Genomic DNA, 134,741 nt, shown 5'->3' with positions numbered 1-134,741 from the left:
GGGGGGACCAGGACAGGGCCTCACTCCTGCAGGGAGGCCTCTACAACTTACTTCTGCATACTCTCTTGATCCTGAACGCCCACAGACACCTGTCATGGCTGCCTCCGGTGTGCCCCAAAGCAGGGATGGGCCAGGGCTCAGGGCAAGCACCCCAGGGGGTCGCGTCGGCAGCATCCCTGGGGCCGCCCGGAAACCTGCTCCTCCGAGGCTCCTCAGGGCGTCAGGGCCGGTGCCCCTCCAGCAGGACACGCCCTCGGGCCCTCAGCGACCGGCGGCAGGATCCAGATGAGGCCGGGCTCGGCTCCCGCCAGCCTGGCCAGCTCCTGCCGACACCGTGTCTGCAGCCGGCCCAGCGCGGTCTCCAGGCGGCTTTCCCGGATCCTCAGCGCCCCAGTCAGCTCAGCAGCCCGCAGGCCTGGGCCCTCCACGGCGCCGGCGTCCCTCTTCACCAGCCTGCAGGGCCTGTGGGGCCGCGCCGGGGCCCCACCTTGATCCCAGGCCCGCTGAAGAGCTGCCAGGTCCCGTCCCACAGCCTCCTGTGTGGCCCGCTGCGCAGTGCTCCACTCCGGCCCCCAGCCTCCAGCCTGCACAGGGGGACGGGGGAGGGGGGAGGTCCTGAGGCGGGGGCAGCCACCCCCTGCCCAGGTCACAGCCTTTGGGCCCCCTCGGCCCCAGCACCCACCCCCAGCAACGCCCTGAGAAGGGCTGACAGCCCAGATCCGACAGCTCCTGGGAAGGTGGCCAACCACAGTGCCGGCCCCTCCAGCCCTAACGTCTCCCTCAAGGAGCACCTGAGCCCTGAGCCCGTGGAGGGGCCCCGGGGACAGGGCCGGCAGCTGCAGGCCCGACCCACTCCACAGACCGCCAAGGCCCCCTCGGCCCGTTCAGAGCCGAGCACAGACCCCCGACCCACCTACCCCCGGCCCGACCCACCACGCCAGGGTGAGTGTCAGCCTCCCACACCCACTGTCCTCTGCTGAATCGGCCTCCCCCGTGCCCAGGGCTCCCAGGATGGGGAGCGTGCAGCGGGCCGGCCCAAGGGGACACTGCCTGTGGAGGCCACCTCTGACCCTCCAGGCGGGCCCATCCCAGAGGCTCTGTGGGGTGGGGGACTGAGAAGAGGCTGTGTCCCCAAGGCGCGGCCCTCAGTGGGCTCTGGTCCGAAGCCTCACGCGGTGGCAGACAGCTTGTGAGACGCGCGTGTGAGCACCGACCGTGCTCCAGCGGCCACCACAGCAGAGGGCAAAGGGCCGCGGGCTGCTCCTCACGCGGCCCTACAGGCTTTGGGGGAAACTGGGCCCACGAGTCCCACCAAGACGCTTCAGGAACCATGAAGGGACCGTGGCTGGCCCGGCTCGTGGAGAGCACTGCCGCACGCGGACGGGCCCGCGGCTGGGGCTGGGACAGCGGGGCGCCTCCGGCCACCACCCTCCGGGGCTGCTGCAGTCTGCCCGGCCTCCCAGCCTTCAACCACATGAGTTCCACGAGGGCTGTGTAACCGCACCCCGTGCCCGCCCCAAGCCCCCACCTTGGCCTCCCAGGCGGCCCGCCGGGGCTCCACAGCCGCCCGCAGCTCCTCATGCAGGCCGTGCAGCTCCCGGGCCGCCAGCTCCAACTCGCCAGGCCCCGACGCGGGGTCCCTGGGCAGAAACGTGGCCGGTGAGGCCTCCGGGGGGCAGCTGCCCAGGACCGTGTCCTGCAGAGAGAGACCCAAGTAAGAGGCAGGCAGTGAGCCCAGGCCTCGTAAGCACAGCCCCAGCCCACAGCCAATGGGGACAGAAGGCGCAGAGGCCTGGGGGCAGCGGCCTCCCCACACCCCTCCCCCAGACAGCCACCCATCATGCCCGCAGGCCGCGAGGCCAGGGAGGCCCAAAGGCCGGACTGGTGGAAGGCTAGCCCCCTGAGGGCAGGTGATGGGACAGACAGACATCTCGGAAGGCCCCCGACTCAGGGCAAGCCGGGTCCTAACACCAGCTGCGTGGCTGGGCATGTATGTGGCCTCCCGTCTCCTCCCGTCTGGGAAGAACACAGCGGACCGCCCCGCCCCGGGCAGCTGTGGTCAAGGCTCAGGGCAGGGAGGGGAGGCAGGCGCACCATCCACCGCCAGAAGACCAGCTCCTGACGCCGCCACTCCAGGGCGGCCTCCAGGCGCGCGTTCTCACTCTCCAGCCTCTGAAGCAGCTGCAAAGCAAACCATAAACCGTGGCCGGGTCAGAACCCCGCTGGGACCCCCAGCACCGGCCACACAACCATCCTGCCCACCGGTCTCTTCCGCCCCCAAGCCAGTCACTCCCATCAGCCACCTGCCCCGCAGGACAGCCCCACTGCCAGGGACCACCAGGCCAACCACACCTGTGGGCCCCACGCTGGCCCCAAAGGTGGGCCCCCACAGGGCCAGGCGCTGACAACAAGGACCTTCGACTCGGGACCTCTGCCCCACGCCCTCACTAACTGGGGGCTGCACCCCAGACGTGGGCAGAGGAGGAAGGCCCAGGGTGGGGAGACTGCCAGGCTTTCGGGAAGGGAACCCTTCCTGGGGGAACCCCCCCACCCCACCTGGCTCAGCCCCAAACCTGCAGACCCCACCCAGACACGGGGGTCCCGGGATGGCCACGTGTTCTAGCTCCCGCCAGTCCCACCACCGGAAGGCCCACTCAGCCCTGCGGAGGTCCAGTGCAGGCCTCCCCCAGCCCCGCTCGGTGCCCCCATCTCCCCCACCCCACCCCCCACCGGCCACCCCCACCAGGAAGCCACAGGCTCCTTCCTGCTACGACTCCTCTGTGAACGCAGCAGCCAGCACTGGCCACAGGCACTGCTCCTTCTAGAAGACAGAGATGCTGGGCTTCCAGCAGCATGTTCTGGGGCCAAGACAGAGAGCCAGCTAGGAGCTCTGCCAAACCACCACACCCTGCACAACAGGCACGCGTGGCTCGGAGGCTCACCGACAGAGAGAACCACCCGTGGGTCTAAGGGAGCACAGCCTGGAAGCACGGAGACACGGGGAGGGTGCAGGCCGGACGCGAGCATGCGCACAGTTCGGGTCCCCGCGTGCTCCCCTCCTCCCCGGCTTCAGGAAAGGGGGCAGCAAGGCCCCTCTGCCCTCCGACTTTCAGGCCCAGTGCTAGAGCCTCCTGACAGCCCCCACCCCCCTGCTCCACCCTCCTGCCCTGCGGCCGGACACCAGGCCACGAGAAGGCTGCGGCCCCAGCCGGGAAGCAGGCGTGCTCACTGCCCAGCTAGTCCGCAGCACGCCTGGCCTCGCGCAGCAACCGTAGATCGCTCCAGAAGCTTCTGGGACCCGTCCCAAGAGTGCAGGCCCTTTGGGTACGCTGGCCCAGGTTTCTGCCAGCTCCCCCTCCAGAAACCTTGGAAGGAAGCCAACCGTGACCCCCATCCACCGCACGCCGTCTGCAGTCCTGCGGCACCAACACAGCCCAGCCTCAGAGGCGAGGGGGAGCCCCACAGGCCCCCACACCACAGAGGCCGGAGCCCCAGGCAACACCTGCCTGGGGCTGGTGCAGCTTCTGCTCTGCTCCAGCCTGGGGGCGGGGGGCCCCAAGGGCAGGAAGCCTGGGCCTCGCTGAGTCACCCATAGAAGGGGACATAGCCAAGGGCACCTGGGGTCACCGAGACACTGCCTCTGCACCTCCAGGGACCAGTGCAGCCCTGCCTGAGCAGGGCCAGCCAGGGACTGGCCGGGGACGCAGGCCTGGCAGACATCCCAGGTGGCTACCCCAACCCCACAAAAGGGAGCACATGACTCCAGAGCTGGGATCTGCGGGACCTGGAAAGAGGGGCCACTCCAGACCTGAGCCTCCGCCCTCCTGTCTGGCCAAGTGTCCCCCAGGCTGGACAGTGCCAAGTGCCGGAGCCCAGCCCTCAAGCGACAGCCAGCCCTGGGCCTGTCCCAGGACACCCTGGACATGCAGCCCAAGGGAAGGAGACGACCATGACAGAATGCGGTCTCCTGAAAAGAAACTCCGCAGAGTGTGGGGCATGCTAGACCACCCTCCTCCCACCACCTCAATTGCCAGATGACCCCTCCATGCACTCCAGGCACCTGTACCACGAGCTTGAACCCTTGAGCAGTCTTCCTTAATTCCAGAGCCCCCCCCCCACCCAGCTGCCAGCTCAGCCTAGACACCTGTGCCCCTGGGGCCCTAACCACGCCCAGCCACATGTACACACAGCAGCTGGTCCAGATCCCTGCACCACGGGCCAGTCTAGGGAGCTGGGGAAGGCCTTGAGGACATTCCTGTCCCCCACACCAGCAAGATGGTGACTTGGGCAATCACCCAGGCTCAAAGCTGGGCAGCTGGGTCCTCCTTCTCAGTCCCTCCCCACCTCAGCCCCCCGCCACCTCACTTCTTTCCAGTTCTACGGCACCAACACACACCAGCCCTCACCTGCCGGCCGCCCTCTGGGTCCCTGAGCAGCTCGGTCTCAGCAACAGACAGGTGGCCAAGGCTGCGGTCACTGTGGCAGCCGCGGGTATAGGAGTGGATCTGAAACAGGCAGCGCAAACCCCAGGTGAGCAGGAAGGGGTGCTTCTCCAAGCGCCGAGCGAGGTTTTTGGAGCCTCCCTTACAGGCAAGGAAGCGGGCCACACCTTGCCAAGGCGCTCCGGGGCAGGCCAGGGTCAGGCTCAGGACAGTAGTCGGCACTGCCGCGGCGCTGGCCCAAGGCCCTCCAGGAGGTCCCTGCGGCGGGCGGGGGGGGGGGGGGGAGGGAGGGGCCACTGGTCGGTCCGGCCTACAGCTTCCCCATCCCACACAGTCCCGGGGGTCCGGTGGGGATGGAATGGGGCACCCCTGCTTCTCCCTCAGCTCATCAACTGCCAGGTCCATGTGGCGGAAGAAACAGCCTGTGGACAGGCTAGGTGGTCCGGTGGAGCCAGTGCCGGGGACACAGAGCGACTGTTCGGGTCTGGGGGGCAGGGAAGGCTTCCCGGCAAGGTGAGACCAGAAGGCATCACAGAGCTTAACAGGTAGCCGTGCACCAGCCAGGACAAGCAAGCAGAGCTTGAGCCAAGCAAGAGAGACACAGGGTCCAAGAAGGACTGAAGGAGCAAAAGGTCTCCTGCAGGGGTGCAGAGGTGCACGGGTGTGGGGTGCACAGGTCCAGGGTGCAGAGGTACAGAGTGGGGGGCCCAGCACGGAGGAGCCCTATGCGGGTGGGAGTCCGAGCCTCCCTGCCCAGCCACCTCTCAACCTGGACTTTGTACTACACCTGTAAAAGGGACCTGTGCCCCCACAGCTGTACCATACCCGCCCTCAGGAACCCTAAAGAAGCTGCCCACTGCCCATCAGCCTACACCCAGGATGTGGGAGAAGGAAGGGGTACCTTGGTTCCAGAAACAGGCCCAGGCAGGAGCGGCTCCCCCAGGGCCCAGAACCCATTTCTTCTCAGAGACAGAGCCTGAGGGCTCTGATGACTTCTGGAACCAGGAAAACCAACCCCACAGGCTCCCCGCTCCACTGACTCACTGCCCCAGGGATGCCCAACTCCACCTGCCCTAGGCCCCTCCTGGGCCACCTGGAGCCCTGGGCTCAGGTTCTGGGCCACTGCAGGGCAGTGCCCAGCGGGTCAGCTCCCCGCCAGGCCTGGGCTCCACGCAGCCCAAGGCCAGGCTCCAGACTGGACGGACAGGCCTCGGGCAGAGAGAGACGGCCAACAGCCTGTAGCACAGAGAGTAAGTGCCCCTGGGTAGACAGTGCTCAGGGGACAATACCTTGCTCAGAAGGGCACACTGCTCCTGCTGGCTGGTGATCAGGTCTCGCCACCGGAACCGCAACTTTCCCACCAGCCATTGCAAGTGGCGTATGTCCACAGGGCCATCTGCTTCCTGGCAGGGTGCCGGTGGGCCAGGACTGGCCAGGGCTTCATACTGAAGAGGGCACAAGGGTCACACCCTGCTCCCATATTCCCTGTGGAGACCCCAAGGGAGACAGAAAAAAAGAGGCTCCTGGAGGGAGAGCCATGGGCCCCCAGGGCTGCCAAGAGGAGACGTGGGGGTCACACCCTATGAGCACACAGGCCACCCTGCCCAGAAGGAGGGCCAGGGGAGGAGGCGGGAGCAGGGAGGGGCAATGCGGACCCTCACAGGGCCGACCGGAGGGCTGGGCCAGGCCGCACCCAGGCTGCCCGCCATCCCCCAGTCCCATGCCCCCTCCGGGCATACGCACCTGACACAGGGGTATCTCATCGCCCAGCCACACGCGAGTCTGGGCCAGCAGGTGTTCCAGCAGGGGCCCGCGGGCCAGCAGCCAGGCCAGCGCCAGCAGAAGCTCACGGCTGCCCTGGGAGCCGTCCTCGGGGAGCTGTGCCAGCACCCGCCTGGGGTAGCCCTGGGAGCACAGCGCTGACTTCACCAGGCGGACTTGGGCCCCTAGGGATGGAGGACCGCCTGCTCAGGGGGCCGCCCACGGGGAGACCCGGCACCACCCCCAAGAAGAGGCCACGTTTGGAGGGAACGATCCGGACTCGCACGGTGAGGGGAATAGGGCTAATGGGGGCGGGGCTCATGAGGCGGGCGGGGCTTTGCACGAGCAGGTGGAGGGGGCGGGGCCGGGGCCCGTAGGGGCGGGCTCTTACCAGGGAGGCGGGGCTAACCGGGCGGGGGCTTTACAGGCGGCGGGCCCAGGCACAGGGTCTGTGGGAGGATAGAGCCAGCCCTCGGGGGCGTGGCTCACTTGGGGGCGGGGCCAAGCGGGGCGGGGCTGCGCGAGCAGGCGGCCCTGCGGCGAGTGGGCGGGCCTTACGGGGAAGGCGGGGCTTACCGAGGGCCGGGGAGGCCCGGGCGCCGGCGGCCGGCGGCGGCGAGAGCACGCGGAAGAGCAGCTGCCAGAGCGCCGGGGCCTGGGGGGACCAAAGAGCGGCGTCCAGCGGGGCCGGCCGCCTCCCTGCGTCCGCCCGGGCCCCCGCCCCCCGGCCCCCGGGCCTCACCGCCTCCGGACGGTCGAACTTGGCGCGGCGGAAGATCTCGGGGCTGGGCCCGGCGGGCAGCGTCTGACTCAGCGCGGCGATGGCCTCGGGCAGGGCCCCGACCGCGTGCCCCCGGCCCCCCCGGCGCCGCCCCCGCCCCCGCCCCAGCCCCCGCCCCATGCAGCCGGCTTCCCTCGGATCGCGCGCCGCGGCCGCCGCGCGGGGCCGTCGCCCGGCCCCCGAGCGGGCGGGGACACGCCTCCAGCGCCGGCCCAATGAACGGCACCGGGGCCTTTGAGTGACGTCTGTCCTGCCCAGTGCGGAGGCCGTTCCTGGGCGGCACGGGCCAATTGACGCCGAGAGCTCCGCGGGGTCCCCCCTGCGGCCCAATCGCGCGGACCCGCCTCGCTCAGGCCCCGCCCCCCAGCGCCCCGCCCCTCCCCGCGCCAGAGGCCGCGGAGCAACCGCCCGTGCGTCCGCGGCGGCGCGCGCCGGAGCCCGGCAGCGCGCACGGACGCCCCGGCGCGGGCAGGGAGGCGGCGCGCGTCCGCCCCGGACGGCAGCGCCCCCGCCTGCAGAGCCCCGCGCCTCGGCCAGAGCCGGCGGCCCGCGCGGGCCGGTTCCGAACGGGCGGCGGGTAAATCCCACCTCCGCGCGCCGGCCGTGGCCACGCCTGCAAGGACGCGCGTCCGGGCGGGGCCCGGCGCCCCCACCGCGGTCCCCACCTTCGCCCGCCCCCGGCTCCGGCACCGCCGGCTCCTACGGGGAGGCCCCGGTCCCCGCCTCCAGCCCCCCCTTCAGCTCGGCCCGGCCTGGTCCCCGCAGGCCGCTCTGCCGACGCCAGAGTCAAGACCACAGTCCTGACCCACCCGCTCTGGCCGCCGGCGATCGGCGCCGCACTCGTCCCGGCTGCGAGCTACCCCCAGGCCCCAGAACGCGGAGGAGGCAGGAGCCTCCGCGCCTCGTTCGGCGCTGCCCCTCCCGGCACTTGGTGCAGCTTTTCCTGCGCACCCGGACTCCGCGCTCTGGCGCGACGCCCCCAGCCCCCACCCTCCCTGGGTCCGCTGGGAAACCCGCGCCTCACCTTGGCACCGTCTGTTCCCTCCCACCCGGTCCTCCAAACGAACCGTGGCTCCCACCTCCTGGAGTTCTGCAAGCCACCCAATAACCTTCCCCCGCCCTACAGGTGGCCCTTGAGGACCCCCCCACAACAGACTGTCCAGCTCAGGCCTGCAAAACCCTGGAGAAGGCCGAGGCCTGGGAGGGGTGGCCCTCTGCCGAGTGGCCAGGAGGGAATGGGGAGGGCTCTGGGTGTGGCCAAGTCTGCAGGTACTGCTAGAATTGACATGGGAGCTTCCAGAAAGCCCCCAACTATCCACTGCCCAGACAGTCCTCAAATTCCCCATTTAGTGGCTGGCCACTCGGTCCCGGGCGGAGCGGTGGTGGGGGGGGACAACGAGGGGTGTCTAAGTTCATGCCCCTGCAGGAACATGGCTGGCCTGTTCCATCAGGCGGTGGTAAGGGAGACAAGGGTGGGGCAGGAAGTGGGGAGAGCAGGCAAGGACGCCTCACCACAACTCCCCCAGAGCGTCTCAAAAACGGAACCAGGGTGAGCACAGCTGGTTCACCCTGCGGCCACCACCCACCAGCTCCTAGGCCTTATGGTCCCGCTGACCTGTGGAGCCTCCCTTCGGCCTATCCCACACCCTCCGGAGGCCGCGGCATTTACTGGGCTGGGAGCTAAGAGTGGAGCCACCGTGGGCCCTTCCTGGGTGGCCAGCCACTTGTCTTGTAGAGGAAGCTTCAGGCTGGGAGGCCCCCAGCACAGCACCCCGCGGCGCGGTGAGCCACGAGGCCAGGTGCAGTAGGAAGAGCCGGTGCCCCTGGCATCGCACGGCCGGCGGCAGCGCCCCACCACCACGCCCCCCCACAAGGCCTCTCCCCCTCCTCTGCACACACAGGCAAGGCTTCTGAGTGTTCAACTTTATTGAGGGCGTGGGAGTCGGCAGGGGGGCCCGGGGGCCTGAGGATAAGGCCTGCCGTCAGCCTGGAGGGGCAGTGGCCCGGTGGGCAGCCGGGGACAGTGTTCCCGTGACCTGCGCAGAGAGAGAGCTGAATGCAGACCCAGTGAGCAGTCAGACCTCCCTCAGGAGTGAGGGGACCATCCCGAAGGTCTGACGGTCGGGGCTGGTACCTGGCTTTACTTGAAAGTGTGACTCTCAGCTCCACCCCGCCCAAAACCTGCAGGGAAAAAGGCGGCAGGTTAGGGGTGGCCTGGGGAAGCATACCTTGGGGGCAGGCTAGGGGTGGCCCGGGGAAGCATACCTTGGGGGCAGGCTAGGGGTGGGCGGGGGAGCATACCTTTAGGCCCGAACATGGAGGCGTAGCACGGGTGGTTGCAGTAAGGCTTGCCTTCATGCTGCCGGGAGAAGGGCCGTGAGGGGCTGCCCGCCCTCACCCCGCAGCCCTCCGGCCCTCCAGGCCCCACCTACCTCGGCGTGGCCCCCTGACGTCAGCGTCTTCCCGCATTTCTCACACTTCAGGCAAGGCCGATGCCAATCCTTCCCCAGAGAGGTCACCCGCTCAGCTGCAGAGGCACAGACGGGGCCCCCCACCCAGTGTAAGACCCTGCTCTGGGGTCACAGGGCACAGCCACCCACTCGCAGCAGCCTTCTCCAGTTCCCTCTGCCCTTGGTCTCACCCGGGGCGCCTGGTGGCCCACCCCGGGTCTCAGCCCTGTGCCGCATCAGTGGGGGGCGGGCGCACCTCCAGCCCCCTGGGCCAATCCGGCCAAACACACGGAAGGGGGCGCGGGGTGGTACTGCAGGAGGAGACCCGGAGCGCCGGGGCCGGGGGCATGGGTGACCCGCGGCGCTGTAGCGGGTGGGGCCTGCAGGGCGCCCTTCTCTGGGGCGGAGACGGGACAGACACTTCCCACTTCCTCCCCTGGGTGGGCCCCGGGGCGCGGGACAGGGAGGCGGCAGCCGGTTCCGAGCGCGCCCGGGATCGCTCCCCGGGCGCCGGTTTCCGCGTCTGTTTCTGCTTAGCGATGGGAGGGGCGCGCCGAGGGGGGGGGCGGGAGAGCGGGGGAGACCCAGCGACGGGGACACCTGAAGAAAGGGGGACCGACAGGAGGAGAGCGGGGCGGAGACCCGGAATCGGCCGAGACAGGGCCGTCCGACGCCGGGGTCCTGACCCGCGCACCCAGGCGGTCGCAGGCAGGGCTGAAGTGTCGGCTCTCGGCACGCGGCCCCCCGGCCCCCCGGCGCGCCCGGCCCTCCGGAGAGGCCCGGCCGGGTCGCCCGTGGGCCGCGCTTCCTCGTGGGGGCGGCGCGGGGCGCGCGCTCCCGGCCGGGGCTGGGCTGGGGCAGGCGGGGAACGCTCACCAAAGTACACCTCCTTGTCGCACTTGGGGCACTTAGGCATGGCGGCTGGGGGTCCGGCGCAGACCACTGAGCGGGAGCAGACAGGAGACCGGGACTGGGAGGGTCCCGCCGGGTGCGCGCCTTTCAGGGACCCCAAGACCCCGCCCCCCTGAGACCCGCCCTTCGAGCCCCGCCCCCTGAGTCCTGGCTGTGGACCCGAGGACCTGGGTTCCAGGCCAACCCGCTAAGAAAGGTCGTCTGGTCCACCCCCGCCTCCGGCAGCGCCCGGGCCCGGCCGACCGTCGGCGGGGAGGGGTGGGGGTGTCCGGGGAGCGCGCGGGACCCGTGGGGATGCACTGAAGGGGCGGGGCTCCTCCGGGGCTGCAGCCCCGCCCCTCGCCTGAGGTCTAAGGTCTAGGGAGGGGCTCCCCGGCCGTACCCCAGGCCCCCGACACGTGCCCGAGCCCCCAGGCGTTCGGGAGCCAGGGAGGGGACAGTCAACGCTTAAATGCAAATACATGGAAACCAGCGCGGGCGGACTTCTCCTCGCACACTTGGACCCGACCCCGTCCCAGACAGAGGGTTGGAGATTACCGGGGACGTCTCAGCCCGGTAGTCCCCCAAAAGTCCCCTCCGGCTTTAAGCACACGCGGAGCCAGGAGGCCCGCCGCTCCCCAGTTCCCCACCCCCACGGGACATCCCGGCCTCTTCCGGGCCCCCCATCCCCGCCGCTGCCCGAGAAGACCACGGGACAGCAGCCCGGGGAACTTGGAAGAGGGGACTCCGACACGGGGCGTCCCCTCCCTCCGCGATAACAGGGATCCGTGCGGGGGCGGGGGGCTTTGCCGGGGAAGGGGGAGGCGGCCACGTCCAGGGCATCTCATCTAGGGAGGGCTCCTTATCTCCGCGGGAGCGGCCCGCGCGGGCACGGCGGGAGTGGTTCCCGTCCGCCGCCCAGGGCAAGTGGGGGCCGGTGCCAGGAGGAGACCATCGGACTCCACCCACCCCCGGAGTGGAGGGGCCCAGGGGCCCGGTGGGGTCTCCCATCCTCCTTCTAGCCCAGGCCTGGGTGGGGTCCTGGCCTCCTTGCCCCTCCTTGGAAATCCCTGCTTGTAGGGCCTTGCTTCGACTAACCGTCCTCCCTCCTGGTGTCCTCCCTCCTGGTGACCCGCTGGCCTCTCCCCTCCCTCTCTCCCCGCTGGGGAGGCCCGCCCCTTCCTCTGTGGACCCTTCCCCTCTCCGCTGGTGGCACCGCACCCAGTTTCTTGGCTCCCCCGCCCCTACTCCATGCTCCCTCAGTCCAGGCCGGCCTCCGGGCTCCTCCTGCCCTCCTCCCCTTTGTCCGCGGCCCCTCCCTTCAGCTGCCTCCGGCCTCATCTCCCCCGACACACCCATCTCTCAAAACAAGACCATCCCTGTGCCTGGGCAGGCCGCATCTTCATGGAGGGGGCTGGAGACCATCCTCCAAGAGGTTCCAGGGGCTCCCGGCTTCCCCACAAAGGCACTCAGCCCTGATAGCACCCAGTGCCTCCAACCTCACCCTCTCTAAAGCCCACCTACCCCCATAGTCCCCTTGCCTAGCGCTGGGAGAGGGAAGGGAAGCCATGGGTGACCCCATCCTCCATCCCCCAGGGAGGCCTGGCTTGGGGTGAGTGTGGCCGCTCCAGGGGTCTAAGAGCCAACCCCCCGGGAGGACGGCACACTGGACCCCACGCCCTTATGTCCTGCTCCTCACGCTTCCCTCCACTCACCCCTGCTCCCCGTGACCTCCTTTCTGAGGCCACAGTTCTGCCCCCAGCTGGACTCGGCACAGCAAGCTTTGGGGTCTGCAAGGCTCGCACCACATCCACGAAACTCTTGGTGGCCAGTTGTCCATCGCCCTCAGGAGCTCGGCTGCACACCACGCCCAGGGGGATCCCCAGATTCCCACTCGCGGACACTGGCCTGCTCCAGCCTTGAAGCCTCAGCACTCGCCTCTGGGCCCACCGCCCCCTCTGCCTGGCGCTGGCACACACTGCAGGATGGGTTCTAGAGGTAAGGCCATGAGCCCAACCTCCAGCACGCCCACCCGTCCCTCGGTGTCTTCCTGGCAGGTGACGATGCCGCTGCAGACTGGGGGGGGGGGGGGGGCGTCCTGACTTCTCTGGCCTGGCTCCAGACCAGGGGAAGAGCAGCAGCGTGGAAGGCGGGGTAGACGGGGACACACAGCAGGGGACAGCAGTGTGGACAGGCCAGAGAGGCAGGGGCGGCAGCAGGAGGACAAGGGCCCAAGGCCCAAGACCACTGGTGATGCGGGGGTGGGGTTCTGTCCCAGTGGATCCCGGGGCTCTGGCCACACACACGTTGCACGTACCCCCTTGTACCTTCCTTAGAAGGCCGCCCTGCAGGACAGAGGCCTGAGCTCCAGGGCAGGATGCTGGGCCCCACAGGGGGTGCCTGGCTGCGCCCACGTGTGTCCTGGTGCCCGCGGACTCAACTGTGTCCGAGTGCATTGGTCTGGGTCCCCGTCCAGCCCACACCCCCAGCCCACCTTCAGGCTCCAGGCAGGTGGGGCCTTGAGCCAGCCTTGGCCTCTCCTCCAGCCACCTCACCCCAGGGATGCCCCCCTCACTGTGACTCCAGCCCCGCCCACCATGGGGGAGCCCCCCCCTTTGAAGACTGGGGTGACGAGGTTCCTGCGAGCTTTCCTCGCTGTGGTTCCCTGTTGCCATGGTCACGGGGCTGCAGAATGAGGGGAGGATGCCAAAGGGGGCCAAGGGCCATGTGACTGGCCCTCTGGTTGGTACACAGCACAGTTTTTCCACACACACACACACACACACACTCCCTGGCACCCTCCCAAACCTCCGGCCGCAGACTGGCACGCTCCTCCAGCTCCCCTGAGCGCCCCACCCATCTTGCCTCCCTCAGGCAGCGGGGCCCCCATCAGCCCCCAGACTGTATGTCCAGGTGCACCCCCGGCTCAGGCTTGGCTGGGTACCTGTCGGGGCCCGGAAAGCCTCCCTGGAGACCCGGGCCTCGCCAGCTGCAAGGCCTCCCGCTCCCGTGGACTCGCCTGGCTCCCGAGGCACCAGGGGAGCAGCACTGAGCCGGCCCAGGGGGTCCAGCTGACCGAGAAGACCCAGACCTGCCCTGCCCAGACTTCCACCCCCGCCTCACTCTTCTGGGGGCACCGTTGGCCTTTGTTACCTGAACAAACGGAGGACACAGTGAGGTGGAGCCTCCCCCCGCCTTACCCCCTAGCGCACAAGGGCTGTGTCTGGGGCCCGAGGGACGAAGTGGCCAGGACCAAGGCGCCGAGCAGCTCAGCTGCTTGCCCCAGGCTGTCTTTCTGCTCAGAACGCCCCACCTGGCCCTGGGACAGCACGAGGGCACCCCAGGACCCTGGGAGCTGGGGGAGGCCGCGGTGGGTCTCGGGGCGCCATCCGAGGCCGCCTCCATCTGCTCGTCCTTCCCTCCCACATCCCCACGCCCTGGCCTGTCCGTGCGCCGCCCGGGCCTGGCCGGGGACCCAGATGGGAACCAGGAGGGGCCTGCCCTGCAGGACAACTGCGGAGAGGGCCAGAGGCAGCGCCCCCGCAGTACTCGGGGTCCAGGCACCTGAGAGCCGGCGAAGGCAGGGCTGGACCCCAGTGACCCCTGAGGAATCCACCCGCGGGTCCGGCCACCCACCCGCACTGGCAGGGTTCTGCTGCTGGAACCGGACAGCCCTCCCTGCCCTCCCTCCCTCCGTGGTGTGTGATTCATGCTCTGGCCTCCCCCCACCATTCTCGAAGCCCCCACGCAGTGCCCCAGCCTCCGGGCCCCTTCCTCAATGTGGACAAGCAAGGGAGTGGACAAGCATCAGGTTGTTCCCTCCTAAGGCTGAATGGCCAAACGCCCCAGGGCAACTGCTGGCCTCCCTCTCCAGGGTCCACCCCCTGCCCTTTCCCCAAGCTCAGCTGAGTCATGGACACTCAGACATTCCCAGGGCCTATTTTCAGCAGTTTGTCCCCCGGGACCCCCTGTCTGCTCCGAGGTTCTGCCCCAGAGTGGGACCCCCCGGGACCCCCTGTCTGCTCCGAGGTTCTGCCCCAGAGTGGGACCGCTGGGCCCTTGACGGCCCCTCCTTGGCCCCTCGGACGTTGCACCTTCCCGGAAGGACTCTGCTCCTGTCCACCCGGCCTCACCCAGGACAGGAGAGAGGGCCGCTCCTCTCCTCCTCTCTTGGGAGCAGGACTGGCAGATACAACCTTGAGCTCCTTCTGTCGGCCCTGCCCGGGGTCCACAGTCCGGCCAGATCAGGGCCCCCTCCTCCCCCCGAAGGCTGAGCCTTGTTCCAGGAATCTGTCCTGGGGCCAAAGCCCATGCGGGACTGCCTCAAATTCTAGCAGTTCTCACCAGTCCAGCAGCAGAGCCTTTTCAGGGGCCCTTCCCCCCTCCCCTCACTCCAGGAAGCCAGCCAAGCCCTGTGCTGCCTACACCTGGCTGCCCCTGTCCCCTGCCAGTCTGCACCTGGCCTAGCCCTGACACTCAGCCCCTGGGACCACAGCCAGTGGGCAGTGAGCTGGAGCTTAGACCAGGGACAGGAAGGCGTCCTGTCCCCCTCCACCGGTCCTAAAGAAGTTCAGGGAGGCTGGCCTGAACCTGGGTAGGGTCCTCACAGAGCCTCCATCTGGGGCAGGGGGGCCGCGAGGTGAGGCTGGGTCCCCCTGCAAGGAGCCGGGCTGGGGGTCCAGGACGTGGGAATCCAGGATCTGGACTTTGGGGAAGTGAGGGCAGAGGGAAGGGCCGGGCGGGCTGGCGTCACAGCACACTGGGGACCCCAGCCTGGGCCGCCCTGGCCCGGGTGGGCGGCGGAAGGCACAGGACCTCGGCAGGTCCTGCTTTCCCGAGCTCTAGAAGCCCGGACCCGGGAGGAGGAGGCGCGTCCAGTTGGGGAGCAGGTGGGTGAAGGCAGGCCCGGACGCCGCGGCAGCGCTGGGGTTCTGGACCCGGAAGGAGGCCGTTAGGTGGCGGTCCGGGCCGCCCCACCGACACGCCCACGCCGCGCGCCGGACCGAGGGTGGCGGCGCCGCCCCGGTTTCCATGACAACCGCTGGCAACAAACAAGGCGCGCGTCATCCCCCGCCCGCAGGAAATGGGACGCGCCTCCCCCGCCAGCGCCCGGGGCCGGGGCGCACTGTGTCCCGGGCGGGGCCGGCCCCTCACCCCTGCGCGGCCCCCGCCCCTCACCCCTGCGCGGCCCCCGCCCCTCACCCCTGCGCGGCCGAGCAGCCTTTCGTGCGCTGCGAGGCCGCGGCCGCTCGGGCTCCGGGAAAGGGCGCGCGGCCACCACGGCCGCTCCCCACATAGTTTCCACTGGCGGCTCCCGAGGGAGGGCCCGAGCTGGGCCCTTAACAGCTCCCCACGCCGCAAGGGGCAGGCATTTCCCATCCAACACCGCAGCCAGGGTGGGCAGCCCGTGGTCAGAAACGTCCGCCCCACCGCGGAGTCAGGCCTGGGCGGGAGGTGGGGGTCTTCCGCGGAGCTTGCGCGGAGCGCCGGGGCCTGCCTGAGCCTCCCCTCTGCGGGCGGCGGTCGCTGGCTGCCCCTGGGGTACCTGCCGCGGTGTCCCCCCCCACTGCAGGCCACCTGCCCCTCGCGTGCTGGCTGCACTCCCAGGCTGGCCAGGTGGGAGGAGACACCGCTGCCCACAGTGGGCACAGCTGGACTGGACTGCCTGGGAGGAAGGCGGCCGGGCACTGCTGGACATGGGGGCCAGCCGATGCACCCCCAGGGACACGGATGGCTGCTCGCAGGACAGTGGCCGCAGCACGCAGCTCAGCTGTGTCTGAGCCAGTGGGCTGGAGGGTGGGCCAGGGAGGGGCCTTGCCAGGGGCTGGACCCAGGGAGCTGGTCCTGGGGAGGGGGTACAGGGGCAGGAAGGGCCAGGGTGGGCCGCCCGGGCTCCGCCCCAGCGCCGCGGGGAGGGCAAGGCGCGCCCTCTGGTGGGCTGTCCAGGAGCGGCCGGTGAAGGAAACACACCGTGAGGAGGAGCTCCCAGCAGCAGCCAGGGGGTCCTGCTTCAAAGGGCAGAGCCAGGACCTGGGGAAGGTGACTCATTGTCAGTGCGGACCCAGACCCAGGGACACTGGCCGGGTGGGAGCACCTGGACAGGCGGACTGGAGCCTCAGACCGTCGGCGTTCTGTCCCCCAGCCCCAACCAGTGCTGAAGCAAGGAGACCAGGCCCATCAGACTGCACCCCTCCCCGTCCAAGCTCATTCCTACCCCTCCCCAGCGCCCTGCACTCCTGCAGTGGACGCCCCTCTGGCCACCTACCCCCTGCCCCCCCACCCCCCAGTGCCAGGCCATGAGCTCTTTCCTGAGACTGACCCCTCCCCACCTTGGGAACAGGACCCGCCCCCACCGGAGGCCAGTCCACAGGTGTCCGCGGCATCTGGGGTTGGCACAAGGGCTTGCGGACCCAGATTCACACCCATCTCCCAACCAGAGACAGCGCTCGGCCCCCATCCTCAAACCTTTTATTGACAGCCGGGCTCAGCAGGTAAGTGGGAGCCGTGTGAGGGTGTCAGACAAGCGCTTGCAAGGCCGTGTGGGAGGCGGGCGGCAGGCTCCTGGCAGGGACACCCTGGGTCCGCCCGAAGGTCACCGTGAAGAGCGTGGCCGTGGCCATCACCGGCAAGGGAAGCGGAAATAACACTGGGGGGCAGGCCTGGGGCAGCAGGAGGGGGAGAGTGGGACGGCCACCTCAGAGAGACCCACCCAGGGCCACAGAGACACACATACGAGAGACACACGGGGACACGTGGGTCCGTGAGGACACAAAAGAGCATAAAGGGCATGGGGAGGTGGATACAAAGGCAGACACAGCGGGAGAAATGGGGACAGGCAGGCGGGCCTCGTCTGTGGACAGCGCAGCGGGTCTCCTCCCCCATAACACTCAGGCCCAGACTTGCGAGGCAGGACAGGCCGGGCAGCACGGGGCAGCTGGTTGCGGACGACGCCCAGGAGGCGGATGGGCACACTCCCCCCCCAGAGGGGCTGCAGCCCTAGGGTTGGACTTTGCCCTCTGGGTCTCTGTCGTAGATGTAGCTGCCCACGGCCCCCGTGTTCACTCCTGCAGAGAGAGGCAGCAAAGTGGCGCGGAGCCGCGGGGAGCAGGGCACCCAGCTCCCAGCCCTCCGGGCCACACTCACCCTTGGGTCCGAAGAGAATCCCGTAGCAGGGCTTGTGGCAGTAGGGCTGGCCGTCATGCTGCGGCGGAACGAGGAGTGAGCGCACACTCTGGCCCTCCTCCCCCCAACACCCCTGCCCCCGTGACAGCCTTCCCCACCCAGGAGTGCCCCCCTACCCGGCGGAGAGGGCGGGGCCTCCACGCACCCCCCCCCTCCGGCCACCAGGGGGCAGCACCCACCAGCAGGTTTGTGGGGCGCAACCCCCCCGCCCCCCACCCCAGCCACCCGCCGCCCTCACCTCCGCGTGCCCGCCCGGAGTGAGCGTCTTCCCACAGCGCTCGCAGCGCAGGCACGGGCGGTGCCAGTCCTTGCCCAGAGAGGTCACCTTCTCGGCTGGGAAGAAGGGGAGATGGTGAAGCTGCACACCCTCCCGGGCGGCCCCTCCCCGGGCAGCTGCTGGGGGGGGGGTCACTCACCAAAGTACACCCTCTTGTTGCAGCCGGGACACATGTTGGGCTCCCCCGTGAAGGTGGTGACGCTGGAGGCTGGGGGGAAAGTGCGAGTGACACCAGCCGTCGGGGCAGGGCCGCCAGGACCCCCTCCCTCCACCCGCAGCGAGCCCCGCGCACCTTTGCTGGGCCCCTTGGGCGGGCCGCCGGCCTTGCGCTCCTCAGCCCGGGCCATGGGCACCTGGACGGGGCCGGTGACCTGAGGTCCCTCGGCAGCAGGCTTCTCGTAGATGTAGGAGCCGGCGCCCCCGATGTTCACACCTGGGGGGGCCCGCTGCTGTAGGGGGTGGCCTCCCCCACCCCAGCCCTCACCCTACACCCAGCTTCTGAGAAAAGGGCCCTCCACGGCCCACTCGATAGGGTCAGGACCACCCCCCCAGAGGGTGCCAGCCGGCCGGGCAGATTTCTGGGAAGGGCGTGGAGGAGGCCAGAAGTTCAAGGTGGAAGGACTGTCGGGTACAGAGTGGGCAGGGCGAGAAGGGGCCAGGGGGCCGTGGCGGTCCAGGGTGTGGGCTGGCCACCCCTCCCAGTGCCAGAACAGTCCACAGGCCGCGGAGGGGGGCCTCAAGCTCACCTTTGGGTCCAAAGAGCGTGGCATAGCAGGGTTTGTGACAGAACGGCTTCCCGTCGTGCTGGGCAGAGGGGCACAGAGTGAGGCCTGGCCCGAGGTGTGGAGAGCCGAGCCGCCTCCAGCCCTGCCACCGCCCCCCCCGCCGTCCCCCAGCCCCGGGGAGGCGGCTCACCTCGGCATGGCCCCCAGGGGTCAGCGTCTTGCTGCAGCGCTCACACTTGAGACAGAACTTGTGCCAGTCCTTGCCCAGAGAGCTCACCTTCTCAGCTGGGGGCAGGAGGGGAAGTCAGGGCCCGCAGCCCTCCCGCGGCAGCCTCTTCACCCCTCCATCCGCCCCCACGCGGGAACCGCCAGCCCCCACTGCGTGCCTTCTGCCCCTCAGGGCCCCTGCTCTCCTGCCGCGCCTTGGTCACCCTCCCACCCCAAGGCTCACTCGCGGAACGGCATCCCAGCGGGCATCCCGCAGACACCTGCTCCGCCCTCGCACACCGAGGCCTCCCTCGCAGACTCCTGAGCCTCCTCATCGGGCCCTGAAGGAGTTGGCTGAGCCGGCCGCTGAGGGGAATGGGGGGGCCTGAGCCTCCAGACCCCCTGTGGGGAGGCCAGTGCCGTCCCCCTCAATGCATGGGACAGAGGCCTACCTGTCTATATTCGGTTTCCTCGGGATAAGCCCTGGGAACCCCCACCCCGCGGCCTCCGGCTGCTGCGCTGACACTCAGGGTCAGAGGACAGCTGCTAGGGGCCCAGTCACCACCCCCCAACCCCCCATCCCTCCCCTGCCCTCGGGGCCACCTCCTAATGGACGGAAGTGTGGGGGCCTCCCCAGGAGAGCAGGCAGGAAGAGGGCGGGGGAGGAGAGGGCAGGAAGAAAGGCCAGAGCCAGGCCGGAATTCCGCAGGGAAGGGTCTGAGCAGAAGCGTCCGGGAGGAGGAGGTCAGGCGGGCTGGGCCCCGGCCACGCTGGCAGAGCCCCAAGAGGAGGCCGAGGACCAGCAGATAGCTTCTGGTCCCCTCGCAGAGAGGCTGCAAGCCAGGCTTCCCCAAGGGCCGGGCAGAGCGGGCAGCGAGGGTCTGGCTAGCTCACTCGCCAGCCCCCGAGGCCCATGGGCGCTGCTGCCGGCGGCCCCGGCTCCCCGCGGCCCTGGCGGAACCTGCCGGGCCCAGCCAGGCCAGGGCCAGCGTCCAGGACCCCCCACCCCACACCCTCTTCCCAGAGGCAGCACAGGCTTCGATCCCTGTGGCCACCCCACCCAAGGACGCAGAGACAGGCTGGTCGGCCCCCCGGCCTGTGTCCACGGCAGGCGGGGGTCCTCTGGCAGCCCCCCACTCCCTCCCGGGGCTCCCGCTGGCCAGCGGCGGCCGTGGCAGCTGCAGCTCAGGGCGGCCAGAGCTGTGCTACCCTGCCATGCGGGGCGCAGGCGAGCGACCCTGAGGCCCACTGGCTGGGTAAATGGCCGCACAGTACCAGCCCAGTTAGGGAGACAGAATTGATCGGGTCTGCTGTCCTGGAAGGGAGCTGGTTCCCCACTGGGCCGCACCATTGTTAAGGACACAAAGGCCAGGCATGCTGAGGTCACTCTGGGGTGTCCTGGCCCAGGTTCCACTCTGCTGGGGGGGGGGGGGAGGGTGTGCCTGATTGGGGGAGGGGCAGGATTCCAGCCCAAAGCACCCCCCCCGCCCCCCCCCCCCCCCGCCCCAGCGCCTCCTGCCCAGGACAGAAGCCAGCCCAGTCTGAGCTGTCTTTGTTTTCTGCTGGGAGCAGCGACCGCCCAAGCAGGCAGAAGCAGGCAGAAGCGCTTTCCGGGCCGTCCACAGGACTGTCAGCCCCAGCCCTGGAGAGCCCTGAGCTGGCCTGGGTGGGGGCACGCTCATGTGCCGTGGGGCTGGCAGGAAGACTCTAACGCTGTCCCCCACCCTGAGCCTTGCAGGGATGAGCCCCCTCTGGGTTGGGGGCCGAGGACGGGGCCAGCTCCCGGGGAGGCAGCCGGAAGCCTCTAGGCTCCCGGCCAGGCCAGAAGCACTCCAGGCCAAATCCGGTCCCTCCGCTCTGGGAACAGCAAACAACCGTCCACCTCCTTCCCCCTCCCGTCAGCGGGGTAGCCAAGTGGCTTCCTTCACCTTGGCCTGCCCCATTCCAGACCCTGACCCCTGCTCCTACAGTGACCAGGGAAGGGTCCCCTTCCTGCCCCCACCCTTATGACACTCTGTGTCCCTCTGTAAGGGTGTTAGCGGGAGTATCAGGGACAAAGTCGGGAGAGGGTCAGCCAAGAGAAGAGAGTGGCTGAGTGAGCCAGACACCAGGGCGCGGGTGCCAGGGGGTGGGTGATTGCCCCAGGGCCACATCCGCAGAGACCTACTGCCCCCTCCGGTCCGGCCGTTGTGACCTTGAAGAGGCAGGGGCTCTTGGCCACCTGGGCTCCAGGGCCCTCTCATGCTGGCGGGGCTCTGCTTGTCATCCCACCCTGCCCACAAGAAAGTCCTGGGGGAAACTCGCGCCAAGCCAGGGAGCACGTTGGGACACGCAGGAGTTAAGAGGCCAAGGTCGCCCCCGCATGGACCGAGTCCAGACAGAGCCCATATCTGGCCTGGCCGGGTGTGGGCAGAGGTCGAGGTGGAGGTTGGGGTGGTCACCGCTCTGGGGCACGCCGTCCCGGCCACGTGTCCGCGACGCAGGGCCGGGAGCAGCAGGAGCGCACGGGAGGCTCCCACGGCGCGCGCGCCCCGCCCGACACCGCCCCGCTGCGCGCCCGCGAACCCCCCACGGGACCCCCAACCCGCCGCCTCCCGGGAAGACGCGCACCCCCGCCGGCCGCCCCGGCCGCCGCGGGGCTCGGGCGTGGCCGCCCCCACCTCACCCAGCTCCGCCCTCCGGCCGCTCCCGCGTGGGCAGCGCGGCGGGCCGGGCTCGGGGTCGCGCGTCCCGGGACCGCGCATCGCCGGGGCGGGGCGCACGGCTCTGCGGCCGGGGGCTGACCGCGAAGGGCGGCGGGCGCCGGTCCGGCCCCGCACTCACCGAAGTACACGGTCTTGTCGCACTTGGGGCACTTGGAGGCCATGGTCGGTGCGCCCGTCGGCCCGCGCCCTCAGCCCGCGCCCGTCGCCGCGCCGCCGCCGCCGCCGCGCCGCGCCCCGCCCCGCCCGCCCGCTGCCCGCGCACCCATTGGCTCCGCGGCCGGGGCGGGGCCTCGGGAGTCCGCTCCCCGGGTCCGGCCGGGGGCGCCGCGGGGGAGGGGGCGCACCTGCCGGGGCCGCGGGGGTGGCCCGACCCGCCTGGCGCCCCGACGCCGGTGCCTCGCCCGTGTCCATGGCGACGCCGGAGCAGGGGCGGGGCGGGGCGGGGCGGGGCGGGGGTCCGCGGTCCCCACGGTTCCGGGGCATTTCGGGCTGGAAGGGCTTCGGCCCGGAAGGCCGGCCCCTGGACACGCAGACGGACGCCGGGCTTCGGCGCCCGGTCCCCACCCCTGGGGGACCCCACCCACCCCGCCGCGCGCCCCCCGCCCCGCGTCCTTTTGTTGCTCGGTTTCCATAGCGACAGCCTCGCGGCACGATCGGAGCCGGATTCCCGCCGGGCGCGGCCACCTGGCCGGGTCTGGGTCCCGCCCCGCCGCCCGCCCCCGCCTGACACAGTCGATGGTGCTCGAGTCTCGGTGGGCGGAGGGCTGGGCGCCCCCCACGTCCCGACCCGCGGGAGAGAAACCGCTGGGAGCGGGAGAGGGGGAGGGCGCCAGGCCGTTGCGGGGGGACCTGGGCGGGCCGCTGGCGCAGAAGGCACTGCCCCGAGCTCTGCCCCCAGGGGCGGCTTGAGACAGAAGGCGGGGAAGACCCTGCGTGCTCGCGGTGCAGGCGCTGTGCCCCTGGCTCGGCCATCTGCCTGCGTCCCTCCCCGCGACTCCCGCGGAGCGCATCCTTCCTGGACCCGCCAGCTCAGGGTCTAGCCGGTCCAGGGCGCCAGCCTCCCGGATCCAGAGCGGCAGGGCTGGGCAGCTGACAAGCACTCAGCGTCCTCTCCCAACGGGGGCGCTCCGGACCCCTCCACCCGGGAGCCGAAGAACCTGGTCCTGCCCACCCTGGAGTGGGGGGGTCCAGGAGAACCCCCTCATCTGCTCCCTGAGGCTCTGCCTCCCGGTGAGCTCTTCCCTGGGCCTCCTGTCCAAATGACCCCACCCAGTCGGGGCAGCTCCCCCCAACACCCCTTCCTCTGCCCCGAGTACTGGCCAGGCTCCTGGGCCAGGTGTATTTGCACACTAGAGGAGTGAGAGAATCTGGGTCCCACAGCTCTCCAGAACCCGGACTTTCCCAGCCCCACCCTGGCCCAGCTCCCCGGGCCCCGCCCCCCAACCTATGGCCACTGCTGCTCCGGCGAAGACAACAGCCCAGAAACATGTGGTCCCTCCTCCAGCCTGACTGACCAGCCCGACCAGCCCCCCTTCCCGTCCGCAGGGGACTCTGGCCCCTTGCCAGGCAAAGCAGGAGATGGGGGTGGGGAGGCCGCAGCAGTCCTCCCGCCCAGGGCTGGCGGGGTCCAGCGTCTGAGACCGCACTCCTTGCTGAGGCCGGGCCTCAGGTGTCTTCTGTAAGGTTGTGTGGGAGGAGCCGGGGCCCAGCCCTGCCGGAACAGGGACGGGGCAGTGACGGGGCAGAGAAAAGGAAGGGCCTTGGCATGGGCCCGGCACCCCTGACAGTGGGGGACAGATCCCCGACGTGACAGGACTCTTCTGGATCAGTGGATGCTGAAGAGCAGCGTCCACCTCTGAAAGCCCAGAGGGCTACAGGGCGGGCAGAGACAGGGCAGGACAGGCCCCCAGGGAACAGCAGGGCCCAGAGAAGAGGACAGGGCCCGACGATGGCGGGGGCCACCGGCCAGCGGGGAGGGGGGCGCGGGGGCGGGTCCGTTGTCCCCTGGGGCCGTAGTGGCTTGGCGTCTTGGCAATGTTGGTAACTAGCACACAGGATCGTATCGGGTCTGCTGCACGGACCCCCGGGCAGGGCGGGGGGGGGGGCGGGGTTTGGAGGTACAGGCCCCTCCTGGGGATGACTCTTGTACCCAAAATCCCCTGCACCTGGCGGGGAGGGAAGAGACCCCTGCCCCACCCTCAGACCCCACGTTAGAAAAAGGGACCTAGGCAAAAGCTCCGAGCGGAGACACCACAACCCGCCTCGGGGCAGGGTGGGGACACGAGGACTAGGGCCCACTTCTCCAACACCCCGGCCTGTCATCCTTACCCGGCCCCACCCGGGCTGGAGGTGGGAGGCCAGGACTCCCTTATCTGTCTCCAGCGGGAAGCAGGAGCCGTTGCTATTTTAAGTCCCCCGCTGAGATGTGCACACATCACGGCAGGACTGGGGGCGGGAGGCAGAGCTCAGGGAGACAGGAGGGAGCCCCGCCTCTGCGGGCCGCTGGGGTGGCACAGACGGAGAGGAGTCCCCCCTCCGCTGGAGCCCGCCCTTCGGCGGCTGGATAGCGCGCACCGGTCTCGCCGGCCTGCGGGGGTGGGTGCACGCGGACGGCCAGAGGTAGAGTTTCCGAGAACAACGTACTTGCTGAAATCTGAGCAAATTCTCGCTCTGGAAACTCCACACCTGCTGGGGGTTGGCCCTGCGGCTCTGGGCAGAAATCCGCAGACAGCTGGGGCAGGGCTCTGCCAGGAGCAGGGGGGTGGGCCGGCCTGACCCAGCTCTGCGGGCTGCCCCGGTGGGATGGGAGCCACGCAGCCTGCCGGTCTGGGTCCCAGGGCACGTCCAGGCCCCCCATCCCCGCCATCTCAGCCAGACACAGGAGGTCTCAGCTCCACAGTGGGAAGGCCCTGAGCTCTGGACAGCCGTCTCCTGACCTCCACGGGAGAGACGTGGTCCTTGGGCCACACCCTACACAAGGCAGGTATGTGGGGCAGAGACAGGAAAAGACAGAAACCCCAGCCCAGCCCGGGGGCCAGGAGAGCCACGGGTCACCTGGTGCTCACGGGGGCTTTGGCCATGCCCGGCGCACAGGTGGGCCTGGGATGGCCCGAAGGCCCCAGGCAAGGGGAGGGACAGGGGACAGAAGACACGGGAAGGGCTGGTTGGTTTTTTCTTTTTATGAGTTTTTTTTTCTTTGTTTTTTTTTAATATGAAAATTACTTGAAAAGACCAGGGGCCAACCCCACCAGGCAGCTCGGCCAGCCACTGGCCGTGCCGATCCTAACATTCCAGATGTAAGTTACAGAGCTTAAGTTCATCTACAAAAAAAGTAATAAAAATAAAATTTAAAATGGCACCTTCAACAGAACACAACGAGACTCCCGGCCGTCCCGCGAGGCCCGCAGCTGGTGCAGGCGTGCGGGGACGGCCCCTCAGCTCCGCTCCGGCCAAAAAGTAAACACAAAGCTAAAAACGGCTCCTCAGCGTTCGGGGAGTAAGCGAGACGGCACTTCTTCCCGCGGCGTCCCCGAAGGAGCGGCTTCTCTGCGGTGGGGCGGGAGGGGGCTACCAAAACCGGGCGGCGGGCGGGCGGGCGGGGGCTGTGGTCGCAGAGGCCTCGCGGGGCCGCGGGGCGCCTAGTCCTCGATGACGATGGGCTCGTCGTTGACGGGGGCCGGCGGGGGTGGCCGCAGCGGCAGGGCCTGGCTCTGGCGCAGGGCGACGGGCTTGTAAGGCCTGCGGGCCGCGCGCTTGGTCTCCGAGGACGACAGCAGCTTGCGGACCTTCCTGTGGACACAGCGACGCCCGCGGGTGACGAGGGCGCGGTGGCCGCCCCCGGCTCACCCGCGGCCCGGGGAGGCCCCCACCTGGTCTCCTCGGTGGCCATGTAAAATACGTCGTCAGGGGCGTCAATCCAGTTCATCCGCCGCCGCTTGACGGGGGGCAGGGAGCCCCCCCGGATCAGCCGCACTTTGGTGGGGTAGGACTTCCCGTTGAGCAGGAGGTTCCGGCTTGGTCCCTGCGGCAGGGGGGAGGCGTGAGGGGGGCCCCGGGGACCGAGGGAGCCGTGTGCACGCGCACATTCGGGCAGGGGTCCTGCGGGGCCCCCCCAGGCCTCGTCGCCGGCTCACCCTCTTACCATGTGCCTGGTCTGCCCGTGGTTCGCCAAACCTGACGGGAGGAAGAAGGGAAGGTGAGGCCCGGCCGCCGGCAGGCAGGGACCTGGAGCCACGCACAGCCTCGGCCCCGGGGGGGCGGGGGGCGGGGGCGGAGGACACGGGTGCCTCGGCCTGCCCTGGCACCGGCCCAGTCCAAGCGGCCCCCAGCTGACCCTACAGCTGCTGGGGCTCCAAGAACCACCTCTGGCCCAGCCTGGAGGACAGGCACCGCCGTGGGCTCGAGGCAGGAGGCCCGGAGTCTCGGGTCTGACAGCCGGCCCCCCGGCACGCAGGCCGCCCCGCCCTCGACTGCACGGAGACAGATGAAGCCGGGTTTACAGAGTAGCCAAGCGACGCCGAGCCCGGCTGTGAACACTGTGCTGTCAGAAGCCCCCTGCACGGTGGCCCCTGCTCAGACACGCTGCACAGACCCCAGCAGGCCAGGCCATGCTGGGCTTTCTCCCAAGGGGGTCCAAGCGTCCCTCACTGACCCTGGGGCTGGCTGCCTCGGAAGAGTGAACAGAAGCTTCTAGAAGAGACCAGGCCAGATGCCTCCACCCTATGGGCTGGGGCCTGGGGCTGCAAGCCTGTGCCAGTGGCCCCCAACTGAGAAGGCCCCGTCCTAGGTCGTGGTTCACATGCCCCCGGACCCTGGCCCTGCGACCCCAGGGCCGCCACGGGTCTAGCGGCAGCAGCGAGCGCACGCGCGGGAGTGCTCACACCAGCACAAGAACGCGCCGTGGGAGCACACAAGCCTGTCCTGCGGGCACTAGCTCTCCCCAGACGCGCTTCTCGGCCAAGGTCTGCGTCTTGGGGAGCAGCTGTCCAGCCCCCCGCCCTCCGGCAAACCACCTGCTAGCTGGGGCGCCCGGGGGCAGGGCAGAGGGAGGGCCGCCGCACCAGGCCTGCAGCCCCCCGGCCCGGTGCTACTTACCCAGGTAAGTGCCTATCAGAGCGCCGGGTGCGGAGGGAAGAAAACACACGGTTAGTGTGAGACAGTGAGCTCAGGCACTGCCACGGGCCGAGGACGGGGCGAGGAGCAGACGTGCCCGGGGGGGCCAGGTTAGTGAACGAGCGACCCAAGGGTGCGGCCCCGGCCCAGAGCTCAGCTCATGCCTGCCCCGTGGTGACCCAGGGGGCCGGCTGTGGCCTCCCCTGTGCCGGGCTCGTGCGCGTGGCCCCAGTGCCCCTGGGCGGGGGAGAGGGCGCCCACCGACGACACCCTGGGGACCCGCATGCCAGGACTGAAGCAGACAGAGAAACACACCAATTTGGATAAACTGAAGCAATCAGGGTTAATAAATTAACCTTATTCACCACAAGGGCTAACGGCTTTTTACAAAACAAGCTCCAAGCCCACAAGCGGTACGAGCACCGGCTTCTGCTTCTGCGAGATGTGTTCGGGGGTCCGCGGGGCACCTGCAGCAGAGGGCAGGCGAGCAGGCCGGCCCCACTGCTGACACGGGGCAGGTGGCAGCCCCCGCAGGAGGGCTGGGGGGAGGCGGGCAGCCCAGAGAAGAGTGGGCGGGCCTGGGGCAAGGCCAGGCTGGACGGCTGCTGCCCACTGCCATTTCCAGGTCCCTGTGCCTGGCCCACCGCCGTGGGGGCGGGGGACTCCGGGCACGTCCACGCTCGCTGGCCCGTGGTGCCGGAGTGCCCGCCCAGGCCCCTGAGCCTCCCATCCCCAGGCCCGAGTGCGCTCCTCCCGTCCTTCCCTCCGGCCTGCTTCCCTCTGCCTCCCTCCCTCACAGACCCGGCCGCTGGCTGACCCTGGGGCAGCCGAAGCCACTGGGACCCACAGGCCCCCCACAGCCGCCACGCCACCCCTCTGTCAGCACCTTCTTCTGGAGCAGCCCCGGAGCCCACGGGTGCCCCTTGCCCAGCTGAGAAAGCAAAGCAAAACCCTGAGCGGCTGCAGGGGCGACTGTGGACAGGCCTGGACGCTCGACAGTGGCACCCGGGGCACCTGCTGCCCGTGCCCTCTCAGCCAGCCTCGGTCCCTTCCCCTGGGAGCCCCACCCCTGCAGGGCCGTGGCCTGGACCACGCCCACGGCTCCGTCCTATCTGCCCCCGCCGGAGAGGCCAGCGTCCCCAAGCCCCCCTCCCCCCAGGCAGGGCACGCAGGAGGGCTGTAGGCACAGCACGGGCAGCCACGGGAGCGGAGGCTGACAGCATGCGGGCAGTCACAGCACGACGGCGGACAGTACAGGCAGGCGGGGGCGCCGGGGCGGCCCGAGCACGGACAGTCCACTGACCGGGCACCGGGAGGGCGGGGACGACCCGTGAGCCGGAGGCCCCAGGGAAGGACACAGCACGTGGGGGCCTGCGAGGGTCCCCTGCCCAGTGGCGCGGGAGCGGGGGGAGCGGCCCGGCCCGCGTGGACTGCCCCGTGAGCGTGCCCCGAGCCGCCCGCCGTGCACCATGCACGCGAGAGCGCAGCACACGCAGGCACCGCCTGGGGGCTTGCACGGCGCCCACGCCCGCGGCCGCCCCAGGCCTTACCCCTACTGGGCATCAAGAGACGCTTCTTCATGCTGCCTGCCAGCGCCCGGCGGCGGGAGAGAGGAGAGAGAGCACGGTCAGCAGGTGTGGGCCAGGCCGGGACGGGGCGGGGCAGGCCAAGGCCGGCGGGCCGCAGGGGCCGAGCACACAGGCCCCGCCTGGCCGCCCAGCGCACACTCACCGTCTACGCCGTTGTGCTGTTCGTAGCTTCTCTTGCCCAGGATGGTGGGGGAGCCGTTGTTGATGACGGGGCCCGACTTGGCAGGGGTCAACCCGCCAAGCACACCGGATACGCTCTTCACAGGGTCGGGCTTGGGGGGACGGGGATGGGTCTCTGTCGGGAGCGGCACAGGACGGGCTTTGTGGGAGGCGAATGGCGACAGCCGCCCCCAGGCCCCACGGCGACCGGGCGTGACCGCGGGGCCTGCCGGGGCGGACCACCAGCCCGCACCTCAGGGTGTTCTGGGAGCGGGGAAAAGCCAGGGAGGGCCGGGCCCCACCCATCACTAGGCACACGCCAGGAGCTCCCAGGCTCCAGACACGGCCCCCAACACAAGCAGGCCCATCAGAGGTGTCTAGCTCTGGGCCACCGGAGCTGATGGCAGGAGGCTGGCCGCCGGCCAGGAAATGAATTAACCGCCGGCCAGCCGAGCCAAGGACACGTCCCGCTAAGGGCTGGGCCATGGCAGGCTCAGGCTCGTACCTGCCAAGGCTTCCCAGCCCTCGGTGGCGCTCAGAACGGGCTGAGGCCCAGACCCACGACCCAGACCCTAGACACCGGATGACGCCAGACCCACTTGCGTGCACATGAACACACTTAGCTCACGGCTCCGGAATGTCCTTCACAGAAGGTCAACCCTCTCCGTGCTCGGAGGGGCTGACTCACAACCCGGCCCTAAGCCCGGCAACGCAGCCGGCCCTGCTTCCTCCCGCCCTAGGGGCCGGTGGCTGAGCGGTGGCTGGCTGAGCCGCGGGGTGCCCGCCGAGGGCCCGCCCTGGGAGCTGCTGACCGGTGCACGTGCCGCTCGCACAGCCACGGGCCTTCCTCCGGGATGGGGGGTGAAGGACCCTCCTGCAGGCGCCCCCCGTGGACGCCCATCCTGGGTATGTCCAACCCGAACCCTGGAGCCCCCAGACCCCCCCCACAGCAGTACAAAACCAGCAGGAATGGGGGGGTGCAGGGACCATGGCGGCTGAGGACCCGATCGATCCTCCAGGCCTGCTGTGGTGCGAGGTACGGCCGGGAGCGCGGGGCGGGGGGGGGGGAGCGCGGGGGGCGGTCAGCAGCCGCACAGAGGGCGCCCCCCCGCAGGCGCCCACGAGCACGCCGGCCACGCTGCGCCGGGGAGGGCCGGGCTCACCGAGATGCCGCAGCACGGCTTCCAAGGGCTTCCGCGCGGCCTGCTTCAGCACCAGCGGGCTCTGGGAGGCTTCGGGCAGCCGGGCCGTGCCTGCGGGGCCCGAACAGGTCAGGGGGGCCCGGGGCGGGAACCCCACCCCTGCGTCCCCCGCATCCCCCGCGTCCCCCGCGTCCCCCGCGTCCCCCACGCGCATCCCCGTCCCCACGGCACAGCCCGGGAGCTGGGGGCCGGGGGCCGACACTCACACTCGGCCTTGATGGCCGCACTGTTGATGGGCACGTAGGGGTGGCGGGCGGCGCGCCACGGACGCAGAATCTCTCGGCACAGGCGCCGGGCGATGCGCGTGAGCTTGGTGGTGTGCAGGTAGAAGGCCTGTCTCGTCTTCATGGCAAACTTGGGGCTCCCGCTGCTCCGGGCTGGGATGCCGTGGGGGCTCTGCGGAAGGGGGCGCGCCGCCCCGACACAGCGCCATGACCGCGGGCCGTGTGCCCGGCCGGGCGTGGGGGTGGGGAGGGGCGGCCACTTACCATGTTACTGCGGTTTGGTCCTGGCCTCTCTCCATCTAACCGGGTTGGCATTTTCAAGCCACCATATTTCTTCCAGTATGTCCAGCAAGACGCGCAGAGGCGACACTGCATGTTAGGGGGACCCCAAGAATACCACTGGTAAGACTGGGCGGCTACGGACAACAAAGTTGGAGACAGACGGGTCCTTAAGCAGAACCGGTGAACAGCAGAGAGCATCACACAGCGTCGCCTGCCCGCCCGCCCGCCGAGCGCCCCCCGCCAGGACCCCAGGGCGGCACAGGGCGCCCGGCGCGCGGGTGGGCCCCGAGGCCGGGGCGGGCACTTACTGTAGCAGCTCTCACAGGCTCGGCCGGCCCCAGGGCTCTGGCCTGGCGCCCCCGCGCCGTTCACCACGCCTGCCTTGACGTTACTGACGCTGATCTGGTTCGGGTTTGGCTTGTTACTTAGAGTGAGGGGGAGAGGGAGGCCGTCACGGGAGCGCCGCGCCGCTGGGCCGCGAGCAGCCCCATCCACACCGGGCGCGGCGCCGGCACTCTCCCCTGCGGTCCCCGGCGCGGCTGCGGCCGGCTCCGAGCCCCGTCTGCACCCCAGCTCTGGCTGGCGGAGCCGTGCTCGGCCCAGAGGAGGACCGCCCCCCTCCCGCCCAGCCCACGGCCCCCAGGGGCAGCGAGGACACGCCGGGGCGCACTTACTAGTTGGGGATATAAACTTGCTTCAGCTTGCTCTCCGCCTCGGCCGCTTTCAAGCGTTTCTGGAAACAGGACACGGAGGTCAGGGGCCCGGGGTGGGAAGGGCTGCCGGTCGGGGCGCGGGGCACGGGCGGGGGGCGCACCTGCTGCACGTATCTGTCCGTGGTTTTCCACATGTAGTAGTACTCGATGATGCTGGTAAGGGACTTCCAGGGCAGCTGCACAGGACGGGGCCGCGCATCAGGCAACAGGGCCTCCCCGAGCAAGGAGCCCCCCACCGTGGCACCGCCGAGCCCCACCAGGCAGGACCCCTCCCGAAGACGGCCGTCTTGCCGCCACGCGGCCCTCCCCAACCGGTGGAGGGGGCTCCCACCAGCCCTGCCCGCGCCACCTGTGGGACCAATGTGCTCCGGGCATGGACGAAGCCCGTCTGTGGTGTGGATGCAACGTGGAAACCTGCCTCGTGGCGTGCGGGACTCAGATGCCGTCTGTACGCTGTCCCCGACCTGCTGCCGAGGTGGCCACACGCTCATGGTGGGGTCCCAGCCCCGCGGCCCCACGTGTCTGGCCAAGCGTTCCCTGCGGGCCCACCTTCTGGCTGCTCTCGCTCACCGTGTCTGGGACCTCAGCAAGTCCCTCCTACGTCAGACTCCGGAGCGCGGGGGCCCGGCCCTCTTCTCTGCCCTCCACGGGCCCGTCTACCGCGGCAAGTCCCCCGTGCCTCCTGGAGGCTTGCTGGGATGCCCACCCGCGACCTGGGACGGTCCTCCTCGGACGCCGGCCTGCTTGCCGTGTCCTGGCCCCACCCAGGGCCCCTGCCACCTCCACCGACGCACTCCCCACGGGGCTCGCCGTGCTCGACGCGGCTGTCCCTTTGGGAGCGCGTGTGTAGTCTGGCGTGGCACGAGGACAGAGAGGGGTGTGTGAGGCCACAGGCGCTGCCCGCGCTGGACTCCCAGGGGCTCACGGAGGGACAGTCCTCCATGGACACACAACACGGACGCGTGAGGAGAGGCTCGGCGGCCTCAACAGAAGCCGTCAGCGGCCACCAAGCCAGGAGGACCCCGGGGCTGCCCCGGGGAGGGTCCCGCGCACGCCGGGCACTCACAAAGTCTTGCTGGATGTCTGTGAAGTCCTTCCCGTACTTCTCCAAGGCCTCCTCGAACAGGCTGGCCTCGGAGGCCGACCACTCCTCCATCTCGTCCCTGCAGAGCACGGGCCCGCCCTGAGGCACCAGCGCCGAGATGGCCTTGGCGACGTCGTACACGCTCTTGTGCAGCGTGTCCATGGCATGGAACTGTGGCGGGACACGCAGGGGTCACGCAGGCCCGCCCGCCCGCAGGGAGAGGAGGACGGACCCGGGAGACGCTGGGGGTCCGCGGGGACGCCGGTGGGTTTGCTCCCTGGCCGGGCCTGCAGGGCTCTCGCGGAGAGCAGGGCCAGACACGCCCCACGTGAAGCAAACAGTCAACCCGTTTCCTCGCCCCCCTCCTGTCCCTGCCCACCCGGGCGAGCGTGGGAACCGGCAGGGAAACGTGCCCTGTGGGGGGCGGGGACGGGGCAGGCCACCACAGGCCCCGCCAGCACCAGACGGGGTCCCCGCTTACCAAGGTGATGTCCCGGGAGGCGGCTGCGGCGCTCATGTGCAGGCTCGGCTGCCGGACGGAGCTGCTACAGTCCAGGGCGCGCGCAAAGGTACCCACGGAGCTGAGGGCGGGGACAGTAACCACTGAGCCCGACGCACAGAGAGACGCTCCCAGCCCTACCCGGAGCCCACGAGACGGCAGGCCCCGGTGACGTCGCGTGGGGCTCAGCTTCCCGGGCTCCTGGCAGGGTCCCCCTCTGTAGCGAAGGCTCGGGGTCCAGCTGAGAACCACGGGGGCCCCCCGCACCCTCACAAGGCCTCCCCGCCGCTCACCCAGCCCCAGGGCTCCCCAGGCTCCTCCTCAGACCCCTGGCTCCCTTGTGGCCCTAAGGCCTGGGTCTCAGGGTCTCAGGGGCCATGTCCTTTCTTCTCTGCTCTACCCTGCTGTGTGCAGACAGCAGCCCACAGCCCGTCCAGACAGGGACACACATCTCTGCCCAGTCATCCAGCCCCAGAACAGCCCCGTCTGTGCCCAGCAGCTCGGCCTCTGCAGGTGCCCGGCCCCGAGGGTTGCGGGCAGGCAAGCAGGTCCCGCCTCTCAAAGCCAGAGCTGCCCCAGGACCCCAAGAGCAGTCTCTGCGTCCAGGAAAGGGAAGGGACCCACCGGGCCACCACCAGGAACTGGTCAATCTGCTTGTCTATGAGCGGATTGTGTGCCTCCCACACCTTGGTCTCCAGTCTGGACTGGTCACGGCCGTCCTCCTCACCTGCAAGAAACAGAAAGGTGATGCCAATGAGACCCTCAGACACCCCCAGGCTCGCACGAAGGCCTTTCAGAACCCAGGGTCTGCCCGCTTCTGGGGCTCTGGGGCACAGGCCTGAGGGCCACACAACCCCGGCCTGGTGAGCCCCGGAGGCGAGGCTGCCGTCGACGTGCTTGGCACGCGATGCATTTTCCGCTCTGCAAACAGCACGCCGGGGCCAGCCGCTGGGGCTGGACGGGCCCGACCACAGGCCGGGGGCCAGTGCAGCAGGCGTGACAACAGCGGCAGACACAGCTCATTTTGGGTTTGCTGATCAAACTCTGGATTCTGAGGCAGCGCGAGGTCCCACAGCTGGGACACGGGACGCCGACACGGCTACGTCCAGCACGGGCATCTGCTCGGCGTCCCGCCCCTGGCCGCGCTTCACCCCGCAGACGCCAGAGCTGGGCTGGGGCTCGCGATCCGGTGGACGTGACGGCTTCAGACAGAGGAAGCTCACGGGCAGAGGGCAGCATGGACGGCACAGGAGACACCCGGGGAGGGTTCACGCCCCTGCATGGCCGGCCAGCGTGAGGGAGGCACTCCCTGGCCCACGGCCACAGCCACAACCTCTCAGGCCTACAGGCTGCCCGTGAGCCCGTGAGCTGCTCTGTGCCTTTGCTTGCGGGGGCGGCGAAGTCCAGACTGAGGTCGGGGACCCTCACAGCCGTGTCCCCCGCTGCGTCAGGGCTCAGCCCACCCACCACGGAGTCCGCAGGAGCAGGCGACTCGGGCTGGGCTCACAGTCGCCGGGAAAACACGTGCTCCCTCGCCTCAGGGAAGGTCAGGCCTCGTGGACCCAGCCGGGGTCACGGCCCCCCACCGCAGGGGTGCGGGACGGATCCGGGACTGGGAATCCGGACATCCCTCCCGGTTGGCCCGGATGGAGGCACAGGCTGAGTATGGGTGGGATGTTCCCGGTGTCATGGGTGGTGTCCTTCCCGGGGCGATCGTGTGCGGAGACCCTCGCCTGGGATCCAACGCCTCCCACCATCGAGCCTGGGGGCCAGCCCACGCTAAGCCCCTGCGGCCACCACGCTGCTCCCCCTTTCGTTTCAGACGTGCTGCAGGCGGCGGTGCGATCTCATTCCCCGGGAGGGTCCTGGGCTCCAGGGGTGAGACCCCCTCGCTACAGCCCGGGATCTCACTCAGCCCAGGCCCGGGCCCCGCACCCGAGGCTGCCCTCGTGGCCTGGCACTCAGGTCCCTGCCCAGGAAACTGAGGGCCTCGGACACAAGCCACTCAGTCCTCCTTCGGTCAGACCCGTCGCCATCAGGATGGCGCAGGTCGTGGTGCGGCGCATGCTCAGGGAGCCAGAAGGGGGGACGCGGGGCAGGACAAAGGGACCCCGTGTGCTTCCTGGTGTCCTGGTGTGGCTCCCCCCACACGCCGCCCCAAACAGAAAACCACCCGCTGACACGGAGAGGAAGCCGGTGTGCGAGCGCACACGCGTACTCGGAATCCGGTGTGTGCATGCAGGACGGACACGTGGGCACACGCATGTGAAACGAAGCAGCGCACGGGTCAACGCCAGACCAGCCTCGGAGAAGGGGGCCTCACACGTGTGGAGGAGAGCCGCAGGCCCCGGGAAGGGCGCGTGTCCTCTGGGAACAGTGGGCCCCGGGCCCTCATCCAGCTGGCCCGACACAGCCGCGGGCCCACAGACCCGACTGGGCTTGGAGCAGGGACGCGACCCTGCAGCGCTGAGAGCAGCACAGGACGCGGGACGGAGGCAGGGCCGGCTGCACGGAGGAGCTCACGGTGGAGCCCCCCAGAAAGACGCTCACGGCGACCGGCCGCAGGCTCACCCGTGGGTCCTACGTCACAGCTCATGACTATCTCGGCAGAGAGAGAAGCAGGGGCGGGAGGGGCGGCGGGACCTGAGTGCTCCTGGGGGGAGAGCAGGGGCTGGGGAGACCAGCGGGCCAAGGGCCCCAGGCAACACCCGGCCGCGGACGCTCCAGGGCGGGCACCCCTGCACAAGCTCGCAGGAGGAGGGACGCGGCCGTCCAGGCGCAGCCCACACTTCTCACGCCCCAGCTGCCGACGGCCCGCGACGCCCACCAGACAGACGCGCACAGCCTCCCCCTGCTCGGGCCACGGACGGCACCTCCCACGGGCAGGAGCCGGTGACACGGGCAAATTCATTCAAAGAAACTTTTCTGGAGACAAAGCTTAAGAGAGCCGCCGGCCGCCCCCCGCGCCCACCTTCCTTCAGCAGGTCGGTGATGTCCGCCTGGTACCGGTTTCCCACGCGGATCTCTCCCTTATCGGCCAGCAGGGTCTTCTGCTGGGGGTCGTAGACTAGAGAATAGAAGAAGAAATCCTGAAAGACAGCACACGACGTGGCGTCAGCAGGCCGCCCGAGGCCCCGACTGGAGCCCGCCCTGCTCACGGGGAGCCTGCGCTCTGGCCGTCGCCGGGCCGAAGCCCTGCAGAACATTCGGGGAGCGACGCGGATGCACGGGCCACTCGCGTGCAGCCACCGCAGGAGACGCCCGCGCGCCACGGACATTCTGGACCCGACGCCCAGGCGGTCCGCCGTTCTGACCCCCGCTGCCTGCGTGGGACACTCGGCCGAGTTTCTCAGAAACCACGCCGAGCTGGCCGGCGCCCGTGTGGGCTTAGGGCGCTGGGCCTCTGGCTCACCCCGGAGGCTGCCACGAGCCCCTGCTGCCCGACCCCCCGGAGGCCGGACCAGACACGACGGCAGCACCCCCGGCACGGTCGGCGGCCCGTTTGCTCACTCGCAAGAGCGAGCTGCTTCCTGAGCCAGTGAGCGGACGCGGGCGGGAGCAGCCGGGCCTTGCCTCCGGGACGCACGTAGGCCGACGGGCTCAGCCCCGGCATGGGCGCCCCCACCACACCGCACCCTGCCCCCCAGCATCTGGCGCCTTCTCTGAGCATCTGCCGCCCGCTCTGCAGGACCGCCTGGGGGCCTGTCCCCTCGCGGCAGCTCCGCGGGCTCCGGGCTCCCGCCTCCCGCCCCCCTGCACTGCACACAGGGAGGGCTGAGCTGGGAACACGCGTGCCACCACAGGCCACCCGCCCCTCCACACCCCGTCTGCCCCCACGGACACACGCGTGCCTGGAGATGTTTTCGGTGGCCACAACCGGGGCGGAGGGGGGCTCGGTGGGTAGCAACCCACGAACACACGAGGTCCCCACTCTTGTCTGTGGGACAGGAACGCGCCGTGGCCCCAAGCCCCCGCCAAGGCTGACGTTTCTGGCTTCACAGAAACAGAAGCCCTTCCCGCCGCGCGGCCAACACGGCTGTGGCTCACGAAGGTGAGGGTCCTCGGGACGACCTCTCCAGGCTGTGCCCCTGCCCGTCCTCCAGGGCTGCAGACGCGGCCCCGGGGACCCCGCGGCTGGCCTCACCTCCCGCTCCAGGTAGGACTTGAGGGACTCGGTCTCGTTGAGCAGGGTGACGCTGCACTTCCCTCTGCGAGAGGAGAGCACGGCGTCAGCGGGGCAGGGCGGCCCCGGGGCACCCTCCGGGCCGCCGGCTACCTGATGTGAGTGGCGGGCAGCGACTCCAGCTGTCGGGACAGGAACAGCTCCCGGTGCCGCAGCTGGTGCTTCAGCTTCTCGGGTAGGTCCACCATCTCGGGGTTCTCCATCTCCTCCTCGAGCTCTCCTGGCGGGCGGGGGTCCCGTGAGCCCGCCGCGCCCTGCCCGCGTGCCCCGCCCCCCAGCCCGGGCAGCTCTGCCACGGCGCACGGCTCTTACCTTCCTCGCCGTTGTCGGCCCCCGGTCCGGTCTTGTAGCAGACGGACAGGGCTAAACGGACAGACAGACAGCGCCCGGACGGGGGGTCAGTGACAAAGCACCGGCCGCCCACCCACGCAGCTGCCTGCGGGCTGTGGGGAGAGGGAGCAGGGAGGGAGGGGTGGACACGGGGCCGAGGGCCTCCGAGGGGCAACAGGCAAGGGGCGGCCCGGGTCAGGTCAGTGGTGTGTCCACCGTCCCACGCGTGGCCTCAGCCACACCTGCAGGGCTGGACCAACAATCCCGCACGGAGCGCCCAGGATTCACACGTGTGCACGTCCACGTGTGCCTGTAAGTGCATGCGTGTGCACGTATGTGTGTGCACGTGCACGCGCGTCAGAGTACAGGGAGCCCAGCACACGGCACTGGGGGTGCAGTGGAGGCACAGTGGAGGTCTGGGGCGGTGTGTGGGGCGTGCAGAGGTCAGCCTGGGGCTCCTGCACCTGGGCAGCCCCTGGGTCTCTATCCAGGTCTCTCAGCCGCCACGTGGCCCTCTGCTGCCCCCCTGTGGTGACTGAGGGAAGTCCCCAGGCGCCGTGGTGCAGACACAGGCCAGGGAGAGGCGGTCTTGTGTTTGTTCCAGGGGCGCGGGCCCTTGGAGCCCGAGTGTCCACACCGCCGGCCCCCGGAGCCCGAGTGTCCACACCGCCGGCGCCCGGAGCCCGACTGTCCACGCTGCCGGCCTTGCGCCTCCCTGCCCGCTCGCTGCACCCCCAGCCTGCGGACACCACCTGCGTCCAGACACCCCCCAGCCAGCCCACCTTCTGCTCACGCCCGTCCTGGGATAGCACGACGGGCCGGGCAGCGTGGCTAGGGACGGGCCAGTCAGTTATCCTGGGCCCCTCCCCAGCCTGACACAAGCCCACCGTGGCCCATCAGAGCCGCCCTCAGCAGGGATGCGGAGGGGCCCCAGGAGTGGGAAGGGCTTGGGTCCTACGTGCACCCCCCAGGACACTGGGAGAGCTTCCCACAGCCCCATGCCCCCCACCTCAGCACTCCAAGCCTTCCTTCGGGCTCCGCCTCCAGGAGCCCGGGGAGTCACGGCTGGGGAGGCAGCCTGTGTGTCCTGGACCACCGTGTCCTGGTCCTGGACCCCCCGTCAGGGGCTCCGCACCCCCGCCCGACCTAGCAGCTAGCTCCAGGCGTCGAGGGAGGTCAGCTGTGCCTGCCGTTCTCCCAGCACAGAGGGTCCGGCTCTCAGGGCTGCAAGGCTCCGGGCAAGGGGCTGTGGCCACGTGTGCTGTGACCTGAGACCCTCCCGGTTCCCTCCAAGGGGTGAGGACTGAGCGGACAGCGGCTGGGACATCCCACGGAGGCGTCACTGCTGCGGCTCACCCATGTGGCCCGGGGGAATCTAGCCTGGGCTGGGGCTTCTGTCTCTGAAGAAACCCTGTCAGCGGACGGATGGGACAGGCTGGAGGCCTCTGCCTGAGCAGTGGGCTCCCTGGGTCTTTCCCTCCTGCTGGAGGAAGGGCCCGCAGAGTGACCGCACACCCGCCCCGACGCTGGGCCGCACCAGCAGAGCTGGCTCCGCGGAACGTGGCTGCTGGGAAAAGCACCAGACGACTCAGCGGCCAGCACAGAGCGCGGGGGCTCCCAGGATGCGGAGGGAGGGTCCCACCCGGGGACGGACCCTGTCACGCACCCCACTACAGTGCTCTGGGGGGGCCCTCAGGGCCACTGCCTCCCCCCCACCAGCTCCCATCACAGAACACCAGCCCAGCGCCCTCCCGGAGCTGACCTCCATGGGGCCCCACAGCGGGAGAGCCCGGCCCTGGGGCCACCGTGGGCCACGTGTGCCGCGGCCGGAGACCGTGCCACTCTGGGCTGGGCAGTGGACACAGGTGAGGAGATGCTCGAGCATCAACACCCCACGTCAACAGTGACCCCTGGGTCCCACCGTTTATGCTTCATCTACGACTGGACACAGGCCACCGGCATCATGAGTGCACAGTGACCAGTGAAACCAGAGGGGGGCATAGAGTGCACCAAGGCCCAGGCCCACAGCCGCCCCACGAGCACAGACATGGCCCCCGGCTGTCACCTGGGAGGCCACTCCCCTGGGAAGCCAGGCAAGGCCGGCCAAGCACCAGCTCGGCTGTGCACCCCTGCGCGGTGCAGGGGCCTGTCCCAGGGCCCCGCTGAGCTGTGCTGATCTGCCGGGGGCCCCTAAACGTGCCTCAGTGCTTCCGTCCCTCATCCCTGAGGCCCTGAGAGACCCAGTCCCGGACCCACCACCTCCAGCCCCTCTAGAACCCAGGGTGGAGGCCGGTGTGGCCTGGGTGTGCAGCCTCTCCCACCACCATCATGGGGGACAGGCAGGGGTCTCCCCCAGCCACGCCATCCTGGCTCCCCCGTGTCTGGATCCCCAAACCAGAGGGACAGGTGGGGCCTACGCCCACCCAGACACACCGGATGAGCTCATGAGAACAGTACCTGTGCCCAGGTGGGACGGCCTCTTAGGCAAGCGCCGGGGGACCCGCGGCAGGCAGACTCCACACCCGCCTGGAGCCGTCCTCCCCTGACAGAGGCCAGAATCCCAGCCCAAGGACGGGGACGCTGGGAATCCCCCCATCACTGCCGGCTGGAGGGGCCCCGTGGCACCCTGGGGCACGGAAGCAGGTGCGGCCCAGTCCCCAGACTGTGGCTTTCGGTTTGCAAGTGGGGACGCTGGCCCCCGGCTGGGAGAGGGCTCGCGCTAAGCCGCTGGGGGCCCCTCACGCCCCGACCTCTGAGACTCAGGTTCCAACTAGACGGACTCTGTCTCGAAAGCACAGCCCCAAGCAGCACTGACAACCTTCCAGAGGGGACCCCGCCCCTCCCCCGCAACATCCAGGCAGTGCTCCCCAAGTTAATCCTGCGAGCAAGAAACCCCAGGGAGGCGCACCAGGCCGGCCGCCCGGACGCGGCAGGGCAGCAGAGGGCCCAGGCAGCGGCGCGGAGAGGCCTCCAGGACCCCAAGAGCCGAGCCTGGGGGTGGGAGCCGCAGACCCGGCCGCGCCCAGGGCACCCCCGTGGGAAAGGCCGAGACTCACTGGCGTGCTTGTCTGCCAGGGCGATGAGGGTGCTGGAGATGTCTCGTCTGCGGTAGAAACACACCACCTTGGCCTCCACGTTTCCGTTGGCCGTCTGCAACAGCAAGGGAGGGTCTGAGCGCACACGCCCCCAACGGACCGCTCCCAGCAGGGGCGGCCCCCACAAGGGACCTGGGCTGGGACCTGTGACCCAGGGAGGGGATGCACGACGGACCTAAGCCCAGTCCGGGCTCCCACCACCCTAGCTCTATCTTCCCTCCACCCCTGGTGCCATCTGCAGACACGGCTGGCCCTAGCCCCTGGCCCGGATTCGCTCCCGGTGGCCTCTGTGTCCCTCCCATAGGTCTTGCTTGCTCAGGGCCAGAACCTGGTGGACATCTGGTCACCAGAATAGGACGACCGTGCCCCGAGGTTGGCCGAAGCCTGCCGTGCCTTCGGCCCCTGGAGCACCTGCCTTCCGGCACCCCTCTGGGCCCGACCAAGGCCAGCACACCCCTGAGCAGACCCCGGTGTCGAAACAGAAGCAGCCAGGGGCATCTGGAGGGCTCAGTCTGGTAAGCGTCGGACCCTGGAGTTCAGTTCAGGTCCTGATCGCAGGGTGGTGGGATCGAGCCCCACAGCGGGCTCCGTGCTCAGCGGGTGTCTGCTCGAGATCCTCTCCGCCGCTTCTCCCTGCTTGCGCTCGCCCTCTCCCAGATACATCCATCTTGAAAATATACCCAGAGGCAGCCCGCGAGAGACTGGGAGGGAGCAGTCGACGCCCCAGCCCTGGGGAGAGGCCGCCGTCCCAGCGCTCGGAGAGGCCTTTACCGACCTGCACAGAGCTCCACAAATACGGGACGAGAACAGGACGCTGAGGGAGAGTCTCATGGGAAGAGGGGACCTTTTCTCAACTCAAAGGGACAGGAGGCTCCTACACCGCGACTCCGTACAACTCAGTGCCGGCATCTCTATCATTAAACAAAATCGTCCTTATGACTCGAGAGTTTTAGTTATTTAATTCCGTGAAGCTGACAATCCTTCAAGAAGTCTGGGGGCTTCACGCTGGCACGCACCAAGGCCAGGCAGGGCCCACTCTTGGCCCCACACGCGTGCACACACGTGCCGGGCTGGGCCCCGACAGCAACCGCCCTTCAGCGGGAGAACGGAAGGCAGCAAGGATGCTGGGGGGTGCCCAGTCAGAGCCTACAGACACCGAACCGTTAGAGGTGCCATTCGCCATGACAGCTACAGACCTGGGGACACTCTGCACGCACAGGTTTCCCGAGGCTGCCCCACGAAGGACCCCGGATCACCACAGATCTCCTAGGACCGGTTCCAGAAACCGCCCGCCGGGGTCCAGACGAGCCGCGTCCATCGGGCCGGGGATGCCCAGGATGGTCGTCAGGGCCACATGGGCATGGAGGGCGAGGTCGGACCCATGGCCACCGAAGCCTCGTCCCTGGGGTGGGATGGGGTGGCCGCCCTGTGTCTGCAGGGCACAGCCCGCGGCCCCCACTCTGGGCGCTGCTGGGGTCCCTGCACAGCCTGGGCGAGGCCTGGCTCGAGCCGGGCCCCGGAGACCCAGGACACCCAGGACTCCCCCCCCACGAGCTCCCCTTGCTGGTGCTCAGGACTCCCGGGGGCCCCACCCAAGCTGCGGTCTGCACACACCCAGGCAGGAGGCTGGCAACTGTCTCCCGACAGGAGGACAGCGTGCAGGGCCGGGGGCAGGCTCTCTGGGCGGGTCCCCAGACCTTCCCGGTGGGGGCCGCAGCCCCAAACGCTCCACCGTCAGTGCTCGGTCGTACTTCCCTGAGATCCCCACATCCCGTGCACCAAACCAGACGCTCATCTTCTACAGCTCCGGGACGCCCCGCCGGCCTCTGCTGCCTTGTGGGCACCTCTGGCCTGGCCACCACCCCAGGTCCCTCCCCAGGCCCCGGCTCCTTTTCTTCCAAAACAGCAACTTCCCCCAGCGCTGTGCAGACCCACCCGGCTCCGAGGAGAGACGGCAACAATTACCCGGAAGGCCACAGCCCAGGGTCACCGCGCTGACGCAAGCCAGCTCCGCAGGGCGCCTCGTCAAAGGAGACCCAGCGCGACGGGACCACCGCTACGGGTCAGCAGAGGCTCCCTGTTTACAGAAAAGGGGCAGAACACGGTGCCCCTGCCCCCTGCCCACCAACACCCCCTCAGGTGCCAGTTCTGCCCGGCCCCACCTGCCACCAGCCCCCACCTGCCGTGCAGCCCAGCCCTCGTCTCCCGCACTCCCTACTGACCGCACGCTGGACTCTGGGTCTCCGGGGGCACCCTCAGCTCCTCAGCGAACCCCAGGTTCTGGTTTTATTCCCACCAACAGCTCTGGGTCCTCCCTCGCCCCCTGGACTGCCACCCACCGTGTCCCAGGCCCCTTTCTCTGCAGCACCAGCCCTGCTGCCGGACCCTTCCTTTCTCCTACAGCGGGTCCCACCAGCGGCTTCCCTCCGTGGGCGCGGACGTGGCTTTCCACGTTCAAGGCGTCCTTTGAACACCCGCCGCCTCTGAGCCCTTCCTCCCGTGCCTGAGGGGCCCGTGGGCGCGGCGGCCCCACTAAGAGGGCCTGCAAACAGACCTCCTGGCAGCCCCTGCTGGAGCCCGGCCTGCGAGGGGGATCCGAGTCCACTTCTCCAGCCAGGACTGAGCCTCACATCCCACGGGGCAGCAGGGGAGGCTGGTGGGGCCCAGGGGCCGAGGACGCGCCAGCCCACGCTGTGCCCGCAGACCAGCACCTCCCACGCGGCTCAGCCGCCCCCTCTCTCTCCACCCCCTCTGGTGCAGGGAGGGTCCCCCGGGGCCTCCCGCCTGGAGCACCCGCTGCTGGGGGCAACTCACGCCCTGTCAGGGTCCCCCAGCTGCCTGCCCTGCCCTGACCTGTAACGGGGCTACAGGCACGCAGATGCGGACACAGCGTCGGCTGCAGCCACTGCTGGGCTGGGCCCTGGCTATCTGCGCCTCACTGTCCCCCACTGGCCCCACGAGTGGTACGACCCACCCTCTCGGCATCAGAGCCACAGCCAGGGTCAGAGGCCAGGCTGGCCTGGTCAGGAAGGCCACCTCCAGCCACCTGCTGACCCAGCCACCTGAGACCCAGCGTCCACGGCGACTCCAAGGTTGGCCCCCAGCGGCCCCCACCATGCTCTCCACTACCACGGTAGGAGTCCCCGAGCCAGCAGGTGCCAGCAGGTGGGTGGGTGACCACGGGCTCCTGTCCAGCTGTGATGCCGGCCACCCCTTCTCCAGCAGTCCCTGGCAGGTGGCCAAAAGCCTCCCACCAACAAGGCGCCTGGAGGGCCCATGTCCCAGCGGGAGCCCCATGACGTCCTGGCTGCCACCTCCAGCCCCTGCCCCGGGCCTTCCAGTCTTCCAACCAGCCTCAAGGGCACAGGCTCCCCGCCCCCCATGTGGCACGTGCGGCAGGAGGCTCTCGCTGAGCAGGGACAGCGGGTCAGGGCTCAGCTGCAACCCAGTCTGGTCTTTGGGGGACGAGCACCCTGACCATCCTGCCCCGTCCTGCGTGACCCAAGGATCCCCAGCCACGGTGCCGCACAGCCTGAGGTCCAGGACGGAGCACAGGGGGCACAACAGGTCTCTCCCTGGGGAGGACCCCTCCCCCGGCAGCCCCAGCACCTCAGGGAAAGGAGGAGCCGCAGGGAGTCCACTGACCAGGGCTGCACCCGCCTCTCCCCCAGCGCTGCCCAGAGCACCACCGATCGGGAGGCAGGGAGGGCGGCCGGCGGTCTGCAGGCCTGGAACGAGGACTCCAGCGGGTGCCTCAGTGAATGGGAAAGAGGCAGCAGGGGGGCAGGGAACCCCCAGCCAGGGGGACCCCACAGGGTGTCCACCCCAGACGTGTGCCAGACGTCCCTGCCCTGCTCGGGGCCCTGCTGGACACTCCCCTGTATGAGGTCGTGGGGACCTCCCTGCCCGGCTCTCCAAGGAGAAGGACCTGGGTCTAGGCAAGTGACCCTAGGGACAGACGGACCAAAGGGTCCGGGGCCAGCCCCGAGGCCCCAGGCGGCACCTGAGCCCCCAGCCCTGCAGGCCGCACGCGCACACGTTACCTTGTTGAGCTCCTCGATCCTGCGGATCAGGTACGGGTTGCTGGAGGAGTTCTCGAAGTAGACATAGTCTGCAACAGGAAGACAGCGCGTCACCCCGCAGCCCGGAGCCCCGGGGGCCAGCGCGGCCCTGAGCCCCCCACCCCCACGCCCTCAGCTCTGGGGGCCGTGACCCAGGAGGGAGCGGAGGAGCTCGTGCCCCCAGCATCTCGGTGGGGGAACAGGGAGCCAGAGACATGCTGGTGGGTGCTGGGCACGGGTCCAAGATGGGGGGGCGCCCCCAGCAGAGGCCTGCAGCCACTCCCTCTATCCCAGGGATCCACACCAGCGGCCCCCAGGACCTCTGTCCCTCCTGGTAAGACGCTGTGGGAACCAGACCGTAGCTTCCCCTGGGGACAGCTTCCTAGGGGCTGCCGCCGGCCTGACAGGTGGGCGCCCGGTCACACGGGCCACGGCAGACAGGCAAGCACAGAAACCAGCAGGCCTGGAGCCCACGTCAGCGTGAGGGGGGCTGCGGGGCCCCCACGCCTCCTCCCCCGGCCCCGTACGCCCCTGGCAGTGAGCGGGGAGACCAGGGCTTCCTGGGCAGAGGCCAAGCTCGCTGCGACAGGGACAATGTCAGGCACCGGAGGAACGGGGCCCAGAGACCCTGCCGCCACCTGCCAGGTCCCCCAGAGCGCCATGTCACTGCGAGCGTCCCTCCGGCTCCACAGCGGGCAGCCGGGGCTCTGTCTCAGGGAGGGGGGCTCCCACGGAAAGCCCAGGGCAGCCACGAGGCCACGCAGCTGCCAGGCCGCCCGCCCACCGCGGTGATGCTGCGGGTGCTCCACGGCGGCCGGGGCAGAGTCGGCGCCAGGGAAGGGCCGGGTCGAGGTCCCTACCAGCCTGCACCAGAAGGCCGGCCCCCTGTCCCCCGCGGCCCACACAGAAGGCCCCCAGGCCCTCCCCCGGCAGCTCTGCAGAAGCCCGGAGGAGGCTCGTGGCAGCTGGAAGCCCACACCCAGCACAGCCTCTGCCGGAGGCCCCGGCCCAGCCCCACCCCCACCAGAGGCCCCACGGGTACTGGGGGGGCCCAAGCAAGCACCTGCCTGCACACTTGGAATGTGTGACTTATCTCGTAAATCGTTGCTCAAAAAGCCATTTCTACACAAAGTTATAAAACTTTCATTCTAAGAAACGCACGTGGCTCTCCCGAGGCCTCTGGGGTCTGGGGCTGGCCGTCCCGGCAGGTGCACCCCGCCCCCCCCCCCCCCGCATCCCTCACCCGCCCCGGCGGCCGGTCGCAGCCCAGTGAGCGCCCCCACCGCTCACAGAACTGCAGGCTTCGGGGGAGCGGGCTTGGCTGCGGGCACGTTACCCGTTGTCGATGAGAAAAGCAACGCGACGAGACAGCGAGCCTGGCGGACGCCAGCACGCGCGGACACACGCGCGACAGAGAAACGCTGGAGGGAGCAAAGCTGCTCCTGAAAATGGGCCGCGGCCGCTCAGCCTCCGATCGGGAGGCAACGGAGAGCGAGAGATGCTGCGAGGGCGTGCGGGGTGCGGTGAGCGGGACCCAGGCAGGAAGGGACGCGCGGCGGCTCTGGGCCAGAAGCCTGCGGCTCGGGGGAAACGGGGCAAACCCAAGCTCGTGCTGAAGAGGCAACCCTGTGCCCGTTGAAGAAATCAGGCTCCAGGGCGCCGAGGGGCTCGGTCTGCTGGGTGTCTGCCTTCGGCTCGGGTCATGCTCTCTGGGTCCTGGGATCGAGCGCCGCATCGGGCTCCTTGCTCGGCGGGGAGCCTGCTTCTCCCTCTGGCCCTCCCCCCCGCTTCTGCTCTCCCTAAAATAACAATCTAAAAAAGAAAAGAGTAAGGGGGTATCGGCCCATGGATTTAAAAATTCTTCCAACTGTGACCACCAAGTAGAAACAGGCACAGAAAAAAGAGAGAAGAAAACGGCGGCCCCCAGGCCCAGGTGGCGTCCCCGGGGAACTCAGCCAACACCGAGGGGGGACCCAACGCCAGTCCCATGCCCGCTGCACCTGAGAGCAGACGTGGAGACCACGCGGGAACCCCACGGACGCAAGGGAACAGACGCGACGCTGCAGCCCCCCAGGCTCCGTCCCAGAACGCAGGTTGGGTCAACGTCGGAAATCACCGCACGGGAAGGAGGAAGGCGGGTCACACGGTCTGAGCAGACGCGGGGACACACGCAGCGTGGACAGGAACTCTCCAGCAGCCTGGACGACAGGGGACACCGCCAGGCCCGCCACAGGCGCCCAGGGAGCCCTCGGCTACCCTCACACCGTCGCTCTCCTCCCAAGCAGGAGCACACCGGGCACGGCCCCGGGCAGCACTCCCCGAGCACAGAAATCCCGAGTCTACGCAGAGGTGACTGACACGGGGGTGGGGGGCAAGCTCGCGGGACACACGTGGCACCGAGCGTCCCTTCAGCCAAGGGCCCACGGTCCCGGGCAGGGGCCTGGGGGCAATGAGACAGCGGCAGGAGAAGGGGACAGCCGCCCACACAGGACCGCGAGGGGCCGCAGGGCCACACGCGGGGGCGGTCTGGGGCCTGCAGGGCAGGAGGCTCTGCCCGGGACGCCAGGCAGGCACCAAGGCGGCATCGCCACAGAGCTTCCATCAGTGACGCTGGAGAGAGACGGTCAGGGCTGGGCACGGAGCCTTAGCTGACAGGACCGTCTGCGTCACTGGGATCCGAGGTCCGTGCCCTGCGCCGTCCAGGGCAATTGTGACGCCCGCTAGTGCAGACGTGCGGTGCCGCTGACGCATCTCACCCTCGTGTCCGACGAGAAACCCACGCAGAGCGTGCAAACAGCATCGCGCCGCAGCGGCCCGTCCAGCGGCGCCCGTGGAGCCCGGTGACAGGCAGGCCGAAGCCTGGGCCCCGCCCCGGGCGCCCTTCCCAGCCGCCGTTCCGCCTGGCGCGACGGTAACCGACACGGGAGGGGCCTGCAGGGCTCGCGGCGCAGACCGTCTTGCGCATCGGGAAGCAGGGCCCCCGCCGCAGCCCTGGATGAGGCCCCGTCCCAGCACTCAGGGTCGGGCCCAGCTGCTCCTCCCGCCGGAACGCGGGCCACGCGGCCGCCCCACGGGCCTCCCAGAGCTTCCGGCACCGCTGGCGGTCGCCACAGCGGCCTCACCCGGCCAAAGTGTGGCTGGGGGTCAAGTGCGTCAGGTCACAGGCCTCACGGAGGACAGCCACGGTCAGCAAGCGGCTTCCGCGACCGCGAGGGAGAGCGGTGGGTGACAGCGGCCCTCCTCCCTCCCCAGAACTTCAGTTTCTCCCCAGGATTTACGGAATCCCGGTAAGATTTAACCCCCGCTGCACGCCGAGCTGCCGCACGGCAGCTGAGTGCAGCGAAGACAACGTCTACGTGGGGTCAGGATCCACAGAACTGAGGACAGTGACGCGCACGAGGGTGGAGGAGATCACGCCAACCCGTGGGTCCCACGAGGCGGGAGACTCTCGCGTCCCCCACGAAGCCCCCGGCCCCAGCACGACGTCTCCGAACCCTCGTGCCGTCAGGAGTATCCACGGTTTCCGCTCCGTCCCTCACGCCACACCTGTGCCAGCCGGGGTGCCCCAGAGACACGGCCGGGGCAGCCCCCCACCTGCACCCACGAGCGGGGCCCCGAGGCAGGACGGTCTCTGGCCACAGCGCTTGGCAGCTCCCCCCACACAGCGTCGGCGCAGGCTCCCCGCCACGAGCCAGCGGCCCTACTTGCGTCTGCGCGGGGCCGCGTCCTCCCGACTTGCCCGACAGCACGCGCACGGCAGCCGGTCCCCGCACGGCCCTCGGACCCCGTGTCCCCGCATGCCGCCAGCTGTCCACGCAGCCTGCGGACGCGCCTCTCCGCGCGGTCATGCAGGCGGGAAGCGGCTCCCAGCTGGCTGAGGAACGTGGGGCAGGAGCCGTGGACGGCAGCGCGTTTCCTTTTCTTCCATGGAGACGCTCCGCTGGGACGAGAGGCTCCGTCTTAAATCCTGCACCTTTCCCGACCGCCGTCCGCTCGCGAGCCAGGCGAACGCGGTGGCGCCAACACAGACGGCGCTGGGTCGGCACAGCGGCCGTGGCCCCAATGACACGCGGTGCTTTGCCACCTGAGCCGAGCACACAAGGACGCGCACACCGCTGGGGTCCGTGTGCACACTGCCTCCCTGTGTTCCCGCAAGGGGAGGTCACGGCGCGGAGACCGGCGTGGCACTCCGAGCGCTGCCGAGCGGGACTGTGTCCGCGTGACTCGAGGGCAGCGCGGTGACGGCTCCGATGACCTTGGCCGCACCTGGGAGAGTTTACCGCGAAGCCGAGACAGGAGTCTCCTGGAATTCTTGCGTGTGGGACACGCCGCAGGGGTCCACTCCCTGCAGACAGCCCGCAGAGAGCTCGCACCGTCCCCATCAAAACCCCACGGGCCGATCCAGAGCCACGCGGGAGACTCAGACATCACAGCGGACCCGACGAGTCAGAGAACCCGGCCTCGCGGCTTCCCGGGGGGACCAGCGGCGGGAACCGCAGAGCCACGGGAAGCCAGGATGATGAGGAAGCCGGCCCGTCCGGTGAGAAAGGACACCCAGGACTCCAGCAACCAGTGACGGATGACAGGGCACTCGTGAACGTGCAGGAAAAAAACGGAGACTCAAACTTCACGTCGCACAACATCTACCCCAACACGGATCACAGACTTGAAAGTGAAACCCATGGGGGGCGCCGGGGGGGGCACAGTCGGCTCAGGTCGTGGTCCCGGGGTCCTGGGACGAAGCCCCATGTCGGGCTCCCTGCTGAGCGCACACACGTTCTCTTACTCTCTAATAAAGAAAATCTTTAAAAAATTTTTTTAAAAAATGCAAAACCACAATAATTTTAAGAAAACAGGACAAATCTCTGTGAGGCTGATTCAGGCCCAGATTATAACGGGGGAAGCTCTGCACGGCACACGTGTGACTCCCGAATCCCGAACGAGCTCTCCCGATTCGACGCCGAGAAAGGAAATCACCCGATTCTTAAAGCAGGACAAAGGCCTGCGCGCGAGTGAGAAGAGGCCCCGGGCCACTTGTCGCCAGCAAGGACCCGAGACGCCGCACGCCCAGCGGGACCGCGAGATGCTCGCTGTGCAGCCCGGCGACCTGGTCCCGGGCACCTTCGTCCTCAAGAAACCAGGACGTGTCCACGGAACTCACCACCGAGTCCACGCCAGCTTCCCGCATCGTCACCAGAGACCAGAGACGGCACACCGGGGTCTGTCATCTGTGTCTCCAGGATTCGGGCTGAGACCCTGCCCCCCCCACGATGCCCCCCACACCATGACAGTCCCCCTCACGTGACCCCAGGGCCCACGCACCCTGGAAGGCGGCCTCAGCAGACACCGAGTCTGGGGGAGCCTGGGCCTCCCGGCGTCCCAGCGTCCGGGGCCGAGAAAACTCAGCATGTCGTTCACAAATGGGCCGGCCTGTGGCATGTGCCAGGACGGCCCAAACGTGCACCGGCCACCGACACGGAGCCCGCCTCGGAGGGCAGCGTCTGGGGGACTCCACCTCCGGGACACTCTGCTCAGCGGACGCCGGCGACCCCCGGGGCCGCGGACATGCTCTCTATCACCCCGGGACATGGCTGGCGGACGGCCCGACCCCGGCAAACCTGACCGTGAGCACACACACAGCGCACACCCAGCCCACGGGACGGCACGGGGGATGTGCACTCTGCTGTCACCGCTGACACCAGCTGCGACCGCCCAGGGTCAGGGTCTGCTGGCCTGACCGCACATGACCCGCCGCGGTGCAGGTTCCGGGTCAGAGACGCCTGACTCGGCCTATGTGGCCGGCCCCTGGAGGAGTCCCCCGACACAGGCGTGCCCTCGGGCGGCGCCCCGGCCTCCCTGCAGACGCGCCGCATCAGACAGCGCTCCGAATGCAAGTTTAACAGGAGGACAGAAATGTGGAAAATGCGTCACTGGACAGGCCGGGGAGGAGCCCTGCTCACGGTGCGGAATGGGACCAGGAGGCAGCGCGTCGCCCCCTTCGACCGCAGCTGGGGTCTGCCCGTCAGGGACACGTGTCTCAGAGACCAGCACGGGTGCCCCGGGTCCTGACGTGGGTCACAGGTCAAGGTGGGGAGCAGGCGGAGATCGGGACCCGCGGGAGGCACGGGGACGGTCCCCAGCAAGAACAGAGCCCGCGTGGCAGACAGCGGTCACGGCGAGGAGACCAGCCCGAGGGGTCAGGGGCCGTGGGCAGCCGAACGAGGGTCCCGCAACAACACAGAGAGCTCAGCCGCCGCCCGCCGCGCCCAGCACCCCGCAGGAGCCGCACACCCCATCTGGCAGAATCCCTCCAGAAGCCACTCCCGCCGGCTCTGCTGGGGATGGGACCCCCAGCTCCAGGCTCCCGCTCTGCTCCCCCACAGTGGGGCTACCGGCAAGCCTAGCATTTTCTTCTTTTCTTTTCTTTTCTTTTTTTTTTTTTCCAAATTTGGGGATGGAACCAAGAGAAACACAAGCAGTGGCCAGTATCCCAGCCTGGCAAGGAGGGAGCCGGGGCTGGGCACACAGCCCCGGAGCACAGGATACCGAGTGAAACCCGACTCACGTCTCTGCCGGACCACCCCCCAAACGGTGCCCGAGGGTCCCGGTACTTCTACCACCTAAACCTGGCCGCCCTCCTGCAGGGACCCCTCCCCGGCCCTCACCCACTGGGCCTCCCACCCACACGCCCTACTGGGCTGGGGCACAAGGGGACTCCAGAGGACCCCCCAGAATATGGTGACGGCCCTGCCAGGAGAGCCAGCAGCATGGGACCATGTCACCGTCCCCACAGAAGTCCGGGACCAGAACCTGCCTGGAGGGGGGAGGTACGCAGGACGGGGGAGGGGCAGAGACCTGAATGGGGCAGGGCCCTGTGTGGGCACACACGTGCTGGGGGAGGGGACTCCACTGTTCCCATGGGACCTCCTCTGCCCTCCCCTTCTCTGAAGACCCTGCCGGCTCAGCCGCCTTGAGTAAAGGGTCAGTGGGAACCGCAGGCGCAGCGGCCCACCACGGGCTGAGGCTTCTCTAGGCCACGTTATAGGGGGCCCCCGGGGAAGCCCTGCCCTGCAAAGCCAGGGACCAGCAGGGCCAGCCCTGGGGCCCTGCAAAGTGTCACTGCGTGGCGGCGGCACGGGTCACGAGCTCTCTGAGGCTTCTGACGGGACCCTCGGCTCCGCGGAAGCCATTAAGCAGTTCTAAGCAGCGAAGACAGCTTAGAAGCACCACCTCCCAAGGCCGGTCCCAGACCACAGAGCCGGGCCCAGCGTGGGGGCCACCGGGCACACCGAGGGCCAGGGAGGGGGCACACGGGCCCTGAGATGAGGCACAGCCCACCCCCACCCCACGGAAGAGAAAGGAGGGCTGTCGACCCCAAGAAGCCGGCCCTGCGTGCGGGGCGGGCAGGCAGCGAGGACCCGGGCACCTGACAGTGTCCGCAGAGCCCAGTCCAGACCCCCGGCCTCTGTGGAGGCCGCACCTCTGCCCCGTCCATGCACACTGCCCTCAAGAGCCCTGGGGCAGCTGCACCCCAAGTCTGCTGCCAGATGGGCGGGGGCACAGATAGGGACACGAGGGTCCCAGGCCAGCCGGAGCCACACTGTGGAGAGTCGGCAGGCTGGGCCTAACTGCAGCCCCATGGACGCCCCCACGCCCCAGCCCCGACGGTGGCCACCCCCACGTCCACACCCCCCGACGCCCGCAGTACTGCCCTGAGCTGGTGGCCCCTCCCAGGGGCGCCAGGCTTTAGACCCTCCCTCCAACATCCTTGACCCGCAGCTTCTTTTTTATGAATCCTAGAGTTTAATGCCCAAATTCTTCTCTCGAAAGAGACCCAGAAGGTCAAAGCAGGGCAGGGTGGGCCCCGGAGAGCGAGACAAAGGGCCGCCCTCGCAGCAGGGGTCCCTGAGCAACACCCCCTCCCCCACTGGCCTTAACAAGTTTGGGATTGTCCCATGTGTGGATGTCTCACCTGGTCAAAAGCTTAAATTTTTCCACCAACAGCAACAGAAGCGTGTCTGACAAGAGGCCGCGGCCGCGACAGGCACAGAACCCAGAGCGCGGCCCAAGCGAACTCTGCCCAGTGCCCAGGAGCCTTGGGGAGCACCTATCACCTCTGTAATACACGTTTTTAAAAAGCAAATTACTGTTCATGGGTGCCTGGGGGCTCAGTGGGTTAAGCCTCTGCCTTCGGCTCAGGTCATGGTCCCAGGGTCCTGGGAGCCCCCCACATGGGGCTCCCTGCTCAGCGAGGGGTCTGCTTCCCCCCCTGCCTGCAGCTCTGCCTACCTGTGCACTCACTCGCTCTCTTTCCGGCAAATAAATAAATAAGTAAAACCCAAATTACCATCCAAGAGAACGGGTGTTGGCATCCAGCAATGAGAGGAAAGAAGGGGGGACCCACAGGAAACAGTCTGTCCAACAGTGACCCTGCTGGCAGGTGGCTTGCGGGTTCCCAAACCTTCCCAACCCCTCTGCTTGAAACGTGCGCCGGGAAGTCACCCCACAGCACCCGCGGCACACCGCGGGTCCCAGAAGCCTGCCGAGGGCGCCGGAAGGCAGACCCCAAAGGAGCAGAGGTCATGGACCCTGACCCGGCCACCCACAGTCGGGCCCCGCCTTGCCACACTCAGAGCCGCCAATAGAAGGCCTCTGTCGGCAGCCAGGTCACTTCCCTGGGAAGAAGCAGGCTGTCCCCTCCCAGGCTGACCCACTCCACCCAGCTGGGCAGCTGGCACTGGGCCGCCCCCCGGCGCCCGCCCCACCCAGACATCCTGGCAGGGCCTCGGAGCCGGCTGCCCGGGAAAATGCAGGACGCCCAGATAACTCGCGCTTGCCCCTACGGTCTTTCTAGCCTAAGTGTGTCCTCTGCAGTATTTGGGACACAGTCAGACTCAGAAAGTGCTTATGTGACACTCACACCCGACTGGCTTTCTTTACTTCCCTCGCCGAAGGCAGCACCGTCGGAAAAGGCTCTGCTCTTAGGGTCCTGAGTGGAGGCAGGAAGGTGGACGGAGCGTCCCCCTTCTCAGAACATCCCCGCGGCACTCCCCCAGACCAGAGCCGCCCAGACGGGGCAAACCCCGGGCCGCAATCAGCTCTAGAGAGAGGGGCACGTGTTCCAGACGCCCCTTCCCTAAGCAAGCAGCTCCAGGGGCAGGTGGCCAGGCGGTCCTGCCAGGCCCCCGGGCCACCGCCCCAGAGTCCCCATGCACGGACAGCGAGCGAACAGTTCCTTCGCAGGGACCACGGGGGCGTTCCGAGTGGGAGCCTGTGGTCCCACCTGCGGCGCTCAGAGGGGGGACCAGCAGGTGTGGGGCAGGCCAGGCCCCCGCCAAGTTCACAGGCCGACAGGCCTAAAAGCCAAGCGGCACAGCCCACGCAGCAAGGGGGCCCAGGGTCTGGGTGGGGGTCCTGCTCAAGCTGCCGGCCCCGTGCCCGGAAGGCGATGCCCAGGGGTCACGGCCCGCCACCCTGCCTGGCCCCCCTCGTCTCCCTCCAGGAGCGGGTGCCTCTGTTCCGATGATTGTGCCTTCATCGACTCAATGAACCCCCCGGCCCAGACAGCATGTGGGGACCAGCTGTGGGCTGGCGGCCTGCAGGGCCTTGTCACCCGTCGGTGGGAGTCGTGGGGGCCTCCCACCAGGAAAGAGGGGGTCTGCACCGTAGAAAGGTGGTTCCAAGCACGCAGGCAGAGGGAGAGCAGAACAGAGGCACTGCCTACGAGACAGGGAGGAGCCCTGAGCCACAGCAGGGGGGAAGGGGGCTGAGGAAGAGGCTGGGGGCTGCTGGGGATGGAGGCAGGGGAGTCGCCCCTGGGGTCCGGCATCTGTCAAGGAGCCTCCCTGGCAGCGCGTTGGGGAGGGGGCCTCTGGGGCGACACTCCCGCCTTGCCCCTAAGGTGGGAAACGAACGGCCCCTCGCTTGCGGGCCCCTGCACCCCTGCCTGCAGCCCACATCTGTCCACTAGGGGCTGCTGCTCCGCGGGTGCAGGCCCCATTCCCACGACTGCCCCTGAGCCAGAGGTGGGGGCAGGCCTGAGGGCCGGCGGGTGCCGTGCTGACCCACTGCACAGATGAGGGCAAGTCCAAGGTCACAAGGCCCGCCTGGCTAGCTGGAGAGGCGAGTCCCAGGCTCTTGGGGGGCCAGCCAACCCCTGAGGACGGGCAACTGGGACAGAGAGGACCGAGAGAGTTCCCGCCCCTGACACAGGGAGGGCAGGCACCAACGGGAAGAGGGGACAGTGAGGGCCGGCCACCTCCCCGTGGAGCAGCCCGCCGAGGACCGGCCCAGGACCCCAGGGAACACAGCAGGGCAAGGCCCAAAAGGCTGGGGGCTTCCTAAGACCCCAGGCAGAGGAGGAACTGGGGGAAGCCCCCCAGGGCCCCAGCCGACTCAGCACCCCACGCCGGGGCTCCTTACCTCCCCCCACCCCTCACAAAGCACCTCCGTGCTGGGCCGGGGCAACGGGAGGTGGTAAAAGTGGGCGCGCAGGGCGGGCGCGCTGGGGGGAGCGGCCGGCGCGGGGGGGGGGGGGCTGCGCGCGTCCTGCTGGGGGGAGCCCCCGGGTACACCCCAGGGGCTCCCGGGCTCCCGGGGAGCAATGCGGCCCCCAGCACGGCGCCCCCACCCCTGCACACCCCACGGCCCGGAAGCTCGGCCCCGGGAGGGCAGCCAGCACCGCCCAGGGCCACGCGCCCCAGCTCAGGGCAGCGGGGCTCCAGCCGGCCGGGCTGCAGGCGCTCAGGCCCGCCAGGCCCACGGGATGCTCCGGGGCCGCCCAGCGACGCGCACGGCGCCCGCGCCAGGGCGCGCCAGGCCGGGCCGGGCCGGGCCCCCAACAGGTGGGCAGAGCCCCCTGCCCCCCCCCGCCCGCTCGGCCGCCGCCCCCCGCTGGCCCCCGTCGGGGCCCGGCCCGGGGCCATTCCGGGTCGCCGGCCCGGGGCGAGCAGGGCCGGGGCCGAGGTCCGGGGCCGGGGTGCGGGGCCGAGCCGGCGGCTCGGGGATGGTGGAGCGGGCGGGGGACGGCGGCGGGGGCGGGGGCGCGGCGGGCCGGGGGCCGCGGCGCGGGAGGAAGGAGGGGCGGCCTGGGGCGGCCCGCCGTGGGGGAGGGGCGCAGGGGTGGAGGGAGGGGACCCGAAGTGGGCCGCGGGGGGGCCGTGCGGCCGGCGCGGCGGGCGGAGCGGGTGGGGGAGGGGACGGAGGCCGGTGGGGGAGGGGAGGGGCGAGACGGGGGCCCGGGCCGCGCTGACGGGGGGGCCCGGGCCCGGGGGTCTGGGGGGTGGGGGAGGGATGGCGCGGGCCCGGGGCGGCGGTTTGGGGGCGGGGGCGGCGCGGGCGGCCGGCGGGGGCGGCCGCGGGGCCGGGGGGGCGGCGGGGGCGGCGGGGGGGGCGGGGGGCCGGGGGGGGCCGGGCCGCGGCGCATAAAGGCGGGCGGCGGCGGCGGCGGCGGCCTTACCTCCGACCCTGTACATGTTGGCGGCCATGTCCGGGCCGGCGGCGGCGGAGGGCCGGGCGCGCGGGGGCGCGGGGCGCGGGGCGCGGGGCGCGGAGGCGGGGGCGCGGGGCGCGGGGCGCGGGCGCGGGCGGGGGGCGGGCGGTTTAAAGGGGCCGCCGCCGCCGCCGCCGCCGAGGCCGCCGAGGCCGCGCAGGGACCGAGGGCCGCGGCGCGGGCGGGAGAGGAAGAGGAGGAGCGGCCGCGGGCAGGGGAGGGGCCTCGGGCGCCGCCGCCCACCGCGCGGCCGTTACCCGGCCGGCCCTCCCCGCGCCTCCGCGCGCCCCTGCCGGGGGTGGGGGTGGGGGGCCCCTCCGCGCGCCCGGCCCCCCGCGCTCGGCCCCGCGCGCTCCCCCGGGCGCGTCCTTCCCGGAGCCCCCGCCGGGCCCTCCCCGCGCCTCCGCGCGCGCCTGCCAGGGTGAGCCCTCCCCGCGCGCCCCTTCCTGGGTGGGTCCTCCCATCCCCCCAAGCCCCCTGCGCAAGGGCTTCCCTGTGCCCGGGGCCTCCTGGCGTCCCCGGCGCCCTCTCCCCGGAAGGGTCCTCAGCCTCACCCGCGCCCCCCCTCCCCAGGTGGGCCCTCCCGGTGCCTCCACACCTGGGTCCTGCCAGCATCCCTGCTGCCCCTTCCCGGAGTGGTTCTCATCACTCCCTCCACGCTGGTCCAGAGCCTTCCCAGGGCCTCCCGCCCCCTCGGTCCCCTCTCCCTCCCCTGGGGACGGAGGTTCTCCAAGTCCCCCGCTGGCCGAAGCTCAGCAGCCCAGCTTTGACCCCAGGGCCGCGCCGCACACCTCTCTTCAGGGCCTGGGTCTCTCCACTCACCCCAGCGGTCTTTGTCCCCCGCCCTCACTGCCCAGCCTCCAAGCCCCAGCCATGCTTGGATAGTGGTGGTGCCCCCAGCCACCTCCATGTGGGCTCCTTCCCCACCCCCGCTAGTGCGGCCTTCCTGAACTGTGGCCTGATGAAAAAGCCAGGGGCGGGGGATGCCACACCCAGAGGATGCCCTCTGGAAAGCCGTCTGAGACCCATGAGGTTGGGGAGGAGGAAGGCGACATACTCCAGAATAGGGAGGCTGTGAGGGCTGTAAGGTACCCAACACACCCGTCAGGATCCCTAAGTGTGTGCCTGTGTGTGCACACGTGTGTGTGCACGCATCCGCGCGTGCATGTGTGTGCACACGCGCACGTGTCTGTGTGCGTGTGCACGCATCTGTGTGCGCGCGGGCATGTGTGCATGTGTGCATGTGTGCATGCGCGTGTGTGTACACGTATGTTGCTCCAGGTGCAAGGACTGTGGGAGATGCGGTGACCACGTGGAGCGGGCAGGACCGGTGGCCCAGTCGGGAGGAGCATGAGGTAGAGGGTGGAGTCCCAGCAGGAGAGAAGCAGGTCCCAGCGGGAGTTTGGAGCCAGGACTGACATCCCTGCTGGGGGCCAAGAGAAAGTAGTGTCTGGGCCCCCGGGTTGCTGGTCTGAGCACTACCGTGGGTTAATGCCCTCTACTCACAGGGGGCAGGCCTGTGGCTGGAGGGAGGTGATGCTGAGGGACATCCCTGTGGGGCTTGGAGGGAAGCATTCAAGGTGTGGGGCCCCCAGCACTGGGGGAGGCTCCCAGGGCCAGACCCGGAGGTCCCCAGAGCGGAGCCCAGAGCAGGTGCTGGAGTGAAAGCCAGGGGTTCCAAGGAGGGCGGTGGGCTGCTACCGGAGCCTGCCCCGGGCTCCAGGACAGGAAACGCTCCGCGGTGCACAGCGCGGCCAGCTCTCTGAGCAAGCCCAGCCCAGGGAGCCCTGGTGGATGGCTGGGGGGGGGGGAGGGGTGTCCTTCCCTCCCCATAGGCCCCCTTCCTAATGCCCTGGACAGTGACGCTGCACCGCAGAACCTTCCAATACTCACTAAGCTGACCAGAAAGTTAGAACGACCGAAAAATAGCCAGGCGGCCTTCGGGCGCGGAAAGAGCCTGAAACTTCCTCCCTAGGAAGGGCCTGCTTCTGCCTCCGTCTGCCTTCAGGGCTCCGTCCTGAGAAGTGTGGCCCTGGCCCAGCTGGGGAGGGCGGCTGACCGAGAGGGGAGGCCGACTTCCTCCCTGCGAGCGGGACGGAGGACAAGCATGGCTGGGGGGTGGGTGGGCACGGCGTGGCGTGGGCAGCCCGGCCGAGGGGGTCCGGGGTCTCAGGGAAGACCCAGACTCCGGGCTTCCCCACGAAGGGTAGGATGCGACCCTCACAGAGCCGAGTGGCCGTTTGCTGAGGCCTGGGACCCCACAGCACACGGCTGCTCCGGCTGCGGCCTGCTTTCTGCCGCTTCCAGACCCATAAGGACAGGGGACAGCGCCGGCAGCGCCCTGCCCTGCTCGCAGGCAGGCGGCAGGTCTCAGGTGAGCTGCAAGAGAGACTGTGCACCCGCCCACTTACCAGCGGCGCAGAAAGACGGCTCCTGGCGTCGGAACGGGAACGAGGGCCTGGCGGCCGCCTCCACACACCCGGCAACAGAGAAACTGCAGGAGGGAGGGAGAGAGGGGGCGAGGGCCAGCTGGAAACCCCGGAGAGCAGCCACCAGAAGCCACAGGAGCGCGGGAGGCCGCGGGAACCTGGACCGCACGTGCCGTCCGTCATCAGAAGCCCCAGTACCGGGCGACCGAAGAGCAGGATGGGAGCGAGCGTTAACGTGTAAAACCACACGGCTGCTGGAGTCAGCCCGGAGCAGCGAGGGGCAGAATGTGGGATGACGGAGGCGGGAAAGGCTGGAGATACTTGGGGGACGAGACAAAGCAGCCAAAACAACAACTTACTCAACCTGACGTGTGACGCACCTGGCGGGCTGGGTGGGGGGACAAGGTCTCTGCCCCCGGGGGGACACGCAGGCTAGAGCTGTGAATAATGCACGCCACAAAGGACGCAGGGAAGGGGACAGAGGGGTCACGGTGACGGGCACAGCTGTGGAGAGGGGTCAGGACACGGGTGGAGGAGGAGGCCCCTCGGACGGACAGGCGTGCACTGGGGGGCTTCGGGGCACCCCCGGGCGGCAGCACGGTGAGGGCCGAGACGAGCAGAGGCAGAGCACTGCAGAGAGCACTCAGGGATCTGCAGGAAAGGCCGGGTGGCGAGGGCCCGCATGCTCCAGAAATCCCGACGGAGCGGCGTCCGCTCGGAGGCCCATCTCGCCTGTCACTGGACTCCAAGGGTCCCCGGGGCTGGCTTTCAGAAAGCAGGTCCCATGCAGGACAGAGTGGCAGCGGGGCCCGCACTCCTGCAGCCGCGGGGCACGGAGACCGGGCCCCGAGGGAAGGCCAGCCACCCCGGCTGAGAAAGCAGGGTCCCCGCCCCTTCTGCGGGGAGACGTGTGAGCGCCACGAGGAGCCCCAGAAACACAGCTCTCCGGCCACCAAGGGCTGAGCTCTCATGCTGCGCGAAGACTGAGCCGCCACGTGGGGCTGGCGAGCTCGCCGCGGCGTGCGGGGTCCCGGGCCGGGGGCCGTGGGTGCAGGCCCAAGGCCCGTGCCAGCCCCGAGTGGGAATGACGGTCCGCGGGCGGGGGCGGGGAGCCCAGCGCCGGCTCCTCTGCGCAGCGGCCGGCGTCAGCCAGCGTGTGTGCGGGGAGCGCGCTGCCAGAGCCATGTGACGCCGTCTCTTGATTTTTGCAATTTCTAAAAATAATCTTAGGAGAAGCTTTTAAACTTGGGGGGAAGACGCACTCGTTAATTCAGCAATTCTGTTTTCCCTTAAAATGAAAATTTCTTAGGTTTGCAGGGAGGGCCTCTGCGCTTACTCTGTATTTCCACACGCTCTCTCCTCGCTGCCTGGGTCTCTGGGGGTACCTGGATAGCCTTTGCCGCGCGTCCACAGCCTCATCTTGGTGCGACTGTGGGTGAGATTTTTAAAACTCTGCTGTTGAGTAGTGAGCGTGTTCTCGCAGAGCCCACGAGGTCCTTCTCTTCAGCAGGGGCGGTGCTGGCCCTCGGGAGGACACAAACGACACCCCCAGCGCACACCAGCTTTCCTCCTCGGGGTGTCTACGGCCGCCTGTGCTGCCTGCTCTGAGCTGACCTCCCTCGTGAGCGCAGACCGGTGGAAGGACGCAAGGGACGCACGCGGCCAGCCGGGCAGGCCTGCCGGCGGGACACTGTCCACCTTGCCACCAGAGCACTCCAGTGCCCCCCCGGATGTCCCCAAAGGGCTTCCCTCCTCAGGGGTATCCCCACATGGCCCCCCACATGGGGATATCTCTGTGATTCGGGGGGGGGGTGTTCCTCCTGGAGCATGAGGAGAGACCCACCTGGCTGAAAGGGCAGGGGCAGTGGAGAACGGACACCGGGGGGTGGCGGCGCCTGGGGGAACCGTCGGTAAAGCATCTCTTTTTTCTTTAAGATTTGATTTATTTATTTGACAGCAAGAGACACACTGAGAGAGGGAACACAAGCAGGGGGAGAGGGAGAGCAGGCCTCCCGCCCAGCAGGAAGGACCCTGGGATCATGACCTGAGCCAAAGGCAGACACCCAATGACTGGGCCCCCCGGGCGCCCTGAAGCATTCATGCTTGGTTTCAGCTCAGGTCACGAACTCAGGGTTGTGGGGGCGCGCTGTGCTCAGCGGGGACTCTCCCCCCGCCCTCCGCCCCTCCCCCAACCTGCACTCTCAAAATAAATGCAATCTTAAAAAATAAAAACAAAGAAGAGACATACGGTGGGGGTGGCCCAGGAGACGTCCCCGCCGACTGCTGCTGCCCTGAGACGCTCTTTGCTCGTCCTGCCGACTCCCACTCTGCTGCCGGGGGGACCCTCTTCTGTTCCAGGGGCTCCGGGCAGGCGCCATTCCCGCTTGGGGCTGATTGTCCTTGGTTGTTGGGGGCAGCCCCATGTTCTGTGGGATGGGAAGCAGCACCCCCGTTCTACCCAGTCGGTGCTGGGCCCCGGGGAAGGCACGGCACCCCCAAAAGATGTGCACATCTTCACCCCAAAGCTGTGAATGTGCCCGTGGGGCCCGGGACGGCTCGGCCATGACCGTGGAGCAGCGGCCCGCAGCACCGGGGCTGACGGAAGAGGCGGAGGCCCCAGAGAAGACGGGGCGTGGGGCCCACAGGGGCCACGCAGCCGGCCTTGAAGGCGGAGGAAGGGGCCACACGCCAAGGCTAGCAGGCAGCCTCCAGAAGCTGGAAAAGGCCAGGAACAGAGTCTCCAGGAGGGCCGGCAGCCGTGCCCACAGCCTGATCCTAGGCTGGTGGGGCCCTTTTGGGACCTCTGCGGCGCCCCAGCCAGGGAACGTGAGGACAGGACGTCTGCGGCGGTGCTCTGCTGGGGCAGCAGTAGAAACCAGAGCTCTGGGTGGCAGCAAACCCATCCCCAGGTGGTGAGTGACCCCTGTCCTGGGCACCACGCTCTGCCGGACGGGGCCACTGGGAGGGTCCTGAGGCTTTGGTAACTACGGTAACCACGCAGGAGGTGGCTGAGGACGCTGCCCGGCCGGGGTCTCGCCCCCCCAAGGCCCCTCTGCCCTGCCGCGGGGGCCCGCAGGCTCCCGGCCCAGCAGAGGCGCCGAGACCACGCGGAAGGCAGAGGGCCGCCGTCTGGGCATCCTGGACTCACCACCGTCTGACTGCCGCCTCGGGACCCGCCCCAAGCCAGACCAGAACCGGTAGGTCAGCCCGGTGACCCTCCGGATCCCCGCTCCGGGACAAAGAACTCCAAAGCCCTTGTCACCTCTACCTGACCGTTGGCACTTTAGCTCCCGCTCTGCACTGGGAGCACTGCTGGGGAGGGGGCTGGGGGAGGGTTCCTTCCTGCCCAGCATGGAGCCTGGCCCATGACACCCACCCCCTAGTTCATCATCAGAGATCCCTAAAGAGGGGAGGAGGGGGTCATATTGTCCCCCAGGCCTCAACCTCAGCCTGCCCCTCAGGACACGGGCCACGGGTTCCGGGACCCAGGGAGGCCGGTGCGTGCAGGCCTGGCTCCTGCCCGCACCCAGACCTGGGGTTCATCACCTCATCTGGCCTGAAGTCCCCGCCACCCAGCTGGCCCCACAGAGAAGCCCATCAGCCCCTGAGAGTCAGTGGCCAAGTCCCGGGGACGGCTCCCACCCCTGCTGCCGGCCTTCCACGGCCCCGGAGGGCTAGGAGCCCGCCCCCACCCCCGCCTTCCCTCCTCCGGCCTCCAGTCCCCCTCCAGCTGCAGCTCCGCCGGTGCACTCCCCCCCGTCCCCCGGGGGCTCAGAACCCTCCGCCCACCCCTCAGCCCCCAAAAGCAGACGTTGGGACGGGCCCAGGGCCAGCTCTTCACAGCTGCCCTCTGCCCGCCAAGCACTGTGCGGAGGTGGGGAGGCACCCCTCCTGCAGGGACCCTCCCGTGCTCAGCACCCCCTGGCTTCCGCTCCCCCAGGGTTATGCGGGCCCCTTTGGACCTCCCGCAGGCAGGGCCCAGCACGAGACCCGGTGTCCCCCAGCTGGGTGAGCATCCGTGCCCAGCGGCTGATGGCCGCAAACTCCCTCCCCTCCCCCCCAGGACCAGCAAGGGAGTTGCTCATGAACTGGGCTCAGTAGGGGGGCCCGTGAGCCACCATGCCCCCCTCCCCCTTCGCGGGCGATTCACAGCTGCTCGACTCCAGGAAGGTGCAGGCCGAGGCCTCTCTAGGCAGCAGCTGGCCCTTCTGGAAGCAACACCGCCCCCCCCCACCGCCCTGTCCCCCAGGCCCCTTCAGGGGGCCTCCCGGAGGCTGGGCTGGGCAGGGCACCCCGCGCCGAGGTGGCCTCCAAGGCCTCAGGGCTGCGTGCTCTAAGGACGGGGCAGTGACAGGGTCCGCCTGGGCCTGGGTTCTCTCATCGCTGGGCTCACGAGCTCCCGCGGGAGGTGAAGAGGCCGCCGCCGCCGCCTACCCCAGGGCCCCCAGGAAAGGCGCTGGAACACAGACACTGGGCTGCGTCATCTCTTAGGAGGGCGGTGACCTAGAGACCTGCGCCTCCGAGGTCGCGGTCTGCCAGGGAGGCGAGCTCCGGGCCAGGAAGACGTGGAAGGCGTGGGCGGACTCAGAGGACCTCAGTGGGTGGGGCAGGAGCACGTCCTTGTCCACGTTCTCGGACACCAGCTGGGCCACGAGCTGCACGATGTCCTGGGGGCAACCGCGGGATCAGGGGGCGGGTCCAGGCAGGGGCTGTGTGTCGCCGGCGCCCCCCGCACTCCCCCGCCCCCCCCTCACCGCACACCCTGTAGTGGGGGTCAGGCCCGCCGGTGCCTGGCTCCTCCCCGCCGTCCTGCGAGGCCAGCTGCCGGCGCTCATCGATGCTGACGCTCCAGTGGCGGCTCGCGGGCCTGCTCTCGGGGGGTTCACACACCTGCGCAAACAGGGGCGCAGTGGGCACCGGCCACACCTGTGCTCCGGGCTCCCGCGCCCGCAGACCCTCTGCACCGCACGGAGAGCAGCCCGCCCGCGTGTCCCCAGGATCCAGCTCTGCCTGCAGCGGCTCCCGCCCAGAGCCCGGCCCCACCACCTGCCACTTTTCTGCGCGAGGGTCGGCCCCGGACGGGGAGGTCTTCACAGCGGCGGCCACGGCCCTTCCCGCTGGAGCCAGGAGGTGGCAGGCAGTAGCCGTCCTCCAGGCTGGCCTGCGAGAGCCTCAGGAGAGATGGGGTGGCGGGGGGCCGCTCCTCCTCGAGCCCCACTAAGTCAAGAAAAAGCCGCAGGAACCGTGAGGACCGGCGGAGAGGTGGCCAGGGGCCAGTGTAGAGGGTGCTCAGCACAAGGCAGGAGGCTGGAAAGGCGTCAGTAACCGGGAAAGACCAGAAGCCACAGCCCTGCAGCACTGTCCCCCCGCACCCCCGGCAGAACTTCCCAGGTGGGCTGTATGTGACAGACCCTCCCAGACTCTGGCCAGGCCTGGGGACCGCCCCCCCCCACCTCCCTGGGGTGGGGGGTGAGACAGCCGGTCACTGTCTGCAGTGCCACGGGGGGTGCGCTAAGAACAGAGAATTGAGACAAGTGCAGAGTAAAGTCCCCGTTCCTCAAAAAATTAGAAATAGAATTCCCCTGTGAGCTAGCAGGCCCTCTGGTGGGTGCGTAGCCACAGGAACGGACAGCAGGCCTCACGGAGACGCCGCACGCCCGGGTCACAGCAGCACGGCCCACAACAGACAAAGGCTGTGGGAAAACCCAGACGGCCGTTGCTGGGTGCCTGCGTTCCCTAGAGGGGCACGTGCAGGCCGCGGAATATGATTCAGCTTTAAAAGGAAGAAACGTGGCTGAGCCTTGAGGACACTACGCCCAGTGACCCAGGCAGGTCACCGGAGGAGAAACCTGTGTGATTCCACTCTGGGTGTCCCCAGAGGAGTCAGATCCACAGCGACGCTAAGTAGACGGGACGACAGGGCTGGGGAGCCGTCCCCCCCAAGCAGATGGGGACAGCATCAGATGCACAGAACAGAAGTCCTGGAGATCGGGTTCCGACAACGTGAACATACTCAATGCCGCTAAGCCATATACTTAAAAATAAGAAGCAAACCCCCAAAGTGGACACTAGGGCCCAGAGACCCACACGGAAGGAGGCGTGAGGGCACCCAGGGGCCTGGGCCGGCCACAAGCCAAGCAGGAAGGCCGGAGAAGGAAGTGGCACTGCTGGCACTTGGGTCTGGACCTCGCAGCCTCCAGACCTTGAGACAACACATTTCTGCGGTTTAAGCATCACCCCACCAACAACCGCAAAAAAAAAAAAAAAAAAAAAAAAGTGACGCTCCCAGCCCCTCCTCCCACTCTGCACCAAGATCCGTGGGGCCTGGCTACTCCCCCCGTCTTCCCAGGAGAGGAAGGTTCCTTCCTGGACAAAACGGGTGGCCTGACAGACCCCGAGGGTGGGACGCCCAGGCCAGAGCCCCCAGACACCTCCCGCCTCACAGCCCAAGCACCTGACCACGGGTGAGGCTGCCCCCACGCGTGGAGCCTCAGGCCAGCCCCCGTTCTGCTCTTCTGCACTGACCAGGAGCAGGTGCGGTGTCTGCAGGGATGAGAGACTCGGGGGACAGGAAAGAGACCCCCCGTCCCATAGCTGTTGTTCTCCTAGACACGGGTGTCCCCAGAACAGAAAAAGGGGGGTGTGGGAGAGGACCTCAGACGGCAAGCCGGAGCTCTTTAAACATGTGACTGTGTCCACGTGGAAAGCTCCCCACAGGCGTGGCCGGTGGTGTGGGGTCCCTCCCTCTGTCCGGCCGTAGCCCCGCGGCGTTTCCCACTAAACTCTATCCCGCTCCCCGCAGAGCAGGGTGACTGGGAGCGGAGCCCCTGCCCCAGGCCCGCCTCTCAGGTCTCCGCCATCCGCCACGGCTGCGGCATCCCCGGAGGACCTCTGAGACTGCGCGGCAAGCGGGGGACACAGGGGCCTGCTGACCCCAGGCCCCTGACGGAGGGCGAGCAGGAGCGCACGGCGGCGGCTCAAGGAAGCCGTCACAGAGCCGGTCATTACAGCAAGCGCTGACCGCGAAAGCAAGGACTGGCCGAACACCAGAAACAAAGACACGGTGAGCCGGAATCAGGAGAAACCTGGAAACTTCGACCGCGTAGGCCAGCACCCAGGCAGTCAGACTTCAGGAGGAGAGAGTTGAGAAAACGAACGCGCACCCGCGCTTCCTAGGGACGAGGGGGTGCGGCGGCGGAGCGTGAGAGGAAGCAGACGGGGGCGTGTGGGCGTCGCAGGGGCCTGCAGAGGCTGACGCGGCGCACATGCCAAGGACCCGAGGCCACACGGTCTCGGGCATCACGCAGAAACAGCAGGGGTTGGGGTGATAGAGAAATCCATGTCCTGGAAGAACATGATTTTCCACGGAGAGTTTCCACCCACGAAAGCACCACGCGAGTGTGGCGGCAGAATGAGGACGTCTGAGCAGCTCCGCGGTCGGGAGCTCAGACGTCTCCGGGGCCCTCCTTCCCAGGCCCTTCACCAAACTGGGAGTAAACCAGCAAGGACGGAGACGAGGGCCCAGGACCTGGGGTCCTGCTGAGGGGAGGCCAGCAGGGGCACTCCAGATGAGAGGCCTTGGGGCGCAGCCTCCCCTGGGCACGGAGCTGGCCTCTGGGCTCCCCAAGTGTGGCCTGCGGGGCCCCGGAGCAGCCACAGGCAGTTGTCCACATGCCTGGGGCTCTGAGGTGGACTGAGCTGTGGGTTCCGCGTGGGGCTTTGTCACCAGCGACGCAGCAGCTCCGGGTGTGGCTGGGGTCCCCGAGGAGAGGGTGCGCGGTGAGGACAGGCCCCGAGTCCCGGAATCCCAGTTCGTGGTGGGAATGGCCACGAGAGCTGGAAGCTGTGGGCACCGGGCTGTGCCCCTTGTGACCCCCAAGAGCTAGGGCAGGGCTGTCGTCCTAAGTTACACAAGCACATGTGTTAAAAAAAATAGCCCAATTTTTAAAAAACAGAGTCTGAAGTGGTGAAGCAGCGTGACCTGACAGACACAGGACGTGCACGCACCGCCGGCCGCAGGCAACCGCGCTGTCCCCAAGCAAAGGGAACATCGCACACGTCAGCTGCGCTTTAGGCCGCCAAAAAACAGACGGGCCAGCACAGGACTCGTCCGGGTCACATCGGGCGGCCACAAGACAACTAGAAATTGACAGCAGAACCCCATTGGGGCCGACCTTCCAAAGCACCCCTAATCCGCCCCGAGGGAAAGGGGAAACGAGGCTGCAAGCCGGCTCACGCGGACACGAGCAAGGGTGCGGGGAGCCCCGGCTGCCGCCGTCCCGTGAAGACAGGACCCCAAATGCTGGAAAATTAGGGAAAAGCCACAAGCAATTCAAGCAGCGAGGAAGAGAACAAAGTAACTTCGCCAAAAGTTAGAGGCGGGAGGAAAGATTAATGAGGTTAAACGAAAAAAAAAAAAAAAAAAGACGACAGACGATGCCACAGGACTGGTGGCCTCGCGGCCCAGCACGCCCCATCCCCCAGCCGCCCCCTCCTGCTGAACATCCGCCCGCTCCTCCGAGAACTGAGTCCATCGCTCACACGCCTTCCACTCGCTGCTGAAACCGCCTTCCAGGGCCCAAAAGCGTCTCTTCGTAGAATCCGGTCGGTCCACGTTCGAACGTCGTGCGCGGCACGAGCAGTTTCTTCCAGACCATCTCGTCAGATTTTTGTGTCTTTGCACTAACCTTTAAAGACTTCGTCCGACTTGCAGGATTTCCCAGCGCGCGTTTAGTGTGGGGCCCCGGCAGGAACCTCCCCACCCGCCCCCCGAGCTTCCGCCGCCGCCGTCGCGTGGTCCTGGCCCGACTGTGGTTTGGTTTCCACGATTGCCGTGTTTGATCTTCAAAACGGGCAGCCAGCCACCGCCCCGATCCTGCAGAAGTCCGTGCCCCGCCGTCCCGGAAGCCCCAGACTCACACAGGGACTCATTTTCCAACTATTTGCCCTGGACTGTGGATCTCTTGCCCGAGTCTGTCTTCCCCAATGCCATACGGTTCTGTTTCATTTTAAGATTTTACTTATTTGAGAGAGAAAGAGTGAGAGAGAGAGAGAGAGCACAAGCAGGGAGCGGGAAGTGGACTCCCCGCCGAGCAGGGAGACCGCAGCCCCGGCGTCTAGGCTATGACCTGACCGACCAAAGCCAGCCGCGCCCACAACCCCGACCGACGGACACAGGGACAGACGTACTTGCTGTTGAGCTGCTGAGTCTCGGGGACAGTTGTCCGGTGCAGCAGGTAATTGACACCTGGACAGAGACGTAGGCACGTTTAGGGTAAGACTGTCAACACTCGTGAAAAGTTCCGTTTCTTTGAGAAACTGGTATTGCACCGAAGAGGGTACTTGGGGGAAATCTGACAGGTTTAAGGCGTTAAATCTTCCCGGGAAACGAGACGGCGCAGACTTCCGTCAGCTGCTGTCGGCGCTGCGGGGCCCCGCGTCCGTCTCAGGAACGGATCCATTCTCAGGGACTTCGCAGTTTCTGTTGTGAAAGGGAATGAATCCTTTTCTCCCCACTACATTTCCTGCTCGGTTATTTTCGGTGTGTTGGGAAAATAAGTTTTATTTTTTTTATGTTTTATTTATTTATTTGAGAGAAAGTGAGTGAGCCAGAGAGCACAAGCGGGGATGGGGGCCGTGGGGGTGAGCAGGGAGCCCGACCACGCGGGGCTCGACCCCAGGACCCCGGGGTCACCACCAGAGCCGAAGGCAGACGCTCAGCCGACGGAGCCGCCCAGGGGCCCCCAGAAACTACTAAGCTTCCGAGGGAGGCCGTCTCCAGCCGGGCTCTCCTCCCAGCGGTCTTCTCAGCGGCTCACGCGGGTTTCCAGCAGGGTCACGGCTCAGCGGCAGACACCGGCCGTCTCAGGTCTGCCTTTCAGGTACTTACAGCTCGTCCCGCCTCCCGACCGGGGCGCAGGCTCGGCGTCGGACGGGCCCATCGTCGTGGCGACCCCGGGCGCCTGTGAGAGGCTGACCGAGCCTCCCCAGAGCAACGGCGTCACGTCACAGACGGGCCCGCCGCGTCCTGCCTTACTCGGAATCAGTCGGCTCTCGCCGCGGTAACTGTGCCTCCATTGAAAGAATCATCAATAGGTTTTTGTTTGTTTTAAGAAAGATGCTGCAATTTACTAACGTTATCTTCCGTATCTGTTGAGAGGATCACGTGCTCTCCCCCTTGCGAATACAGACGATTTTATTCCGTGCGTTTCTGGAGTCCTCGTCTTTCCACACACCACGTCGCGTACTCACCGCGCACCGGGTCGCGGCTGACACCGCACACCTTCCTCGGCGAGCGGGGAAGAGCCGACGTCCCTGCTCGGGGGGGCAGAGGCGCGGGCGCCGCAGGGTCAGGCCTGACCTTCAGTCCTCCAGGTGCGGCCTGGTTTGATCTACTCACCACACGTTCAGGACTTTTCGGTCCGTGCACAGTTCCACTGGCACGTCACTCCCCCAACCCGCCCCCGCGGCCACCCCCTCCCCCGCAGCACGGGTGGTGTCGCGGTGAAGCCGCTCCAGGAGAGCCGGAAGCGACTCTGGACGGTCCTCACCGCACAGGTGGGGGGACTCACTTCCTAACAGCCTGCAACTGCCCACCCTAAGTCCTTCACTGAGCGCGTTTCTGGGGCCACGTGAGAGTTTCCTTTGTTGTCATCGGTGTCTCCGGTTTTTTGTTGTTGTTTTTTTAAAGATTTCATTTATTTATTTGACAGACAGAAATCACAAGTAGGCAGAGAGGCAGGCGGAGAGAGAGGAGGAAGCAGGCTCCCTGCTGAGCAGAGAGCCCGATGCGGGACTCGATCCCAGGACCCTGAGACCATGACCCGAGCTGAAGGCAGAGGCTTAACCCACTGAGCCACGCAGGTGCCCCCAAAATATTTTATTTATTTGGCAGAGACACAGCGAGAGACAGAACACAAGCAGGGGGAGAGGCAGAGGGAGAAGCAGGCTTCCCGCCAAGCAGAGCGCCCGATGCCAGGCTCCATCCCGGGACCCCGGGACCATGACCCGAGCCGAAGGCAGAGGCCTCGCAACCGAGCCCCCAGACGCCCCGTGTCTTCACCTTCTTCTCTCCTCCCCTTTTACGTTCTCTCATGCGCTAAGTCACACGTAACTTTTACCACTCGGAGGTGTCCGCTCAGGGTCACTAAAGCACATTCCCCATGTCCTGCAGCCGTCACCACCCCCGCCCCCCGTCTCCAGAACGTTCTCACCTTCCCAAACTGAAACTGTCCTCCCAACGCGTTAAGTCCCCAACTCCTGCCGCCCCCGCTGTCCTTCCCGAGTCTGCCCACTCTAGGGGCCTCATGGAACTGGGCTGTGCAGCGTCTGTCCGTCTGCGACTGGATGGTGATTCAGCACAACGTCCTGAAGGCTCACCGGAGTCGTGACATTTGTCTGAACGAACTTCATTAAGGCTCAGCCATGTTCCACTGATGTACACCTCACACTCGGCTCCGACGGACCCCGGGCTGCCTCCGCCTTCTGACTGTTGTGCCCGGCGCTGCCGTAAACCCGGAGGCACACCTGTCTGCCCGACGCCTTTCAGTTGTCGGATGCGCGCCTGCAAGCGGACCGGGGGTGGGGGCGGGCGCGCGTGGCCGTCCCGAGCTAATCTCTGCTGGGGCTCCGCCCTGTTTCCCACACACCCACCAGCGCTGCACAGGGTCCCACGTTCTCCACATCCTGGCCAGTTCTTTCCTTTTTTTTTTTTTAATTAAAGATTGATTGATTTGAGAGAGAGGTGCACAAGCAAGGGCAAGTGCGGAGGGAGGGGGGAAACAGGCTCTCCCCTGCTCAGGGAGCCTGACGTGGGGCTCGATCCCAGGACCCTGAGACCATGACCTGAGCTGAAGGCAGAAGCTTCGCCTACCGAGTCCCATAGACGCGCCCCTCCCCGTTTTCGAGAGGAGGGGTGGCGACGGGGGTGGGTGCTGTCCCGTGGTTTTGGTTTGCATCGTCTTGGACTAGTGACGCTGAGCAGGAGAAAGGTCTGCTCAAGCTCTCGGCCCGTTCCGGACTCAGGCGGTCTCGTCTGGAGCTCCCCTCCCTGTGCATTCTGGACCCTCCTCCCTTCCCGGGTGTGCGATGTGCAAAGGTTTTCCTCCCGCTCCACAGGCTGACTTTTCACTCTGTCCAGGGTTTGAAGATCAAAAGGTTTTAATTTGATGGACCCTAATTTATTTACTTTTACATTTGTTGCTCGAGCTGTTGGGTGTCATGACCAATGTCATGAAGGTTTCCCGTGTTTTCTTCCAGTTTTGTAGTTTTATGTCTTTGATCCACCTTGAGTTAGTTTTTCTAGGTGTCATCAGGGGAGTCCAACTTCCAGGTCTGGGTGCAAGTCCAGAGTTCCCCGCACAGCGTGCGGACAAGACGTACCCCCCCGCCCCCCCCCCGGCACGGAGCATCTTGGTGCACTGATCTCTAACTTTGCTCTTGGTGTGTGTTTTGCCTCCCTGAAAGTTGTTTTTTTTTTTTTTTTAAGACTTTATTTATTTATTTGACAGAGAGATCACAAGTAGGCAGAGAGGCAGGCGGAGAGAGAGAAAGGGAAGCAGGCTCCCTGCTGAGCAGAGAGCCCGCCGTGGGGCTCGATCCCAGGACCCTGGGATCATGACCCGAGCCAAAGGCAGAGGCTTAACCCACTGAGCCCCCCAGGCGCTCCTCCCTGAAAGCTCTGTTGGTTTTCCACATGTGCTTAAATGTGACCGTCTTCTCTCTGCTGGTTCCCGGACTTGGGAGGCTAGAAAGGCCACCCCTGCACCCGGGGTTCTCCCTGGTGTTCAGTGAGAGGCACAGCTATGACTGTCTTCTCCGTATCTGCACGGCTGCCCCACGAGACTTACTCCAAGTCCATCTCACCCACCCACGTGAGAGGCCATCTTTGCCCTACGCTGATGTCCACGTTCTGTGGGCATTTGGGTCAATTTCCAGGACTTTCTTTTCAGTCCTGACGTTCGCGCGTCACACGTCAGGACTCCGGCTTCGTGGTGAGAATTCACGTCTGCTACGACTGGACCTGTGTTTGGTTTCTTCTATTTCACCGGTTTGGCACACCGAAAAAGACAAGACAAACGTTTATGGTTTTTTAAAGTTTATCTTTTTTCAGGGATCTCTCCACCCAACGGGGGCTTGAACTCGACCCCAGTATCAAGAGTTGAGCTCTTCTCACCAGGCACCCCAAACACTCAGCACCTTTGTTGTCGAGGACACTGAACTGGGAAACGCCCGAGGAGGGCCCTCCGTGCCGGGCGTCTTCTCCTCCGGGAACTGGGCGTCTCTTCCTCTTGTCGGGTCTCTCGGTACCACTTTGGGGTGTTTGAAAGTTTCTTTCAGCTACGTTTGCCTACCTCCTGCCGAGTTTACTCCCGTTTTCTGATGGGCCCTTTTCCTTTTTCTCCGAGTCTGTTTACGACCGTGCGGGCCACCGCGCTGCACGCGGCCGTGCGGACCCTCCTCCCCGGCTGCTGGGAGCCGGTTCCGGTCTGTTCTCCCGCACGGAACAGGCGGTCACGTCCCCTGTCCCCTGCGTTCACATCCCTCCGGTCTGGCTGCGTGGGCCAATTCTTCCACGAGGGCGCAGGTCACGGTGAGGACGGGGGCGCACCTGCAACCCCGTCTTGTTCTGCTCGGCCCGGCCGTGTCCTGTTTCTGGGTTTGCCCTCCTTCCTGACAGAGCTTTTCAGCAAATGTCTGGTGTCCTTCGCCTGGACACCAGATGGACACCAGCCTGGAACGCAGCACCCATGCTGGATTAGCAATGCGGGCAGACTGGGGCTCAGTGACCAGGGCAGCCACTGTTTCTGCCGCCTCCCACCACACGGCCCGGCACAGACCCCCTGCTCCGCCCAGGCTGTGGTCGCCCACCACAGTGTTAGTCCTGCTGGCCAGCCCTCCCGTCCTGCGCTGGTCCGTGGGTTCCGGCCTTTTTCAGAATGCTCCAAGGTCACTCCAGTGAGACTCTGAGGACGCAGACGGGCAGAAGCTTGTGCAGCCCTCGGTGAGAGGCTGGATGCTGGCAGACCCTCCGCTGGAGGACGTCCCCTGAGACCCTGGCCTCAGCCTGAACTCCTGACCCCTTTGTGAGCACAGAGCCTTACTGGGTGGGCGATAGGGGCCCACAGTCAACACTGCAGACACACGTGGCTCTTGTGGGGCTTGGGATGGGATGACACAGGGACGAAGGAATGGTCAGCCAGGCTGGTGGTGCTGCCTGACAAGGACCAGCCGCAGGCCGGCCCGTGAAAACAGGACTCCACACTAAGAAGCACCGAGAGGAAGGTCACCCTGCACGACAGCGAGACAGAGGGCAGCTCGGGGAACCCTTCAGGCTGCAGTGAGCACCGGACACTCCCGAAGGCTGAGGGCAGAGGAGGGAAGCAGCAGGGCAACTCGGAAGAGGAGGGACTCCCTGCCCCCAAACTAGAAGCCGGAGCGCCGGCAGAGATGGGTCGGCCCTTCTTCCGGCCTCCACCCTGGCCACCTCCCACCAGGCCCTTTTTCCTGCTCCCCTGTGGCCCCACTGTCCCCCAGCCCCCTCTCAGAACCTCAACCTTGGGGGTGGGGGGTGGCCTCCACCCAAGAGCCAGGAGAACGATGGTCCCCGCCACCCCCCCGGAGGGGACCCCGGAGTCACGCCCTTCCTCCCGCCAGGTGACACCCTTGTGTGTTTAGGTCCTGGCCCAGCAAGTCGAAGGCTCTGGCTCTGGCCCCCCAGACCCTCACCCGCCCTCACAGGTATTCGGGCAGGGGCAGTGGGAAGAGCGCCCAGCGGCCAGGGGAGGGGGCCAGCTAGGGAGCCTGCTTCCCCTCCCCCCCACCTTCTTGCGCAACCCTCTGGCCACGGCACACACGCACAGGCGTCTAGGCACTGCGCGCAGCCTGACAGGCTCCCCCTGGCCACCCTGGCCCTCCGCTGGCACCGGGTGTGGCCGCCCTGGCTCCCGCCCCCGCACACAGGGAGCCACACTCAGCTCTGGGCATCTGGCTTCTCTGCTCCTGAAGCACCCCGGGGCCAGAGCCGCCGACCCGCTCATGGCTCCGGGGGAGGGGCAGCTGCTTACCCATCCGGCCTGAGGTAGGGGCGGAGAGTGCCTCCAGCGTGGGGCCGGCACAGGCACAGCTCCTGGAAATGCCCCGGTCACCACTGCTGGGGACGGTCCCGCGCACCACACCCCCCCCCACCTGTGCTGCCGCCCTCCCGCCCAGGGTGCAGGCCTGGGGAGACTGCGGGGCCGCGGGAAGAGCGCGCATCCCGGGTGAGCCCTGCCCGAGGCCGAGGCGCCCCCTCTGCCGCTCGCCGGGGCCAGCCCACCTGCAGGGCCAGTTCCCGGGGTGCAGCTTACCCAGTCCTGAGTCCGCGCCTGCTGCCCTCCGCTCTGGGTGCTGGGCCGGCCCCAGGCCCTGCTCGGGCTCCGGGGGGGCGAGGCCTGCCGGGGCGCCTTCCCCTTGGGGCCATGAAACCCGGGGTCCCGACGGTCCATCGCCAGCCCCACAGGCCGCGGGCTCTGGGCAAGGTCACCGCCGCTCCCTGGCCCCCCGGACCCGGGGGCCGCCCCTTCCAGCTCCTGGCCCTCCAGTCGGGCAGGCCTCAGGCCAGGGGGTGCCGCGGGTCCCCAGCTGCGCTGCGGCCGCCCCTTCTCCCCACAGGGTCACCCCGCGCTGCCCCCTGTCCCGGGCCCAGGCTCCCCACCTGGCTCCAGCCCGAGGGGCGTGCGTCCTCCCCGGCCGCCGCGGGCCGGTCACACGGCGAGGGCCCCGGCGCTCTCCCCACCCCTCCCCGCGCCCGCTGTGACCTCACCTCGGCGCGGGCGCGCCACACCCCGGGGGGCTCCGCGGGCGAGGCGAGGGCGGAGCGGGGCTCCGGGCGCGGGCCAGGAGGGCGGGAGGCCGGGAGGAGCGGGCGCGGGACGCGGGGCGAAGGGGCTGAGGGCAGGGAGAGGTGCGGGGCAGCGGGTGCGCTAGCGGCGTGGGGGGGCCGGAGGGGCGGGGCGGGTCCTCCCCGGCGCCGGCGGGCGAAGAACAGGGGCGCGGCCCACCGCCGTCCCCGCGGCCCTGGGGGGCGGAGCCGAGCGCGGCGGAAGTTCCGCTGGGGCTGTCCCCGCCCCGCCGCTTCCGCTTCCGGCCTGCGCTGCGCCTGCGCCGTGGCCCGAGGGGCTGGTCGGGGGCCTGTGCGCGGTGGGGCTCGGCGCGCTCGGAGGCGTCCCCCGCAGACGCCTCCCTTCTGCGCCTCTGGAGGGGCAACGAGGCGGAGCTGGGAGCTCGGGGGCCCCCGGCCGGAGCCCCACAGGGCCTGCGCTCGCGCCCCCGCCCGCAGCCATTGGCCTACAGGCCGTGCGGCCTCCGTGACCCTCCCCGCCCCCCCGGGGCGCCCCCCGCGGCGCCCCCTCCGACCGCACGTCCCCCCCGCGGCGCCCCCTCCGACCGCACGTCCCCCCCGCGGCGCCCCCTCCGACCGCACGTCCCCCCCGCGGCGCCCCCTCCGACCGCACGTCCCCCCCGCGGCGCCCCCTCCGACCGCACGTCCCCCCCGCGGCGCCCCCTCCGACCGCACGTCCCCCCCGCGGCGCCCCCTCCGACCGCACGTCCCCCCCGCGGCGCCCCCCTCCGACCGCACGTCCCCCCCGCGGCGCCCCCCTCCGACCGCACGTCCCCCCCGCGGCGCCCCCCTCCGACCGCACGTCCCCCCCGCGGCGCCCCCTCCGACCGCACGTCCCCCCCGCGGCGCCCCCCTCGGACCGCACGTCCCCCCCGCGGCGCCCCCCTCCGACCGCACGTCCCCCCCGCGGCGCCCCCTCCGACCGCACGTCCCCCCCGCGGCGCCCCCCTCGGACCGCACGTCCCCCCCGCGGCGCCCCCCTCGGACCGCACGTCCCCCCCGCGGCGCCCCCCTCGGACCGCACGTCCCCCCCGCGGCGCCCCCCTCCGACCGCACGTCCCCCCCGCGGCGCCCCCCTCCGACCGCACGTCCCCCCCGCGGCGCCCCCTCCGACCGCACGTCCCCCCCGCGGCGCCCCCCTCCGACCGCACGTCCCCCCCGCGGCGCCCCCCTCCGACCGCACGTCCCCCCCGCGGCGCCCCCCTCCGACCGCACGTCCCCCCCGCGGCGCCCCCTCCGACCGCACGTCCCCCCCGCGGCGCCCCCCTCGGACCGCACGTCCCCCCCGCGGCGCCCCCTCCGACCGCACGTCCCCCCCGCGGCGCCCCCCTCGGACCGCACGTCCCCCCCGCGGCGCCCCCCTCCGACCGCACGTCCCCCCCGCGGCGCCCCCCTCCGACCGCACGTCCCCCCCGCGGCGCCCCCCTCCGACCGCACGTCCCCCCCGCGGCGCCCCCCTCCGACCGCACGTCCCCCCCGCGGCGCCCCCTCCGACCGCACGTCCCCCCCGCGGCGCCCCCCTCCGACCGCACGTCCCCCCCGCGGCGCCCCCCTCCGACCGCACGTCCCCCCCGCGGCGCCCCCTCCGACCGCACGTCCCCCCCGCGGCGCCCCCTCCGACCGCACGTCCCCCCCGCGGCGCCCCCCTCCGACCGCACGTCCCCCCCGCCGCACCGCCACGGTCCCCGGGCCCGGAGGAACCACACAGCAGGGAGGGAGGAGGGCCTGGGCTGCCCCAGGTTTATTAGTGTCGCATCAGCACCTTAGAATAGTCCGCGCGGCCGCATACGGGACAGGTTAGACTCTGTCCCCGAAAAGGCCATTACATGAATCCCGGAAGGGAGAAGAGCCCTAGCAACACGCACGTCCCGGAGACCGAACAGGGCGGGGGACCGGGCCGGTCTGCGCAGACGGGCCCCCTGGCCACAGCCCGAGGCCCCCGCGGGGGCCGCCCCGCCCGCAGGCTCCTGCGCCCAGGGAGGCCGGCCTGGAGGGGGGCGGGGGCCGGCATGGGAACTCAGGCCGCTGACCCCAGAAGCGGGGGCCCCGTCCGCTGAGGAGGAACCTGCTCCAGGACAAAGGCCAGACCCTGAGAGCAGTCTGGTCTCCCACCCGGGGGCGAGGACGCTGCGGCAAGGCGGTCCCGGCCGCTCCCCGAGCCGCAGCCATGACACTGACTCAGGACACTGGCCAGCATGCCCTGAGGACACAGTGACCCAGGGGGAGGGCAGGGGAGGAGTGAGGAGGCGGTGGGACCCCCCCTGGCCTGGGCCTTGCCCAGTGGTGTTGGGTGGCTTGCCCCTGTATCCCAGGTTACATCTGGTTGCCCAGTGGGCTGAGAACCCTTGGTCTGAGGGGACTGCTTCTGCCTGGGACCCCGCGCCCCAGGCTGACCGCTGCACTCTGGCTCCATCACGGATGGCTTTGGCTTCTGAGTCATCTTCCTTGGAGGGACAAAGTGCTTTTCCGTGGATCCTCAGAATAGCTCCATGAGGTAGGCAGGGGAAACGGGACCCTCCCTGTTTAGCCACTGGGGAAACTGAGGCACAGGGTGAGCGCAGCCCAGGCCTCTGAGGGAGTCACGGTGGCTGGGACTGTGTGCATGTCCTCCTGGGCCTGGGGACAGTGTGGTGGGTGGGCCCCGTGGCACTTAACAGGACAGACTGTAGCCAGGCTCTGTAGGCCAGGGGCATAGGTGCTCCCCTGCGTGTCTGAGGACAGCTATGGACGTGGACTTGGGGGGGGGTGGTCCCAGCAGAGGGACCCCCCCCCACAGCCGGAGTGGACATGACTTCCCCCACTTGCGTTCCTTTCTCTCAAGTTAGTTCTGCAGGTAGAAAGTGAAGTCAGGAGTCTCACCTGTCCCTCCTTCCTGCTGAGTCACATTTGGAAAGGAACCTTGAGGACCAGTGACCAAGGCCCTGAGGCCCAGCAGCGGGAACAGGGCAGGGAGGCTCAAGGTCCCAGGGCCTGCTTCTGAGGGTAGTTGCTGGCGGATGCCACCAGGCCACCAGAGGCGCCGGGGCCCAGTGGCCTGCACCCTGACCCCGTCCCTCCAAGCCAGGAGCTGTCAGGGGAGGAGTCTGGGCCCTCAGGGAAGGTCTTCTGCCTGCACGCACCCCTGAGGCAGGGCCACACACAAGGCCAGACCTGTGTCCCCTTGTTCCCTAACTAGCCCAGGGGCACTGACCGTGAGGCTGACACCCTGTACTGCCTTGCAGGAGGAAGTAAGTGGGTAGGTCACAGGGAAGAAAAATGGGCCATGGCTCATCCTCCAGGAGCAGACCTGTCGGTGCCATGGGCTGTTGGCGACGCCCGTCCTCTGGGAGAATGGGAATGGGCTGCAGCCTGCGCCCTGCATCCGGCGCTGTGTTCTGAGCATAGCCGGTGTGGCCCCCTGGCCAGGGTCCCAGGGCCACAGCAGCCAAGCATGGGAACTGGTGGGCTCTTTCCATGCACGGCAGGCAGCAGGGCTGTGGGGGGAGCAGGGGGACCGGGCTGGCCTCTTGCCGCACGTGGGAAGGCAGGGGGCAATGCTGGCCCCCAGGCTGGGACCCAAACCCACAAACTTGCTCGAGGGAGCTTGGCCCGGAGAGGCCGAGTGGGCTGGGGCCAGCGATGGGGGCCACTGTGCTTGCTAAGTCTGGGACAGGGATGACCAGCAGAAGCATAGTGATGGCTCCAGAGTGGCCAGAGAGTGAGTGAGTCGGGCTGGGATGTGGGACCGCACTGGCTGGCTCTGCCCCAGCCCCAGGGGCTGCTGGGACATCAGAAGAGCAGCGTCTGTTTGGCAGCTACGTTATATCATGTATTTAAAAGCATTAAAAATATCTGCTACTGTAAAACCTCCGCGGCCCCGCGAGGCTGGAGTTTATTGGGAACCACAAGTGGGCGGTGCTGGGGCATCTCGTGGCCGCTGGACAGCTGCCCAGCCTCCGTGTTCTGCTCAGGGCGCTCCCGACGGGAGGCCGGCCTTCAGCGTCCAGCCACCCAGCTCTGTGCCTGGGGAACACAGGCACCCGCGGATCTGTGCGGCCACCCGCCTGACCCCAGCTCCCTGAGGAAGCAGAGTCCTGGCTTTCAGGAAGGACAGGACGCGAAGGTGAGGACCCTTCTTGCTGGGGGGCTCGGGGGGTCCTGAGGCTGGAACACGCCTCGTGGTTCTCCAAGCCCAGCACTGCCCGCCTGACCTCCCCCCGCCCACCCCCGGCACATCTGGTTAATGGGCAGAGCAGTTAACGGGCTCCGGGGGTGGGGGCTCCTGGCGAGTTTCCGGGTGGAGAGCACATTCATACTTAAGACTGTTTTTCTTTGTGTTTTTAAGGGTCTCTGTAGTAAACTGAAATGTTAACAGAAAAGCAGCTGGGCCCTCCCGGCGCTCGCCGTCCAGGGCTTCGGGGCAGGGCTAGCAGGCGGACTTGGAGTGTCCGAAGATGCAGATGGGGAAGTGCTTCACGTGGGAGGACCACTGGGCCGCCAGCTGGAAGAACTTCACGTCGTTCCACTCCACACCGTCGATGAGGACTGTGAGGACAAGACCACCTGACCCGCTGCCCACCGTGCCCCGGCTCCCCCGGGGACCCCAGGTGCCCGTGAGGCACGCGCCGGCCAGTCCTCCCACCGCCATCCACAGCCCCGCAGCCCCCGCAGGGGGTCAAACACCCTCCACGTAAACTGGAAACGCCACAGAGGAAGGCAGAGCCGTTCTTGACCACAGGGGTCATCAGACTCAAACTCATGAAGAGAAAACCGTTCTGGGCTCCATTTTCTGAATTAATGAGTTACAGAAAATCTTCTATAAAAGGTCTAAGATATAAAAATCAATCTTAAAAGAAGGAAAAGGATTGAGAAATTATTTCTCAGGATTTAAAAAGCCGTTCTGTGCGTACACATGCTTTATCCAGGTGGGTTCGAAGCTGGCCCTGCGTGACACCCACTGGGTAGCAAGACAGAGTTTGCAGAGGTGACGTTCAGAAAGCTTCCTCTCGTTGACTTGCGCGCTTTGGACAGAACCGACAGGGACTTGGGTCCAGGACCCCCTCCCACGGGCTCCCCACGGAGGGCAGGACCTGTGGACGAGAGACGCCCCGGAGTCCTGGGGACCCCCAGGTGCTCACCCCGCAGCATGTTCTGCTGGTGCTTGGCTGTGCAGATCAGGCGGCTGATGCCCTCGATGCACTGGCTCTTGGACTCCACGTCCTTGTCCTTGGTTTTCTTGGGCAGAAACATCACTAGGAGGGAAGGGCTGCAGGGCTCAGCCACAGCGCCTGGGGCCCCGCTGACCTGAGCCGCCCACACCCCACCGGGACCGCAGCCGCCAGCCCTCCCGCCTGCCCAGGCAGCCTCCGCTCGCCGCTCGTGGCCGGGGTCAGAAGCGGCCCCCAGACCCGTGGCGACCTTGGGGCCTGTGGCCACCCTCCAGCCCCCCACCAGCCGAGCCACCCCCCACCTCACCCTTCTTGTTCTTCTCCTTGGTGACCACGGTCATGGACATGGTGGGCGTGGCTGCGGCCTCACCACTGCCGGGCAGCCTGCTGACCTGGAGAGACCGGAAGGTGCACTTGAGCGTGTTTTTGGTGGCGGGCAGGTCCCTCTTGTCCACCTCTCTCTTCCTGTCTGCGGGCGGGGCCGCCGTCCAGTAGTCCACCTGCAGCCCCATCAGCTCGGCGCCAGTGCCCTGGCTGCAAAAGCAGAGAGAGCCTCACTTCTCTGTCCTCGCTCGGCGGCTGGCACGGGCCAGGGGAGGGGGCCGCCAGGGGTGGGGTGGGGAGCCCCAGCCCTGGAGCCTCTGGGGACGCACCGGGGTCGCCCCAAGCACCTGGGCGGGCCACCCGCCTGCTCTCTGCAGCCACCCCTTCGAGTCTGGAGGGCCAAGGTCGACGAGCTCCATGGGAGGTGAGGCCCCCGTGGGAGTCGGGGGCAGCCCTATGACCCTGGGGCCCACGGGGGTAGGTGGGAGGGGCTGCCGACCAGCTCCCCCACTGGCTCCCACCGCGGTTACCCACATCCCAGTCTCCTGACCCCCGTCGGCATGCGGGGTCCCCCGTTCACTTAGTCTGTGTGTTTCTATCCCTAGCACGCCCAGGGCTGGGGAGGGGACAAGTCTCCCAAGCCAGCCAGGACCTGTGCCACCCCCACCCAAGGGGACGCCTGGCCCCCGCAAGCCTGTGTCTTCCCCAGGGCTGTTCAGAGTGTCCCCTCTGGCCGAACCCTCCGCGGGCTGGCATGGTCACGGCCACGAGTGGTCCTCAGTGCTAACCGAGGCCCCACTGCGTCGGGGGCTCGCATGAGGACAGAGTGGGGCGCCCACCTCGTGTGGCCATGTTTACCTGGGGGAGGACAGGCCCCCGCTCACCGACGGGGAGGAAGGTGGGGTAGGCGAGGCCTCCTTGGCCGCGGGAGACGTGGACGGTGGGGTGGATGAGAGCACACTGGAGCCCGAGGGGGCCGCGTCATCGGAGTCACCTTCAGGAAGGAGTGGGCGGCGCTGAGCTCCCCTCTGGCTCTGCCCCCGGAGCGGCAGGAGCTGCCGGCTCTCCCGCGGTGGGCGTCCCTCCCCTTTCCAGCCCCGAGGGCAGGGAGCACGGGGTTACCTGACGTGGCTGAGGACGGTTCCACTATTCCAACTTTCACCACCTGCAAGGCAATGGGATGGAGGCTGGCGGCCGCGGGCGGAGTTGCCGCCCTCCCGCCTGTGCACCAGGGTCCAAACCCGCCGAGGGCTGTCTCCCTGCGGGCGCCCTCCGGGGGGCTCCTGCGCCGCAGCAGGGCCCTAGTTCTTCCCGCCCTTGGAGCAGAGCTGAGCCCAGGGTGGCCTGGGATCCTCCCACTGCCGTGGCTGCGCCCTCCGAGGTCAGCCTGCGCCCTGGAGAGGGGGCACGGGGCCCACACTCTGGCCCTCCACAAACCCTGAGCCTGCGGCTGGCCTGGTGTGGGGTGAGGGACCCCTGCCCTGCTCGGGGCCTGCACCAGGTGCCAAGTGGGCTGACTGGTGTGCGAGCCACGCAAAATTAAACCAGTAAAGTGACTACTTCTGTCGCAGTCATGTGGGTGCTTCCAGCGTCCACGGGGTTTGGCGCTGCCCCCCTCCAGTGGGTCAGAGGTCCCCTGAGACAGGTGCCCCTGCACCAACTCCATCCCGGGAGGGCCGCTAGCTGCCCTGACGGCTGGCCAGGGTCAGCGATGGCACGGACACCCTGCTCTGCCTGGGGCCCCCGCCTGCCAGGCTGCCTCTGGCTCCTGCAGCAGATGCCGGGACTGGAGGCCCCGCAGCGAGCTTCGGGGCTCTGGAGACTTGCGGCAGTGGCCCGGCCCCACCCCCGGCTGAGCAGGCTGGCATGGGAGGCGCCCCTTCCTGTCCTGTAACTCCCAGGGACAGAAGCACCCTTCGCCCCATCCCCGTGGGACCGGTCCCGAGACCCTGCTGACCCGGGCGCCCACCCACAGCCGAGTCTGACCCAGCCCGTGTGCCCAGGACATGCTGCGAACGGAGCCCTCGCCTCCGGGGGCGTGTCTGCTTGCACCAAGCAGAGCTGGGAGCAGTGACCACCTCCGGGCCCAGCCCAGCCCTGCTCAACGTGGGAAAGAAACAGTGAGCAACGAGCTCTAAGACGGGGGGTGACTTAAGGAGTCCCCCCTCAAACCGGCAAAGAAGGTTCTGGAACAGGTCAAGTTAATGCAAGCAGGCGCTATAAAAGCTTGGCAAGTGGGTCGTCCCCACGTGGGTGAAGCCAGCCACACGGGAGGGGCGCCTCGGGGAAGGCCAAAGCCCCACCAGAGCAGCACTCACCCCTACGAAGGGAATGAACTTCTGCGAGGACTCTTCGTCAGGGCTGAGAACAGAAACGAGACGGTCAGTCACCCCGCACTCCGCCAGGCGGGCAGCGCCGCCCACGCCCCGCCCACACCCATCCCCGCAGCGCCCGGCCCTGCCCTCCGGCCCTGGGCTCAGCTCTCAGCAGCGGGGGACCAGAGGCCTGTGGGGAGTCGTGCGGGAGCCCAGCTTCTCCGCCCGCTAACCCAGCAGGCCTCCACTTCCACTCGGCCCCGAGATGACCGCTTGCAGCATGTGCCCCAGGACCCCCGGGACCCCCAGCATGCGGGGCTGACCGAAAGCCAGGCTGCGGAGTTCCTCTAGTCTTCTGCAGGCTAGATGAAGTCCGTGCCGGCCGGACGGATGGGGCAGGGGCGGTCCCCAGGCCTCCGGCCTCGGGCGCGGGGTGCACACGCCAAGCCCTGGCAGAGCACCACCCCCAGGGCAGTCTCAAGGTGACACGGAGTCTCCGGGGCCGTGCTGCTGGCGGAGGCCGGCCAGCACGGCGGCAGTGAGGGTCTCTCTAGACTGGGCCCCGCGGGCCTTCCGGCCGACCCTCGGCTTCCCTGCGATCGCTGGCGAAGGCCTGCATGTCAGAGGCCCTTGGGGGTGGGGGATGGGGGCAGCAGCCAAGGGGACGCAAACCATGCCCGAGCTGCGTGGGCCGGGCCCGGCCTGCCGCTCTTCTCTGCTGATGGCCACACGGTGACCGGTCTCTGCCACAGGGCCCAGGCCTGAGTGGCTCTCCCACTGGGGGCCAGGGTGCTCGGGCACCAGGCTCCCCTGCTCCTGACCCTTGGGAGAACCCACCGGGCAGGGCCAGTGCTGGGCCTCCTGGGACCTCAGAGAAGGGAGGTGCCTGCTTGCCCAGCCTCCCCGGCTCCCAGGCCGCCCTCCCAGCTCTACCTCTTCCGCCTCCTGCCCCGAACATCAGAGCTGACGTCACAGAGCAGACCTTCTGCAGGCGGCTTTGCTCTGGGGTACCCACCTGCTGGCTGCCGTGGTGCCCCCCAGGCACAGGGCTATTTGGGGAGAAGCCTGGGCAGCACCCCCACCCCAAGGGCCGGCAGCAGGCCCGGCCCTGCTCTTGTGGGGATGGAGACGGGCAGCCGGCCAGCGCGCCCCACCAGGTGTGCACGGGCCGGCACAGATGGCACCTGGCACCCAAGGCCAGTGCCAGCAGGAGGCGCTGTCCTCGCCCTGCGGCTCAGCACCCGCCTGAGGGGAGGGCGGCTGGCAGGCTCCTGGGTGCCCCCTGGACACAGGGCCCCCGGCTTCTGAGCTAGCGCCGCCCGCCACGCCTCCGAGGAAGACCTGGGTAATGTCTTTGGACAGAACAACCTACAGATGAGGGCCATCCCGCTGAAGACGGCCGAATGCCCGGCCGCTCTGACCCGAGGGGACAGAGCTTATCCCCAGGTAACACAGCAGTTCGAACCCTGTGCCAGGCCTGCTGGCGCATGCGAGCTCCTCGGGGGCCCCCACCCACAGGGCTCCCGGACCCTCCCCACAAGCAGCACGCAGGGAGGCGGACGAGGGCCTGGAGGGGCCGCCGGGAGATGCCACCACACGGGGACGCTGCTGGGTCTGAGCCGCCAAGCCGAGCCTCTGGCCATGCAGACAACATTCAGCACGTGACACGCGCCAGCGGGACAGGGGTGACACCGGCTTGCCACTGAGGCCTTGCCACCTACGCTCCGGACCTGTTCTGGGTGGGGCAGAGGCCAGGACTCCTCAGGCTCCCACGTGTGGCTCCGTGGTGAGGCCCCGGCACCCCTGGCTCATGAGACCACGTGGGGGAAGCACAGCTGTGCCTCAGCTCAACGCTGGGGGCACAGAGCCGGGGGCGCAGGGGACGCCGTCCCTGGATGTGCCCCCGGGGAGCTGTTGGGGCTGCACGCAGCAGATATGGGTCTGAGGGCAGGCTGGGAGCTGTGTGCAGTGTAGACCCTGTCTGCAGGTGCTCTCAAGGGGCAGGGGGAGCTGGGGCCCTGAGGGCCACTGTCCACTGCCCACCGTCTCCTGGGTTTCCTGAGCCCTCTGTTCTCTGTCCCAGCCGACAGAGGCTGCCTACTGACCTCCTGTTCCGGGCTCTAAGGGCGGCCGACGCGCTGGGCCTCCCTGGGGCCCCACCCCGGGTGCTGGTGTCACCACTGTGACGCGGAGGTGGGGGCAGGGACACAGGACGAGGGCCAGGGTCCCCTGAGCCCTGGCTGGGGAGACGAGAGGCTGTGCCAGGCAGCAAGCGGGCTGCGGGTGTCCCCGGCACGGCCCCCCAGGGCGGCTGCAGCAGTCACGGGCACACCACAGCTGGTCTTTCTTTAGCTCACAAAGGCTCGTTTAGCAGGACCATGGAGGAGCGCAGACCCTTCCTCCTAATGTGTCCAGCAAGGAGGCTGCCAGGGGCCCAGAGACCATGGGCTGGTGGGCTTTCCCAGGACAGAAAGACCCAAGACACAGAGTGGAACAGTGCCCTGGTGGGGGCCTGACACACAGGCCACCAGGACAGGCAAGGGGAGCCCCCCAAAAAGGGCAGCTCTGGGGGCACCCTGAAGCGTGGCTCCAGAACGCAGGCTTTGAAGGGGGGAGCCACGCGGGGTGAAAAGCCCTTCACTGAACGTGGGGGTCATGGCGACTTAGCCACCGCCCGGCTGGGAACCGCTCTGTGCCGCTCTCCACAACCCGGGGCGCAGGGCCCACAGCCAGGCTCGGAGCACGCACCGTCCGGGCAGGCCCCCCGCCTGTGGCCTGCACACCCCCACGTGCAGAAGCAGCCACAGTGTGGCCCTCCCAGGGTGCTGAGCCCGTGAGTCGGGTCGGCAGACACACTGTGCTGGGACAAAAGTCCACACGCGGCCCGCGTGGCATCAGCGGCCCGGCCGCCTGCTTCTACCGCAGGACGTGGTGCCCAGGGCCTCACCACAGACCCCTGTGGACGGGCTCCACTCAGCACTGCTGCAAGTGGCACTGTGGGCCGCACAGAGGCCAGCCTGCCCGCCGCGACGTCAGCCCGCAGTGCTCTGCGCTCCTTTGAGCTGGGCGGGGACGGAGAGCCAAGTCCTGGCTCGGGGTGCCCACCCGCCCGCCGCTCGGCCGGGGGGCCCTGCCCGACGGGCGGCAGGACACGGGACGCCCCCTGCCGGCTCTTACTGCTAAACAGCCCTAAAGACCAGCATGGGGACACGGGCACAGACCCAGGGACAGCGGTACCTGAGGGTAAAGTCAAAGTGAAAGTTCTTTTTCCTTTTCGGAAAGCCACCAAAAGAGAAAACACAGACACGTTATCACGTGCTCAGCAGCACGCCCGGCTCTCGCGGGAAGAGCCCGGCGCTGTGAGCCAGGCGGCCGCAGCGGTTTCCCATCTTGTGCGGGGAGAGCCACGAGTGTCCCGCACACGGGACCCCAGATGCTTCTCCTCTCCCGCCCGGCCGCAGAGTCGGCCCTTCAGCCCGCCTCCCTGGAGGGGCTGCCCTGGCGGGCCTGGCAGCCAGACCTCTGCCCGGCCGCGGCTGGGCCCCCCCCCGCCCCCCTGCTCCTGCCTGCCGTCCTGCCTGCTGTCATGCCCAGGGTCAGGCCGAGAACGTGTCTCCGGCCTGGGAAGCCTAGGAGGCCGAAGGAGCCTGGTCCTGCATTCCCAGAGCAGGTCGCGGCCAGGACAGGGCCACGTGACAGCTGTTCCCTTAACCTTTGCTATGAGAAATTCCAACGTACTACAGAGAGGCGTCCTGCCGGGCTCCTTCTGACGAACTCGGAGGAGACCTGGGGCTGCCAGACCCGCTCACGGCGTTCCCTCCCGAGCCCCGTTCGCGTTCCGTCCCTTGGCCAACCAGGTCTGTCCCTGCTGGCCGTGCTGCCTGAAGGCTCTGAGACCAGAGCGGGTAGGGAGGCCTCTGGGGGGACGGTGGCTGCGGGCGGCCCGTGTCTGTGGCATGGAGCGGGGGACCCCCCCTTTCCCGGCGCCTGCCCTGCCCGTGGCCCAGCGAGGTACCTCTTCTGCTTGTAGGTCAGCATGGCCTCCGCGATGGGCAGCTGGTGGGCACAGTTGGCGCCTGCGATGTACTGTGTGATCCTCGACACGATGTCTGGCGTGTCCTGCACTGCACGAGAAGGCCAGGCAGGGTCCGTGGGGGGCCACACACCCCTTCCACCCCGTGTGCTGCCCCCGGGGCTGCCCGGTTCCCAGCCCAGAAGCAGTGGCGGCACCGGGGCCGGCTGAGGGACCTTCTGCCCTCACGGTGTCTCCAAATCCCTGGGAGCCCTCGCCAGGGGCCCCCACGGCCAGCCCACTCTGAGGCCCACGGCAGCCAGCGGGGAGCACCGGGCAGAGGCCCCGCGTCTCCCCGGGGAGGCCCCACCGGCCGGGGCCCCAGGCCTCACCGGCACTCTGGGCCTCCAGCTTGTTGAACAGGTCTCTCCAGGCCAGATCCTGGAAGAAGTTGTTGTAGCGGTAGTCCACGGAGCCCAGGTACCGGGCCACAGGGTGGGAGCCTGCGAGCCGAGGGGAGGCCGTCAGGCCGCATGGGCCGCTCGGTGCCCCTCAGAGCCCTGCCCCACTCCCAGGGGCTGCCGAGGCCACTGCAGATGGTGCGCGGGGCCGGCAAGCCTCCCCCCAGGACGCGGCGCCCCAGGGACCGACAGGGCGAGCCCACAGACACGGAGCCACGTCCCACGGGCTTGGATTGTGTTGGGACTCGCAGGCAGCCCTGCCTCACTTCCCAGGCCGGCGCCGGGGGGCCCTCACCCAGCGGGATGACGAGAAAGCGCATGTAGCCCAGCCAGTCGGGGGTCTTGTGGGACAGCTGCTCCACGAACAGCCGCAGCACGGCGCTGAGGTAGTGCTGCGCCCCGGCCACGGCGATCTTCACGGGCGTCGGCGGCTGCGAGTTGCAGTTGCAGCTGCGGCCCCGCGGACAGGACAGAGGGGACAGACGCCTCAGGGAGCCGCCCCTGCCGCCGGGACCGCCCAGCGTGCCCAAGCGGCCCCCGGGCCACGACGGCCTACTCATGACCCCGAGACGGCCGCCGACACCCAGGCCATCCCCCCGCCCGACCACCCAGACCTGGACCGAAGACGGGGCCGCCGGCAGCTGTGTGTGGGCTCGTCCAGAGTCCGCCCCCGCCCCCGGGACAGAGCCCCGGGAGGACTCACTATCTCTGGATCCTCGAGACGATGGTGCTGAAGGCCGCCTGGACGTCCGCCGCAGAGCAGGTGCACACCACGGGGAGCGTGTGCCTCTGCAGGACCTCCGACAGGAACTGCGGGCAAGGAGGGCGCGGCCTGGGCCCCAACGCTGCCCCCGGCCGCCCACCAGCACCGCACCCCCACCCCTGCTGCGGGGACGGCGCCCCCCACCCCCCCACACCCCCGTTCCCGCCGCAGGGAGGACACCCGGCCCGTCCCCACCTGCCCCTGCCAATCAGAGGTGTTGACGAGAATGATGTTTTCAGGAAGCTGGTCGTCAGAGATGAGGATGTGGTTCAACTGGTCATACACGGTCTTCCTGGGGATCTGGAGACACAAGGCCCCCCGCACCGGTGGGAGGTGTGCTGCAGCCCCTCAGCCGCCCAGCTGACCCCTCCTGCTCCCCAGCAGTGGGCAGGAGAGGCCGGCCCCGTCCTCGCTCAGGAACTCAGCTTTGCACTGGACAGCGGTCACTGGGCCGAAGGCCCTGAGGGACCGTCACAGCCCACGAGGTAGCCGGGCTGCCGCCCCCCGGAGCCAGCAGCACTGGGTCGGTCCTGGGCAGCCGTGGCCTCTGCCCGTGCCCCCCCGGAGCGCACACCTGCAGCTGGCTCCTCGTGTCCGGGCACCGCTCGTTGTCCAGACTGTTGGCCCGCTCGTTCTGCGGCCTCGCGGGCTGCCGCTCCTTCAGGGACGTGCTCCGACCCCGGCGGCCGGCCTGCTTCCCCTCAGACCTGCAAGGAAGTGGCAAAGGCTGGGGCCCGCCGCCGCCGTGCGGACTCCCCTGCAGGGCGAGGGGCCCACGTGGCGGCCACGCCCACACTTGGCACAGGCGCTTTCTCTGTGGGCGTAAGGCCCGACACAAAAGGCGTGTGCCGGCTGTGCAGAGCCACGGCCCTGAGAAGGGGGCTCTGCTGCCCGAAGGTCCAGCCCCGCGGGTCTTGGGGCAGGAACGCAGGGCCTGGCAGCAGCGGCAGCACGTGGCCATGTGTGGTGGCCCAGAGGGTGTGGGGAGTTGGGCCAGGTGCCCAAGGAAGGTGATGACGAGACAGGCCAGAGGGCACGTCCCAGGGAGGGGATCCGAGGTGACCCCCGGACGGACCAAGACGGCAGTGGGGGCAGGTAAGAGACGCTGCAGGGGTGTCCTCCACTGGGAAGCTGCCTGGGTCCCCGCCACTCAGACCCCCCACCTCTATGACGCCCACCGTGCGGGGCAGGGTCCCGGCCCCACAGAGCTGCCACGGAGGACCCAGCAGCACCACCGCCCGGGGGCTGCCGCGCCAACCACACTAGGCTCTGGGCCCAGCTGGGCACGCCCCCTCCACACCGGCGCCCAGGGCTACGCCGGTCCACAGGGGCCACACCTCAGCCCCAAAAGGCCTGCTGGCGGCTACAAACACGGGGTGGGGGGTCCCATGTGGCTCTCCGGGGTGGGCCCCCAAATCTCCATGCTTCTAAGTGATTCTCATGCAGTCAGACGGGGCCTACCCCTCACACTGGGGTGTATAATGTGTATAATGCCTGCCCGACCGCCTCCCCAGGGCGTCCCGTCACCTGGTGGAGGGGATGACAAGGGACTCCGTCTTGGTGATCCGCCCGCTGGGCGGCAGCTTCTCGGTGAACACATCCAGAGCAGAGGTCTCTGCCTCCGGGCTGTCCTCGGGCTGTGCCGGCTGCTCCCCAGGGGCGGGCGTGCTCTGAGACGCAGAGAAGGGGGCCCAATGGCAAAGCACATCCCACAGGGCCCTCCTCTCGAGGACCACGGTCTCAGGCCCGAGGAGCCCCTGGTTTGGGTGGGGGGGTGTGGGCTGGTCTCAGGCCGACAGCTCTCCACATGGGGCATAGACACACCTCCCCCTGGGGAGCTGAGCCGACCTCCATTCCCACCCACGGGGCTCCCAGCCCTGGCTGCCAGGGGAGCCCAGCACTGAGCCTCCCGCAAACCTGCCTGCAGCCCAGGACCCCGCCCCTGGGAACCCCCACGAGGGCAGAGACAACCAGAGCATTCACAGAGCCTGTGCTAACAGCAAAGCAGGGGGACACCCCAGTCCTCCTGGAACTAGGGTGACTCCGGGGGACCCTGACCGTCCCTCAGGGTGGGGGCGAGCCCAGGGGCACCCTCACTGTGGTCCTAGGAGATGTGGGCTAAGGACCCTAGAGGCGGCGGGTCAGCGGGCTCTGTGCTTGACCCAGGGCACGAGCCCACACCTACTCACGTGGGTCACCGTGTCGGAGGCGCTGTCACTGGGCTGCTTGCCTCCCAGGGCCCGGGTCTTCTCGGGCACGTCTGCCTGCGAGGACAAGACGGGAATCAGGAGTTGAGCACGAGGCCGGGGCCACACAGGCCAGGAGCACAGGGTCACGCCGTGCACAAGCTCCCCTCAGCGCGACCCAGAGACAGCCGCCCTGCCTGAGGCCCCACCGGGAGAGAGGGCTGCCGCGTCTGCTCACCGGACTCGGAGGCTCCTTGTGGCTCCGGACGCTGTGGAGGCTCCCGATCTCCGTCTGCGAGCTGGAGTGCGACAGCCCTTCGAAGTAGGGCCTGGGTGCGGGGTGGACAGAGGTCACACTCCGGGGCCCTCCCCACCCTGAAAGTCCGGCCCCTGTGCTCCTGAGATCCAGCAGCCACGCAGAGCTGGGGGAGCTGGGCGGTAGCCGGGGAGCGACGGCCCCGGGGAGGACCCTGAGCACCAGCCACCCGCAGCCCTTCTTGGCGCCTCCACCCGCTCAGACACCCGCTGGAGACGACCTGCATCCCCGAAACCCACCCACTCCCGGCCTTCTCCCCAGGAAGGGTGGCTGGCGGCCCGGGGATACGGGGGAGCCTCAGGCCCCACGGCCAGCGTGCGGCAGCACGCCTGAGACCGCCACAAGGTTGCCATCAGCAGGCTCCGGTGCCCGCAGGCCCGCGAGTGCACACCCCGCCCCCTGCGAGACAGCAGGGCAGAGCTGAGGGAACTCAGACACTCAGAACACAGCACAGGCTGAAACGGTAGGTGGGGTGTGTGCCGCCTGGGGACAGGGAGACGCATGGGCGGGACCAGGGCCCGAGATGCCCACGCACAGCCCCTCGACCGGGAATGGCAGCCGGCCCACGACGGGCTCTTCGGGGCAGCCACCGGCAAGGCCGACCGGCCCAGCTGAAGGCAGCACAGTCCGAAGTGCCTCGGCAGCCTTGCCGGCTCTGCCGGCGGGAGGCGCCACGGGCGCGGTGGCGTGCGGTGGGCCGAGACCGTAAGCGGACCCCCGAGAGGCGTGTGCAGCACAGGCCAACAGCTGACACCTAGACCAGAGGCCACAGATGCCACGGGCAGGCCCACTACGGGACTGGCCACGGTGGGGCGGCCGGAGGCCAACTGCACAGAAAGCCCGCCCTTCCCGTGTGCATCTCTGTCCCACGGACTTGGATCGAAAAGTTAAGGGGTGTCTGGGGGGCTCAGTCGGGAAGCGTCTGCCTTCGGCTCAGGTCATGGTCCTAGGGTCCCGGGATCGGACCTGCATTGGGCTCTCTGCTCAGCGGGGCGTCTGCCTCCCCCTCCCCCATGCCCCCACTGCTGCGTGTGTGCGTGTCCACTCTCTCTCTCTCACATTTAAAAAGAAAAAACCATTAAAAGCACAACTAGAAAAGGCACAGATCTTCCGGACTCCAATACAGCCCCCACTCAGCAGCCATACACGGCCGGGTCCCGTGGCCAAGCCTCCCCCGATCCCAAGCCTGGGGCCTCCCGTGGTCTCCTGCCCCAGCCAGGCTGACACCCGGCTCCTCAGGGACCGGCACTAGCACTGCTCACCCGCCCCTCCCACCTGTGCGACAGGGACAGTCTGCAGTCCGTCTCCCCAGTGCACAGAAGAGCCCCATGGCCTCACGCCTGCCCGCCCTGCCGGCCCCCTCCTGTGAGAGGTGCCTCGTTCAGCCCTGCCGGGGCCCTGGGGAAGCCCCTGACCTCCTTCCCCACCCAGAGCTCTCGACCCTCCATCTCTGACACCACGACCTCTTACAGGGACGACCCCGATGCCTCCTAGCAGGTCTCTTGTCTTCCCGCTCCCAGTGGGTTCCAGAGAGATCTTTCCAGCATGCAGGCACGACCCTGTCACTTTGCTACTTCTCTCCCTCCGAAACCGTGCAGACCGGGCTGTCTGCTAGGACGCACGTCTCTCCTCCTCCCTGACCCAGAGCCCGCGTCCCAAGTGCGTGCTGCCTGAGGCCCCTGCGATATGTGGGATGGCAGGGGTGTGCCCACCGGGGCCGGGGCCGGGGGCAGACAGAGGCGGTGTGTGTACTCACCTGAGCTTTGGCTTAGGGGTGCTGAGGACACTGTCGTCATCCTCCAGGTCCGGGCCACTGTCGCTGGGGTTCTCCATGTCCAACGTGTCATACAGCAGGTCCAGGTCCTCCTCTGCCTCGGGGACGTGCTCTGCAGGGTCCTGCTCCGAATCCAGGACCTACAGTGAGGTCGGACACGGGCGGGCAGGCTCGAGGGGGGATCCCCGTGGCAGGACAGACAGGAAGACGGCGCAGAGCCACCAAGGACCCTCTCTCCAGCACATGCCCCCAGCCCAGTTCTGCCAGACACTGGGATGGCCCCTGGGACCTCCGGTCACTGGGTGCGGGGCACAGCACGGCCATTCTGCCCTCGTGGCTCGTGCTTCAACAGAGAAATGCACAGCAGGAACGCGGGGCAGGGAGTGCCTCCTGGGACAGGCCCGCAAGGCGTTCGGGGCTTGGAAGCCCCCCTCCCCAGGGGCTCCCCACCCTCTCACTGCTTCCTCCTCCCAACCCTGAACTGACTTCCATCCCCACGTGTGGGTTTCGCCAGAACGTCATGGAAGTGGTCACACAGTGTGCAGCCCTCGGCATGGGGCTCTGCCCACTCGGGCGGCTGTATCCAGAGGTGTCTGTGCTGTTCGCCTCCAGCGACGTCCTCGTCACTGCCTGCCCATCCCTGAACGCAGCCTAGGCCTAGCTGGCCGCCAGCGGATAAGACTCTCCAGGCTTTGCTGCTGCAGACAAAGCTCCTGGGACTGTCCGTCCCTCAGTCTTCGTGTGGACATCCTGGACCTTGTGGGCTGATACCAGGTGTGGGACGGCCGGTGGGATGGCTGGTGAGGGTCAAGCCGGCGCTCGGAGGAGCGGCTCGGCTGTGTTCCGCAGCGGCTGCCCTGCAGCGGTTTCCGCCGGCACTGCGGTCCGGCGGCTCCCCACCCGTCAGCACCTCCGCACACCATCCTGCGAGGTCACCGCGACCCTCTGCAGCCTCAGGAGGTCGCCTCGCAGCTTCTCGGGGCTTCCTGGCTACTCAGGTTCCTGCTCAGAGAAAACCTCAAAGGTCGGAGCCTTTGACCGACTCTTGGCCGGACAGTTAACTTCTCCTCAGGAGTGTCTCTCTGTTTGGGGCTGCGAGGGTGCCTCCGGTCTTGCAGGCACCGGTCCCTTGCGGATCTATAACTTGTAAACACCTTCGAGGTGACGGCCGCCGGTTCATCTTCCTGCTGGGAGTTTGGAGCACAGAAGCGTCCGCATTTGGATGAGGACAGACTCGCCCGGCTCCCCTGGCGGCCTGTGCGTCTGGGGTCCTGTCTAAGCCCCACGGCCCGGGCCCCGCAGCCAAGATCACTTTCCTGAGTTTCCCAGTGCAGGCGTATAGGTCTCAGACCCACAGGGGCTAATCCCGCACACAGTGTGAGGTCCTCTCGCGTGTGGACATCTGGCTGGGCCATCACTAGCTGCCAAAAGGCCTACCCTCCCCCACTAAGTGGTCTTGGCATCCTCGTTGGAAATGCACTGCCGGTCTCTCGTGTGGTCTTGATTCCTGTACCTCTTAGAAAGTTGTGTGGTTAGAATGTGTGAGTCTTGGGGTGCCTGGTGGCTCAGGGAGTTAAGCCTCTGACTTTGGTTCAGGTCATGATCTCAGGGAACTGGGATCGAGCCCCACATCAGGATCTCCACTCAGGGAGCTTGCTTGCCCTCCTCTCTCTCCCTCTCTCTGCCTGCCTTGCTGCCTACTTGTGATCTCTGTCAAATAAATAAATAAATAAAACCTTAAAAAAAAAAAAGAAAGTGTGAGTCTTCCCACCGTACTTTCCCAAGATTTGTTTATCGTGGATCCCCCGCATTTCCACGCAAGTCCGGGGGCGAGCTGGTCCTCAGACGGGCAGCAGAGGGTCTCACGGGGATCCTACAGAAGCTGCAGACGATCTGGAGAAACTGAGGCTGAGACCGTCGGAGAGGAGCCGCCGCCACGCCCACGAGAGAGCTTCAGGCGTGCGGATGAGGGGCCGTCGCTTCCCACGCAGCCATGACCGCGTGTGGCTGTGACACGCACACACTCACACGCCACCGCTCCCAGGCAGACCTAGGACCTTGGACTAACTCTCCTCTGCCCGTGTTAAAAAGAAAACGGACGTGTCTGTCCTGTAGTCATAAGAGGTGTGAGAGCCCCTCCCAGCACCTCTGGGGAGCAGGAAGCAGCCAGTGGAAGGAGCCGCGGGACGGAGCGCGTCGGCGGTGGGGGCACGTGGAACTAACCGAGAACGGCCCTAAAATACCCCCAGAACACAAATGCATGGTCACACCGCCGAACGACACCCAGCCCCCCGCCGGGCTGTTCGCGGGGTGCGATTCTAGACACGGGTGGGCGCCCTCGGCCCGGGGCCTCGGGGTACCCCAGGGGCGGAACGGCCCCCTCTCCCGGACAAGGACACAGTGCCTGGGGGCCGTGGGACAGGCAGCGGCGGAGCCAGCACGAGGCCCAGGTGCCCTAGGACCCTGGTCGGACAGGACGCCGAGGGCCTCGCTGCCCAGGCGGGGTCACTCACCTCATCCGACACTTTGAACCTCCGCAGTAATGCCACGACCTTCTGCTTGAAGTTTTGTTGCTGCGAGACAAGCAGGACAGACTCAGAACCCAAGGGGGCGGCTCCCCTCAGGAGGACACGCAGGCAGGGAGGCCCAGCCCTCCGCAGCCCATGGTGCCAGCCCCTTCCCCAGCGTCTGACACACAGCTGGGGTTGGGCCCAGACCCAGGGGGAGCAGAGGGCAGGCGAGCATCATCTCCCCCCAGGGCCTCCAAGTGGGCAAGGCTGCCGGCCCCTCCCAAGGCCCCACCTGGCCCCAGCAGCACCCGGCAACCGGCCCCCGGTGGGCGGGGAAGGCAGGGCTCAGCAGGGAGCCGGAGCCCCACTTGCCCAGTGTGGCCCTGGGCCTCCGAGGCCGGAGCCAGTGGGTGAGGCAGCCGCCCCCGCCACCCTCAGGGGGTGTCCCCAGAAAGGAGCCCCACACAGCCCTGCACGGGCATCAAGGCTCTGGACCCGGAACCGAGGCTCCCGGAGGGGCTGGCACGCTCCCCCTGCCACACGGGGACCAGGCCTGGGCCTGCCGGCAGAGGGGCAGGGGCTTCTGGGGCTGAGCCTGGGTCCCATGGGATCCGTGGCTGCCAGTGTGCAGCCCAGGCCGCGCCCGTGCACACAGGGCAGCTCGGCTCTGGGAACTCCCCCAGGGCTCTGTGCCCAGTGGTGGGTATCTTATGACGGCCTAAGGCCTCTGCCTGGAGCTTTCCCACGGAGAAGCGGGATGGCCCCGCCAAAGCCCGCGGGCCACCGTGCCTGCCGCATGGCTCAGATGCCGAGCGCAGAAACGAGGGACTGGCCTCGAACGGCGCATCTGGGCACACACGGGACAGGGACAGCATCCCCAGCTCTACTCGTGGAGTGGCCTGAGCAGGTCAGCCATCATCCCCCTCATTCCTGGACTCCTGGACCAGGGGCGGCTGCCCGGGATAAGCACGAGGACCCCACCAGTGATGCTCCCACGGACGATGGCCAGCGTCTCGTGGCCCGCCTGCCGGCACAAGGCCATGGAGTCTCCCTGCCTTCACGCCTCACCAAAAAGGCCAGGCCATGGGGGGTCCCGGACGGCTGCCTCACATCCCAACCCCCACATTGGGCCCCCAGCCCCCAGCCCCCCTTTCCCCAGTGTTAGTAAAACCAGTTTCCACCGACCCTGGTCATGGACGCCGTTCTTACTATCGATCGCCGCTGCTTCTTGGGTTTCCCCACATCAAAATCTTCCTCATCCAAGTCCTGGGGACACAAGCATAGGGCTGGCAAGGGTACCCCCAGAGCGTTGGTGGGCGTGCAGCAGGACCCACCCCAGGACGGGAAGCGTGTGCCAGCAGCACACAGGGGGCTCTCAGCCTCCATCTCCCCTCCCTCACGCCGGCAGCTCGGGGGCCCCTGGCCGTCCACACCTCATCCACACCCCGGGAGTCTGAGGGCCACAGTCCCGCGCACCAGGCCAGGCTTACCTGCCCTTGTACGGCATCGTCACTGGCCTCCTGCTCAGAGGAGAAGCTCTCATACTCTTCCTCGGAGTAGTTGTCTACGGAACGAGCAAACAGAAGGGGGATCACCTGGAGATTCCGACCGGTGTCCCGGCAATGAGGCGGCGCCCGGAGCTTGGGGCCCCTGGACCCGCGGGGAGCCGTGTGCAGTCCCCACCCCCCAGGCGGACTCCAGGGGGAGCAGGCCTGTGCGTCCCCACCCCCACGGTGGCCTCTGTGGACCTCAGACGCTTCAGCCTGGATCTCCTGCCCAACCGGGTCCCCTGCGTGCCCTCCCATACCTCGGGGGACAGCGGCCGCCATTATGACGGGGGCGACAGCCATGCCAGGACCTGTGCCCGACCTTGGAAAGCACCGCGGTCAAGCCCAGACTTGCCAGCGGCTGAGCTCACACGCCTGCGGCCCAGGGTCCCAGGGCGGCCACAGTGCTGCTGGTGGGGCTGGAGGCCAGAGACGCCCCGGGCCCTCCCCGGCTTCTCCAACCCAGCAGGCGGGGCAGGAAGGCAGCAAGAGGCACCAAAGCGGGGCCACCGGCAGCCACACTCACCTGCAGACTTGGCCTTGGGCCCCGCCTGCATGGCGCTGTCCTCGTGGTCGATGGGCTGGCTGGACAGCGAGAAGATCCAGATCTCGGCCACCTTGACTGAGGCCTCCTTGAGGCTGCTGCAGAGGCTGAGCACCTGGCCGCCCTCGGAGGGGTGCTGCATCACCTGGGGGCAGGGCTCGGTGCTAGAAAGGGCCGTGGGGCAGGGCCAGCGGATGGGTGTGGGAGGGCGGTGGGAGACACGCCCGTGGGGCAGGAGGACACTGGCCGAGACTCTGGGGGTCAGTGCCAGGCTCAGCCACCAGGGACTGACAGCTGTCAGGGAGGGAGGGTCAGACTGTGTGTGAGGCCGTGACTCTGGGCCACCAGGCCCCGGGATCTGTGTCCAGGGACCCGTGTCTGTGGGGCACCCAGAAGGACCGGCCACCTGCAGGCCCCCCCAACTCTTTGCAGGCAGAGTGTGGACAGGGAGGATGGGGACGAGGACAGGCCCAGGCAAGGCAGGGGACAACAGGCTGACCAGGGCTGGGTGCTGTGGTCACCCAGGGGCCCACAGGCTCGGGGACCCCATGCCCGTCCCCACGTGACCGCAGGCCGGCTCTGTCCTCCGCACGGCCTCTCCTCTGACCCCTACAGCCATTCCGGTCGTGCGAGATTTCCAGCCGACCAGGGACAGGCCCGCACACCACTGAGCAGCCCCCCGCGCCCTGCCCGGTGCCATCGCCGAGGACGCGCCTGCGGGCTGGGCCTTCTGCCTCGGGGCTCACTGGACCACATCCAGGTGTCAGGATTTCAGGACCCGATTATGTTTAATTTGGGGAGCCTGACTTGGGTGCCAACTCTTGAGTGCGGACGTGAAATTTTGGGGAAAGGTAATGTCCGTGACCGCTACCATCTCAGAAACCAAGCCAGGAAGGTTAGCCAGCACCCAGACGCGCCCCTGGGCCCACGGGTGCGCAGCCAGCACCTGTGCCGCCTGCCTGGAGGGACGCTGTCGGGAGGGTTAGGCAGGTAGAGTCTGAGGGGAAGCAGGAGGCCTGTGGGCTCGACCAGGTGCCGTGGGCACGGGGCTCCTGGGCCAGAGGAGCAGGGCAGGGGCCGGGGGTCGGTCCTGCCCTCCCCCAGCCGGGCAGCGACACAGCTCTGCGTCACAGTTGCCTGGACAGCCCTGAACACGACCCCATGTGGTAAAGGCCCTGAAGCACAAAGGCCATGAGGGGTCTCGGCCGCCCCTTCTTCAGGGCCCAGCCCGAGGCTCCCAAAGGCCCCGTGGCAGGCAGCGGCAGAGTCGGAACCCCTCCTCCCGAGCCCCATGCAACCGCGCCTCGGGACACCAGGTCCTCCGAGACACGGCCGCGGCAGCCAGCTGGCTCCGTGTGCATGAACGTCCCCTCCTTTCCTCACGGGGCTCCCTTACGCTCGCATCCCATCCCCCACCAGCAAGCACGTGCCGCCCCCCTAGGCAGCCCACCGGCCAGGGCCGCGCCCACGGAAGGGGACGCGGATGTCCCAGAGAACACCCTCCCTGGGAGGGCACAGGACGGACCCACACCGGGCTGGAACCCACCCATGGCCCAACGGCAGCTGCTTGGGCCGTGGGGTCAGGCCAGACGGAGGCCTCTGGCTGAGCGGGACACGCTCACCTCGGCCATGTTGATGGAGCCCGCCGCCAGCGTCTTGTAGCCCAGGATCGTTCGGTTTTTGTACCGTTTCCTCCGTTGCAGCATGATCTGGAGCTTGTTGCCTTCTCTCTTCAAGAAGTGGGGGTACTGCAGAGACGAGGGTCACGGCTGCCATCCGTCCCCACGGCCACGCTCGCCCAGCACCAGTAGGCCTTGAGGGCCGTCGTGGGCCTCCGCCAGGGACATGGGAAACACCACCGCTGGCGGACGTGAGCAGCTGGCCAGGGCCTCTGGGTCATAAGCAGGGTCAGCCAGTGCACCTGCCCACGGCGTGGACGGCAGCGGACGTGGCCCCAGAAGGGGCGCTGGTCGGGGGCCCCCAGAGCCTTCCGGCAGAGCAGGGTCAGGGGCACGAAGCGGGGCTCGCACACGTATCCCTCAACACGCGCGGAAGCCGCACGCTGTGCGCCGTGGCCCAGCGCTTCGAGACCGGGAACTGCTCGTAACGACGTGCCGGGAAAGCGAGTCCCGCAGAAGGAAACCTCCACACGGACCCCAGAAGCTCCAGCGGGGGCAGAGCTGGGGTCACATGCTCCCGCCCCAGGCACGGCCACGCCGGGCACGGAGAGGTGCCCGGGCGGGAGGAGGGAGCCGGCAGGATCCCCGCGGATGTGTTATGCTCTCGCGAGGAGACAAGACTCGAAGGGGTTTGCAGGGGGTCGACATGAAGCCCGTCTGCGGATCTACACGGTGCCCGCCTTCAACCACGGTGCGGAGAGCACAGAGGCAGGGTGCACGCCTGCGGGAGCCTGGGGCCGGCCTGCTCCCACCACAGACCCGGGCTCTGGAGGGTCCGGGGGGAGGAGGGTCTGTGTCACGCACAGGAGCGGTGTGTCCCAGGCGCACCGATCCCCTGTGCACCAGCAAACTTCCAAAACTGAGGTCCGTGTTCCTCCCCATCTCTGAACACCGGGACCAAATGGCCTTTTTTTTTTTTAAGTTTGTTTATTCATTCATTTATGTAATCTCTACACCCCACATGGGGCTCGAACTCACCACCTTGAGATCAAGAGTCAACACACTCTCCCAACGAACCCGCCGGCTGCCCCCACAACGGCCCGAGAGTGCGTCTCGGCCTCCGTGCGCTCTGTAGCACGGGAGTGGGAGGGCAGACGCGATCTCTAACATGCAGCGCGACTGAGGGAGGACACCGCGCAGGGGGGCCGCCGCCCCGGCCCCGCCGCCCTGGCCCCCGACACCCCGGCCCCCGCCGCCCCGGCCCACCTGCAGGGAGAAGGTGAGCGCCAGGTCCGTCTCCACTTGTCCACTGGGGGGCAGCACGATCTCGTGGGAGCGCAGGATCCGCTTGGAGCCCTGGGACCGAACAGGACCGGCTCACACGGGGGCCTCGCACCGGAAACCGCTCCCTCCAACCCCACAGCGAAGACCCACAGATCAGGCAGCGGCAGGCACAAGCTCCGGGATTCCCAAACACACCCTTGGGGAGATTCGCCAAGAGCCTTAAAAATGTCCCCATCCGGGCGCCTGGGTGGCTCAGTGGGTTAAGCGTCTGCCTTACGCTCAGGTCATGATCCTGGGGTCCAGGGATCGAGTCCCAGCATCGGGCCACCTCCTCCACGGTGAGCCTGCTTCCCCCTCCGACCCTCCCCCACCTCATGCTCTCTTACTCGCGTTCTCTCTCTCAAAATCTTTAAAAAAACAAATGTCCCTGTCCTGTGACCCTCCAAGTCCTCCCTTAGGTGGTCCAGGCTGCTCACTGCCACATTTAATGTAACTCCCGGAAATCCAGCAGTGGGGTGCAGGGGGAGTCAGAGGACAATGCTCGAGTCTGGCGGGGGGGTCACGGGACAACGCTGGGGTCTGGGGGGTCATGGGACAATGCCTGCAAGAACCCTTTTGCATTTCTGTGACAGTGGACGGGTGAGTGTGACAGCCTCCCCAGAGAGCACAGTGTGGTAGAAGAGGGTCCTAATCACAGCACGGCTGCCCTGGCACAGGGACAGAGAAGAGAAGTCCAGAAACACATCCGAGAACACACAGACGTGGATAAAAGACAAACGTGCTGTTTAATAACGACCCTTCACGTCACCAGGAAAAATTACTAAATAGTAACAAATCATTAGTACAAAACGTCCAGATTCTCGCCTGAAACCATATACCAAAATACAATCCAAATGGTTCACAGATCTTCTCATAGTACAGTTTTCAGAACGGCTGTCCCCACACCCACGGAGCGGAGACGGGAGGCTGGGGGCGGGAGGCCATGGATGGACACGATGTGACCCCCGCCTGCCGGGCACCAAGAGCCATCAGATTTAGAGCAACAAAGACCAGCGGCTACCAGGGTGTGGGGGCTGGGGCTCCAAAGGCCGCTGACGGGATGAGGGGGCAGACAAGTGGCTGAGGGCAGGAGTGGGCTGTGGGTCCAGGACAGAGCACAGACGTGCGGGCAGACAGGAGCGACGGGCAGGGGTCCCGGGCACAGGTGCGGGGCTGGCCCCCCACAGGTGCCTTGCCCAGCGGATGCCCTCTGGGCCACCTGGCATCCTGTGCAGGGCTCTGGCTGTGGCCTCCCAGGCCTCTTCTGCACCAGATCCCTCGGAGGACCTGAGCCGACTGGCCTCATTCGGTGAAGGAGGGCGGCAGCCACAGGCAAGTGGGCGCGGGCCCTGGGGAAGGCGGGCCGGCCCACGCCCTCCAGGAACGAAGAGGCTGGGGGCTGCTGAGGACACAGGAGCGTGTCTCGTGTCTCAGGGAAGGTGGCCCAGCGGAGGGTCTGCGGGAGATGCCGGGCACTGGAGCGGACGGGGCACGGGAACGGCAGCCCGTGAAGGGGGCACTCGGGTAAGCTGGGAAGGTGAGGCGGGGCTCCCGGATGGGGGGGCGGTCGTGTCAGAGGTCAACGGTGGCCGATTCAGAGATCGGGGTGGGGGAACTCCACCTCGCTCTGAAGCCCTGGCAAGACCTCGAGCCCTCCTCACCAGGGCGCCCTGAGCACTGCCCGGGGCCGCAGGCAGGTCCCCCGCGGGGCCAGTCCCCGTGAAACCAACGGCGGCCTCGCGCCTGGCTCTGGCGGTAAGTTACAGCATCTTCAGGGAAGCAAAGGGTTTCTTCGGATCTTAAAAGATGGTGGCAACTGATCGGGAAAATGAAGGCAGGCCTCACACGTGAGCGCTCACCTGACTCGAGGGCCCGGAGACCCACGAGCCAGCAAACCCCGGTGAGCCGGCCCTGGGAGGCCCAGGCCGCGTCCCCGGCACCCCATGGCCCGTGAACCCGGGCTCCAGAGCCTGGGACTGCGGGTCTAGTTTTGCCAGCGCACTGGGACCATTTTCCCCATCAAGCAGCAGGGGCAGAGGCTCCCCTGCATCCCGGGGCAGCAGCAGGCTCCCTGGCCCCTGGCCGAGGTGAGGGTCCAGATGTCTGTGTGCTGGGCCCCTCCCACCCTAGGCAGCTCGGGCACCCTCACCTGCATCTTGACGGCAATCACCACCGAGATGAGCTCCTTCTCCAGCTCCTTGAACACCACCAGCTTCTTCAAGGTCAGGCTGCACAACCTGCCAAGGGCAAAGGCGTGCTCAGCGGGGACTGCACCTTCCCACACCTGCCGGAGCCCCCGGAAGGCCCCATCCGAGGGAGTGCCGGCCTCTGACACGGCCCCCTCAAGAGTCCCTGTGGGTGGCGGGTGGCCCTCAGCATCCCCTGCTCCGGATGGCAGGTCTCCCGCCTGTGGGGGCGGCTCAGGGCAGGTCTGTGGGCAGGCGGTCGGGAGGGCAGGCAGGCCGGGAGCCCGCAGGGACCGGGTGCCGGGTATGGAGCCCCCCTCCACGGGCCTCTGCAGGCCCCGCCCCCCTCCACTGCCCCACACAAAGGCCAGGATCGCAGCCCGGACCCCAACGGCCCTGCCCTCCCCCCGCCTGCGCAGGGTCCCTGGAGACACCGGCAGCTCTCCGGTCACCCCTCTGCATACGCCCACCCCACAGCGCCCATGTCCCTGAGCCCACGGGGAGCGTCCATGAACCCTTGTGCTGGCTTCACCACTCTAAGCGTGGGGTGCAGGCGGGGCCATGAGGGCCCCGCCCAGGGGAGGCCTGGGCCTCGGTCCTGGTCCTCAGGTCCTGGTCCTTGGCTGGGGAACGGCAGCGGCCGTGCCTGCCTTCCAAACTGGCACGCAGGACCGCTTAGCCGCCCGAGGCTTCACGGTCCCGAAGGCAGCAGAGCCACCAGCCCAGGAACCGGGGGAAGAGGAGCCCAGGGTCTGCGCAGTGCAGGCGCCGCAGCCAAACCAGCCGGGCCCCGCCCGCAGCTCCCGGAGGCCCCGCTCACTTTCCCGCTCCGACGCCAGTCCGCTGTTCACGGGGACAGCTCCGGGCCCACACGGGGACAGCAGACCCCCACCCTGCCCACGCAGCTTCGAGCCCCGGAGTCACACAGGTCCTACTTGGGGCTGCACACCCCCATGCCCACCCGCGTTCAGCCAGCAAGGTCTGCGTCTACACCCGGGACAGCGGGGCAGATGCTGCCACGGCCCCTCTTCTGACCCAGAGACCCGACGCTCCTCCGTCTGCCTCCTGCCATGGGGACACGGGCGCCGGAAGGAAGACTCCGGGCCCCTCAACTCCCCATTCTCTATCCAGGCAGCAGGGAGTGACAGGGCGAGGCCAGGAGCTCAGGTCTGGATACAGGGCCTGGGTCTGCTCGACAGGGTGGCTCTGGAAGGCTTCATGGCTCCGTGAGCACCTGCCAGCCACCCACGGAGCAGAGACAGCCACCCCCATCCTGGGCTTCCTATAGAGACCGCACCGACATCCCAGACAGGAAATGAAGACCCCCCTGTTCTGTGTTTTCTTAGATTCTGTACTTACCTAGTTGACGTCCAGTACTTCTATGGCCAACGGACGGCCAGAGCTGCTGACAACCCCCCTGGATCCAGGGCCCGTACTCTGAACCCCTCCTCGTCCAACCCTCAAGGCCAACCTAACAGCCCCCTGCCCTACACACCCAGGCCCAGGAAGCAGACAACCGGGGGTGCCCCTGGCTCCTTGAGCCTCAAGGTCCACCGGAGTGACTCCAAGCAGCCAAACCGGAGCTGATGCCCACGGAAACCCCAGGGACGCCTCTGGTCTGGGCCTCATCTGCAGTCCCTCTGCCCCTGACCAGCCCCGGTGCCTCCCCGTGGCCCCGGGCACGGCGCCTCCTGTTCTAGGAGGCAGTGAACAGTGAACCCTCCTCTCACCGGCACTGACCTGTCTTGCCGTCACTCAGTCCCCCTCACAAACCAAGACCAGTGCCAACCACCGACTCCCACCCTGGGCCCACAGCCAGCCCGCCACGATGCGGCACTCGGGGCCACGTGGAGGACGACGGGGATAGCATGTGCCCTCGACGGAGCCCAGAGGAGCCAGGAGACAGACACGAGGGCTTCCCCGGCCATCAAGGCCCCTGACTCGGGCAGAAGGACAGCTCCAGGCTGGGGACAAATGGGACTGTGCCCTCACCCCTGACACACGGGTGCCCAGGGGAAGCCCAGCCCGCTCTGCCCGTCAGGCCACTCTGGCTCTGCAGGAAACAAACTGGAAAGGAGAGAAAATGCCGAAAGCTGTGGATTACAGGGACTAGTGTCCACGGGGACCAACCACAGCCCGGGCACAAAGGAGCACCAGCACTCTGAAAAGGACTGATGTCATGGGGTGCCCAGGCGGCTCCGTCGGTGAAGCATCTGCCTTCCGCGCAGGTCATGGTCCCAGGGTCCTGGGATCGAGTCAGCCTCGGGCTCCCTGCTCCACGGGGAGTCGGCGTCTCCCTGTCCCTCCGCCTGCAGCTCCCCCTGCTTGTGCTCGCTCGCTCGCTCTCACTAATAAATATTAAAAAAAAAAAAAAAAGAACTGAATGGGGCGCCGGGGTGGCTCAGTGGGTTAAGCCTCTCCCTTCAGCTCGGGTCATGATCTCAGGGTCGTAGGATCGAGCCCCGCGTCGGGCTCTCTGCTCAGCGGGGAGCCTGCTTCCTCCTCTCTCTCCCTGCCTGCCTCTCTGCCTGCTTGTGATCTGTCAAATAAATAAGATCTTTAAAAAAAAGAAAGAAAAGAACTGAAGTCGTGTAAAGTACGTCTTCTGATTACGATGGACTCAGCTAGAAATCAATAGTGGGGGCGGCTGGCCGGCTCAGTCGGCAGAGCACGCAACTCGTGATCTCGGGGTCATGAGTTTGAGCCCCACGTTGGCCGTGGCGCCGACTGACAACAGACAAACAAAAGGAAATCAATGGCAGACAGACGGCCAGAGTCAGAGTCACCGACCACTCCCGCCAGCACGAGCGCACGGTCCGGGAGGAAGACTCGAAGGATCCGGAAAGACTCTGTGCCGGTCTTCAGCGAGCTACGGCTCAAGCCCTGAGGGCGGCAGCCGGAGACCTCCCCGCACGCGCTCACACAGTCTGAGCCTCCCCTCAAGACACCAGGAAAGTGAGCGGAACAAGGGGTAACCAAGACAAAACAGAAGAACCACCAGGAAATAAAATATCAAACGGACTATGAAGAGCCCCCAAACCAGCTCTTTCGGAAGAGCAATAAAACGGATCAAGTCTCTCGCTCCACAAAGAAAAAAGAAGAGAGGACACAGGGAGCCCTATGGGGAAGGAAAGAACCAAGGTCCCACGGGCCGCACAGAGGGGTGGAGGCTGCGCGCAGCTGCGGGTCACCCTGGCACTGGGATACGATGGACCACGACGTATCGACCCGTAACCGCAGCACGGCCGGCCAGGCTCCGGGGGGCCCTGAGCATCTGAACCGCCTAATCTATCAAAGAAATTGAATTAGTAGCTTAAAACCTTCTGAAAAACAAAACTCCAGGTGGGTTGAACCAGACATCAAAGGACAATCAACACTAATTCTACATAATATCTTCCAGAAAACAGAAAAGGGAGGGATACTTCTCAACTCATTTTATGAGGGTCAGGAATTACCCTGACACCAACACCAGACAAAAACATACGAAAAAGAAAACCACAGACCAATATTCCTCTAAGAACACAGACATAAGGATCTTCAAGAAAATATTAGCAAACTGAATTCATCGTATGGGAAAAGTAGTGACTCCTACACCACGACCAAGTGGGGTTTGCTGCGGGCTGGTCGACGTTTGAAATCAATCAGTAAAACTCACCTCATCCACAGGCTAACTTAGACAAATCATAAAATCTCCTCAAATGGGGGCGCCTGGGTGGCTCAGTCGGTTAAGGGGCTGCCTTCGGCTCGGGTCGTGATCCCGGCGTCCTGGGATCGAGCCCCGCATCGGGCTTCTTGCTCTGCAGGGAGCCTGCTTCTCCCTCTGCCTCTGCCTGCCTGTGCTCACTCTATCTCTCTGACAAATAAACAAATAAAATCTTAAAAAAAAAAAAAATCTCCCCAAATGATTTAAAAAATGTGACAAAATTCAATTGCACTTGTGATTAAAACTCTTGGTGAACCAGGGACAGGAGAGAACATCCTGAACAGCCAAGGTCATGCTGGTGGCAGGATGGACTCCCCCACCCCGAGACCCGGAGGCAGAGCTGCACCCTCACACCCCTACGACACGGCACAAAGCTAAAACCTTGTCCTGTGCAATAAGGCAAGAAAAACAAATAAACGGCAGAAGGGGAAGGGGGCGGCTCAGTCTTTAAGTGTCTGCCATCGACTCGGGTCATGATCCCGGGGTCCTGGGATCGAGCCCCGCATCGGGCTCCCTGCTCAGCGGGGAGCCTGCTTCCCCCCCCCACCCCCCGCCTGCCTCTCTGCCTCCTTGTGATCTCTGTCTGTCAAATAAGTAAATAAAATCTTTAAAAAAACTTTTTTGTGACAGCAGCCAGAGAAGCTAAGCCTGGGATAAAACACTTGCAAAGTGCATATCTGACAAAGGATTTGATCCAGAATATATAAAGAACCCTCCTAACTCAACAGTAGGAAAATCAAGAACCCAATTAAAAAATAGGCAAAAGATGGGGCACCTGGGTGGCTCAGTGGGTTGGGCCTCTGCCTTCGGCTCAGGTCATGATCCCAGGGCCCTGGGATTGAGTCCCGCATCGGGCTCTCTGCTCAGCGGGGAGCCTGCTTCCTCCTCTCTCTCTGCCTGCTTGTCATCTCTGTCAAATAGATGAATAAAATCTTAAAAAAAAAAATAGGCAAAAGATTTGCAGACACTTCACTAAAGCAGACATAGGGACAGTGAAGTCAGCACGTGCAGAGACGCGAATGAAACCATCCAGAGCGAGGGCTCGCGACCTTAGGCTGACGGCGCGGCTGACGGGGCACTAGCTGTGCTCCCGTGCATGTCCCCCCCAACACCGGCACCGCTCGGCGCACACGTCCACGTCAAGACTCCATGTGGACCCTCACGGTGGCTGCATGCGCAGCAGCCCAAGCCTGGAGACACCCTTCAAGCAAAGGAGGGAACCGGCTCATTGCACCAGGAGGGCTGCTCAGGGACAAGGGGGGCAAAGCACTGACAGACACGCACGTGCACACACACGTGTATACACACGCGCACGTGCAGAGACACACGCGCACGTGCACACACACACGTGCACACAGACACGCACGTGCGCACACACTCACACGTGCACACAAATGCACACACCAGCACACCCATGTGAGCACGCACACACACGCGCACAGTGGCCCACACTGGCCCCCCACGCGGGAAGAGAACCCAGATCCAAAAGGCTGGGCCGCTGCACGTTAGCCCCCCACGGGAGAGCGCACACCAGCAGCCCAGGGGTGGCGACAGGCACGGTGCGGTGGGGATGCGGTTCTGGGTGGGACCATCCACCGTTCTGAGCCTGGCGAGGGGAGTAACAGGCATGTCAGGCTCCAGACAAACACGGGGGTAGGCTGAGTTTTACTGTGAGTTTTAAGAAGTTATTTTTCAAAAGTTACAAAAGCCACAGGCCCTCCGGGATACGCCAGCTCACTGCAAACACGAGGCCGCTCTGAGCACACCGATCACCAGGACGGCCCGCACATCCCTTCCCCGGGACCGCCTCTCGCCTCTCAGGGCTGTCGCGAAGCCTGCTCCTAGACAGTCTGTCTGGGCAGGGGCCGTGGGGGGTCCCGGTGCTGGCTGCCCACAGCTCAGCGTCTTCCGACTGGGAGGCCTGGTGGCTGACGTCTCCTCGCCACAGGGAGAACTCCAGAGCCCGGGGCAGAGCCGCTGGCTTTCTGTCGGGCGGGAAGGGTGTCCGTGCAGCCTCCCTGGGCGCGCTCGCCGCTGCCCAGAGCCCATCTAAACGAGCCCCCGCCCACCTCCTTCTTCAGTCGCGTCCCCCGTGTGGTGGGACAAACACCAATGAGCCACTTGGATTTTCCTTTCTTTTTTTCTTCCTCTTTCTTTTTTTCAGTTCTAAGACACATTCAAGCTGATGCTATTTGTGCAAAACAATATTTAAAAAGCATAAAAAGAAACATTTGCACACAGGCAGAACATGACGTTTGTTTTTACACAAGACCGGCTGAGAGAAAGGCCTGAGGGCCGGAGCATGGACCAGAGCCAAGGGCGAGATCTACTGCATAATACTTGGCCCTCAAGGAAATCATGAGCAAACATACTAAAAAAACCCCACAAACGATGATTCATCACTAAGCCAGGGCTGTTACTGTGTAAGACGCCCTGTAACTGTACCAGACTCAGCAGTAACAAAAAAGGAAGCCAAGCGTATCCTAAACACACTGTCAGTGGAACGCATGACCCCCTCGATCCCCTCGACGGGCAGAAACCCCGTATCCTGTCCCGGGGACACTGGCCCCCCACGGCGGGCTCTCGCCTTCCTCTCACGTGATGTCTGCTCAGAGGAGCGCGAAGCCAGCTTCTACACTGAACCCTGGAGCAGCAGTGTTCAGGTCTTCTGAAACTGAGAAGCGTGGGCCTTCCAGGAAAATCACAGTGACACCACAGAACCCCTCGTATCCCACAACAGGAATTAACCAGTGTCCACGCTGACTTGAGATCTTTTTAAGGAAATCGGGGCCAGAGCCACAGACACACGCTGTGCGCCCCCCTCCCTCCCTTTCCCTCTGCAGGAGCCATCCTCCAGAGGGGCCTCCTTCCAGGGGGCTGCCCGCTGTCCCCAAATCAGCCCTCCTCCGTGTTACCCGGGGGCCAGCCTCCCAGGCAGAGGCCAGTCTTGTCAGGTGGGCAGCTGGGCGAGGCCACTGAGCGGGGATGAGGTGAGTGGGTCACAGCTGGCTTGCTCCCTTCTCCGGGCTGCAGAGCGCCGTCTACACGGCCGCCTGGGGCACGCCTGGGACGCCAGGCGCTGAGGCCAGCAGAGCCCGCGGGGCCTGGGTCATAGACACCTGCACGGTTATGCGAGGCAGCCACCGGCACCAGCTTGGGCTCAGGCTCTGGCTCCCCATCACTGAAACGCCAGCTGCGCGCCGGGCCATCGGTCATATGCGGCCATGCCGCTGTCTCTTGAGGCATCTGGTTCATGTCCCACTGCCTACGCGTCCGTGACGTGTCCTTTCCACGGAACAGCCGTGCATGCCCCTGCCCGCCGTGGCTTCCTCCCCGAGCAAGCGCACGGCTTCTCCATCTCGCCCCGGTGGCCCCCAGGCTGCTGCCAGCGACCCGACACGGCAGACGTGCTCCCGGGACTGCACCTGCTCTGTCACGGGAACCCCGCGGAGGGGCGGGGTCGCAGGGTCCCAGCTCCACGCCCTCCGAGCCAGCCAGGGCCCTGGCGCCGTGCTCCTACTGGCCCAGGGAGGTGCTGACTCGCATATGTCCCGTGTCAGGGTCCTCCGGTGGCCACCAGCGGGGGCAGGTCCCCCCTCACACACCTGCCCTCTCTCTCCCTCTTCTTACAACGCACCAGTCATCACGGATCGGCGCCCACCCTAACCGCCTCACTTCCCTAAATCTCCGGACGAGGGGACCGCCGGCTCCAAACACGCCATCCAGGACGCTTCTGGCGTTAGGAAGTCCCGCGAGTTTGAGGCGGACACCACGCAGCTCCGGACAGTGACAGCCCGAGGAAACGGAGTCTTTGGGTCTGGGGTGCCGGTGGGGTGCGGGCACGGACTGCGGCGTGTGCGCGGCCCGCGCCCGTCTTCCCAAGGGACGGCTTTCCTCACGGACTGCGGAGATCACCCGGCCGGAGGCCGCCACACGGCGGGGGGGGGGGGGGGGTTTGCGTAATGAACACCTTCGTGATTTACACTCCAGGCACCCCCTCCCCCCGACCGCTCTGCCTGCGCGGTCACAGCAAGGGCGCTCGGCGAGGGGTGGGACAGCCACTCGCTCCCTCCGCGGGGTCCGGGCGTCCCGAGCCGCTTACTGCAGAGCGCGTCCCGTCCTCTCCGAAGCGCGCCGTGGTCACGGGTGGGACCGCGCCATCGTGTGCCACGGGAGCGCGGCCCGCACGTCTGCCGACGTCGTGCCGTTCCACCGGCGCGGCTCATCCCGACAGTCGCCGTCCCGGGGAAGCTGCCCCCAGCGCACACGCCGCCTGGCAGACGCCGCACCCTCGCCCGCCGGCTCCCGGCCCCGCCGGTGCCCCGTGTGCCCCACCTGTGTTTGGGGGAAGTGGGGCCTCCCACCCCTCGCTCAGCCGCTTCCTGTTCTCAAACAAGGGCCGGACGCTTCTCCTCACAGCATCTCTGACGTCCTGCGTTCACCTCACCCCCAGAGAGCTACCGGCTGCTTTTAGGAATAACGTTTTCTTCTGTTTTTACAGGTTTTATCTGTTGGTGAGAAAGAGAGCGAGAGCACGAGCCGGTGCAGGGACGGAGGGAGAAGCAGGCCTCCCGCCGAGCAGGGAGCCCGATGTGGGGCCCGACCCCAGGACCATGACCCGAGCCGAAGGCAGAGGCTTCCCGCACCGAGCCCCCCGGGGCGCCCCTACATTGCTTTTCTCTACCGCAGGCGACGCTGTGGCAGACAGACACCAGCACGGCACGGAGCCGTGGTCCTGCCGCCGGAGGAAACGCACAGCTTTGCCTCTACCTTCAACCTCTAATTTCAGCAGCACCTCACACGAGATAGGACCTAATTCTTCAAGATTTGGCAAAGTTCACCAATAAAGCCGTCGGATGCTGTTCGGGAGAAGAGGTTTTAATGTGACCTAACCGCAGCGTAATTCCCGCTCTCTCTGGCACTAAGCCAGTTACTGACTCCTAATTGCACAAAATCATCCTATCAAGTTTCATCTTACCTGACACGCTCTCTCCGACTTTTTCTGTGTCCACTCGCCCGTGCCACGGTTACGGGTGTGTCTATCTCCCTTGGCCACTTCCCCCGAAGGCTGTGCCCCGTCACCCTCGCCCAGCAGCGGGCCGCTGGCTGCTGTGGGTCATCAACACTGTTTCCATCTCACTGAGTTTGGGTTTAGTGTCTCGGTTTCTCTATTTTTCCAGACGTGCGCTGCCCTTTGGGTGACCTGAGCTGGAAGACGTGCCCACGGCAGAACACTCACTCGGTCCCTTACCCCGAGGCCCGCCAGGGCTCAGAATGGACGCCGGACGCGACACCAACATGGGCTTCTGGATGCCAGGTGGCGGCCACTGTCCGACTCACAAGGGCGACCTCCTCGCCACCTCGAGGCTCAGGAAGGGCGGCCCCGTTTCATGAGAGCCCAGCACAGTCCCACGTCCCCCACCTAACAACGCTATCACAGCTATGCCTGTGTCTCGGGGGGCAGAGGGGCGTCTCGTGAAAGGTGCCTCTCTCCCGGGAAGGGCGTGCCTGGACCTGGGTGTGCGAGGGGCCCTGAACACCTCAAACACTAAGTCCTTGAGGTCCCTGCTTCCCGCCGGCAGGGCTGCTGCACGCACGGAGGGACACACAGGGACGGCCACACATCCCAAAGACCTAGCAAAGCAGGGGCCAAGGAGTGTCTGTGCGAAGCCGGCCGCGACGGTTAGCAGAGGCACCCACGGCCCAGGACAACGGGGCGCCCAGGCTGGGCTGTCATTGGGCGAGAGGCGGGTGCCAAGCCCCCTGCCCCTGGGTCTCTGTCTCTCCACGCCAGCTCCGGGCGCCATGGCTTCCGCACATTCTCAGGTCAGTGGTCGTCACGGAGGGCAGGCGGGCAGGCCTTCGGGGAGGCGGTCCTCCCAGCCCAAGGCTGCTGCGAGAGCTTCCCGCGCCGAGGCCACGGACAGAGGCTGGACAATTGGGTCATGAGGGCGTCTGGGGGGAGAGGGAGGGGCTGGCAGGGTCGGAGGGGATAGCAGCTGGGAGTGAGGGCAGAAGGAAGGACAGGACGGCACCCTAGGAGTGGGGACTTTTGAGGCTGGGCCACGACCACTCTCAGGGTGACCCGTACCAGTGAAGGCAGAGGGCCTGGAGAGCAGGGGCCAAGTCCAATGTGGGACTGGGGTGAGGGGTGGGCCCCTGGCATAGGTGGCCAGTGGGGGGAGCAGAGCACCCCACGAAAGGGAGAGTGGGGTCGCAGGGGCCTCCCCTGGGGACACCCAACAAGGCCCTACAGGCTGGGACACACACAGCCAGGGGAGAGAGGGCTGGGTGCTCTGCCCTGGGGTCAGGGAAGGCATCCTGGGGAGCCTGGGGAGCGAAGGCAGCAGGGCCAATGCTATTCTCCCAAGGTGGTGACACGAGGCGGGGGGAAGGGGCAATATCCTGGAGCCCCTGGTTTTTGTGAGTTTTTTGTGAGTTGCCGAACAAGCGGCATTTCAGAAAGCTCGCAGAAACCTGGTTTTGCAAAACTTTCCATGCACGCAAGACGGGCCGGGTATTTCCACTTTCACCAGTGTTGGTGTGGTTAAAGCCACGCAGGGGCTGCCGGGAGGTCGCCCGCCCACCCCTCCCCCAGTCCCGACCCTGGGGACCCCCATGCACGCCCCCCGCAAGAAAGGAACACTGGGGGTCCCCCACGGCCCACTCCTGCCAGAGACCCGGCCAGCACCACGCCCTGTTGCAAAACAGACTTAGGCCCACCCACCGGCAGAATCTCAATTCCACACTTGGAAGGCAGAACCCCCATGGCGGGAGACAAAGCCGGAAACAGCACAGCCAAGACTGACCACCCCCCCCAACCTCACGTGTGTGACACAACCCAGAGACGGGAGCCCAGGGCCCTGCTGCCCCCCGCGGTGCGTACACGGGGGCCAAGGAGGCATCCGGCATCCCAGCATCTCCTTTAAGCCTCCGCACCCCCCAGAGCCTGGGCAGCAGTGGCACTCGCAAGTAGGGGGGTCCAGGCGGGGCACGATGGAGTCCCTCTGGCTCCAGGTCGAGGGACAGAGGAAGGTCAGTCCCCACCTGAGGCCCTCTGGCCAGTCTGACGCTTTGGAGACCAGCCTCACTGGGAGCAGGATCCCTGGGCCGCTCCCGGGGTCTCCAGCTGGGCCCAGCCAGACTCGGAGAGGGTCGGTGCTGGTCAACACCATGGTTTCTGATTTCAACTCACCACCCCCTCCCCCGTGGAAGTGTGACTCTCCTCAGTCTTCTTTTGGGGACGGTATGGCAAAGTCTAGCTCAGTTTTTATTGTGGTAAAATAAACACAACATAAAACTTTTTTTTAATTATGCAGCTCGGTGGCAGTGAGCACACTCACAACTGCTGCACACCCCTTGCCACAGCTCCAGAACCTCCCATTTCCCCGAGGGCCACTCTGGCCCCATGCACGCTCCGCGCCCTCGCCCGGCCCCTGGCGCCCCAGCGTCCGTCTGTGCGGACGGACTCCTCTAGGGATGTCCAGTGAGGGGTCACAGGGTGTCTGTCCTCCTGGGAGTGGCTGAGGTCAGTCTGTGCGACGTCCCCGCGGTTCAGCCTCGCGGGGGCAGGTGTCGGGACTTCCTCCCTTAAAGACCGAGGAGGAGTCCATGCGCGGACGGACTTCTTCCACTCACCCGCCGACGACCCGGCTACTGTGGGCCACGGAGTGTGTGTTCAGACCCCATAGCCAGGCCCTGGGGCCGACACACCAGGAGCGGGACTGCCGGGGACCCCGTGCTTAGTGCCCCCGTGACAACCCCCCCCCCCGCCCCACGCCAGGTCACGCGCCCGCCGACAGTGCGCAGGGCTCTGCTTTCGACATCTGACCACAAACCTCTGCCACGAGGAGCTCTCCTACAACCCTGAGAGGAAGGCAAGGCCGTCTCCCCCGACTACCCCCCGAGGCCGCCCGGGGCGTGGGGAGACCTGTGCTCACACCCCGCCGAGGACCCTGGGCGGACAGGGCGCCGACAGGGCACGAAGGCGACGCTGCTCCCTCGGGCTGGAGGGGCTGCCCCGTGGGTGCAGTAAGTCTCGGGGCCCGAGCAGCCTGCAGCGGGGCTCAGACTACGGATCCCACCTGAAGGAGCGCCAAGGCCCCCCCCGCCCCGCACAGGACGTTGGGGCTCCCGCTGGGGGACCCCAGGCTCTTAATCCTTCGGTGCACTTCCACCCTGTCGCCGCTCCGCTCTCTGGTTCTTCTCGGTGTGGTCGTGCTCCCCGTGCCAGGCTTTCTGTCTGCCGTCACGTTCTGGGGCTCACGAGGGAATGTTCCAGAATGTTCTTTCACTAGAGCCTCCCGTGTCCATTTCCCAGCTGCAGGGGTGCGCCCCCGTTGAGTTCCACCCCCTCCTCACCTGCTCTCCCTCGCTCTGCTGACCCCGGACTCGTGGCTGCTGGAGCCCAGAGTGGGGACAAGGAGGTCTCCAGGCTCCGCCCTCTGCCCCGAGCACCTGCGTCTGGGCTCCTCTCCCAGCCGCCCACCCAGCCCAGCGGACCTGGTCCTCCTCCTGGCTTCGGTCCCTTCCTGGCTTTGCTGGGTCTGGGAGGAGGCCCAGGGGCCCACGTGTGCACGACCTGTGTCCACTCTGCGGTTCTCTACATTCTGCCTAAGGTGACAAGTTCCCAACATGCAGCCTCTCTCCAGTGTGTGGCCGGTGTCTTCACGACCACCCAGGGCTGAAGCCTCGGCCATCCTGCCCCGACTCCTCTCCATCTCCTAGAAGCCCCGTCCTCCTGGCCCTGCGCCCGTCAGGCCCTGCCTCACCTGCCCTCTTGTTCCCAGGCCCCACCGGCACGGAGACGCCTCACTGCCAACGCCCAGGGCCCACGTCCACCCAGCCTCTGGGCAGGCCCGACGGGTGGCGCCCCCCAAGACCTCCCGCGTTCCAGCCCAGGGGCCAAGCCAGCCCCCCACCTGCTTGTGGTCCCCCCACGGCAGCAACCAGGCCCAAGCCGCAAGGTCACTGCCCGTCTCCCTCCTCACGGAGGTCGCTCGGGGCCGGGAAGTGCTCACTGCCCACCAGCGGGACCAGCCCCAGGGCCCAGAGCATGCCCGGCACAGGCAGGCAGGTCTCGCTGGGGAAGAGGGGCCTGGTACACCAAGCCGCAGGGAGGAAGACACAAGACCCCAACACAGGAGACCCTCTCGTCCCGAGATGGGAAACGTGGACGTTAGTGCGAGCAAAGTTAGACAACAGATGCAGGAAAACAGCCGCGGGCAGACAAAGGACTAATGTCCGGGGCACAAAGCCTCTTACAGAAGCACAACAAAAAGACAAACACAGCACGGAACGTGGGCGACTGCCACAGAGGCGGCCCGCAGAAGTGCAGACCACAACCCCAATGACCTCAGGCTCCAGAACCTTCCAGGGCTGCTGTCCACCCCCTGCTGCCTGGAGCCCTGAGGGGGAGGGCAGAGCAGGCCACGCACCCCCCCCCCCCACCGTCTCACTTTGAAAAGCTCCGGCCACAGGAAAGTCAGAGGTTCCGTGAGGGCCCTGCCCCCAACCACCCACGGACACCTCCCGTGCACGCCCAGGATCTCCGGCCAAACACCCGAGAATGAGTCAGGGCAGCAAGACCCCAAGGCCCCAGGAGCACCCCCAGGAGAGGGGGCTCTCCCCTGAGACGTCCACAGGCCCGGCCACCTGCCACGCGCAGCACACGCACCGGCAGACGCTCCTGAGCCCGTGAGCCTGGGGCGCCCTTGCTGCTGGCAGCGCCGCAGACCAGCTCACCGGCCCGCCACCTGCTGGAACCTAGACCTGTCCTCGCTGCTCGCCCGTCACGGCACTTATTGTAGAGGTGAAGCACATACGATGTAAAACTGGCCATGCTATCTTTTCTATTTTTTTTAAGATTTTATTTATTTATTTGACAGAGAGACAGAGACAGCACAGGCAAGGGGAGCAGGAGAGGGGGAAGCAGGCTCCCCGCTGAGCAGGGAGCCCGACGCGGGGCTCGATCCCAGGACCCGGGGATCATGACCCGAGCCGAAGGCAGACGCTTAACCCACTGAGCCACCCAGGCGCCCCAAAATTGGCCATTTTAAAGTCTTCGCATCGGTGGCACTTGATACATTCACCGGTAAGCAATCACCGGCTGTAACCCCAAACGTCTCGTCGCCTACGGAGCCGGCCCAGCCCCTCAGCTGCCACCCCACGGTCCTGCCCCAGGCCTGGCGGACACCAGTCTGCTCCCGCCCCATGGGTCCTCCTGTCTGGACGCCCGAGGGACGGGAACCACACGGCACGTGGCCTTTTGTGCCTGGCTCCTTCGCTGAGCACGTTCTCCAGAGCCGTCCAAGTCGCAGAGGGCAGAGTAACGACCCCATTCCCTGGAGGCCTCGCTCGCACGGGGTGGCGTGAGTGACGCTGGCGTGGGACAAGCCTGAGGCTGCCGCTGCCCTCTGACGACAGCGGGCGGCCGGGAACCGAGGCTGCCAGGAGGGGACGCTGCGTAAGTTTCCGCCGGACGCCCCCCCCCCCCCGGCTCTTCTGAAGGGTGATTCCGTGGGGCGAACTAGCAACCCCACCAACCCACTGAGGGACTGCGCCCAGCTCCAGGGCGGCTGGCACAGGGCACCCATGTGGCCAAGGAACGGTCCCACCAGGCCCAGCTCCGAGGATGGCACGCGGGGCCTACAGGGCACAAGGGGGACGGGTCACGGGTTTCTGCGGAACAGACCAGCACCCGGGCTGGCCCTCTGAGCCAAACGCTGACTTGTACAGTTTCCCTCCAGGCACGGGGGAGGGGCAGCCACGCGCGGGGGCATTCCTCTGGGGTCCCAAACGCGCTGAGTGTGTGTTTGGTAGGACGGAAAACTAAGGGGCCTTTTGTGTACAGAAGCTGACCCGTCCGTGCAGTCGCGTGTCAGCCCTGGTGGGAGCTGAGGCTCCGTGGTGGCCGCTAGCCAAGGGCCCCCACGCCCGAGCCGCCCCTCGGGGCTCAGCCAGTCTGAGAGCGGGGCCCCCACACCCCACTCAGGCTCCGGGTGTGCCGGGCCACAGAGCGGTGTCAGTGCAAGGCTGGGGAGGCGAGGCGTGGGGACCAGCGGCTTCCGGCAAAGACACGCCGGCAGCGCAGAGCGGCGGCTGGACAGCTCGTAAGAACAAGTCCTGCACCAGGCTGAGGGGTCCGGCTCCGCCCACATCCCTAAGCACTGGTCACCCTTCCCCGGGAGCCTCGGGGCTGCCGGCTCCCAGCGGCCAGCTCAGCCTTCTCTGAGGTCTCTGGTGTGGGCCCTACTGGGACACGGCTACTTCCTGCTGACGAGGGGGCAAGGTCAGCGGTGTCTCCACGGGCCAGCCCACGGGGCCAGGAAGGCCTTTGTTGACGAGGCTGGGAGCCCCCGGAAGTGAGGGAAGGAGGAGGGGTGGCTGGGTCTCCGGGAGCCCCCCTTCTGGCCCCAGTCCCGCCAGCCTGCCCACAGTGGGGCCAGGGCGCCAGACGAAGGGGGCAGGAGCCAGTCCCCGAGGGAGGTGCTGGTGTCAGCGGCCAGCGTGGCCACCTGAAGGGAAGAGTCTGGAGCCCGCGGCAAGTACCACGGGTCTCCTGGGAGGTGCTCCGAGGGACCCTGGGACCCCAAAATCTCCAGCCAGCCAGAGCTACGAGACCACTTTCCACAAGAGCGTTGGCCGCGGGCCACCAAACTTCAGGAGCTCTCCTCCTGGGGCTGCGTCCTCCAACTGGTGACCCAGGCGCCCCGGAGGCCACCCCGGCCCCAGGCATGCAGGTGCCCCTCCCCAGCCACTACAGGGGAACACAACCCCACCTTGTCTCCCTCCGGCAGGCGAGCCCCTGCCCAGTGCTGTCCCGGAAGGAGGCCTGCCCAGTCATGTCCCCAGGCTAACCCAGAGAAGGAGCCAGAGCCTTCTCCGCAGGGACAGCAAGCCCATTTCAGGCCGTACGGCCCTCAGTGACCGGCTTCCGCGAGGGCCGCAAGGTGTGGGGCCCATGGCTGACCGCAGAGTACCGTGCCGTGCGCAGCCCCCCAACACGGGAAGGCTCCGGGGAGGCACAGAACCAGCGCCCGCTGGGCATGGGCTGCTGGGCCCATGGGCCACCCAGGAGGGCACCAGGTGGTTCCAGGTTGTCCAGTAACGGGAATGAGCATGGGGCAGCCTGAGCCCCCAGAGGTGAAGGGAGGCAGGGGGTCCCATGCGGCAGCCCACGGGTGGGAGCCGGGAGCAGACAGAGCTGGTACGGTCCACGTGGGCCTGACCCAGCCGAGTCCCGGGCTCTGCCAGGCCCCGGGTCCACGTGGATAAAGAGCAGCGACGCTGCCCACAGACACGATCGGGGGAGGGGACAGCGGAGACCTGCAACGGGGCAGGAGAAGTGCACCCCACGCTGGGGGCACACCCCAAAACACTGGGGGACAGTGGGTGCTACAGACTAAATTCTGTTTCTCCCAAGCGCATGTCGAGACCCGACCTGCAGTGTGACAGCATGAGGAGGCCCAGGCAGGAGAGCCCACGGCTGCTGGGCGGACACTTCTGCGGGCACGGACCCACTGCAGCCACGCGGCCGCCTGCAGAGCAGCCTCCCCGAGGAAGCCCGGGTACCCCGGAGGCCCACAGGGGACGGCAACCCTGCCATCACGGGGTTGGGTGCCCCACCTCCCCGCCACGCACCCCTGTTCTCACCCACACCCAGCTCTGGCTGCGGCTTCTGCCCAGGGCTCCTGAGTGTGCCCAGGGTTGCCCCAGAACAGCAGCCTGCCCCCCAACAGCACCCATTGGCCGGCAGGGGCCCCTGGAGCAGGCCTAGGGGAACACGTGCATCCCCACTGCGTCAGCAACGGCCCCCGGGGCCCCCGGATGATGAGGAGCAACCCATGCGCTTGTACTCGTCAGTGTCCCCGGGACAGCTCTGACGCGGTCCAGGGAATCGTGCCCCGGGCACCAGACCCAAAGGAAGCCCTTCCAAGCACCCTGTAAGACACGATTCCCACCGAGGAGCCGGGAGCAGGCTTGTCTCAAAGTTCTCGAAACCACCACAGAGCCCTGAGGGCAGGAATCCGGGAGCCCCGAGGCTGGTCCCACTACGCACAGGGGCCAGGGGCCGGGGCGGCAGGATGGTTTCGTTTTCCCTTCAAGGTCCCTAAGCGTCCCTTCCACACAAAACGGCAACAGAGAAAGAGACCAGAGAACACATTTCCTGGAGGGAGTAAAAAAAGCCAGTCGACCTTGACCAGTTTCTGAAGAAAAAATGACCAAAACTGCAAAGGAAAAGCGTAACAAAGATAACAGACATGAGTGCAAATCGCTCAGTGCCACAGACGTACACACGTGCCAGTCAGAGGTCAGCCTGGTTTTCACAAGTGAGCGCCAGGGGGCCGCGCTCTCGGGCTGGCCAGGGCCGCACCGGCCACGGCGGGCACCGCGATGACGCACTCCAGCCCAAGAGCGGGATGCGAGCAAAGAGGGCAGAAAGGCCTGGGGCCTGCCCCCGGTAGCCGAGCCACAGCCAGCTCTGGCCACCTCCTGATCTCCCGCGGAGGGTGCGAGGGCCAGGTCCCGAGTGGGGCAGGGGCTGGTGGTGACCTGGGGAGCAGCAGCCCCTGCCCCAGGGCCAGGGTGCACAGGGAGAGGCCGCTCGCCCCGCTGGCCAGGGGTCCGTGACCAGAGGCCCACAGGGAAGAGCACGGCCATGGTCCTCACGTCCGTGGCCTCGGCTGGGAAAGGACACCAGGCAAAGCTCCGGGAAGCCGCGTCCCTCGCCCTCTCACAAACTCGCCGCGGGCACGTGCAGCCCAGCTCTCTGTGGGACCACCCGGCAGGCACTTCCAGCCCGCCTGGGGGTCCTGCCCCAGGAGCCCCACACTCTGACCCCCAGGCAGACACCACACTACCTCCGCCAGCAGCGGCCCCCAACCCTCCCTCCACGCCGCCCCCAGCCCAGCGCCCCCCACCCCCGGGGCTGCCTGGACACACCCACGTCACCAGCCGCTCTGGCCGTGAGATGCCACACACAGCCACGGAGAACGCAGCACTAACTGCCCGCCCGGCCCTGCCCAAGGCCTCCAGGGCTGTGCCCAGGCCACACACCCCCTCCCACACCCTGCACTGACACTCGCTCCTCTGAGAAACAGAGGATGAGCCAGGAGAGTGGCTCCCCCCGCCAGGAAGCAAACGGCCACCTGCAGCCCTGCCCCTCCCCCGCCCACCCAAGGCCCACAGACACGGCCCGCGAGCCCCTCCAGCTACCACCACGACCTCCTCTCCCAGACACGCCCTCCAGCTCTCTCTTGGCCGCCCCCCACCAGGGTCACCCAGAGAAACCCCAGGGGAACCCCGGGGAGGGTCCAACAAGGGGTCTGTGCCCACACATCTCCTCCTAGGAGCAGCCTCCCGGAAAGCCTGGGTCTCGGGCCCCTGGTGTCCAGGGGTGTCTCACCCCTTCCTCTGCTCGGGGAGCCCAGGGCCCAGCACTGAGTCATTCTCAGTCACACCCCTGCCCCCAGGGCCAGCAGGGAGCAGGTTCAGGTACCCCTGAGCTGTCACCAAGCGAGGGAGAGTCACATCGAGGTCAGGTCAACAGTCATGGCCTGCGTCCTCCATGGGCCCAGGGGTCATCGCTCAGGACCCCTAGCTCCCCATGCAAAGCCAGAATCGTGCCCACGGCCTGAAAGAGCTAGGATGGGGCCCCACCCCTGGGTCAGGCAGGCCCTGCCCCGTAGCCCGGCAGGCGAGGGCCAGAGCTGGACGGCGGCTGGGCCCTTGCCTCTCCACATGCCTGTGGGGGACTGTGGACCCGCCAGCCACCCGGAGCCTCGGGTCTGGGGAGAGCGCCACTGGTGTGCCCCACGACACATACTGCCTGGCCCCCCCCCCGGCCACTTCAAGCAGCCCTCCGGGTGCTTCCGTCACAGTAAGACCCCCAGAGAATACTCAGGACCCCCGCCCCAGTGGACCACACTAGCGCCCAAGACTCTCCCAGAGCTCCCGGAGGCCCCCGCATCTCCCCCAAACCATCTGCCAGGCTGGTGCCCAAGAGCTCCTGGAGGCCCCCGTGTCCCCCCCAAACCATCTGCCGAGCTGGTGTCCAGGCTGGTGCGGGAGGGCCGCGGGCAGCAGCCGGGGGACAGCAGGCGGGGCCCGCATCCAGGCAGGAAAGGCAACAGTGGCCAGAGAGCAAATCTCAAATGACAACGGGAATGCCAAGCTGGGCACCCGGCGCGGGGGCGGGGGGGTGCAGGGACCGGGGGACGGGCCCGCGCTGGGGGCCTCCACAACCATGAGCGCCCCTCCAGGGGCCCACCGCAGGGCCAGCGAGAACGAGAACTCCCGCCCCGGCCTCACCTTGCCCTACCGTGAGGGTCGGTCCGCGGCCCGGGCTGTGGGACCGAAGCCCGCCGACCCGGCCCTTCCCTGCCGTGCGACTCGGGGTCCGCCCGCCTGTCCCCCTGGGCCGACACCCCACAGTCGGGCACCAGGCTGCATGTCTCGGGAGCAGGGATCTCCCCGTCCCCCTCCTCTTAGCGGGAACTGGACGAACGGCCCGGTGGAGGGAATTCAGCGGACGCTGTCTTCTAAACAAGGCTGATCAGACGCGTTCCTGTTTGTTCCAAACACAACGCTCCAGTGGAACGTCTCCGCGCGGCAGCCCGGCTGCAACTTAAAGGAAGGGCAGCGGCGGCGGCAGAGCCCGAAGGTCTGTGTGGCCGTTCCTCGCCGCCGGCCGGTCACGCCGTCCCCAGAGCCCTGTCTGCCCGGAGCCACAGGCGGGTACGGAGAGCACGCAGGACGTGCCGGCTTTCCGAGGACACGGGCTCCTGCGTCCCCCCAGCGGCGGCTGGCACACAGCCGTCCCCCCCCCGGCAGGCCCCTGTGCGGAACGGCGGCCTGTTCTAACCGCCGAGCCCCAGCAGCCTGCCCCTCTCCCCGCAACAGCCGCGCGCCCCGGGGCAGGGGGGCATTATCATCTTTGTTTGAGGAAAGTATTCTCCAAGAGACAGCATAGGAATTCATCCTCTGCTAGATCAAGAAGGCGGGGGCAGGGGCGCCTGGGTGGCTCAGTGGGTTGAAGCCTCTGCCTTCGGCTCAGGTCATGATCTCAGGGTCCTGGGATCGAGCCCCGCATCGGGCTCTCCGCTCCGTCAGGAGCCTGCTTCCGCCTCTCTCTCTCTGCCTGCCTCTGCCTACTTGGGATCTCTGTCAAATAAGTAAATAAAATCTTCAAAAAAAAAAAAAGGTGACAAGGGCAGGGCCAAGCAGGCCCTCAGTGCTGGCGGAGGGCACGGGCGCGCCCCCACCCCCACCCACCCCCGCCCCTCCTGGAACACCTTCACCGCGGCCCCCACCGCCGATCTGCCCCCTGCACGAGGCTTTTTCCTGCCAAGACCACACCATGGGGGACGCCCAGGAGCTCGGTCGGTCCTCAGCAGTCCTGCTCCAGGGCTGAGCGACAAACCAACTTCTGGAACCTTCCATGACCTGCCAGGGCCACACTGACATAGTCTGGAACCCACAGATAGGTCTGGCCCATCCCCCTCCCCGCCCAGTACAGACCCCAAGGCCTCAGCCTCTTTTTCCTCGCCAGGGACCGGTGGCAGCCGCACCCACGAGGCTGGGCACAAAGCAGGGAGGCGGCTTCCGCTCTCGCAGGGCTGCCCGAGAGCCCAGCGGCTGGTGGGGAGCCCTTGTGTACCCACCACCCGCGAGACCCTCAGCCTCCCTGATGTCCCTTCCCCTCTGTGATGCCGCCACCATCTTCCCTCCATGGGCTGTCTCTGAGTAGGGCTCTGCTCGCCCCCCAGCCACAGATCAGCCCCCACCCTGTCCTCACGCCTCCCTCGGGGACCCCACACCCACAAATGAGTTCATCACCCTGCCTGTGGATGCGTCACTGGACAAGCTCTGTGTTTGTAAACACGCGGCCCGCTCGCTCCTTTCCTGCCGGAGCCGGCCAGAGAGGGGGTGCACCGATGCGGCTCCCCAGCGCCCTCCATACGTGATCAAGCGTAAGCACGAGCCCCCCCGCCAGGGAGGACAGGCCGCAGCCCAGGCCCCCGCGGGGAGCCCAGTGAACAGTGAAGCAGCTGCCGGGTCACCAGAACCCACCTCCTGGGACAGGTCTTCACAGCCAAGGTGGCCCCCCAGCCAAGCACAGCCCAGCCTGGAGCAGGGGCTGAGGGGGAGGGCCTGGGCCACTGCAGAGCACAGGAGGGCCCCCCAACTCCCACTCCCTCTCCGGGCCCACCGCAGAGCATCTCCAGGCGGCCTGCACCCAACCGTGTCCCCCTAGCACCGCGATTCACTGACCAGAGCCCACCCCACACGGGACACCCGGCCTGAGGCACCTCTAGGTGCCTCGGGGATGCACAGCGTCCACTCCCAGGTGGGCAGGGGTGAGCTGTGGGACCTGAGCCAGCACAGAGCGCCCTGCCGAGTTCAGAAGCATGGGGACACCCACCCTCCCGGGGCCTGGGGACACCTGCACAGAGCCATCCCTCACGCTACAGTAGCTGAGGCCCAGGACAAGCTCATCCAAGACCAGAGCAGTGCTAACCGGCCATGACACAAAGACGCGCCGTCACGGGGCATGAGGTCAGCAGCGGTCACCCTGGAAGGTGAGCCTCAGGTTAAGTAGAAGATGCAGACGCCCCCAAGGGCCCTGGTCTGAGGCTCTGACTCACACACAATCACCCCAGCGGCCACCCAAGGGTCTGCCCTGGGGGGCATCACCACTGGCCCAGTGTGGGCCACATGTGCCCTACCAACTGAGCGACCGCGGACAGGGAGGAGCCCATGCCACACGGAGGAGGCTGGAGACCGTGCGTTCCCTGCAGGGCAGAGTCAGCATGTTGGAGAAGGGTACAACCACACCCGGGTGGAGGGAAGGGCCTCCAAGGGCCTGCCCAGGGCTGGGGGGGCAGAGACGGGGCCAGCCCCCTACCAACGGGCCCCACCGCCACAGAAGCCAGAGGGTGACAGCGCGGACAGACCCCTGAACCCGCGCCGCTCACCTGGGCCCACACCACGTGTGCTCAGGGGGCGCGCGCTAGAGCGGTGGGACGGTCACACGAGACAGGACGCAGCCAGCTGCCACCAGCCAGGGGGCAGTCGAGGCACCTCCCTTTCTGCCAAGGGCAAGACCCAGCACGCAGCAGGAAAAGGTCAGGCCAGGCTCCTTCCGCGGCCCACCCAGACCACCCGCCGACGTGTGTGTCCGCTGAGCCCCCTGTGGCCGCTGCCGTCCTGTCCCACCCTCTCCCACCGTGGGGACAACGGTGCCTCAGGGCAGGGCCACCAAAGGGCCTCTCCTTGTGCCACAGGGTCTCAGCACCATGGCTGGGGGCTACGTGTGGCCTGGGCAGGGGCAGTGAGAAAAGGCCAGTGGCGGCAGGGGGACAGAGCAGCCACGGCACGGCTGGCCACAAGAAGGACGGTGCGTCCACTCGCTGCTGCCTCCCACCGCCATCTCTGCCCCTTGAGGCGCCGCCGACACCCCTGACCAGGCGCCCCCCTCCTCCGGGGACCCACCCTGGGTGAATCAACCACAGGCCCAGGGCTGCAGCCTCGACTCCACGGGGCGCGAAGGGCCAGGCCAGCAGCAGCCGGGCTCTGCCAGTGGACGGTGCTGACGGAGGCCGTGAGGGGCATCTGCTTCTCCCCGGGGGTCGGGGCGGAGCACGGAACACGGCCTTCCTCCAGGGGCCCGGGGTCCAGCGCAGGCTGGGGACACGGCACGACACAGAGGCCAGCACCAGACCCTCGCTCGCGCTACACGGCAGCTCCTGCCCTGCGTGCCGTGACTCTGGCGCCCTGGACGTAAGCGGCCTGGGAACACTCCCACGCTGCTTTCAGGGCGAGCCCCTGATCCGCGGCCGCCTAGCGATCCACGGGAGCCGACGAGGCGCGGGCCAGGCCGCGGCCGGCAGCTCCACGCACCTGCCGCGCTCTGGGCCCAGCCCACGCTCTGCGCGGCGCCTCCCGCGGGGACGCACGGCTGTCCGGGCGCCGGGCCGGCTGCGGTGCCGTGCGAAACTCGGTGGAGGCCGACGCATGAGGCCCAGGTGCCCGGCAGCACGGTGCTCCCCCACCCTGCCCGCCGGCATCTGAGTGCCCACTGCCGTGGGCCCGCTCCAGAAGGACCCTTGAGACTGACCCACCACAGGGTCGAAAAGACTGTCCTTCCCCACTGTAGAGCCGCTCTCTGGAACAGTCTCCCCACTCCACACCCGCACCACAGACACCCTCCGTCATCCACCCCTGCTGGCGGGACGGCCGGCACGCTGGGCAGAAGCGGGGGGGGGTGCTGTTTTTGGAGCCTAGATCCCAAGAGGTGCATGCCCTGCGGGGCACCTGAGGGGTCCCCACCGAGTTCACACACCCGTAAGCGCCGAACAAGACCACACACGTGCCCCAGCAGACCACCCGCTCAGGCCCTTCACAGCAGCTGCTCCCTGCCTCACAGAAGCCCACTCCGCGCGGGAAGCACGGGGAGCAGACCAGGCCCGGGAGGGCACACGTACGCACACGGATGCACACACACGTGCGGGCGGGCCGAAGTGAGCTTCCGAAAGGCGCAGTGACGCCCACAGCGGCCCCACTGACCTCACGGCTCGCAGGCTGCGGACCGCCTTCCTCCGCCTCTCCCCCAGGGCAGACTCTATCCTTCAGAGCTGCAAGCACCCGCTCCACTCTCAGAGCGCCCCCCCCCATGCCCACCTCTGACAGCCCCAGCCGCCGGCCAAGTCCACAGCTGACGCCCGAGGCCCAGCCCGCCCCGCCCCCCAGCACACACCCTCGAGGAGGCCGCCGCCGGCTTCATCCCAACTTGAAACAGAAGCCACAGTCCTGACAGAGCCCCTCCGTGCAGCTCCAGGAGCGTTCACCGAGGAGCCACTCAACGTCTGCGCCGAGCTCGGGCAGGGCTGGGGGACGGTGCCGTCCCCGCCAGCTGCAGTGGCCCTCGTGCGGGCTGCAGGGGCAGCGGGACGTGGACAGAAGTAGAAGGAGGGGCTGAAAACCGCCTACCATCACAGGCACACGCGGACCCTGCCAGCCCGCGCTCGCCACGACCACCCAGCGGGCAGGGTTACTACACATGCAGATGGCACCGGGAAGGGAGGACAGACACCATGGGACAGAGGCAACAACCGGACCGAGGGCGTGGACACTGCCCAGCACTGGGAAAACCACCAATCCAGAGTTGGAAAGCCCAACCCTGACCGTGGCGGTATCAGGAGAAAGCCACGCCCGGACACAAGAGAGGGGATGACAAAGCCGCCAGGGAGAAGGACAGACCTTCAGATGACTCTCCCCAGACGGACAGCTGACTTCTCGAGAGCAAAACCGAGCACAGTCAGGGGTTCACGCTCTCCATGTGCGGAGCGGAGATGCCGCCCGCACCCCACGCCCCAGGACACCCTCCAGAAACCAGGGCAAGCGTCTTGAGAACACAAAGAGTTAGCTATCGACACACCCTCACTAAAAAAAACCCTAAAGGGGCGCCTGGGTGGCTCAGTGGGTTAAAGCCTCTGCCTTCGGCTCAGGTCATGATCTCGGGGTCCTGGGATTGAGCCCCGCATCGGGCTCTCTGCTCAGCGGGGAGCCTGCTTCCTCCTCTCTCTGCCTGCCTCTCTGCCTACTTGTGGTCTCTGCCTGTCAAATAAATAGATAAAAAATCTTAAAAAAAAAACAAACCCTAAAGATGCATCTTCAGACATTAAAGGGAGAAAACGATTCCAAGTTCCGAGCCGCCGTAAGAACGAAGAAAAGTGATGAGTTTCGAGGGTGACCCAGCGCGCACAAAACGAAGGAACAACAACATCTCGTGGGCTCGGCAGGACAACTGATGCTGAACACAGGTGCACGAGCGGGAAAGGGTTGGGTCAAAATAACAGGTTCTGGGGTCCGTCCCCGCGTCTGTCGGGAACAGGATAAAGATAAATTAACTTTGAAATATAGCCAGTATGGGGGCGCCTAGGGGGCTGGGTCAGGGAAGCCTCCGGCTCTTGGTTTCAGCTCAGGTCGTGATCTCAGGGTCACGAGACCGACCCGTGGGGTGCAGCGCTGGGCGCCCTGACTGTGGAGCCTGCGTGGGGTTCTCTCCCTCTGCTCCCTCCCCCACGGAACAAGCAAAGCTGCGAATCACAAAGTCACCACCGAAGAGACAGAAACCGTGCTAAATTTCAAACTAATACATGAGGTGGAAACAGAATAAGGAAAAAAATCAGTGGGAGATAAGGTAAGACGAGAGAAAAGCAACATAAAAAACAGAAAATAATAAGCAAAAAAATAAAAAGATAGATATAAACCCAAATATCAATAATTTTGATAAATGATGACAGAAAGTTCTAGTTAAAAAATTAAGCTTGTCAGATAGGGCGCCTGGGCGGCTCCGTGGGTTAGGCCGCTGCCTTCGGCTCAGGTCATGGTCTCAGGGTCCTGGGATTGAGCCCCGCATCGGGCTCTCTGCTCACTGGGAGGCCTGCTTCCCCCTCTCTCTCTGCCTGCCTCTCTGCCTACTTGTGCTCTGTCAAATAAATAAATAAAATCTTAAAAAAAATAAAATAAAATAAAAATAAAAAATTAAGTTTGTCAGATGGAACGAGAATGGATTCTAGGTCCCCGGCGAAGAACCAAAGGCACATGTCACGTGCACGGATACAGGAGTCTGAACAGAAAGGACAGGAAAGAAGGAGGCACCCCCCCCCCCGCCGCCGAGCTCCCCGTCTCCGCCACGCACGTTCGGAAGGAAAGCACGACCAGAATCACATGTGCTTGAAGTTCAAAGACCCGGGGAGGTGTTTGGTTTTTTTTTAAAAGATTTTATTTATTTATTGACAGACAGAGATCACAAGTAGGCAGAGAGGCAGGCAGAGAGAGAGGGGGAAGCAGGCTCCCCGCTGAGCAGAGAGCCCGATGCGGGGCTCGATCCCAGGACCCTGAGATCACGACCTGAGCCGAAGGCAGAGGCTTCACCCACGGAGCCCCCCGGGCGCCCCAGCGGGGAGGTGTTCTAACCAAACGGGTATGCCTAAGAACGTAGTTTCAAAATGACCGAACTCCGAGAGAAAAGAATAAATCCCGCACCAGGTTAGGTTTTCACGCTCCTCAGCAGACAGAAAGGGGAACAGAGCTGCCGACCTCAGCGAAGCAGGCTCGATGTGCACGGAGAGACCTCACACACCGTCCACTGCCAGACACACATTCCTGGTCAGCACAAACAGAGCAGGCTCGGAAACAGCTCAGACGGAGCCGCAGGGCAAGTTCCGAAAACCCCGAGGACCCACCGTCACACTGACCAACCGCGGCAGGACTCAGAGAAGAGCCGTGGGAAGAAGAGTGCATGAACGGGGTCACGGGAAAGTAACTAGAAAAGACCCCATGTGTTTGCTTACCAAGACACTCCAAAATATCCCAACAGATTAAAGAAAGAACGGCGGGAGATTGAAAGAAATATATGTATTTTCAGTGAAACGACCGTCCACGTAAAAGCTTGTACGAGAGGAAACAAGGAAAACCGAAGAAGCCACACGTTTATCTTCAGAAATGAGATCAAGAACGGCAAATAAGCCCGAGAGGCAGAGATGGCAGGAAAGAAACCACGAGCATTCGTTTTCACAGTGATGAGCCCCGGGGAGACGCGCCCACCCCCGTCCACCCACACAAGCAGCGTAAGCAGCCGAGGGGACAGGGCACAGGCCCCACAGCCGTCCGAAAAAATGACAGTATGCGCAACTTTGTCCCGATAAACCCGAAAACCTGGACAAAGCGGACAAATTCTCAGAAGTACGTATTTTTTAAGAAGCTACCTCGGGCGGGGGGAGCACCCTACGCCCACTGACAGCCCTGAATCCCGGCTGTGCTGCCCACGGCGCAGCCCCAAGGTGCGGTGACTTCCCGGGAGACTTTTCCCAAACCCTCAGAGGGCGCACAGTTCCAGGCTCGCGGCGACGACCCACAGCACAGCGGACGAGCCCTTGCTCTGAAGCACATCCCACGGGGTCTCGCAGACCCTACGCATCCACACACGAGTCCCCGGTCCCGATCACCTAAGCCCACCGGCGAGCGAGAAGGGTGGCGCTGCGTGACCTCGTCCGGGACGGAAGGTCCGTGTAACGCTAGAAAACCCATCTACGTAAGGTGACCCTACGTGACACGACAGCGGGTCAAGGAAAGTCACAGGGCGCTCGGGAGTGTTTACGACACCCGTCTGTCACGCTCGACACCCGCGCCCGTCAGGCACAGGAGTGCTCGGGGGCAGTTTCCAGGCAGCAGGCAGAACGGCTGGCAGTCCCGCTCGGCGGCGTGGCGAGCGACAGGGCCCCGGCCGTGAGCCCACTGCAGGGCACCGGGCTCCTCCCAAACCTGACAGGTGCCTACGTCCCCACGGGCGCTCCTCCGGAAGACAAGCGGCGGCAGACGACTTCCCGAGCCCTGCCCCGGACGGGCGGTCGCAGCGGCTCTGAGCCCCAGAGCCTCCAACTGCCAACAACCCACCCGCTTGCTGAGAGCCGCGGCACCGGGTGCCACGCCGTGGGGGGGGGGGGGGAACTATGGAGACGGTGCCGGGGTGGGGGGTCCCCGGGAGCCGCATGCCACCCACGCCGGGCTGGGAACCGCAGGACCGGCCTGCAGGCGCAGAGCAGTGCGTCGTCCCGCTGGGATGTGGCTGGCAGGCACAGCGCCGCCGAAACAGGCACTGCCAGGGGGCATCCCTCCAGCACGCAGACCCACAACCAGGCCTCACAAACACACCAAGGATGCACACAAGGAGTTCGTCCAGGATTTGAGTGAACAACACGCACGGGAGAGGACGGAAGGCCTCACAGCATTTAGAAACTGGTGACTAATGTCCAGCAGGAGTAGGAAGCTCATGGTGTAAAAGGACCCAGGACTGCTGAGATGCAGGGTGGCAGCCCAGGAGGCTGCCCGGGGAACCCCAGCAGCGGGGCACGCCCAGGAGGCGGCTGGGACGGGTGGGACACAGCTGCTGATGGTCACTGGGGAGGAGCGCTGCCCGTAGGTTTCCTCGAGGAAACCCACGCAGTCGGGCCTCCCTCGAGTTACAGCCCTGACCTCTGGCAGTAGGCCCTGGGGAGAGCAGGGAGCTGGCCACCGCGACCAGAAGGCCAGAGCAGGGAACAAGAGCCAGCCCAGCCGAAGGCAGGGGCACAGACCTTGCCGACCGCCACGAAATTCACACCGTTGGAAGAAGACTTTTCCAACACCTCTAGACGGGGAGGGATTACCGTCCCCTGAAGACGATGTTGAGACTCAAGTCCGGGAGAAAAACAAAAATGAGAAGCAAAAAGAAAACTTGGCCGAAGAAGTGACAAGGACGTGCAAATGGCCTGCGTCAGTGATCAGGGGGATCCAAATTAAAGCCACAACACCCCTTCACACCCACCAGTCTGGCCAAAATTAAAAGCCAGGCAAAACCTAGGCAAGAATGCAGCTCGCTGGGGACGGGCGTCCCCGCCAGTGGGGGCTGGAGTTGGCACGACCACACTCCATGAAGCACCCTGGTAGTAACACTGAGCACAGCCCCCAACCCCCACTACGGGCACGTGCTGACGCCAGGCCGGCCGCCCGCAGCTACACACGTGCGGAGGACCGGCACTCGGGTGCTGACAGCAGCACGGACGAAACTGGCCGCCGCCTGGACACAAGCCCCAGGTCCCCTTACAGCAGGGACCCACACTGTCATTCCGCAGGGACCGCACGCAGCAGTGACAGCCGCTGGTGCGACGTCACTCCAAAACGTAAAGACTGGGCAAAAACAAGACACGCGAAGCAAGAGAGGGAGCGGGACCCCTTCCACAGAACGTCCCAGGAGCAAGCTGAGAACAGCCCGTCCAAGGGCTCTCGCGCGCAGGGGGCACAAGCAGGGGACGAGCACCCCCTCTCAGGGAGGGTCCCTGCTCACGAGGAAAGTAGGGGGGCATCTGCTCCAACCAACGTTCTGTACGGTCAACCCATCAACTCTGCCGGCCTATCCTGACAACTCGATGGCCATGGGACACAACCTGCCACCCCCATCCCTACATCCCATCCAGGCAGAGCCACAGAGCTCCCAACCCCGGTACTGTCCCGCCCAGCCCCCACATCCCACCCCACACCCTCCCCCAACACTCACTGGAGTGGACTTCCCAGACCAGCTCCAGGAGGGGCAGACAACGCCCCTAACTGCAGCTCCTACCCTCCTGGCATCTCCTGCTACCACCCCCCACCACCCCCAGGTAAATTTCAGTGCTCTTCTGGGGGAGCCCCAGGAAGCCGCTGAGGAGGGGTGGCAAAGACAGGCTACAGTCTGCCCCCCGTCTGGGGACACTTGGAGTAGCAAGGGGGCAGTGACACAAGGAGGCAAGGAGGGGGACAGGTATGGTTTGGGGGGCACTGACACGGCAGCCCCTGGGGGGTGGTGGTGGCGGCAACGCAGAGGGGAACAGACAGAAGCATGGGGGCTGAGGGGGGAAAGTCCTCAGGGACCCCGGGCTGTGAGGCTCGACTGTAAGGCAAATGCCCAGGATGGGAAAGAGCAAGGAGGCTGGGCCCGGGGAGCTCCTGAGCTTGGCTGCGAGCCCAGAGGCTTCCCAGAGAAGAGGCAAGCAGGTGCCTCTGGAGTCCTCCGCCCCAAGCCCTGGCTAACGCTGACCCTCAGGTCGCACAGGAGGCCCCGTGCCGATTGGCAGGTATGTTACGGGCCCAGTCTGTCCACTTGGCACGGCAGTGCTCTGACCTCCCAGCCCCGCACTCGTGGAGGGCAAGCCTCACGGACCGGAACCCCCAGCACCTCACCCCGTGACACCTGCAGGATGAGCCTGTGTGTGGCCCCCCAGCAGCTCACCACCCACCTCCTGTGCCTGGACGGCACCCCTGAGGCCCTCACCCACAGAGCGCTCTTCCCCGCGGCCCTTGAGGTCTGGTGTCCACGCAGAGCAGACTCTGGTGCGAGTCTGGCCCCCCCTCAGCTGGAGGGCTCCATCATGGGGGACCACCGAGTCAGGAAGAAACCAAGGGAGCTCCAAGCTGCCAAGAGAAACGCAGCTGCCCGTCGGAGTGGACTTGATCTGGCCAGAGCACTGGCCTGTGGGCTAGAGCTCCGCCAGCTCCTCCCACCGGGGTCCAGGCACCTCTTGGTCAAGGGAGCGGGCAGTCTTTCAGGCGGCGAAACCGACAGCCCAGTGCGAAGTGCCCCGCTCATGGACACGCAGGTGTCTCTAACTAGGAAGCCCGGTGCAAGCAGGTAAAGGGCCAGCAGGACCGAGCAGGCCCCTGAGACCACGAGTAAAGAGGCGTGTGCTGGGTGAAACAGTACAATCGTGGTCCCAGCCGGAGGCGTCCTCCAGGCCCTGCGGGTCACTCTCAGCACGCCCAGCGTGACAGGGCGGCTGGCCGCAAAAGGAAATCTGCCGGCAGTGGAGAGAGGAGACACCTGAGTCAACTCCACCAGCACCGCAGCAGTGGACAGGTGCGTGATGCCGCCTGGGAGCCCAAGCAGGCGAGCTCCGTGCGCCTCGGAAGAGCCGGCGCCGCTCCCTCCCGCGGCGCCAGGACCTCAGGGCCCTCCACGCGTCAGAGGTCGCTCCCGCAGAAAGCGCACGCCGGAGAGGGGGGCGCAAACGCGAGGCCCTGGGCGGGGGACCCCGGGCGGACGGTCCCGTGCGCGGGTCCTGGCTGAACCGTCCCGGGTGGGGGCCCGGGGTGCCAGGTCCCGGGCGCGCGGTCGGGGGGGGGGACACTCTGGGCGCAGGTCCCGGGGGACGGCCCGCTGCAGGGTCCCGGCTGCCCCCTCCCCGAGCGCGAGGGCCCGGGTGGGGCCCCCAGCGGGGACGGCCCGGGGCGCAGGTCCCCGATGGACAGTGCGGGGCGGGGACCCCGGGCGCGGGTCCCTAGCGGCCGGGGCCAGGCGGCCGTGCGGGCGGGGACGACGCAGTGCGCAGGGCCCGGGCGGGCGGTCCGGACGCGGGTCCCGGGTGTCCGGCAGGTGCGCGCGGGAACAAAGCGGCCGGGCGGCGGCGTACCTGGGCACGCAGCTGGGGCTGGAGCCGTCCACCTCCCAGGTGGCGAACAGGTTCATGGGCACCGGCGTGTTGAGCGCGGCGGGCGCGCCGGCCAGGCCCAGGCGGCCCCGCTCGGCCATGGCGCCGGCCCCGCCGCTCCCTCGGCGGCCTGGGCTGCGGCCGGGCCGCGGACGCGCGGCGGCGGGCGGGCGGGCGGGCGGGCCGGGCGCGCGGAGGGCGGCGGCGCGGTCACATGGCTGCCGGCGGCGGGGACGGCCGGGCGGGCGGCGGACAGGCCCGCGGGCGGCAACCAGGCTGCGGCCGCCCCGCCCCGCGCCGCGCGCCCCGCCCCGCGCCGCGCGCCCCCGCGCCGCCGCCCCGCCCCCGCGCCGCCGCCGCCGCCGATTGGCTGGGCGGGCGCGCGCTCGCCGCCTCGAGCCCAATCGCGGCCCGCGGAGCGCTCGCCGGAAGTGCGGGGACGCGCGCGCTCCCGCCGGCGCCCCGCGTTCGCCCCGGCCCGCGGCCCGCGAGAGCGCGCGCCCGCGCCTGCGCACAGGCCCCGCCCCGCCCGCCCCGCCCCCCGGGCGCCGCCGAGTGGGACCCCGCACGTCCCCTTCCCCCTCTTCCGGGGGCCGCGCGCCCTACGCGCTCCCGCGTCCCCGGCCGCCCGCTCCCGCCCGGCACCCCAGCCCCGCGCACTTGTCGCCCGGCGTGGCCCGTGGCCCCACGCCCCGACCCCGGGGCCTCCGCGCGCCCCGCCCCCCGCTCACCGACCCTGCCCTCGGGGTCCCCGGAACCGACGCCCCTCCTGTCCCCGGAGGCTCCCCGACCCCGCAGAGTGCCCGTGCGCCCCCGCCCCCCACCCGGGCCCTGGCGGACCGCGGCCGGGGGTCCTGCGTGCGGGGTCGCTGGGGCCGCGACCGGCCGGGCCCCGCCGCAGCGCGCTCTCCCCGCCGAGCCCTGCGACCCAGCGCGGGACCGGGACAGCAAGCGTCCGGGGCGGGGCGGCTCGTGGCCCCGGGGCTCGCCGTGCACTTGGGACCCAGGCCGGTGGGAGGCCGTGACCAGGGCGACCCCCTGGGCCCGGGGGCAGGGAAGGTGGGGAAAGGCCCCCAAGAAAGGCCGTCCGGATGGGGGGCCCGGGGAGGCGGGTCCTGCCGCATCCTTTCGGCGGTGGTTCTGGCCGGTCTCCAGATGCTGCCCTGCGACGTCGCAAGAGCTTTTCTGACGTCTGTTTCCTGGGGTCCACACTCACTACACAGGGGCTTTGCTTTCCTCTCCTGTCTGTGTCTTGTTGTCCACAAGTGGTTTTCTTGAAACGAGTCCAGTCCAAGCAAACCCTCCTTCCTCCCGGGCCGGCCCGCCATCCGGGGTGCCGCTGTGTCCCGCAGGGGACGGCGGGCCGCTCCCTCCCTCGAGGCCAGGCCCTCCAGCCGTGGCTCGTGGCTCGCTCTGCAGCTGCAAACGGCCAGGCCACCCTGGGGAGAACAAGAGGACCTGTGTGCCCACACACTCCGGGCCCGTGGGGTGGCGCGGCGGAAGCCCTAGAGGGCCTGTGTGTGCTCAGCCCGCTGACCGCGCCGGGTATGGTCAGAGAGCTGGTCCGGCCAGGCAGAGCGCCTGGGGCCCTCCTACCTATGAGATGGCGGAGGGGACGTGACCGTATTCAGGGAGCACACAGCAGTCCCTGGTGAGGACAGGCAGCCTTTGGTAGGCGGGCAGGGGACAGACAGCCGTTGACCTCCGCGTCTGGCACGCTGCGCTGCGGGACAGCACGAGGGGGGTGGGCTGCCTGACACTCCAGGTCCGTGTGTGCCAGCGTCGCGCCCAGCCAGGGAATACAGTGGGGGCCACGTGGGGAAACACGGGGTGATCACGCCAAGCAAATGGAGGCTTGATGCCAGCCGTTCTAGTAGAGCCGCACTCTCCCAGCGTTTCGAGCCCTTCTGGGATGTGACAGTGCTGTCCCCATTCCCATTTGACCACGGAGGAAACAGGCACGGAAGTTATGCAGCTGCTAAAGGAGGGGACCTGGCTGTGAGTCCCACCGTCTGGCCCAGAGCCACCCCGGGTGACCACCATGGTGGAAATTCTTTTTTTTTTTTTTCTTTTAAGATTTTTATTTATTTATTTGACAGAGATCACAAGTAGGCAGAGATAGGCAGAGAGAGAGAGGAGGAAGCAGGCTCCCCGCCGAGCAGAGAGCCCGATGCGGGGCTCGATCCCAGGACCCTGGGATCATGACCTGAGGTGAAGGCAGAGGCTTTAACCCACTGAGCCACCCAGGCGCCCCCATGGTGGAAATTCTTAAATACTTTAGTCAGGGAGGCAGAGACAGAACACTGTCCCCCTCCCTCCCCCCCCCGTGCCCTCTACCTGTGACGCTGTCTGTGCGGCTTTTTAAAGCAGGGGTACGAACACCACAGTGTTCGTGGGGATGAGATTGTGGCTTTTTGGGTTTTCCAAATTTTCTACGGTGGTGATCAGAGATACTTTTTTGGCAGAAACTGTTATTTGCATCGTCACTCTCAGAGTTGAAAATGAGTCTGTGTTCATCTTCCACTTGTGGACTGTCCCAGGATGAGGGCCCTGAGCGCGGGGAGGGCGTCCCTCCGTATCAGCCTGGCACGCCGTTGCACACACACACCCACCCACACACACCCCAAATGCTTTATGGCGGCTGCATCTTTAAGGCAGGAACTTAGTACAAGAGGAACTTCTCTGGACAACGGGGGCAGCTGGGTGTGGTTGGGGAGGAATCCTCGAGGATTGGTTGCCCAGAACCCTGGAACGCCAGACGGGCTCCGTGACGACCTTTCCTGAGGACCCGACAGTCTGCTGGAACTTTCCTGGTCTGCCACCGTTTTTCGAATGAATTAAAGCCTCAGGTTTCCAACTGGTGTAATGGACTCATGCTGTGTTGCAGGCAGGAAGGGGTCAGGCTCAAAGCCCCTTTTATGACCCTCCTCCCCACTATCACTGAGAGCCGCTCTGCCTGCCGGTCAGGGCTCTAGGGTTTCTGCTCGGACAGTACGGACTTCTGGCTCTTTGGAAATTCATTCATACATCACTTCAGCCTGACTTAAGATTAGACCGCCCAGGTGTGGGAACATGAAGAGGCACCAGGCAGGTATGGACCCTGCTGGCAAGAGGTTCCCTTATGGGCGTGGGAGCTGCCAGGCTCCCCTTGGTCCAGGAACTGGGCATGTATCGTCCCATCAGAAGAGACCCAGGAACACGGGCACAGTTGGCAACAGAGGGCGCGCTGGTGGCAGACCTCTGCTGTGC

The 134,741-nt window shown here is 67.2% G+C and overlaps 6 protein-coding genes and 1 long non-coding RNA gene across 19 annotated transcripts in view; 1 reads left to right on the top strand and 6 right to left on the bottom strand.

Moving 5' to 3' along the window:
- Window positions 1-7,104, bottom strand: part of TEDC1 (tubulin epsilon and delta complex 1) — a gene marked incomplete at its 5' end in the record, with an annotated part of 8,302 nt that extends 1,198 nt beyond the window's left edge. The window contains 8 exons of the mRNA XM_080809777.1: window positions 1-584; window positions 1,529-1,696; window positions 2,095-2,181; window positions 4,407-4,505; window positions 5,732-5,887; window positions 6,186-6,388; window positions 6,780-6,858; window positions 6,946-7,104. The exon at window positions 1-584 is cut by the window's left edge and continues 1,198 nt beyond it. Coding sequence (XP_080665903.1) covers window positions 213-584; window positions 1,529-1,696; window positions 2,095-2,181; window positions 4,407-4,505; window positions 5,732-5,887; window positions 6,186-6,388; window positions 6,780-6,858; window positions 6,946-7,104 — 1,323 coding nt within the window. The 3' untranslated portion in view covers window positions 1-212. The remainder of the gene's footprint in view (window positions 585-1,528; window positions 1,697-2,094; window positions 2,182-4,406; window positions 4,506-5,731; window positions 5,888-6,185; window positions 6,389-6,779; window positions 6,859-6,945) is intronic.
- A 1,786-nt stretch (window positions 7,105-8,890) lies between these two features.
- On the bottom strand, window positions 8,891-10,903 carry CRIP1 (cysteine rich protein 1). 3 transcript variants are annotated; one of them, XM_080807515.1, is made up of 5 exons: window positions 10,311-10,441; window positions 9,417-9,511; window positions 9,286-9,343; window positions 9,119-9,165; window positions 8,891-9,036 (listed from the first exon to the last, which is right to left on the bottom strand). In XM_080807515.1, exons 1-4 carry the CDS (start codon window positions 10,348-10,350, stop codon window positions 9,125-9,127), a joined length of 234 nt encoding a protein of 77 aa, XP_080663641.1. In that variant the 5' UTR covers window positions 10,351-10,441; the 3' UTR covers window positions 8,891-9,036; window positions 9,119-9,124. The 3 variants fall into 3 exon arrangements, with proteins under 3 accessions (XP_080663641.1, XP_080663639.1, XP_080663640.1); XM_080807513.1 differs by lacking the exon at window positions 10,311-10,441 and adding an exon at window positions 9,626-9,875 and having other exon boundaries at window positions 8,894-9,020; XM_080807514.1 differs by having other exon boundaries at window positions 8,895-9,020; window positions 10,311-10,903.
- Window positions 10,904-16,776: 5,873 nt separating this feature from the next.
- On the bottom strand, window positions 16,777-21,662 carry CRIP2 (cysteine rich protein 2). 2 transcript variants are annotated; one of them, XM_080807512.1, is made up of 8 exons: window positions 21,540-21,662; window positions 18,700-18,794; window positions 18,531-18,588; window positions 18,077-18,217; window positions 17,924-17,992; window positions 17,746-17,840; window positions 17,469-17,526; window positions 16,777-17,389 (listed from the first exon to the last, which is right to left on the bottom strand). In XM_080807512.1, the coding sequence occupies exons 1-8, from the start codon at window positions 21,580-21,582 to the stop codon at window positions 17,322-17,324; spliced, it is 627 nt and encodes a 208-aa protein (XP_080663638.1). In that variant the 5' UTR covers window positions 21,583-21,662; the 3' UTR covers window positions 16,777-17,321. The 2 variants fall into 2 exon arrangements, with proteins under 2 accessions (XP_080663638.1, XP_080663637.1); XM_080807511.1 differs by having other exon boundaries at window positions 17,924-18,217; window positions 21,540-21,658.
- A 2,923-nt stretch (window positions 21,663-24,585) lies between these two features.
- On the bottom strand, window positions 24,586-55,523 carry MTA1 (metastasis associated 1). Of its 7 annotated transcripts, XM_080807375.1 has the most exons (22): window positions 55,413-55,523; window positions 43,937-44,004; window positions 39,855-39,948; window positions 36,781-36,831; window positions 36,562-36,688; window positions 36,430-36,493; window positions 35,257-35,374; window positions 32,910-33,012; window positions 32,268-32,367; window positions 31,769-31,957; window positions 30,804-30,878; window positions 30,664-30,722; window positions 30,298-30,413; window positions 29,972-30,123; window positions 29,690-29,879; window positions 29,445-29,534; window positions 28,265-28,417; window positions 28,084-28,119; window positions 26,516-26,527; window positions 25,563-25,594; window positions 25,291-25,442; window positions 24,586-25,210 (listed from the first exon to the last, which is right to left on the bottom strand). In XM_080807375.1, exons 1-22 carry the CDS (start codon window positions 55,438-55,440, stop codon window positions 25,060-25,062), a joined length of 2,160 nt encoding a protein of 719 aa, XP_080663501.1. In that variant the 5' UTR covers window positions 55,441-55,523; the 3' UTR covers window positions 24,586-25,059. The 7 variants fall into 7 exon arrangements, 5 of the variants coding, with proteins under 5 accessions (XP_080663501.1, XP_080663502.1, XP_080663500.1 ...); XR_013967052.1 differs by lacking the exon at window positions 26,516-26,527 and having other exon boundaries at window positions 29,972-30,076; XM_080807376.1 differs by lacking the exon at window positions 26,516-26,527.
- A 6,735-nt stretch (window positions 55,524-62,258) lies between these two features.
- Window positions 62,259-74,196, bottom strand: TEX22 (testis expressed 22; the record flags this gene model as incomplete). Its single annotated transcript, XM_080809776.1, has 5 exons — window positions 62,259-62,541; window positions 62,636-62,764; window positions 73,677-73,801; window positions 73,915-74,107; window positions 74,164-74,196. The coding sequence occupies 5 exons, from the start codon at window positions 74,194-74,196 to the stop codon at window positions 62,362-62,364; spliced, it is 660 nt and encodes a 219-aa protein (XP_080665902.1). The 3' UTR covers window positions 62,259-62,361.
- A 1,428-nt stretch (window positions 74,197-75,624) lies between these two features.
- Window positions 75,625-78,936, top strand: LOC308345419. The gene is made up of 3 exons (XR_013967070.1): window positions 75,625-76,248; window positions 77,705-77,856; window positions 78,079-78,936. It is a non-coding gene; the product is annotated as an uncharacterized lncRNA (long non-coding RNA).
- PACS2 (phosphofurin acidic cluster sorting protein 2) lies at window positions 77,590-131,630 on the bottom strand. 4 transcript variants are annotated; one of them, XR_013967068.1, is made up of 24 exons: window positions 131,475-131,630; window positions 100,745-100,832; window positions 98,539-98,628; window positions 97,276-97,401; window positions 95,636-95,798; window positions 95,053-95,126; window positions 94,748-94,828; window positions 93,566-93,625; window positions 91,035-91,192; window positions 89,201-89,291; window positions 88,966-89,040; window positions 88,304-88,446; window positions 87,351-87,483; window positions 86,972-87,076; window positions 86,717-86,823; window positions 86,309-86,463; window positions 85,945-86,055; window positions 85,556-85,664; window positions 81,544-81,586; window positions 80,348-80,390; window positions 80,084-80,219; window positions 79,209-79,293; window positions 78,872-78,985; window positions 77,590-78,278 (listed from the first exon to the last, which is right to left on the bottom strand). XR_013967068.1 is itself a non-coding variant. In XM_080807549.1 (24 exons), exons 1-24 carry the CDS (start codon window positions 131,591-131,593, stop codon window positions 78,160-78,162), a joined length of 2,670 nt encoding a protein of 889 aa, XP_080663675.1. In that variant the 5' UTR covers window positions 131,594-131,630; the 3' UTR covers window positions 77,590-78,159. The 4 variants fall into 4 exon arrangements, 2 of the variants coding, with proteins under 2 accessions (XP_080663675.1, XP_080663676.1); XR_013967069.1 differs by having other exon boundaries at window positions 94,772-94,828; XM_080807549.1 differs by having other exon boundaries at window positions 79,209-79,435.
- Between the last annotated feature and the right edge of the window lie 3,111 nt (window positions 131,631-134,741).

The sequence above is a fragment of the Martes martes genome, assembly GCF_963455335.1.
Source record: "Martes martes genome assembly, chromosome: 7".
Classification (NCBI taxonomy): Eukaryota; Metazoa; Chordata; class Mammalia; order Carnivora; family Mustelidae; genus Martes; species Martes martes.
This window is presented reverse-complemented; position numbering and strand designations above follow the sequence as displayed.

What these genes read in the sequence shown, in the direction of transcription:
- MTA1 (XM_080807374.1), bottom strand. Translation starts at nt 55,440, where the DNA reads ATGGCCGCCAACATGTACAGGGTCGGAG. An exon ending in GGATCGAGGAGCTCAACAAG is followed by an intron (nt 39,949 to 43,936) that starts GTAACGTGTGCG and finishes TTGCTGTTGCAG; the next exon opens with ACGGCCAACGGAAACGTGGA. An exon ending in GGCCGACAACGGCGAGGAAG is followed by an intron (nt 36,689 to 36,780) that starts GTAAGAGCCGTG and finishes CCCGCCCGCCAG; the next exon opens with GAGAGCTCGAGGAGGAGATG.
- PACS2 (XM_080807549.1), bottom strand. Translation starts at nt 131,593, where the DNA reads ATGGCCGAGCGGGGCCGCCTGGGCCTGGCCGGCGCGCCCGCCGCGCTC. An exon ending in GCTCCATCAACATGGCCGAG is followed by an intron (nt 95,799 to 97,275) that starts GTGAGCGTGTCC and finishes CCCTGCCCCCAG; the next exon opens with GTGATGCAGCACCCCTCCGA. An exon ending in AGTTCATTCCCTTCGTAGGG is followed by an intron (nt 80,391 to 81,543) that starts GTGAGTGCTGCT and finishes ATTGCCTTGCAG; the next exon opens with GTGGTGAAAGTTGGAATAGT.
- CRIP2 (XM_080807511.1), bottom strand. Translation starts at nt 21,582, where the DNA reads ATGGCCTCCAAGTGCCCCAAGTGCGACAAGACCGTGTACTTCG. An exon ending in CGACAAGACCGTGTACTTCG is followed by an intron (nt 18,795 to 21,539) that starts GTGAGTGCGGGG and finishes TCCTGCCCCCAG; the next exon opens with CTGAGAAGGTGAGCTCTCTG. An exon ending in CCCCTGGGGGCCATGCCGAG is followed by an intron (nt 18,589 to 18,699) that starts GTGAGCCGCCTC and finishes CCCTCTGCCCAG; the next exon opens with CACGACGGGAAGCCGTTCTG.
- CRIP1 (XM_080807513.1), bottom strand. Translation starts at nt 9,671, where the DNA reads ATGCGGCACAGGGCTGAGACCCGGGGTGGGCCACCAGGCGCCCCGG. An exon ending in TGGGCCACCAGGCGCCCCGG is followed by an intron (nt 9,512 to 9,625) that starts GTGAGACCAAGG and finishes GTGCCTCTGCAG; the next exon opens with CTGAGCGGGTGACCTCTCTG. An exon ending in CTCCATGTTCGGGCCTAAAG is followed by an intron (nt 9,166 to 9,285) that starts GTATGCTCCCCC and finishes TTTTCCCTGCAG; the next exon opens with GTTTTGGGCGGGGTGGAGCT.